The following is a 144,179-nucleotide window of genomic DNA, read 5'->3' on the forward strand; positions in this document are numbered from 1 at the left end:
GGAGGTTCTTTCAATTTTCTTGTGTCTGTTGAGACTTGCTTTGTGACAGAGTATACAGTTAATTTTGGAGAAGTTTCTGTGAGTTGCTGAGAAGATGGTATACTCATTTGTATTGGGTGAAATGTTATGTAGATATCTGTTAGGTCCACTGAGTCACAATGTCTATAAATTCTATTATTTCTATGTTTAGTTTCTGTCTGGTTGTGATGATCTGTTCATTAGTGAGATCGGGGTGTTGAAGTCTTCCACTATTAATGTATGGTGTTGCATCTGCGACTTCAGCTTTACTATTGTTTATTTTACAAATGTGGGTGTCCTTGCATTTGGGGTAAAGATAATTCAGAATTGAGACATATCTTGATGGATTTTTTTCCTTTGATGAGTGTGAACTGTCCTTCCTCCTCTGTTTTGATTAATTTTGGTTTAAAGTCCATTTTATTAGATAGTAGAATGACTATACCAGCTTGCTTTTTAGGTCCATTTGCTTGGAAACATCTTTCTCCACCCATTTGCTCTGAGATAATGTCTTTGATGTTGAGGTGTGTTCTTGTATGCAACAGAATGATGAATCCTGTTTTTGTACCTACTCTATCAGCCTGTGTCATTTTATTGGAAAATTGAAACCATCGATATTGAGAGATATTAATGATCAATGACTGTTAATTTTTTGGGCTAAACCTCTAAACTATAAGCCAACCCAAATTAAATGCTTTCTTTTAAGAGTTGTTGTGGTCATGATGTCTCCTCACAGCAACTGAACACTGACTAAGGTGGGGCACAGGTAATTTGAAAATAGTCACATGGATAATTAAAATGTAGTTTTTGAAGGGAAGAAATCAAATGCTAAAGGAAAAAAAATCTCTGTGAGTTTATAGTCAGCCTGGTCTACATAGTAAGTTCTACGACAATCAGAGCTACATTGTAAGACTGGCAATAGAACAACTAAGGAGAGCTGGGAGGTAGAACTCATTTCCTCTCCATCATGGCTTCACCCACCCCAAATTCTCCCAAAGAGAAACCTACATCAATCAAGAGGAAACTAAGTAACTTTGCTGTAAGTAGTGGGTTTGTTGTTGTTGTTTATTTTCTGTTTTATTTTAAAACACAACAACAATAACCATCTTGGGCATCTTTTAGGAATTTATAATGTAGACCCCATCTATACTGATTCAGGAGAAAGATGCATAATCCAATGGAGGATCTGTTTTCAGATGGCTTTTTGAATCTACCTAAGATGACTTAAACAGTCACAATGGGAAGATGCAGGCTTCAGCATTAGATAGTATCAGACAGCATCCCTCCTCTATAGTGTAATAGCTACTGATCTATGAGACCCGGTACCTCAGTTTCCACCTTCTCAAGACAATGATGCATTAAGTTAATATAGGAATTAAGTAAAAAGGTATATAGGAAATATTTATCACTTTATATATAGTGTTATAGAAGGACTCAATGGAGGATTTAGGGTTTTGTAAATCACGTTAGCCATGTCTTAACATGATCTGGATAGGCCCACTCCCCTACCTGTCCAAATCCCTTGTCTGAGGAAAAAAACAATTGTTCCAAACATGTAACTATAAATCAGTTTTATTTTGCCTTTGAACTAAGAAAACATTATCCTACACATCTGATCCATTCATAAACTTCTAATTTAAGCAAAAGAAAAAAATGGCACATTGAAACGTTAGATGTTGTCTTGTTTTCCTACTTTTAATCAGTTACAAAGGAGAACTTACAGTTGGGTAAACAAATATTTAAGGCATAGAATCATTCCTCTACAGGTTTATTCTCGATTCCACAAAATACCCCAATCCCATGACTTCCTTAGCTTTGGAACCAACTGTTTAAATACACAGAGATGTTGTTTTAGTAACATGTTGTGCAGATGCCCAAACTGTAAACTCTAAAATCTACAGTTTTTCCTACTGGTTCATCAAAAATGTTGTCTCGAGAAAGTTAGAATGCAAATGTATTGCATGTCAAATGTATTGCATAAAGTCAAAAGATCCAAAATGTTTTTATATAAAATTTAAAACTTTTGATCACTATAATTTTTCATAAACACAATAGAGAATTTATATTACAGAATCACACAAACAAAATTTACTATAATCAATGCTTTTAAAACATACAAATAAAAAAACATTTATGATTTTAAAAAATGACATTTAAGGTAAAGTGCTATTCCAAAACAAGTATTTCATTTTAACTTTGAATTTTTACAGATAGACCCAAAGTATTTTTAAAATTGCAAATAACAAAGTGAATGGATTCAAAACTAAAGTCCCAGGCTGAGTAAAAACAGAACATTCAAATTTCTCTGTGAAAAGCTACAATGGACTAGTATCCATCAAAGCAAATCAGTATCTCATTATGAAAGCAATATAGCAATATAAACATACCCAGTTCAAGGGAGGACTCAGCCACCTCAGCCATTCCTCAATGCTTTGTTATTTCTCCCAGCACCATGTCTGGCAAAAGCCACTCTGAGGCCTCTTGGGGACAGTAGGTTACATGGCCTCTGAGATCAAAATGTTTCCTTGTGACTTGTATTTAAATTCTTCTTGAACAATTAAAATAATCCCCCATTTAATTATGTAACTTGTCCTTCTTTGCAGATGGGACATGATTGGGATTCAGGAATTGTCATTGTGTGGATTTGAAAACAGCTGGAGATAAGATGGGGACCCAACCTTCTTCTTTTTTATCCTTGTCCTCTCCTCTGATCTAAAAATTCAGAAAGGATTCCAAGTCCCAGGAAAGTCTGTTTTTCAAGAAGGAGCAGACGCTTCCAAGCCAATGAGTCAGATTTATGACTATGATCCAACAAGGGACACGGTGGGCTCCAAAGGCCATCTTGTATGATAAGAAAACCCCCAAGCCCTTTTTCGGATAATGATGAACTCAATGACTGCTTTGCAAAGAAGACTCCCACTAGATACCTGCTGATTCAAGAATTCAATTACTGCTCAATTGGAATACTGTCAACATTTTTTCTATTTCTAAAAGGAATGTGTCTGAAGTTCAAATTAGATCTTTTTTTTTTTCTTCAGATTCCTGGGGTGTTACACTCACTTCAGAAAAGATGGAGCAGTTATTCCACCATTGAACGGTTTATGTTACATTTAGAGTCAGTATGTGGTAGTGACAAACGTGTGTGTTGGGGGCACAGCCCGAAGAAAAAGAGCTTCCTGTTTCAACAAGACAATTTCAAATAAAATATTACCATCAGCCACTCTCTAAAGTCTCTCCCAGCCATGGTGTTTGATGGTAGTTGGGTCTCTCAAGGTCATGTCTACCCACTGGAAGAGGCAGGGAAACTGATAAGAGAGCATCTGTTGTACATTAATCATTGCCTTTCAAAGACACTCAAGAACTTCTTTGCGACTCTAAAAATTGAGGCACTCTACCCTCAAGCCACCACTGCATCTCCACTGCCAGTACACCCACTGCTTCTGTTCAGAATGAGGGGGAGGGGCCGATTTTGTGATGACAAAACTGTTCTCAATGGCCTCTGCCTCGTAGTTGCCCTGAAATACCCCATCAACTATGTCCTGACCTTCCCCTGGAGCTAAGTTTGTAGTGAGTACAAATCCTGAATGAGAAAACTCCAGGCTATTCCAGATCTCTTTGTTGCTCATTATTTTCCTCATATAAATATGTTAGCAGAACAGTATTAATAATTTACTTAGGAGGTGATACTCTGTCTAAATGAAATATTTCCAGACTGTGAACAACCTGGTGACTTGGGGTCCATCAGCCTTGAAGATTCCCAGGGAGGCCACACAGGTCATGTGAGGTTGCAACCAGACCTGGCTTTATCCAGGGATTCTCCATCTTTCTGATCTAACTCCCTTGCTACAGAGTAAGCCACTAATCCATTGGTCCACAGATGCAGCTTGGGGTCTGAGTCTTTGACCAGGAAAGGCACCTGTGTTCTCTTCATTCTCTTTACAATTCTAGCGAAGCCAAGCAGGATGGAACTAAATATCATGGCAAATCCACAGAGAAGGAAGGCAGCAGTGTAGCTGCCTGTCGTGTCCACCAGCCATCCTACAACAAAGCAAAACCACAGTGCTGAACTAACAATTCAATTAGTGGATTACCCACTCTCAAATTTAGTCATTTGTCAGGAAAATCTCCATAGACTATAGCACATCATCATTGCTTTGAACGAAAAGCAGATGGCCTAAAAATATCTTGCAGCAACTGAGAAATATATAAATTAATAATTGCTATTAAGTGAAGGACTTAGGAGAGTCCTCTGTGTTTGCTACTCACACAATAAATATTAGGGATTATTAACTCCATGAAATCTGGTTAAAAAGATTTGTGATTGTATTTCATAGTCGGTAGCTTTAAGCATCATTCGAATTATTGAAGTTGGGATCATTGATACAGGTATTAAGTGGACATGCAAAATGCTAATAGGAGTCCCAGAAGCCATACGCTATGTTAAGTAACCTAATAGACTTCAGTGCAGCATCCAGTTGTCAATGAAAGACTGATTTCATCCATACCTTATTTGAAAATTAGGACTCTGAGCCATTGCTTCTTGGCCTTTTGGCTAAGATCACGTGCACAGCATTGTGTCGTGTATTGTTTTAAATGCATACACCTGAGGTCCTACATCTATAGTCACAGATTTACTTTTATTTTTGTTTCTATTGCAGCATATCAATCCCAATATCTATGCCAGCCACAAAATGGAAGGACAACTGTGTTTTGTGTTAGAAAAATATGGCTCACGAGGATCAGAGAACCAGTGTGGTAAAGTTTTACTCTGGCAGGCAATGGGTTTGCAGTTGGTAAGGAGCATCTATAAATTTTCCTTAAAACATCATTTATAAAAAAAAAAATCATTTATATGCCAAAGAAATCCACCAGAAAAGTATGCAGCTTCCCTCCACCCACTTCAAATCCCAAAATAAAACTGGAATAGAAAAATTAACTTTCATCCCACAGTTCCCCATGATCCATGCTCTCTACAAAATAAAACTGGAATAGAAAAATTAACTTTCATCCCACAGTTCCCATGATCCATGCTCTCTACACATATTTTTGTTAAGGTTTGGTTTACATGTGGACTTCTGTAGGGATAAAGAAGTTACTTTGCATTAAAATAGAATCTTAATTTCCTCTGTCATAAACCGCTAGATCACATTCTCCAAAATATACCATAGTCGTTATTTGTTTGCATGAAAACTTGCCCATTACCGACATTTGGCACAAACAAATGATAAAGATGGCAGAGAAAGCCCTGCCCTCCGCCTGGATCTCTTTTAGCCTCACTACCCACTGCTCTGTTTTGGAAGCAGACTTCCTTCTGACCTTGCCCGACTTACAACTGGAGCAAATGTTCTATTCTTTTACTTCTATCTTTAGTATAAACTGGAACCAAGACCCTAACTTGGGACTTTCTCTTTCCAGGCAAGCTACCATCCTTACTTTGTTGGGGGAAACATGATAAAGGCAGAATGTGGGTAGGACCATGGTTCTTTGGTGTCTTTTGCATCCCTACAGCCTTTCACTCTTTCCCAGCTCACTTGAAAGCTTTTCCTCATTTTTGGCATGTGAGCTACACACAGAAATGTAGGTTCAACATCAATCTGATGACAGTGGCTAGTAGATTTTGAAAGCTTACCTGCAATGGGTGGGCTCACCAAGTATGGCACTGCATGAAGGAAGTAGACCACGCCAAGGGCTGACGACAAAGAAGTAGTCCCTACTATCTCTGCAGTCACTACTGGGATCAAGGTAACATAGGCTCCATCAAAGTAGCCGAAGGTACAAGAGAAAGGCACGAGAAGGGGGAAGCTTTGAAGCATTGGGAGACACAGATAGCACAGCCCATCTAGTGCCACAGCAATGAGGTAGCAAACATATCGGTAATTCTTCAGACACCTACGGATGTGAAGAACCATAATGAATATGGGACACACAGATTCCATAAAAGAGATTTTGAGCCAATCCATGCAGCTGTAAGTACTGCAGCTGTTTACACAAGTACTTTTCTATTTGTGTTATCTTAAACACACACACACACACACACACAAGCATGCATGTGTGTGAGTACGTGAGCATAAATGCATTGGCTCCCATGGAGGCCATATTGGATTCTCTGGAACTAGAGTTACAGGAAGTTGTGAGCTGGTCAGTGTGGGTGCTAGGAACTGAACTCCATTCCTCTGCAAAAGAAGCAAGTGTTCTTTACTGCTAGGACATCTTGCCAGCTCCTATTATCCTCTGGTTGTTCTACTAGCATATGTAAATGAATGTGTGTCTCTAGGAAGTAGAGTACGGTGCTGCTCTAAAATTAGATATGTACAAGATTGCAATGTCAAGAGTTACCTGCGTAACTCTAATCTAAAATTCTTTCATCAAACAATGACAGTATCCACCTCAATATATGTAAACCTGGTTGTGAAATAATACATAGCATGTCAAGAGGCTACAAGCAACTACCATCTTCAGTGCTGTGAGACATGGTAGTCACTGGTATCAAGCACATTACGCATGCTCACTGGTCCCGAGCACATCACACATGCTCAATAACCCAAGTGCTCATACCTCTCTGAGACTGGAATACAAAGACTTTAAAAGGAAATGTAGGTGCGATGAAGGTCTGGTCTAGTGATTAAGTCCTATATCCAGACTCCCCCAGTGCTGTTCCAGCCACTCCATTCCCTCTCTGTAATGCCACCCTAATACATAATACCAATAATTTGAAAGACCATAGAATGTCAGCTCTGTCGACTTGCGAATGCTTCCTCTTATCATCCTCTAACTATTGCACTGACCTGTTTGATACTTGGAGGCCCTCGAGACTCTCAGCAGTAGGTGATTTTAACAAGGGGCAGAACTGGCACAAGAATTTTGGTCTTGTGCATAGCCACATCTCCTTAGGCTTACAAGTTGATTCTCTGAGTCATCTGTGTACAGCGGACATCGCCCCACCCTTCCTCCTTCCTTTGTCTTTAATTTAAAATGTGGAAAGTTCTGGGGCGTGGCTCAGTGAACTTGTCCAGCATGGGAGTTGCTGCTTTTATCAGCAGCCAAGCACAAAAGAAAACAAGTGGAACCAGTCTAAACTATTACATTAATAAGGCTAGAGAGTCACAGTCGGATTCTGATTAACGACTAAAGTGGAACTTGTGAGAAGCCATTAGATGATAGCTCTCTTAGCTCATGACTCAAATATAAGTAATTCCTCACCTGAGGCACCATTAGAAGTCTCCAATCCAAACAGGTAATTAATTATTTGCTGTAGAGTTCCTATAAATTCAGACTCTAAACTTCCAAAATCATAAAAGTATTCTAACCCCACACTGACATCTAAGTGTGTGGCTAATGGCATTGTGTGTCATTGTACCTGACCCTCCTACCTGGGGACGGGGTGACATCCTCTTTCTGCTATTAGTTAATCCCTGGGACAATCCAGAATTTGTTAAGACCACAGCAGCCAGCCTTCTGGCTCAGTGGAGGACTAAGCTGCCTTGGGCTGCAATCAAATTTGTATTAGGACTTTTAGGTGTCCTTACTCTGTGCTGTTCAGAATGACACACAACCTAGACTATCTAGAACAAGTGTGGACAAATTAGGACCACATCTAGCTTGCTGTTTGTGTGACTTACCTGGTTGGTTGGTTTGTTTCATTTTAAGTGGTTGTAAACAGAAAAAAACAAACAAACACCCTAACATTTGGTGAAATATAGAAATAGACATTTCAGTGTGTATTGATACTTATCAGAACACAGCTGCTCTGGTGCTGACTGCACCTATAGAGTTAAGACTATATATATATATATATATATATATATATATATATATATATCTCAAAGCCAAACAATTTTTGCTCTGTATGTCCCCGAACGTAAAAAGTTTACTAACATCTGATCTATAAGAATCAGCAAGAAAGACGCTTTTAGATATCAAAATTACCCTCCAAAGGTAGGTGTGCAACAAGATTAGGTCAGTGAAAACTTGGCGCTTAAAGACCCCTAGGAGAAACCAGTTACGTTTTTCACATATTTTACCTTCTGTCAGTTAGCCAGCCAAATGTGATGTTGCCGACAATATCAATCACCCCGAGGATGGACATGAGGAAAGCAGCTTGATGGTGGCTCACTCCGACACTCAAAGCATAAGGCACCAGGTACACAAAGAGAGGGCTGCAGCCATAGGCCATGAACAGAACAGACACAGCCAACACAACGAAGTCTGACATCAGTAAGAAACCATATTCCTGCTGCAAAGAGCAGCAAAGACGGGTCTCTGTCCATTCTTTGGTCAAAGGTGAATAGGGAGACGCCTGCTTACAGTCTTCTCTCTGACATTCACGGTCGTGATTCTTCTCTGGGACTGACCGGTCCTCTTTAAGGGTAATGGGACGCATTAGAGCGCCGCAGACGCAGAGATTCAGAACGAACCCGCCAAGAATGAGCAGAGCTCCTCGCCACGAAAACTGTTCAATGAGGAGCTGAACAACCGGAGCCAGGATGAAGGTACCAATGCCACTGCCCGACATGGCAATGCCATAAGCGAGGGCTTTCCGTCTGCTGAAATACCTGCCCACCATGGCAATTGCCGGAGAGTAACAAAGAGCAAATCCAAGACCTGGGAAACAGAGACCGCCATGAATGCTGGCTCACAGTGAGCAGACAGTGGGAAAAAAGAATGACTGAGACTCAAGAAGATCTAATCTTCCAGGAAATCCCTTTCAAGCTGTTTGTGTACCCAGCTGAAAAAGTAATCCTCCTGCCATTCTTCCATAATTTACTAACTACAGAGAGGACTTCTGTGACTTTTTTTCCTTAGGAAGAATACACTAAAAGAAATTATTTCTCGAAGACATGAGGAACTTGAAAAAAAAAATCATTACTCAAGCTAAGCGGGAACTTCCTAGCAAAATCAGGGAAATGCTGAACAAAGAAACGGACCATCCCCCACCTCTTTCCATACATCCTCTCTCCCTCTCCATCCTGCCTATTTTTGGTATGTTAAACTAGCTGAATACGTGTCTCACCTCTTCCCTGCCTGAGAAGACACAGCTTTGATGGTTTATGTTTCCCAGGGTTTGTACAGAAATATACAAGTCCACGGAAGCAGGATAATTTCATTTAGGTGAGAAGCATCATAGACTAGGGAATATTACATGGAATCTGGAAATATTCCTCAAGTCCCTCAGAAAAATACCAATAGTCTGAAAGCTTTTAAAAGCTTTTTGGCTTCTACTAACTCAGTTTAATTTAGAAAGCCTAAAGGGCTTCAAGAGTACTTTTCAGAACACATAGGCTATTTACCTCAATACATCCAAAGATAGATATAAAATATGTGGCACCTCATTTGATAACTGATAATGCCAGAGGAGAGAAAGAAGAACCAATCTCAACACCATTCCCATCTGTAGTACAGACGGTCAACAGATCTATGGGTTTCCAGATGCTGGGACTTTCAGTGCTAAAACCAGACCAGTTCTTAGTAAACTTAGCAGCCAGGCCCTGTGAGTTACTAAGGATGTCTGTAACTTCCTTAGCAGTCAGATGCAGATGCACAGCCTCACTCTGAGGTACACACATCACTGGCCTAGTTCACCCTATACTCATAGCACATCCCCACACAGGAACGGGTACCACCTTCCATCCCTGTATCTGTGATGAACAAAATGCCCCTTGAGTCCCACCAGCCAACCTCATCCCAACCCTATGCAGTCCCCTTAAGTTTGTGGAATGGATATGTTCTTCTCTTTCCATAAAATCCATCATTATTTTCTAAAGTGGGGGTTTTATAACAGTGAGAAATAATGTGAAATATAAGACTACCCAAGGCAAGGTGCTATTTTTTCTAAATTGAAATTCCCATTTATTGGATAATAATACTCAAAATAAAGACCAGAAAATTCAGGCCAAACACAGTGTTTACTGTCTTACTCAGCAAAGGAAGACAGAGGATGACCAACCACTGTTGAAAATTTGTACTGTGTAATACAAATTTATTATTTCTTCTGCGTACAGAGTCTTAGGCATATGTAATGTCAGAGAGTAAAGTTATGTCTCACCACACCACACCAAAATTTATGTGGTAAGGCTCACTAGGGTAATGGAATTACATTTCCAAGTGTCTGTAACTGCTAAGTAGGTAGCCATAAGCTAAGTTAGCTGCATTATGCATCTAAAAAAAAGTATTTTGTAAATCTCTATTGTGTTTATGTGCTTGACAATACTTGAACAAAGGTGGGGCCAGACTTGTAGGAGAAAGTGCGCTTACCTGTAAGAACTCCCAGACTGAGGTAGAGGTGCTTCAAGCTGGTGGCAAATGAACCCAGGATGAAGCCAGTAGATGCCAGCAAGCCACCCAGCATGATCCCCGCTTGACAGGATAACTGGTTACTGACAACACTTCCGAGCGGAGCTTCACAAACAACAAACATATCAGTAGGAAGAAAGGCTTTGGGGATACCTTGAAAACACTGTGGTGCTGCGCTGATGGAGAAGAGAGCCAGCAACCTTCTAAAGGTCAGGTCCAGCCCTCTAGTTTTATAGCTTTGGACACTGAGACCCAAGGAAGAGGGACCCTTGGTAGATACACGAATAAGGAGCAGGGCAGCGACAGAGCTTCAGTGTCCTGACTTAGACTCCTGCATTCTTATCTCATTCTCTTACAGTTGCATATCCAGTGCTAACATGTGGGATTTTTGTTTTATTTTTGTGTGCATGAGTATTTGCCTCCATCCATGCCTGTACATCACGTGCATGCCTGATGCCAGTAGGAAATAAGGGAGTTTGTTGGATCCCCTAGTACTGAATTTACAGAGGGTTGTGAGCTGCCATGGGGGTGCTAGGAACCAAACCTAAGTGCTCTTAACTGTTCTTAAATACTTTCAACTGATGAGTCATCTCTACAGACCCAGGGTGTTTTTCACACATCAATTATTTATGTAAACTACATGTCACTTGCTCAAGGATGTTAAATACAGTATTGTTTTTACAACATAACAATAATGATGACAGTTACTTAATGAACGAATTTTGACCTTGAAGGAGAAAATCATGCTATTACCCGTACCTCGGGGAGGGAGGGGAGGAGAATCAGAAGAGCTGTGTCTCTGAATATCTGTTTAACATGATCAGTTTTGTAGTGACAAAGTTAAAATTGGAGACTCCCACATGATAGACTGTTAGCCAACCACCATCCCTGTTAAAGCCATGGCTGTTAGAATATTTAACTCTGGGAGAATTGGAATGTGCAAGTCACTAGAGACTGTTGAATTCTCAAGGGTGCTGCTACTGTGGTTACCAGAAAGTGAAAACATTTGAGTCACCTAAACTAAACTTGGTGAGAAACTGACAGCAACTGCAACAAGTCACATTCGCTTCTCTGTCCATCCCATGGCAGATTTTCTTGAGGGGGGGTCCCAGTACAATTCGAAGTCTCTTATTCAAGCTCTAAATTCTCATAGTCTATAACCTGGTGAGCTGGTGAATGCACGTAAACAAGGATGGCAGGGATCACAGTCCCAGCGTTTGAGCTTGCCCAGAGCCTACACCATCATTGTTATCATTGTACTGCTCTGTGGAGAGCCTCAAATAACTTCCAGAAGCTAACAGCTAGGGAAATGAGTTATGCATATTCTCTGAGTCCTGCTGATACTAACACTGTGACTAACACCGACCCGAAAATCCAGTTCTCGATGAAAGGGAAAGAAAGACACGTGTAGAACTTAAATGTGTGATTTTTTTTTTTTGAATCCTTATCAGTTGAAAGAGTAAACAAGTATTTTCAAAAAATTCACAATCTACCCTAGAGTCAAAGGAAACAACTTCAACACCATCCCACTGTTTCCTAAATTTAGACATTTAAAAGTAAATATGTTATTTTGCTTGATTAAAATTATTAAAAATAAAGAAAATATAACAAAATTCAACTTATTAAAGACAAGTATATGAGTCAGTATGCAGAACAGAGTAGGATGAATTTATCACAAGTAACTGATTAATACAGTACTTCTCTTTTGGCATTGAAACAGGTTTATTTATAATAAGCAGATTTATTTATTTTATATTATGTGTATGGTTGTTTTGTCTGTGTCTAGTATATATGTACACCACATGTGAGCCTGCTTCAACAAAGATCAGAAGAGGGCAATAGATTCCCTGGAACTGGTGTTACACATAGCTGCACTGTGTTAGCTGCACTGTGGGTGCTGGTAATTGAATCTCAGTTCTCTAGAAAAGCAGCAGGTCTCTTAACCCCTGAGCTATCTCTCCAGCCCCAGATAAAATTTTTTCAAGTCATAAAAGTTTCTAAAGCATCTTAGAATTTTTCTTAGTGAAAGGATTGAGTGGGTCCAGGCTAGAAATATTGTTCCAACTAAACATGATCAAAGAAATTCACTAGGTAACCAAGTTGGTAATTTTGTTTCAAAATTTATAAAAAGAAGAGTTTTATCATCCTCTATGGCAGATGCAATGTTAGGTCTCATGAATTTCTTGGAACACCATCCATGTTCTAGAAAGCACATTTGGGATTTTTCAAATGAAGTTATAACCACTGTGATCCTGCTTAGCTCTTGATTACATATTCCTGTCCTTCCCTGATACTTCTCCTATTCAAGAAAAGATGACATCTGTGAGTTGAATATGAAACACTCTGGTAAAGAAGCAAAAACAAAGCCATGACTTGAGCTATGATGTCACTCACTGAAGAAGACCCCGTAAAAATGGCTCATGCACTGTCTGTAGCCATGCCTCCCTGAGAGCTCCTGATCCCGCTGAATCTTGGAAGCTAAGCAACGATGGTCCTGGTTAGTAGTTGGGTTGGAGAAATGTATTACTGTCCTATCCAGTGTATGCTTGCATGGCTGGAGAATGAGAAGGCCATCAAATTGAAAGACATAGCCTTTTACATTCTGCCCAGAAATTTCTCCCCAGATCACCACAAGCTCTAAAACACTCAGCATACAGATGAACCCAATGAGTAGTGTCCTGCCAAGTGTATTGATGAACTTCTCCATCTGGCATTAGTCAAGGCCATCAATTCCAAAAGCAAGTCTTGTTAGGTTTAGCTAAAGATGAGATTGATCTTCTAGATTTTCAATCTTCCTAACTTGTAACGTCCTTACACTTAAAAAATGAATAATGAACCAGTGTCACCTGATCCTGATCCTGTCAAAAGTCATTGCCATGTTCAATTCCATAATTTCCACTAATTGTCCATCCTGGTAAATAATACTCACCACAAAGCATTGTCATACAGTCTACAATGGAATGGATCCATGCTGTTTGGGAATAATCCTGAGCAAAGTATGTCTGAAACTCCACAAAAAATATGGAGATACATCTGAAAAATACAATGGGGGAATTTTATACAAAATATGATTGGATATGGAATTGAATCAAAACCTCAAAGTTTTATTTCAACCAGCTATTGAAGTGTCAAGGGATGTCAGTTACTGAGCCACGGTCAGTAGGAAACCAGAAATTGACCATCAGGGCCATTTTGAGGAACCAGAAAACAAGTGTTTCTTTATCAGAGAAGCTGCTGAAACCATGGAACTAGGAAGAACACTTCTCTGAGAAGTTGTCATGGAAAAAAAAGAAAGCATGTTAAGAACATAATTTATTGTTAATTATTATAACAACTATTTTCTCTATGGTTCTAACATCTCCAAAGTGATAGACAACCTTAAACTTGAAAAATGAAGAATACTATAAAAAGCAAGCCTTAGAAAATTTACTTCTAGTATTTGTACAAAGGAAGTATGATGATGTACTGAAATGAATATATTATAGAGAACAATTTATAATAGCCAAACATTGTAACTGACCTGTTTAGCATTAAAAGACTTGTCTTAGTTACTTTTATATTGCTGTTATAAGACACCGTCACCAAGGTAACTTATAGAAGAAATCGTTTTTTCACATGAGTATATGTTCAGAGAAAAAAGACAAATGGTAATGTTAAGTTGAAAATAATTGCCTACAGAGTATGTGAGGCAGTAGTTTAGAACTGCAGAATTTGAATGGTGACCTATACAGAGTCATTTAATGATCTTGTTTAGGGCCTGGCATCTTTGGAGAGGTATGACAGAGGATAAAGAATACTGCTTTTAGAGGATGACCTTGTCGGACATCAATGGGAGAAAAGACTCTTGGTCCTTTGAAGGCTCGATACCCCAGTATAGGGGAATGCCAGGGTAGAGAGGCAGGAGTGGGTAGGTGGGTGGGGGAACACCCTCATAGAAGCAGGGGAGGAGGGATGGGATGGGGGTTTCTGGAGGGGAAAACTGGAAATCGTGTAACATTTGAAATGTAAATAAATAAAATATCCAACAACAAAAAGAATATTGCTTTTGTTGCTTGTCATAAGAGATTATGTCTTTTTGGATATGTCCAAATCCCAACTCTTTCAGATGCAGCAACCCATAGCCATCTGGGGTTTAGTCCTCCACTCCTCTGCAGTTGCTTTCAGATAGGAAGATGGATGATGGAGAGATTGGGGAAGGAAGAGAAGTTGGTGGGATCAGGGCAGCTGTGTTACACAGGGCCGACTTTAAGAGAGTGCATTTTAAATACTCTCACAGAGTTTGCCATTCCAAAGCATGAACCTTGATTAATGCCTGGCTATCAATGAATAAATTCTTGATAATCCTGTCTTTGCAATTCAATTCACAACTGAAGTTCAGTGGTGCAACAGAGGTGTCATGCCAACAAAGGATACACATGTCCTGTGTAAGCCTGTTACTCTTTGCTGTTTCATTTACATGGAGTGTTGGAGATACCTCATGTGCACAGAATTCTGGTTGACCTGTAGTCCAAGGGAGCTTAGGAGGACTCAAAACTAGCACATGAATGCATTACACCCATGATAGTGAATACATGGGAGTCACAGGAAAGGCCCAACTGCCCAAGAGAGGCCATGCTTTCTTTCTACACCAAAACTTGTTCCAAAACAGAAGGAGGCAAAGGTACCCTAAAACTCACAATCCTAATCACCTATGGTGAGAATAATGGCACAGAGGTAGAGAGCAAGAAGGTTACTCCTAACTACTGTTCCTTTTCAGGAAGCTGAAGATGGCTCCATGGGTTGTGTGCTTAATGATCAAACATGAGGACCTTAGTTCAAACCCCCAGAACTCATGGAAAAACTAAATCTGGCAGTATTAAGTCTGCCTGTAACACCAGTGCTAAAAAGATGAAGCCAGGAAGATCCTAGGGTCCTTTGAAAGTGTGAGTAAAACACACACACAACAGAAACACACACATACACACCATGCACACACATGTGTACATTTGTATATAGTACACACATGCACATAAAGATATAGACAAATGGATAGATAGATAGACAGACAGACAGACAGACAGGCAGGCAGATAAGAGAAGAGAGGAGAAACGAGAATGAGAATAATATGCAAGAATTAGAAACTCAAATGAAAATATCAGTGTTAGCCATATCCAGGATTTCCACTGTTTTGATGAAATCAAATTCCCATGGGTGTACAAGCTATAAGACACAAATTATACAGTGTCAGTGATTCTACATACAAGTGAGCACTCTGATTTGCATTTAAAATTGGCACTGTATAGCATAGATTATCAGTAAGTTCATAATAGTAATTTTACACTCTTATTTTTCTTGATTAAATAGCACTAAATGCCAAAGGAACACCATAAAAACTTGAGATAGACTCACCAAGAAAGAAAAATAATTTCCCATTATGGTTTGACAATGCTTTTCCCCCTTTCCCTCCCCCTTTTTTAAACAAAAAACATTTTTATTTTGTGTTGGGCTCTTTAGTTATTTGATATATGATATCGGGAGCTAAAAAAATCAACCCTCAGGCAATGGCATTCGTGAAATCTTGCATTTGTGTTATAAAGCAGAGGTCAACACCTGGAGAAGGGAAGGAAAGAACACAGAATTGGCAAAGAGAGGGGTCAAACTGAGATATAAGATAAGGAATCCACATCTGAGTCCAAAAGAATAGCCCACACTCCCCACCAAGCATCAGATACAACACTCCCAGGAGGACAGGCAGCTTCCTACAGGTGCTACAGTTGCGTGCTTCAGTATGTGTGCTGTTCAGCTGAGGCCATGTTGAGGGCACATCTCTGTGTTCACACTACATGCCTGTGCTCCTCCACACTGTAGGCTGGCAGAACTGCTTCAGTTAAAAGGATGTGAAAAGTAGTCCTTCTCTCTCCATTGATTTGAGAATCCAGACATCTTGTAATAGATCTGATGCAAAGTCTGTAATCATTTCAGAGACTGGAGGGTTGAAGTGATACAGTCACCCTTAACAGCACAGACAGTGCATATAAAGTACCCAGACAACTGTATGGCTTTAATTTGAATGAAAATATGTTACAACTTCTTAAAAACATGAAGCCAGTTTTAATTTGGAGCAACAAAAAAAGCAAGAACCCTTCAATGAAAATGTAAGGACCCATCTGTCAATCTTGCTTCCTTCCCAAGATACTGATATCGAGAATAGTCACTGATAATATCTGCAAAAGAAGCTGTCAGCAGAGCAACCCATAACGTGGGAGAAAAATCCTTATCAGCTCTCCAGTAGACAGGGGGCTAATACACAGAGTTTATAAAGAACTGCAGAAATAAGTGAAAAGAAAATCTAGTGTTAACTAGCAAATGGACCCAGGAGATGAAAAATTTTCAAATGAAGAAACACAAATGGCCAATAAGTATTTTTTAAAATGGTTGATATCCCTAGTTATCAGGGAAAAGCAAATTAAAACTGCTTTGCAACATCATGTCATTTTAGCCAACAATCTGACAATTGTCAGCAAGGGTGCGGAGAAAGAGGAACCCTTGTTCACTGCTAGTGGGAGTACAAACTAGTATAAGCACTGTGAAAATTAGTAGGGTGTTTCTTCAAAAGATTTAAAATAGAACTAAATCATAAATCATCTGACCCAGCTATACTATACCAGAGCGTATATCCCCAAACTCCATCCCATACCACAGAGACACTTCCGCAACCATGTTTATAGCTGCTCTACTCATAATAGCGAGGAAATGGAACAGAGAAATGAACGATGGAAATGTAGTATGTACACACAGAGTGGAATTTCTGAGTTCGAAGTGACTCAAACTCAGAAAGACAAAAGCCTAGTGCTTCCTCACATGCAGATCCTAGTCTGCACATATGTATCTATATACACATGTAAGTGTGTGTAGAGTCTAAAAAACTCAAAAGGAGACCAAGAGAGGGAACGAGTAGGTACCATTAAAGGATGAAAGGTAAGCAGAAGGACATAGGAACACAAAAAGAGGAAGAGACTGGGGCCATCTCACAAGGGCAGCTAGGGATAGCAGAGGGGTGGGGAGAAATAGATTGGGGTAAGAATCACTAAAACACATTTTTCAAAAATGCCATAATGATATTTAGTATCTTGTATGCTAATTTAAACTTTTTTGTATCACTAACAATAACTTTCTTTTTTAACAGGTCATTTTTCTACTGCTTCCGTATTTTCTTCTCAAACAATACAAGTTTTAGAGCTGGATCACTTGGCCCTTTCTCCTCTTGTCACCTCTCAGTTCAAAATGCTTGCACCTCTTAATGGCCAGCATCCTCTTGGATCTGCAGGTGGGCTCAGCGCACTCAAACCTGAGCACATCTTTGTGGTTTAGGTCTTTTTTTTTTTTTTTTTTTTTTTTTTTTAATTTGCTTTGTTCACCCATTGTAGCCACTCTGCTTGTGATAATAGCACCGCTATCCTTGGGTACACAGGGAATCCTTGCCCTTCTTATACTGGGTCACTTTGTGAGGCGGATGCTTGCCACACTTCTTACAGAACATTCTTCAGGTTTTAGGTACGTTGATCATCTTTGCAGTAGAAGTGTCCGCGATGCAAACCAGAGACCTGGCGTCTGTGATGCCACCTCAATCACCGAACAGGAAAGGGCTAATTTAAACTTTTTAATTAAAATAATAAACACCAATATACTAAAAGCAATAACAAAAATCTTATGAAGTTCCTTATCATCTGAAAGACTTCTTGTCTGGTGCTAAAATGTCTTATCATTTTCTCCTAACGACTTTGCTTTCAATCAAAGTGAGTTGTGAGTTAACATATCCCAGAGTTGAGTTATCCATCACCCAGGATTCTCAGAACAATACTATTGACTGTGGGGCTGGGTAAGTCCTTGTGAGATTTGTCCTGTGTGGCAGGAAGCTTAGAAACACCTCCACTGCTCCAGATAGTGCCAACAAGCCTTGGAAACCAAAACAAGCCCAACTGCCGATAAGTGATCTAATCATCGAGTTTTCCAACCCCTTTTCAGAGCATTCAAACCCTTCCATGGATCACCATTGCCCTCATTGTTTATAACTGACTGAGGGCAGCACCTTTCCCCTGAACTGTAGCCCAAAACTCCTGACTGATGCTTCTCAATTCACACTTGGCTGGCTTCAGTGCAGTCAGCAAACAGTGCCTTCCTAGAACAGATCCTGGCATTTCAAACATTTTAGCCTAACTTCTGAGGCTTTGCTGTCCGTGTTCCTTTCTGCTCACACTGTTGGATGTTTCTCTTCAGCCATACTGAACATCTTTCTACCTCTTTCAACATGGTCCCTGCGTTTTATGCACGTCTGGACATTACGGCTTTCTCTGTGACTCTCCTCTAAGTCTCCTCTTTTAGTCTCAGGCAGTCAGCCATTCTACACCTCCAGGAAAATCTTCCTTGACTGCTTGTTAATTACTCAAGACAGGAACCGACATTTCTCATATGTGTTCTCTACATCTTGCACATTCATCTATGGTCTGGCAACTCCCTTTCAACTTGTTTGCATTGTCTGCTAGACGTTGCTTTGTAACGGCAGAAGACATATCTGTCTTAATTCACACTAAATACCAAGCATCTAGTATAGTATCTGTTATGAATTGGATGCTTATAAATATTGCTCAACGGAGGAAGACAATGAAGGAAGGGAAATTAGGAAGGAAGGAGAAAGGAATGGGAGATAGAGAATTGTTTGGAATGTAAGGAAGTGAAAGGCACCACTGGAGAGAGAGGAGGAAGAGAGGGTGGTAGTGGCATCAGAGGGCACGTGCAGAGGCTAGCTGAAGCAGGGATGTGAAGCATTCAAACAGACAGAAAGAATCAGCACCATCAGTGCAAAAGATGGAGAAGCGTCATCAAAGATATTTTGAAATTATAAACCAGCTTCTTCACTAAATCGTTCTGGGGAATGTAATTTTAGTGTACTGTCTCTTGTGATTTCTTGAAAAATTTGCTTTGCCTTTTTAAAATTAATTAAATTATTTATTTATTTATTTTACATCCTGATTGTAGCTTCCCCTCCCTCCTCTCTTCTCAGTCCCTCTCTCTTATCTCCCATCCAACTCCCCCTCTTATCTCCCCTCCCCTTCTCCTCAGAAAAGAGGCCTCCCGTGGGTATCAGCCAGCCTTGCCATATCAAATTGTAATAAAATTAGGCACATTTTCTTCTATTGAGGTTACACAGGCAGCCCAGTTAGGGGAAAGGGATCCAAAAGCAGGCAATGTGGTCAGACAGCCCCTGCTCCCACTGTAGGAGTCCCATATGAAGGCTCAGCTGCAGAACTGTTTCATATGTGTAGAGGGCCTAGGTCAGTCCTGCACATGCTCTCTGGTTGGCAATTCAGTCTCTGTGAGCCCCTATGGGTACAGGCAAGTTGACTGTGTCTGAACTGAGTTAACTAGTCATATCAGTAATGGGTCTGAAAATCAAAGATATGAGCTTTCATGTCTGGAAAGGTGAGACCCTTAGCCAGAGGTCAAAAGTTCAATGACCACATCCACTATCCACCTTTCTGAGCATTTCAACAGTCATGAAGTTCAGAAAGATGGTTATGTTACTCAACAGGATGAGGACCAAGTAACAAATGAAAAATAATATATTGAAAAGAAATAATATGGTCATATTTCACCTCTTTAGAAAAGGGGAGAGTTGACCATAGAGCTTTCCAGATGACGAAGGTTTGTGTTGTAAGATTTAAAATCCACGGATATCTGAAGTAAATTGAATTGTAATAGGCACACTTATGGATCTGGATGCTTGCAATAACAAGAGTCAGGAAAGCAAAGCTCTCATTCCAGATTCATACGTATGGAAACAGTTACTGAGGAAGCTTCTTGATCTCTCAGGGTTTCACTTTCTTCATCAATAAATCAAGCATTTTTGTAAGCAAGACTCACAAAAGTTAGAATGATGAATGTCAAGGTATGCTTCAACTTTGGGGGTCTGATAGGACTCATTCACAAAAAATGTACAGACAGAACACAGCCAGCGTCATCACTTATAACCAAACCTGCTCTCTTAAAGATGATCTGATTCAACAGGTCAATGAGCTTTCTGTCTCAACCTCACCACTGACTGCTCTGACACGGTCCTGGCTATGCTAAGTCAGACTTGCTAAAATCACTGTCATAATCCTTTAATGTGGCGGAAGTGATGTCACAAAAACTATCTGAAAGCATACCAACAAGCACAAAGAAAATGCTCAGTAAAGTTAGCAATCACTTTATTTTTACCCCGACTGTTCTCAAAGGAGTTCAAAAAAGCTACAAAACTCCAAAGAACCCCAGAAATTTATTTCAACTAAGTTGATTTGAACTCAGAAAATCTAGGCAACACCAAGTCTCAAACTTAGGATATTGTTTTGTTTGAGTATTTAAATCAAATTTTCTAAACTAACCACTCAAGTTGTTAATGTATGTCGGGAATTCATGTAATTACACTTTACACATGATCCTTCAATTAATAATATATTTTGATAAAGATATCTTAAAAGAAATAATCAATGCATAGTAATAAATAGAAGACACAAATGAATAATAATGAATGCTTTCATTGCCTGTTGAACTTTAAAATGTACATGTTTTCAAAGTGCAAGGCTAGAGCTGACATAGAATGTTTAAATGACTTGAGTTGTAATTATAGCATTTTTTATAAAAGCAGAAACCAGAAAACCATATAAAATCCCATCAATAAAAATGTATTAAATAATTGTAGACACAAGCACATAATAGAATTCTAAGCAACTATTTTCCAATGAGGTAGAACCTTGTTGGTTGACATAGAACAGTTTCAGGAGAAATTATCACTAAAGGCTGAAAGCTGCTAACGGAAATAACAAGAATGTACATTTAGGTTAACTCAAGGTTGAGGAGGCTTTTTTTATTTTTTTTAATCTTGGGACTGAACTTTAAAAAACATTTCTGAGGTTAATTTTAGGCAGTGAAATTGAGTCAAAAAGTACGGAAGAAAAATATTTTATATGTTTTCAACCTGTTTGAGTTTTACCATCAGAATGCAAGATGTTTTGTGTTAAGGTATGGCTGTCCGGTAGATGCTGTTTATCTGTTAGGCAGGTTGCCTTGGCTCGCTTCTCTTGTTCTCACATCCAGTTCTCTTGGCTGCCTCTTGGTGTGTACATTTCAGTTTCTGGGCTGGCTACATTGTGACACATTCTCATCTGCCCTTATTCTGTTCAAGTATTCTTGTCTTGACCTCTTCTGTTGACCTCTGTCTAGTGCTCTGTCTTGACTTCCAGCCACGGTCTTCTTTTTTGGTTTCTGACTGAATGCTTGGCAGTATCGAGTGGCGAAGAAGGCTGGCACTGATGCTGAGACATCTTCCTCCTTCATTTCTGCCAAGCCAAATTATTTCCATCCTTTAAGACTTCACTCTAAGGATTTCTGTAGAAATTCAGCCCTGAACCTCCAGGCCTGAATTTGTCTTGCTGCCGATCTTATTTTAATTCCATATTGACCAAAGTTAATATAACATTTTGATGACCTACATCATGAGCTTGGAAGACCACTCATAAATGTGTGACTTGGCAGTGCTGAATCCCTTGACTGTCACCAAAGGTCACCAAACTTAATATAACTCCAGTCAATACAGGCATTTTTATTTGTATCTCAGTTAATTGTGCATGAGTCTACCATAAGATAGCCAATCAATCTAAAGTTTTGGAAGCCTCTAGCACAGAGTCATGTCTTCGATGAATACATGATAATCATCAATGGTACAGATTTTAAATGAATTAAAATAGAAACTTAAAAATACAACCTACAGAAGATAAAATCTTTCAGCCTTTGGTGGTAGTCAATAGACTCAACATACTAGCAAATAAGACAAGACATCCATTTACTGATGGTCTTCCAAACTCCTGATGTAGGTCCTCTCTCTCTCTCTCTCTCTCTCTCTCTCTCTCTCTCTCTCTCTCTCTTGCACACACACACACACACACACACACACACACACACTCCTACTCCAAACTCTTCTTGTTGTTCCAGAAAGTTCATTGAATGCATACAAACAGTCACTCATGTGCTCATGTGGACCTGTTGGTACAGGAATTGGTGTGGTATCTTCTATGGCTGAATAACAATACAACAGAGAAGGTAGAGGCCCTCTGTAAAAACAAGCTTAGAGAGATGCATCCCCTTGGCACCATGACGTGTTGTCATTGTCATGACAGCTCTTTGGACAGGAGGTAGCCCGCCTTCAGACAATGCTTCCCTTAACCAAAGCATTTAAAAAGTCTGTGCCCAATACTACAGCTTCACTTGATGATACTGAAGATAAGCCACAAGTGTGAATGGGGATCAACAGGGTAAGAACTTGTTTAGTTACATTCTAGAAAAGGCAACAGTGAATTCTGTGTGTGTGTATGTGTCTCTCTGTGTGTACGTGTGTACTTTAAGTGTCTGTAGATTATGAGTGTGTGCATTGCAGTAAATTATTAAAAAAATCAAGTCACTGTTCATCTCTGTCCTGGTAGTCATAGGTATAAGTCACTTAGCCCCTCTACTGGGCAGGGATAAGCATGCCCACTTCACCAAAATCACAAGGCTCACGTGAGTGATTGACAGAAGTGTCTTAGTATTGCAACCAGGAGCACAATGGACAACCTTGTGAGAATACAAGCTCTTCATGAAGACTAAACTACTCAGAACACTACAGCATAATCCCTCCTTAGAATGCAATGAGACCACTTCTGGAGCATTCCACTTATGGAATGAATAGAAAGAAGTTTCTTTTTATAAGAAGCCACATGCACACAAAAAATGGTCCTTTAAATTCTACAGTCTCTTGAGACTCAGGATATAGAACGAAGAAAATTCAGAATCAACATCAAATTATTTTTTTTTAAAAAGCCCATAATATATCAGGACACATAATCAACAAACCTTTATTGTGGCAAATATAAAACACCTTGCGCTGTATATGTTGGATATGATACCTTCTTCGTTTATGATATCATAAAATAAATTATTAGTGCAAATACTTTCTTGTACTGTACAGAATGCATTGCCAGAAAAGAGAAAGTCAGTTCCATTTGTACAAAAGTGAGGGCAGAACAATCACACGCACATCACAGGCATTAACTCATATATACACGAGTGGACTAGTTGGACATTAAGTATATTGAGTACTGTGCCTCTGGAGGAAAACCAAATGAGCAAGTAAGAACAGAAGAGTCACTGTTCGTGTACAGTTGCTTTTCTTCAACCTAAAACCCAGCTACTGTCACCACCACAGCCAAAGTACAAAGCAAAGCACAAGATTCTAGTTTTGATGTTTTCCAGACTCAACACTTAATCAAGGGCTTTCTCGAAGTTCCACTGCTTCCTTATGAGAGAAAACAGATTTTTAAAGCTGTACAAGGTTGACTTCAATTATGTGTCTTCACAAACATATTATAAACTTCATATCCATATTTCAGTCTTGGGAATATTTTTCTTATTCTCATACTGTAAACTTGAGAACATATTGCACACTATAATCTCTTGCCATAGTGTTTTTTCATTTATGGATTATGAATCATAAATTCAATTATTTCTACTATAAAATATTAATGATTAATACTTACACTAATTAAGACTTATCATTAATATATCATATATAATAAAAATAGACTTATAAAGATCATCTTATATATCCCTAGAGCTAATTCGGCTTATCCAACTTAATCTTTTTGGGCTTGCGTTTAACAATTCTTTAAAATCTCTAGAAAACTGATTTCTTTATAGAAACTATTACAGGAACAAAATTTCTCCTCTAATAAAAATATCAGGACAATTCTCATGTTATTTCATTTAGGATGATTTTATGTGTTTCATATTAAAAATATGTGCACTGTGGAGAGTAGAAGGAAATATCACACACTTCCACATTTTGTAGAGCTATTCATGAATACATGTCTAGATTAAATTTGCTCCTAGCTGTCCTAACATATATCTCTAATATACTAGGGAAGAGAGTAAGATCTCGGACTCTGTAACATTGTCGTATCATAACTTGCAAAGGAAAAGATACACGAGCAGCCAAACACACACAAGGAATGACATGAGCTCATCCTTAGCATGTTAAGAAGAAAGACCCACTCACCTGGTGACTGCCCGGGTGCAGATGGTGACAAGAAAGCAGCCGGCCACAATCATCCAGCCCCAGCCTCCATCTGGAGGGGATGTCGAGCTGGCTCTAGTTATCTTCGTCATGGTTTCAATTCTGGTTTTCTTCTCTTTCCAAGTTACTGAAGCAATAAGTTATGATCTTGAATGTTTGCTACCCAGTAACTTCCTGTTGATACTCAAAGGTGGTACAGGATGCTACCTGGTGCAGGGGTTACTGCCCATCTAAAGCAAAACCAAAAATAGGTTCTTATTCAATTGTCATGCTACTCTCTTGATAAGAAATTATTACTCTCCTATTAATATGATTGTTATAACTATGGATACCGGATCATAGTAAAGACCATTAGTAATATCAGGGATTGAGAAGTCACCACTTACTCCTTCAGAAATTTCTTAATGAATAAAAAGCCAAGAAAACTGTAATAGTAGCTTATATGAAACCAAAAATAAACATCAGCTATAATATAAACTTTAAAAACCAGTAGCTCAGGCAATGCTTGTGAGTCCCTTTAAATTGTTTTCACAACACACCTGCAATTCAAATTTTAAGACAGATACAAAAAAATAGCATAACCTAATATATATTTATAAGTCAACTTATTATATTTATTTCTATTAGATTAAAAATGACAGAAGTACAGATGCCATTGTATAGCTGTTCAAATATTGAAAGGGCCACATAATTTTTCATGTAGAGCAGGAACTTTGCTCTTTCTACCTGGACCTTCCTGTGCTGCAGAAAGCACGCACCATCTCTGCTGAAGAGAAGGGAAAGAAGAAAGGAAGAGAATACAGTGTGTGCTTGCCGAAGTGAGTCTTAGTCCTTTGCCAAACCAAAGAATGAAGCTAGGCATTGTTTCACAGTCTAGGACTTTTATATGGATTCAGACACAGGGCAAAGATCACAGTCATAAATATTCTGCCATATCAGTTCTGTCTCCACAAAACACCTGTACTACAAGGCAGAAAAAAAAAAAAAAGAGCAATACAACCAATGGGACCTTTCTTATCAGAAATAACTGTATTATCTTTTAACGTTTTCCTAAATCATTCACAGAATATGTTCTATATAAAAATTTTCAAAGATAATTTATTGGAAATTCAGAGTTTAAAAACTGAAAGTAATACCTTAAGGTCACGTTTAAAAAACAATATAGTGGTGCAAAAGGCATGAAAAATTATAATCTATATTTTTAAATATTAATTTTAATTATTGCCAACTTGAAGTTTTCAAACTCTGAATTCTTCTTCAATTCTTTATTCAGATTGGGTGAACACTGTATTCGGCTATATGTCTATGATACATGTGGATAGAAATCCACACATCCGTATGCTTTAGGGTCATTTCAAATTAATTGCTGGCTATTAGATGAAATTCAATAAATCAAAGTCAATGATGATGGAAAAGGGAACAGCAACCCAAATTAATCCAACCGTCCCTCCTCGTGCTGCCTTTACATCTGATGAGAATTAGAAAAACATTTTAGAATTTCATTTCTTTTTATTTAAGTGTGTGTGTGTGTGTGTGTGTGTGTGTGTGTGTGTTCAGTGTATGCAAGTGTGTATAGAGGTGCATGTGTGTGTGGAGGCCAAAGGGAACTTACCATTCTCAGCTAGAGTAGCTGATTGGTGAGCTCCCAGACCCTGCCTCTTGACTATGACTCCCCTCATCCTCCAGAGCTCTACAGACTCATCTTTATGTGGATACTGGAGATCCAGTCTCAAGACCTCACTCAATAAATCATCTCCCGAGCTCCTCGCTTTCATTTTTTAAGTAACAGAACCTCTCAGATTTTATTTATGCCCATGACTAGCTGCTTTGCCTGTCTCTCCTTGAAAATAGGGGTGGAAGGAGTTGAATATAGGTAGAAAGTGTATGAGCACAGCCAGTGTGTGCCACTTCAAAGGCTAAGAATCCTCTTCAGGACTGCCCTCATTCCCTGCTCAACACACTGGAACCAGACATGCGATGAGGCAGCTTCAGCTACCTGAGCTAACCTCACTCTCATTGACAGCAGAGACACATGGCAGAATTTTGGGTTCTGCAACAACTGTGGGTGCTCAGCTTTCCAGCTCTGGACACACATAATCCACACAAAGAATAACTATGTTTCACTATACTTGGGTTTCTGTACTTGGAATTGTATCTGTTCCAATAGTTTAGACCGAATCCTAATTAATATAGAGACAGAGTAGCTGGACTTTCTGTAGCATTTACAATGCTTTTGTTTTTTTCCTTTCCTTTTTTTCTTTCTTTATTTCTTTCTTTCTTTCTTTCTTTCTTTCTTTCTTTCTTTCTTGTTTCTTTTGTGTGTGTGTGTGTGTGTAATATGGGTATCAAACCCAGGGTATGCTATGCAAGTGCTACTGAAAGAGCTAAAAATTTTTAAACCTTCCACAGATGGAGTCAAGAGTGTAGATCAGCTTGTTCTGCGCTCTGTGTTCTAAGAAACTAGCTATCCACAAGACAAAATAAATAAAATAAGAGTTCAGAGCTGGGAGTTCAGGACAGCGTGACCAAGTGCTATGGGTACCAGGAACTAAAAACTGACCATAAGATAGATTGAATAGGGTTTGGGCTGAGAGTTCAAGTTAGCATGCCCATGCACCCTGGATACCAGGAACTTGGCTGATCACAAGATAGATGGCTGATTATGTATAGGCTCTTAGAGAATAGCCTGTTCCTTGTACCCTGTCACAAACTGAATAATGGGCTGGGACTTTCCACAGGTGCTCTCCAATAGCCCTCCCTTACTCCCCCTGGGTTGTGGTCCCCCCCCCAGTTGTGGTTTTGGGCTTTAAATTCTCTCTGTCTCCAAAGCTCCGAGGTCAGACCCCATTGCCCCTGCGTGGCTACAGGTCTTGACCTCAGTATACTGATTAAAATATGCCTCTTGCTGATTACGTCAAGTTTGGTGTCTTGCAATTAATGGGTGGCCTCGAATTCCCGAGGCTTGGGTGAGGTCCTCCATTCGTAGGGGCCTTACACTACATATATCTCCAGTCCCCACAGGCTTTAATTTTTTAAGTGTATAATTGTTGAGTATTACCACCTACTGCCCTACCTAGCCACACCCTCTCATTATAGGGAAGTGAAATGCTACAGAGCTACTGATCACATCAAAAGATAGCAGACACCAGCCCAAATGTCAGAGAAAGATAGCATAGAAACAGACTGGTATGTGCTCTCAGGTGAGTGGGCATGGATGCAGATGGTACCCGACTCAGTTCCTTATGGAGGCAGATGGTACCTGTCCCAACTGCATTCCTTTCCTTCACTTGGCATTTCCCTAATCCCTAGTGTGTTGTGAACCAGCTTTGCCAAACCTGTAGACCTCTCTTTCCCGGTTTCTTTTCTTTCATATATATATATATATATATATATATATATATATATATATATGCGCTTACTAGTTGAAGAATGAAGAAAGAATATTAATGCTGAAAGCTACAAGAAAGAAGAATATAGCCCATGTAAAAAACAAGCCCATTGTAAGTACAGCAGATTTGCCAGTAGAAAGTCTAGAAGCCATGAGAGTTTACAATGATGTATTTCAGAATTTTCTAGCCCACAGTCTATGGGATGGGCAGAAACTCATCACAAAACTTTATATTTAAAACATTGTGAGCTTTTTCCTTGTGAATTTTTTTCCTTTTCCCTTTTTCCTTTTGAAGAAAGGAAAGAAATATACAAAAGATATTTACAACAGACATCGACAAAATTTAGAGAAAAACTGGGACATAGTTTGAAAATCTATATTCAGTAAGTTGGAAAAAAGAACTAAGCGAAATGAGTATATTTCTAGGCACATATGACCTACCAATATTAAACCAAAAGAATATGAGCAACTTAGGCAGATAATTTATGAACAACAATAGGAGTACTTATAAAAGCACAGGTGTAGATGAATTCACAGGTGTGTTCTGTACTATAAAAGCACAGGTGTAGATGAATTCACAGGTGAAGATAAACTCAGAGGTGTGTTCGGTCTGATCTCTAGAGTATTAGCCATGCTCCTAAATCATTTCATAAAATAGAAAGGGAACAGATGCCACCAAATGCATTTTGGTAGTTTGATATTAAAACCATATAAGGTCAGAATGAAAAGGAAGTTATAAGCTTATATCTCTGATATATATGAATGAAAAAATTCTCAATAAAATACTTGCAAACTGAGTTCAACCAAATTTGAAAGTCACTCAACCAAATTTGAAAAGTCACTCAACCATATTTGAAAAGTCATTCAATCACATTTGAAAAGTCAACCCCCCTACATACCAAGCAAGATAGCTTCATTCTAGGGAATGAAGGTAAGACTCAACACAAAGAAATCAATAAGTGTCATACAGACTTAGAGACAGAAATCACAGGGTGAAATGGCCTTTGACAAAGTTTAATATCTCTTTATGACAAAATACCTGAAGAAAGGAATTTACTTCAACCTATAAAGGATACAAAATACAAACCTACAGCTAACCTTATATGTGTGAGGTGGTGCAGGGACTCAAAGAATTCCACTTACAGTCAAAAGACTGTCTACTTTTGCCACTTTTATTTAATAATTTTAATTGTTTGACATCTTACCTAGAGCAATGAGACAAAAGGAAGGAGATAAGAAGGATATAAAAGGAAATCAAAGGATATAAACAGGAAGTCAAAGCACCCAGATTTGCAGGAAATAGGATTCTATATGTGAGACCCTAAAGACCTCTTTAGAAAATTTAGAGCACATAAACACTTTCAGAAAAATAATGGCAGGCTACAAAATTATATGAAAATCAATATCTAAAAGAAAAAAAAACAGTAGCCTTTCTAATACACTGATAACAAAAACACTGCTAAGGAAATTAGGGAGATAATCCTATTTACAATTGCCTGAAAGTTATCTTGGAATAAACCTAAAGCAAGGAAGGGAATAATCTCCACAATTAAAAAATTTAAAACACTAAAGAAGGAAATGGAAGGTACTGGGAGACTGAAGGACCTCTCATACTCATGAATGAAAGAAACAGTACAGTGAACATGGCCAAACTGCCAAAAGCAATTTATAAGTTCAATCCAATCCCTACCAAACTGTCAATGACATTCTTCACAAAACTAGGAGAGGACAAACCACAGAACTTATATGGGAGCGTAGAAAAGCCTTAACAGTAAAAGCAATCATAAGCAAAGACTAATGTTAGAGGTATCACAGCATCTGATTTCCTGCTACACCTCAGGGCCACAGCAACATAAATAGCTACTAGGAAAACACACACACACACACACACACACCAAAAACCAGGCATGTGTATCAATGAAGTATTAGAAAGCACCCTGAATTAAATCCATGCAGTTATAGCCACCTAATTTTTGATACAAGTATAAAGTATACATGGAAAAACTAACTCCTGGATGAGAGTAGCTAAGGAAGCTAGACACTCACATTCAGAAACGTGAATGGAGGTCCCCTCATCGTGCACAACTAAAAGAAAATAATTCAAAATAGATCAAAGATCTTAACACAAGATCTGAAATGCTGAAATGATTAGCGGGATACAGGAAGGTCAGTTCTAGACAAAAACATAGCAAAGACTTTCTGCAAAGGACTCCAAGAATGCAGGGAGTAAAACCAGGAGTTGATGCATGGGGTTCCATATGGTTCAAATGGTTCTTAGAGTACAGGAAATAATCAAGTAAAGAGACAGCTCACAAAATGGCAGAATGGTTTTGCTAGTTATACATTACATAGGGGGCTGACAATAACATTATATAAGAACTTTTAAAACATGACCTTCAACAGAGGAATGGATACAGAAAATGTGGTACATTTACACAATGGAGTACTACTCAGCTATTAAAAATAATTAGTTTATGAAGTTCTTCGGCAAATGGATGGAGCTCGAGAATATCATCCTGAGTGAGGTAACCCAATCACAAAAGAACATACATGATATGTACTCACTGATAAGTGGATATTAGCCCAAAAGCTCACAATACCTAAGACCCAATGCATAGACCACATGAAACTCAAGAGGAGGAAGGAAGACCAAAGTGTAGGTGCTTTGGTCCTTCTTAGAAGGAGTATCAAAATACTCAACCAGAGCTCCCAGGGTCTAAACCTCCAGCCTGAGAACACAAAGGGAGGGACTCATGGCTCCACCTGTATAGGTAATTGAGGGTGGCCTTATTAGGGATCAGTGGAAGTAGAGACCCATGGTCCATGAAAGTTTGGGTCCCTAGTGTTGGAGAATGTGAAAGCAGGGAGGCGGGATTGGGAGGATGATGGGAGCACACCCTCATAAAAATAGGAAGAAGGGGTATGGGATAAGAGGTTTGGGGGGAAAATGGAAGAGGAGATAACAGTGAAAGGTAAATATGTAAAATATCCAATAATAAAAAAAAAAAACAGATAATGGGTCTGGAAAAAAAAAAGATAGTTTACTTATTTCAAATTATTTTCAAAAGTTTCCAGGAGATGCTAATTGGCTAAGATCTTATTTTAAGCTCTTCACAAAAGAATTTAAGTCTCTGTTTAATATTCTCAAGAGAGATGCCAATCCTAATTTCCCTCAACAATTAATTGACAAAAGAGGAGTAATTTTACAAAAAAAGTAAAAGAAGCTATCACTAATCGATATATTATATAGATTGATTAATTGTTGGCTGTTTTATAATAGTCCTTTGATAAAAGAGATTATTAATAAAGATTTATATTTCTTTAAATAGTGTCTTCATGACTCTCGGAGGGTGGAAGGAGCCCTGATTTTACAAGAACTCTGAAAAATTGGCTTTAAAACAAAAGAGGGGAAACTGTACCCCCAGAATGAGTCTTCCAAAAATACTCTCCATCATGTCTTGTTCACTTTTAACTTTCTAAAACTGAAAGCTCATGGTGAATCTGCTGCTGACTGCCTCTGGCATTGCTGAGACCAATAAAAACTATGGCATAGCTATGTGGAAGGACCCTCTTACCCTTAAATGGAATGGCCAGGACCCAGTTCTCATATGGGGCCGAGGATTGATATGCCTGTTTGATACCACAGAAGGCACAGATAAATGGCCACCAAAAACATTAATGAAATAGATACCCCCACAAAACCAGGCCCAATTATAAATAATATGAATAACAATTGGCATCCAGGGAAGAGAAATCTCCCTGAGAATTCCCTTCTTTTTCCTTTCCAGGTAAAAATGAATCACCCATGATGTCTGCTGTTAGGAGTTCTAATCCTGATGCTGGCCTCTGGACTTATACTAACTACTCAGACCTTCAATGAGCCTTTGACAAGGACATCAAACAGCTAGAGATTGACATCACTAATCTGAAGAAATCCCTTGTTTTGCTGTCTAAAGTGATCAAAACTTGCAAAGGACTTTATTGGACTTGATTTACTCTTTTACAGTAGAAAAGACTGTGTACAGCTCTAGACTGTGTACAGCCCTTAAAGAAGAATCTTGCTTTTACATAGACAAAACAGGGATGGTTAAAGAAAGTGTGAAAAGATCAGAGAAGGTCTTGAGAAAAGACAAAGAGAGAAAGAGAAAGATGAGAACTGGTACAAGAATTGTTTTTCAACTTTCCATGGTTGTCAACCCTACTTCCTTCCATCTTGGGACCATTCATTGGGTTATTTTTGCTTATTTCTTTTGGTCCCTGGGCTTTAAACTGGCTGATTAACTTTGGGAAACAACAGATAGATAATCTGATAGCAAAATTTATTCAGATACATTATCATAAGTTAGCTATGGAGGACCACGAGACTCAAGATGAGGTTGTTACTCTATCCAGGGTGTTCCCAAATCCCATCTCCACCCAACCTAAAAGAGGGGGCTCCCACCCCTAGACCAAACAGAGAGGGGCCACCCAGAACCCCCTCTGACTGGTGATCTGAATTCTTGCTTAGGCTTCGAGGCTAAGCACTGCAAAGGAATATAAATAAAAGTTAAAAATATGTTTCTGGGTTTCCTGAGGGACAAGCCTGACTGCATAAGGGTTGATGTCAAAAGTATCCCCTCTCCAGGAAAAAGACATTTGGATGGGTATGTCCCTCATGCCTCACTAAACAATGACAGGAAGACTGAAGCCATTACAAGGTCCTCTTTAATTACTGGAGGTCAGGCCTCTATCCCCGCCTTGGCAAGATTAGACTTGCCACTGCCCTTCTATACTTGGAGAAGGGAGGAGATGTCAGGGGCAGCCCTGCTTATACACTGAAGGCCTAAAATCAGCCATAAGCCTAAAATTAGCAATAGGCCTGACATACATGCCTGCTAACACAAAGTCTTGGGTCTCTATGGAAGAACACTGAAATATATGGCTATAAGCTATTGTAAACAGGCAGCTTTTGTGGAAATTTACCAGCCTGAGTAGTCATAGACCTTGGCAGATAGTACCAACTTAGATAAGGACAAGTGAATCAAAGGCAGAGTCATAGTGACCTGTCCCTTGAACCTTTACCCAGCTGATACCCTGTTCTGAAAGATATCTGTACTCCCCCTGAACACCTATGCTCCTGTGTCATCCCCTTCCCCACATCCCGCATTTTTGTGTTTATAACCTCTGTGTTAAAAAGTAAAAATTACGATTTGATAATTTAAAAAAAACAATTAAAAATTACCACAATAAAACAAAAAAACATAATCAAGCAATAAAATGTAAGTTAATTAACATAAATTAGAGACAAGAAATGAATATAAGGTGTGAATGTAAATTACAAAAAAAATGGCCTCCAATCCAAACAATCCAATCAATATATAGGCTAATGGAGTGAACAAGTAATCTTTAAAAGATGAGATATTCAACTTTCTTAATTGCATCAGAAAAATGCAACTTTAAACTATATCAAGATTCTTGTCTTGCCCCAGGCAGAATGGGCACATTAAGAAAACATCAATAAATCTTGCTGAAGATGTAGAGGAAATTAAGCTATATATACTGTTGGTGGGAATGTAAATTAGTCCAGCCACTCTGAGAATCAGCATGGAGGGTCCTCAAAAACTAAAGTCAAAACTACTATACCAACCAGCTGTACCACTCTTGGGAGTATGCCAACACAGTCTAAGTCAACAAACTGTGGAGAAACTTGCTCGTAAATGTTTATTGTACACTGTTTGAAATTGCCAAGTAATGGAGCCAGCCCAGGTACCCCTCGGAAGATGAATGGATACAATAAAGATACTACAAAAGACAAATACTGCTTACTTTCTCTTGTATGCGAATCAAAGACTTTACAGACACATAAAAATCGCATATGCATATATGTCATGAAAGCAGAAGTTAGACTGTCTGGGGGGCCAAAAGTGGCCTAGAAGTTGAGAAGAGGGAAAAAAAATGGGTGAGTACATGATATACTTGAATTAAACTCTCTTATAAAACCTATATAGCATTATGAAAAATTAATATGTAGTAATATAGTTCACTTTTTTAAAAGTCTGCCCATAAAGAACCCTAACCAAACACAAAATTGTAGAAATCCATGGCTGGAGAGATATTTCAACCATTAAAGGCATAGGCACACAAGCAAACTTCAAGGGTTTGGTTCCCAGCACCAACATCAAAGCCTGTCTCTTCCTCCTCCCTTCCCTTTCTTACACTGACACAATGAGGCACAACCTTAACTAAAAGAAAACTACATCTTTAGAAACAGGAGCACAGTTGTATAAATCTGACTACATTTAGCAACACTCCTCATCTTGCTGTAGTGACAACAGGATAAATGGAGGTCTACTGTCAGTCAAAGTTAACCTGGACGGCCACAGTGCAAGCACTGTCCTCACCAAGACTCCAGGGAAAGCTGAGAGCATTCAGGGGCAACATAGTTCCTCACTGTTTCTCCCATGAGGCACCATCCTTGGGCATGAGCATCATTGTCCTCTTTACACAGTGGAGAAGCTTCCCCTCAGAGATACTCTGTTGCTGACATTGCATCTGAACATGAATGGTAATGAATTATCTATGGCAGGCTTTGGATAATACAGCTGGACACCTGCCCTGGGGGATTTCAAATTTACAACAGGCATTTCTGTCAACAAGATGTCCACACAATGCTAAAGCGTGACAAGGGAAGAGAAGAGGGGACATTAATTCCCCAGTGTTAGAATTATGTTTATGCTTGCTCACAAATCAATACATCTGAGTTTCTCTCAAAGTGTTTTTTAATAGACGTATCTTTGCAAAGAAATGTGCAGGTTCAGCATGGCGAAGCAAGCTTCCTGGAGACTTTCCCATTAACTTGTAAATGATTAACCTACCTGATATTTGCCAAAAAAAAAAAAAAACCCAAACCTTGGGGAAATCTTTTACCGAGTCACCAGTATGTCTAAAACTGTAAGCAAAGAAAACACTACCATCATGCAACTCTTAAGTTACTAATAACTCTCTAATTAATTGTACTTTTACATCAAGCGCTAAAACATAATTGTATTCTTATTCTGGCATCAGAACAGTTTTTCTCAATCAGAAATGCTGCCTTAGAATGTCTCTCTAAAACTACCCTTTGTGCTTTAAAGAATTTAATCACTTGCTAACGGTTGCTAACACTCAGTATCTTTGCTGTAAAGCACTACACTGTGGGGAAGGGTGCATCGCTTTCCTGTTACCCTCAGTGTTTTCTAAAGTGACCTCTTTTATCTATTGGAAATGTGCAAATTCATGCATCAGCTGAAAGGAAACATGGTCCTGGAGTCTCCTGTTTGGACGCTCTGAACAGTCGCTTCCCATTGCTGTCCTTCTGCAGTATCTCCCATTCCCAGTGTCTTACCTGTTATCAGTTTGCTTCCTCTATAAGACAATTTGCAGCCATAATAGAGGCAAAAGGTTATCATGGAAAACTGATGAGAGAGGAAATCAAGATGAATGTAATGACTGTGTCCAAGTGGCCCTACTTGGTGGTATGACCCTGTTGGAATCACTTCCTTTTCTAACTTTATAGAAAAGGATATTAAATTACTAAGACCTAGTCTCTACTTCAAGTGGCCAGTTGTGGTAAGTCAGCTTTTTGTCTCTGTGGAAAATGAGAAAAACAAGTTAAATGAGGAAAAGTTGATGATGGTCAGTGGTTTTAGTTCATGGTTGGCTAGTTTCATTGCTTTTAAGTCTGTGAGGCAGAACAATATGGCTCAAAGGGTATGTGAGCGCAAAATCGCTCATCTTGTGCTGTTCAGGAAAGGAGGGAGAAGGGAGAGGCAGAAAGAGAGAGGGAGAGAGAGAGAGAGAGAGAGAGAGAGAGAGAGAGAGAGAGAGAGAGAGGAAATACAGAGAAAGAGACAGAGTAGACACTGCCCTGTGGCATGCTTCCTCCTAGTAGATTCTACTTGCTAAGAACTTATTCTGCTATGAGCACATCAATAAATTAAGCTATTGGTAAAGTTAAAATGCCCACGAACCAATCACTCTCAAAAGCACTACTGGCTGGGGACCAAGCCCTAAACCTATAAGCCTCTTTGGATGATACTTCAGATCCAAATGAGAACACTGCATTAATTACCTCCTAATTATGTAAGTCTCCCGGTAGGGAGAGCACTGTCTGTAAACTCTAATTGGCTTCGTTCTTTCTCTGACTCTGTTTTCAGGATTTATAAAGTAGTCCAGTTGGACAGGCAATATTTTTGGAATAACTCATGATAAATTGCCCTTTCTTTTTTAAAAAATGTTGCACTCAATGGTCCTTTTCCATCATTGGGGCTAAGCCAAGAAGCACATAGATATAGATAAGTGAGAAGAGAAGTCCTGTCTAGAATAGTTGTATCTGCAGACAAAGAAGTATGGACCATGTTATGGGGAAATTGCCACCCCAGGGAGTTAAAGGACTGAGGTTTATGAAGTGAAGAGTGGCAAATCGCCCACATTTCTGAGTAGCACAGATTTCCCTTTCTCTTCCTGTGTCTTGAGAAGAGGCAGGTGTGTGGTGAGGTGAAGAGAGAATTGCAGATTCACTTAGACATTCTTAACTAAGAGTGTGTAATTGTGGGAGCACACAGCTTTAGTGTATTGGGTGGGTTCAAACAGGAAGAAACAAAAACAGCATCTACATGTTGTCCCTCAATCTATGACCTGGATGTTCTCCAATATTCTCAATGGAGACATAGACGGTAAATAGGTGAGACATGCTAAGGCCATGGCAAAAGGAAAAAGGTGACTCTGTGGAAAATTCACTGAGACAAACCTAATTATGAAGCACTCTCATAAGGAAGACAGGGAATGTATTCATGTTCTAGCCATACAGAGTACAAACCATAGATTATCCAAGCAGCAGACACCAATACCTAGACATTAGCAAGATGAATCATTTTATGATGAGGTTCAAGAGACCCAAAGGATGCTATGTGACCGATGAAGAAAACTCTGGACAGGCTTATGAGAACTCAGGAAACAACTGGAACCTAACACACTGTCATCATTGTGGCAATAATATATGTGTTCCTCCTAAACCAGATACCACTAAGAGAATAAACTCAAGAGAGGAGAAAAACGGCCATTACAAGGAGCCTCTCTTTAGGCATGGCTGGATAATGCACAAAAAGACGGCTCCTGTGCACACAGACAAAACAAACTCTTAAAGGTGCTTAAAAACTTGTAAAACTGAGATAGGACTGACACTTCTAAAAGGTTTATTTTATTATCGATTCGTGTGTGTGTGTGTGTGTGTGTGTGTGTGTGTGTGAGAGAGAGAGAGAGAGAGAGAGAGGGGGGGGGAGAGGGGAGGGGGGGGGGGGGGGGGGGGGGGGGGGGGGGGGGGAGGGGGGGGGGGGGGGGGGGGAGGGGGGGGGGGGGGGGGGGGGGGGGGGGGGGGGGGGGGGGGGGGGGGGGGGGGGGAGGGGGGGGGGGGGGGGGGGGGAGGGGGGGGGGAGGGGGGGGGGGGGGGGGGGGGGGGGGGGGGGGGGGGGAGGGGGGGGGGGGGGGGGGGGGGGGGGGGGGGGGGGGGGGGGGGGGGGGGAGGGGGGGGGGGGGGGGGGGGGGGGGGGAGGGGGGGGAGGGGGAGGGGGGGGGGGGGGGGGGGGAGGGGGGGGGGGGGGGGGGGGGGGGGGGGGGGGGGGGGGGGAGGGGGGGGGGGGGGGGGGGGGGGGGGGGGGGGGGGGGGGGGGGGGGGGGGGGGGGGGAGGGGGGGGGGGGGGGGGGGGGAGGGGGGGGGGGGGGGGGGGGGGGGGGGGGGGGGGGGGGGGGGGGGGGGGGGGGGGAGGGGGGGGGAGGGGGGGGGGGGGGGAGGGGGGGGAGGGAGGGGGGGAGAGTGGGGGGGAGGGGGATAGGGGGGGGGTGGGGGGGGGGGGGGGAGAGGGGAAGGGGGGGGGGGAGGGGGGGGGGGGGGGGGGGGGGGGGGGGGGGGGGAGGGGGGGGGGGGGGAGGGGGGGGGGGCGGGGGAGGGGGAGGGGGAGGGGTGGGCGGGGGGGGGGGGGGGCGGGGGGGAGGGGGGGGGGGGGGGGGCGGGGGGGGGCGGGCGGGGGGTGGGAGGGGGGGGGGGGGGAGGGGGGGGGGGGGGGGGGGGGGGAGGGGGGGGGGGGGGGGGGGGGGGGGAGGGGGGGGGGGGGGGGGGGGGGGGGGGGGGGGGGGGGGGGGGGGGGGGGGGGGGGGGGGGGGGGGGGGGGGGGGGAGGGGGGGGGGGGGAGGGGGGAGGGGGGGGGGGGAGGGGGGGGGGGGGGGGGGGGGGGGGGGGGGGGGGGGGGAGGGGGGGGGGGGGGGGGGGGAGGGGGGGGGGGGGGGGGGGGGGGGGGGGGGGGGGGGGGGGGGGGGGGGGGGGGGGGGGGGGGGGGAGGGGGGGGGGGGGGGGGGGGGGGGGGGGGGGGGGGGGGGGAGGGGGGGGGGAGGGGGGGGGGGGGGGGGGAGGGGGGGGGGGGGGGGGGGGGGGGGGGGGGGGGGGGGGGGAGGGGGGGGGGGGGGGGGGGGGGGGGGGGGGGGGGGGGGGGGGGGGGGGGGGGGGGGGGGGGGGGGGGGGGGAGGGGGGGGGGGGGGGGGGGGAGGGGGGGGGGGAGGGGGGGGGGGGGGGGGGGGGGAGGGGGGGGGGGGGGGGGGGGGGGGGAAGGGGGGGGGGGGGGGGGGGGGGGGGGGGGGGAGGGGGGGGGGGGGGGGAGGGGGGGGGGGGGGGGGGGGGGGGTGGGGGGGGGGGGGGGGGGGGGGGAGGGGGGGGGGGGGGGGGGGGGGGGGGGGGGGGAGAGGGGAGAGGGGAGAGGGGAGAGGGGAGAGGGGAGAGGGGAGAGGGGAGAGGGGGAGAGGGAGAGGGGAGAGGGGAGGAGAGGGGAGGAGAGGGGAGGAGAGGGGAGGAGAGGGGAGGAGAGGGGAGGAGAGGGGAGGAGAGGGGAGGAGAGGGGAGGAGAGGGGAGGAGAGGGGAGGAGAGGGGAGGAGAGGGGAGGAGAGGGGAGGAGAGGGGAGGAGAGGGGAGGAGAGGGGAGGAGAGGGGAGGAGAGGGGAGAGGGGAGAGGGGAGAGGGGAGAGGGGAGAGGGGAGAGGGGAGAGGGGAGAGGGGAGAGGGGAGAGGGGAGAGGGGAGAGGGGAGAGGGGAGGAGAGGGGAGGAGAGGGGAGGAGAGGGGAGAGGGGAGGAGGCAGTGTTTATGAAGGCCAGAAGAGGATGTCAGATGGCCTGGAACTGGAGTTAGCTGGTAGATGTGAGCTGCTGTCTGGCTGTTAGGAACTGAACTCTGGTCCTCTGGAAGAGCAGCCAGTGCTCTTAACTGCTGAGCCATCTCTCCAGTTGCCAGAACACACTCATTTAAAGGCTATATTTCAATGTGTTTGACCATAATCAGGACACAGAACATTTCCATCACTAGCTAATGTTCCCACTGTTTCCCTGCAGTCACATGCCTGTCTCATCGTGCCCCCAGGCACTAACCTGAGAATACCACTGATCTGCGACTGCAAGGATAAGCTAATTTGTCTCCTAATTTTATACAATTTGGGACTTTTTCAGTTCAGGGGCTTAAACTTGGATCTCATCCACACTAAGCACAGGTTCTGCGGCTGAGCTACATCTAGAACCTTCTGACAGTAATTTAAGCTTCGTTCCATTTTTTTTGTTGTTGTTCGTAGCTGACTCCATTTTGTTGCTCATTGGTAGGAGGTAGTGTGGACCCATTACACTTTGTTATTCATTCGCCTATGATGAACATTAGTATTTACTCCAGTTTTAGACCATTATAAATAAAACCGAGTTCAACTGTGAACAAGTGTTTTGTAGACATGTGTTTTATTTTCTGGAGTATATGTAGGGGAATGAAATTACTGAGTTTTACATAACTGATACCTTAACTTCAGAAGAAACGGCCAAACTACTTGAGATGGCTGTCTGATATTTTCAACAACACACTGAATTTTTAGCACCTCTCAGTCTTAGCAATACTTGGTGCTGAGATATGTTTATTTCAGCTATTCTAGTATGTAGTTAATGATCTCATTTTAGTACTGATTTAATCACTTCTCTGGTGACTAACATTGTAACTACTTTTCACATTATAACTAACTATTCAGATATCTTCTTATATGAGGTGCCTATGAAGGCACTAATATTTTATTTTAATGAGACATAATTTTTGTCCTAGATATAAATTACTGTATTGCAAAGTTTTCTCATACTTTATGGCTTGTTCATCTCATAGAGCTACACTTTAATATTAATTCCAATTAATTGGGTTTTATATTATTACGTTTAGATTTAATTCTATTTTTATATCAATGATACCTGATATAAATTAAAAACTGACATTTCTGGATTTCAGAAATGGCTTTCAGAGATGGCTGAGGGGTTAAGAATACTGGCTGCTCTTCCAGAGGATCTGGGTGACAGCTCACAAACATCTGTAACCCCAGTTCTAGAGAAGTCTACCCTCATCTGGCCACAGAGGCACTAGGCACACACATGATGTACAGACATACATAAAGACAAAATGCTTATAAACATATAATAATTAATAATAATAATAATTTTTAAAATTGGAGTTAAAATACTACTTTATAAGTGTTAGAGAATTAAAAATGCTTATAAATTTATTACCATAATATGTATATACATATTACTTAAAGGCTAAAAACTATAATCAACACCAAGAGAAATTTAAGAAGGCCTGTGAGACAGAGAGCTAGAAAATCCAGATTTATTGATTACAAGACTTGGAGCATATCATCATTAGTATAATTCCAGTGAAGTTCCAACTGAAATGTCAATAGTCTCTTTTTAAAATAGAGAAAAACAAGTGGATTCTAAATTTGTAAGAAAATATAAAAACATCTATAATAGTCAAATTAATTTTTAAGAGAAAGAATATGATGTGTTCCCTGTATGCAGCAAAATGCTGGGTCCTGTTTACATATCTAGTCCGTTAGTCTATGTCTTTTTATTGGGGGAATTGAGTCCACTGATGTTAAGAGATATTAAGGACCAATGATTGTTGCTTCCTGTTATTTTTGTTCTTAGAGGTGGAATTATGTGAGGCAGGAGTGGGTGGGTAGGGGAGCTTTCTCATAGAAGCACGGGAGAGGGGAAATGGGATAAGAGAGTTGCAAGAGGAGTGAGAACCGGGAAGTGAGATAACATTTGAAATGTAAATAAATAACATAGCCAATAAAAAAAGAAAAAAGAATGCACACACACACACACACACACACACACACACACACACGAGCAGAGGGGAAGTACACATTTTATTTTTACCTCCATTTAAGACTCAGGCTTTGGGCCGGGCGGTGGTGGCGCACGCCTTTAATCCCAGCACTTGGGAGGCAGAGGCAGGCGGATTTCTGAGTTCGAGGCCAGCCTGGTCTACTGAGTGAGTTCCAGGACAGCCAAGGTTATACAGAGAAACCCTGTCTTTAAAAAACAAAAAAAAAAAAAAAAAAAAAAAAACCTAAAAAACAAAACAAAAAAAAGACTCAGGCTTGTGGAGGAGTTTAGATTTATGATAGAAACTGTAAGGTTTTGCGGAGGACTCTGTGGCTGCTGTTTTGGCAGTAGGAAAGCATTCTTTGGGTGTATATCATTTGTCGTACTTAGGGTGTCCATCTGAAACTCTTCTTTCTACACAGGCCCATTTCAGCAGAAGCAAGAGAAAATATACACCATGCATCCTTTTGGCTCTGTGTCCTGGCATCTGGAACAGTGCCCGCTTTTTTTTTACTAACCACTGCATATTGCAGGCCCCTTGTGGATAGTCACCGAGAGACACCTGGCCTCTTGGTCACATTTTGCACTCATTTTTAAACAACAAGTAAACATTTGCTTCTGTCTTAACCGAGATCCAAGGCTCATTCAACACTCTGGCCTTTGACTAGGAACCCCTAAGGGACTGTGCACTTTGGGGACTATGAAAGGGCAAACTTTCAAGTATGTTAGAAGAGAGTTTCAAAAGCTTGTCGCGGAGTCTTTACATCAGTGTATCCAAGTGTTCCAGCTGGTGGTTTTGCAGATGTTTATCCAGGGACAAACTCAAATCCAAGGATGGAAATGGGAGAAATTGAAAAAGAAAAAGCAAAAGAAAGAAAGAAAGAAAGAGGGAGAGGGAGGGAGGGAGAGAGAGAGAGAGAGAGAGAGAGAGAGAGAGAGAGAGAGAGAGAGAAGAGAAGAGAAGAGAAGAGAAGAGAAGAGAAGAGAAGAGAAGAGAAGAGAAGAGAAGAGAAGAGAAGAGAAGAGAAGAGACCCACCAAAAATCTCTGCTCAATTTGCATAGGCTCTTGCCAGGTTCAGGTTGGTTTTGCCCATTTTAGAGTCCTTGGGGGTGGTGTGCCTTCAGCTGAACATGGAGTCATTGTTTTTGTTGTTAATGACCTTCTTCATGTGTCACGTCAGAAAACAAAACAAAAACATTATTCTTGGGTAAAGAAAGACTAATGGTCTCCTCTTTCTTTTTTCCTTACTGCTCCTCTCTCATTAGGCCCCAGACAGATCCTAGTAACAAGCAAAGGACTACTGGCTTCCCCAGAAGGCCTTGGATGTCTGTCAGGAACCTTTGCGCACTAAATTGCAACACTGACCTTTGCTGAAGAAGCCGCCACAGTTTCTCCATTGCGTTTGGTATTTTGAAGCTAGGGATACTTTTTATAAAGCCCAGGATCAAGGCCAGAGTGGTTCGGATGGTACTAGACCCTAGGAAGGAATAGCCACAATGGCCCCACTGGTGTTTCAGCCTGTACAGAAACCCAAACATTTCCCCTACCCTTAGACCTCCTAATGCACATGGCCATGAGCAGTCTTGGGTTGCTACAGACTGATGTGGACACTGAGATGGAATTGGCTGAGATGGAGACAGTTATTCCACACAACCAAGCACAGGCAAAGTGCCCAGCATAAAGCTGGTGCTCATATCTATACAGTCCAGCGAACACTATTTTGTTTAATTATGTTATCTTGCACATTCTCTAACCACAGTTTATACTTTTACAGACTACAGCATTGTTAAGTCAAATCAACCACACCAAAGGCATCCTGGCTCCAGAGGAGAGTCTGGGGTTTGAGATATATTGCACAGTCTTTTTTGGTCACTGGGAAGGCTGTTATTGAAAAACAGGACAGCCTGTCTATACCACATTGCTTTACTCTGTAATCATGGCTCACGGTAGTACGGTTGACACATGAGGAACAGGGAGTCAAATAGTTCAGCTAGCTAGATGTTAACCCTTTGCATTGTGGAAGATTGTGAGGACTACTGCTTGAACGTGAGCCTAAGTTGGAAGCTAGAAGCAACTAGTAGTTAATAAGCATTGGATTTCCCCAACTCTCTTGCCTGACCATTTTCTCAAAATGCATGGGCAGGTGGTACAAGGAGCTTGAGAAACCCGGTAGGAACCCTCCCATCCTTTCTCTGTGCTTTGTAGCCACTGTAGCCAACCTTTCTGGATCCTAAGTCATGAAGCTCTCAGTGACTACAGCTCACTGGAACACAAGGGCAAGTCCAGACTCCGAGAGAACAGTGGGGCAAGCCTAGAAATGGGATTTCAAGCCGGGCATCTCCTTCTTTCCTTTCCGAGAGGTTGAAAAGGAGTGTGGGCCCTGGAAGGGTTCACCTGCAGAGCCTGGCATGCAGCCCGCTGTCTGCCCCACATTCCACAGGCCATCAAATTCCACAGGCCCTCGGAGATGTTTATTTTTGTGTTCTGTAGACTCTGTTCACTGCTTGAACCACAGCGGGTCACACAGAGGACAAGGTGTAGCCGGAGACCGACAGCGAAGTTCTGTAACTCCTATCCTTTTGCAACTCCTGCACCCTGAGACCCAGAACCTGCATTTCTTATTTCTTTCTTGAAATGAGAAAGTTACAAATAATTTTAAAATACCTTTTTTTTTGAGATTTTTTTTTTTACTTTCTTCCCTGTTCTTGTAAGATCAGTGAGACATGAACCAGTTGACTCCACCCTCTGGTTTTGAACCCCAAAAGCTGTGACAACGAACATCTCAAAACTAGGTCCCAACTTTTTTGCATGTGAGTAGGAGCCATATATTCAAAACTGTGCTCTTTGTCAAGCTAGAAATAGTCATTGTTATTAACATTAATTATCTGATGGAATATCTAAAAACATCGGATAAAGTGAACTTCCTGTTTTCAAATAAATTCCATTTCATAGCTCACTGAGACATTTCTACACATTTGAAAATCAAGGTGATGTGTAGTACGTTCCACCAACTGGTAAACCTGCCCATATGTGCAGATGTGCAGTCCCTGGAATTGTCTGGTTGTCTCCCAGGCCTGAGGCTCCCAGGCAGAAGCCCCTCTCTTTACAGAGGACAGTACTGGCCCCTGGGAGCTCCTGGTTTCCTACCAGTTAGCAACATGTAAGATCCAACAGGAACTAGGAAGTAGGGGGAACTCTTTCAACGATAGCACACAAAGTGTGGGCAGTGTTATCCAATAAGGAGGATAGTAAAAACCAACATAATCTATCATCACGTGATGCCCGAGAAGGCTCTGGGAGAGAGCAGCTACCTTGGTGTGTCGCTTGCTGTAAAAGCTCGTGGGGAAAGGGAAGCAGCTACTCTACACAACACAACAGTGAACCAGTGAAGGAAATATATGTGTGCACCGTCTCGGGCCCCTCCCGCCTTCAGAGTGGTCGGCTGATGCTGTCCATGCTGACAGCTTCCAGAACAGAGAGCAGGCAAGGCCTAGAATGGGGAGGGAACGGGAAGAAACCAATGGAAATGGCTACACAGTAGCATCGCCCAGAGGCTGGCTTGCCTTGCATGTACTCCAGCTCTGGTCAAGCCTGGAGCTGGTGTTCAGGCTCACACTTACTGAGTGGAATGTTTCAGTGTTTCAAATACAAAACGCATGTGTGAAACTGGCCCCCTTTTTCTCCATGAGATGAAAGCACTCCCTGGGATTCAGCCAGCTGTCACCTTCAAATGCATGATGCGAAATTATAATCTCTGCTTCTCATCTTTCTGCCAAGTTGCAGATTTTTATTAACCAGTAAGGTGCCTTAAACACACATGTCCAGAAAAGCACTAGCTAATCATTTCTGGAAATACTTTAAAGCTTTAAAATTAACTTGGTTCTTCTACAGTTTTATAGATGTGTATAATATATTCTAATTCATCTCTCCCTACATCCTCTCCCATCTCTCCCATCCCCATCATCCCCCTTGGCTTCCTCCTTGCTGGTTCCTTTCCCAGATTTATGATTTCTAAAACAAAAAGAAGATTGCATTCCTCTAAACAAAATTCTCCTTGCTAAAAACTTCTAAAGATCCCTAACCTCAGTCTCAGTTAGAAAACTGTTCAGTGAGGCTTCTAAACCCATATCATGTGTGTGTGTGTGTGTGTGTGTATGTGTGTGTGTGTGTGACACATACATGTATATATGTGTTATATTATATATCTACACACAAATATGTGTATAAGTAACTTCTGTATATACATACACATGATGACACACTTACTTAATCTTTATGGAAGTGCATGTGTGTAGACGCACACACTCCACAGTGCGAGTGTTCAGATCAAAGGATGCTTTGCAGAAGAGAATTCTCCATTCACCACCCAGAGCCCAGGGATTGAACTCGGGTCTGCAGCCTTGCTGGCAAGCTCCTTTAACCCCTGTAACCCCTGAGCCAACTCCTTTTTCACGGAGCATTGCCCTGGCATGAGGTTAGCCATGCATACCTCTGCAGCACAACTCAGGGACTAGTTAGAAAGCCATCACATGACTTTCCTAGTTAGAAAGCCATCACATGACTTTCCAAAACTCTCCTGCCACACTCCTTAAGATGAAAAGTTCCTCTTTAAAGGGCTTGAACTCCAGGTATAACTTATAATTCATGGAAAAGCACATGATTAAAAGTATTCATATATTAAAAATGACTGATTTCTGTCCCTATGGTGTCAGTGGATACAGTCTCATCTTTATTTAATCAGTCATTTTTCAATTTAGAAGTAATAGATGCTGACACACAGAGTCATTCATTGTGTAGGTGCTCAACTAGAATTGGAGGGTGTAGCTCAGTGGTAGAGTCCTTGACCAGCATGCACAGTACCTTGGGCTTAATAGCCATGCACTGTCACACACATACACACACACACACACCTTAAATAAGTTACTGTATCAAATACTAGCATGTTAAGAAAATTACTAGTAAATAGGTATCTTAATTTGGAAATATTTATTAGAACTATAACTGAAAATATACATGATGTATATTTTCAAAAGGAAAAATTGTCAGTAGGCCCCAACATCTTTGCCCACTGTTGATTTTTACTTATTGAGATAATACAAAAGGGTCAAATACTAAGGGAGGAAACAAGAAGACTACAAATCCAGTAGTAATATATCCCTCCAACATTTAAAGTGATTTTCACTTCAGTACTGCAATATAGCTGCTTCTCATGTGAACCACACACAAAAATCCTTTACAGAAAAATTCTATTGAATTCATGCACTCATACTTCTTTCATTGTGATGACTTTTCCTATGTGTTGTAAAGACAACATGTGTACCCATCAACTAGAATAAAGCCTTACAAATTACAGTTCTGAGGACCATAACAGCACCACAAAAAGCACATAGTGGGTTCAACTCAAAAAGAGATCACAGAATGTATGTACTATGAACATACATGTATAAATACATGGGCAAATGAAAGAAAGAGGGGGCAGTCGTCTGAGTGAGAAGTTTAAGACTATGAATGGGCTGTTCCTACATTTTCTGACTCTCAGAACATATTGCTCTCTTTTTAATTATGTACCTCGTATTTTTTCATGCAACATCAATCCACACATGCTTTTTTTTCTGTTTGTCACTGTTGATGTTTGCAATCTTACATGTTTACCACATTCATGTTAGCCTTCTTTGGTCAAACATACCAAGACTTGAATGGTAGAAGTGTTTGCAGTGCTTTAGTAAAGGAACTGTCACATGCAGATTAAAGGTGTCCTCTGTACTTTTTATCTTCCCAACAAGCCAAAAACCAAGATGGTCCTTGTGGAGCCAAATACTACGGAACTTACCTTGAACCTATCACTCTGAAGCTGAGGAATTGTGAGTTCATTCTAATCTTTTAGTTTCTTAGTGAGACTGTCTCAAAAACCAAAACAAACTAATTTGTTCCTAGCCACCCAGTGAGCACAGGACCCTCACTGGCCCTGTGCCTCCAGTTCACACCTGCCACCCAGCTTGCCCTGGATGGTGGTATTGGGCAATTTGTCAGCAGCTACTTCAATGTGTGCTAAGCTAGAATTTTAAGCCAGCTTTCCCTCTGTCATGAGTCACTTGTGGCACCAGGGCATGATGGTGGGCGTGGGCCAAGAGGACTCATACATGGGAAACAAGGCCTAGAACAAGAGAGGCACCCTGACCCTGAAGTGCCCGATGGAGCCCAGCTTGTCACCAACTGGAAGGACGAGGAGAAGATCTGGCACCAGAGCTACAATGCCTGTGAAGAGCAAGAAACCTTGCCCTCCAACCCAAAAGCCTATAATGAAAAGATGGCTCAGAGCATCTTTGAGACCTTCAGCATCCCAGGCATATACATAAATCATGGCAGCAGTGTCTCTGTTTTTTACCACTGGCATCACTATATACTCCAGCAATAGAGTCATCCACACTGCTCATCTAAAAAGGAGTCCCTCTGCATCCTTGCATCCGAACCTGGTTGGCAATGACCTGACAGACTACCTCATAAAGATACTGATCACACGTGGCTACAACTTCACTACCACGGCTAAGTGAAAATTGTACATGAGATCAAGAGGCTTGCTAAGTCACCTTGGACTTTGAGCAGGAGACCACCTGGCTCTGCAACCTCTCCCAGAGAAGAGCTACAAGTCGAAGGACCGCCAGGTCATCACCATGGCAACGAGCAATCTACCATTGCAGGCATTTCTTTCAGCCTTTCTTTCCGGGTTTGTAATCCTGCATCACTCACAAACTACCTTCAATTCCATAATGAAATGTGACATCACATTCCCAAATATCTCGATCCCAGTGTAATGTTGCTGGATGGTACTGCTGTCTCCCCAGGCTTTTCCACCAGGGCGCAAAGAAATCCACTGCCTTGGCTCCCAGCACAGTGAAAATCATGACCATGACTCTGCTTGGGCGCAGGTTCTCTATATGGATGGGGACTCCAACCTGATCCTGTTGGCCATCTTACAGCAAACATGGATCGGCACCCAGAAGGTGTCACAAGCCCCACCCCTCTGTCATGCTCCGCATATGCTTCCAGCTGTTCTGTGGGGGAGCTGCTTTACAAATTTTCTTGACAGTACCTAATACACACACAAAAAAAACAAGATGTTGCCATGCTATTTACTAGTATTTTAATCTTTGTGGGGTTTTATTGTTGTAGTTGATTTGGTGTCTTTGACTCAGGGTTGAAAAATTGTAACTGGAAAGGGTATAGCATTTGGTTGGCTCAAGCATCCTCAAAGAAAGAAAGACTGTCTGAAATAACAGCCATATAAAATAAAAAGGGCCAGTGGTAGTTGGTTCTGTGGGTGAAGGCATTTGCCACATACACCTGACCTCTTGAATTTAATTCATGATAATGCAAATGACCAAGTCCCACAAGTTGTCTTCTGACTCCATATGCATGCTTTGGCACACATGAGCTTCACACACACACACACACACACACACACACACACACACACACACTAAAAAATACAAGTTCAAAATTCAAAAAATCAGCTTGTGATTTGTTACAATGCATGTGGCAGGGATACATATGTGCATAGGTAGATATATGTGTGTGCGTGCGTGTATGAATAAAACAGAAGGCTTAGCCCAGCCTGGCTTTTCACTGGAATCTTTCAAAGTGCTTTCCTCTTGCAAAGTGATGCAATATTTGATAAGTAAATAACACAGAGGACAAGTCCACTTGAGGACAGCTGCCCCTCGCAGATCGAGAAGGCTGTTCCCTTAGCACTCTACGTTCCCATGAGGAAATCACTTTGGTTTCTTTGATGAACTTCCTCAGAAAATGCCGAGAGTGGACAACTGGACTCACTGGGGGGCTAGGAGATAAGACCAAGTTAACATTCATGAGATATAAATCAATAAAGCTTGAATTATGCCCAATAGCTCTCAGATTTGTTTTTAGCTTTGTGCGAACAGCAGTCCTCCTGTCTCTTCCAAGTGCCTCAGCAGGCTTAGAATCTTTAGACAAGATAATCTGAGGAGAGTGACCATTTTGATTTCTGGCAAATAACCATCTGCAAGACTGAAAAATTCAGTTCAGGCTCTAGCCACTCCTGTCCTCAGTCTCATTCCGCATCCAGAAACCACCCTCAAGTTATGCAAATTTAGTTGACTAAGTCTCTTGCCTCAAGATTGACACCAACTAAAACAGCTCAACAAAGGAGAGAGAATGGCTGCTTCCAATTCGGCCCATCCCATCCTCTTTTCTCTCAGGAACTATGGGCACTATGACTAGTGCCCAGTGACTTTTCCTCTGGATTCCATGCTAACAAATTTGGTTTTATGGGTTCGAACCCGAACTAACATGTGATCAACTTGTCACAATAGAGAACATCACAGGCAAACCTATAACCAAGTATGAGAAGCCCTAGTAAAGACTCTAAGAGTAGAAAATACAAGTCAAAAAGAAAAAAGGAAAAATAAAGACCCAGAAAATTTAACAGCCTGAACCCACTCTTTCTAAAAGGAAACACATCAGTGTACTTTCTTGGCCTGAATGCCAAGCTGGGGGCTGCAGGTGTGACTGGGTCTACTATTAATCCACTAAATCTGCCTATATATATATATATATATATATATATATATATATATATATATGTATATATACGTATATATATATATATACGTATATATATATATATGTATATAAAATATATATACGTATATATATACGTATATATATACGTATATATAAATATATATGTATATAAATATATACGTATATATTTATATATATATAAATGTATATAATATATATATATATATATATATATATATATATATATATATATATCACACACTGGAAGGCTGAGACAAATGAAACTTATTTTCTTACAATTCTGGAGTTCAGAGGTCCATGACTAAAGTTCCAGAAAACTCGGCTTCTCTTTCTGGTTTAGAGACGGTGCCTTCTTGTTTACCTGGTTTTCCTTGAAGCAAATGCCTGGGCAAAAGGAGAAATTTGAGTTCCCCCGGTATCACTTCTTACAAAGTGCAAAGTTTGAACATAGATTTTCTTTTGACACTCAGGCTGAAATGTAACCCCCATTAGGAGCTATTAAAAACTAGAGCCAGTTGAGATCTTTGAGAAACAATTAGGACACTGCCTTCAGCAATGGATCCACCCAGTAATGCCATTAATGGCTTAATGTGGACGTGGATTACTTCTGGAGTATGTTTACTATAGAGCCGGTTTAGTTAGGTCTTTCTTACACTCTCTATTTCTCATTATGTAGCACCTTATACTGCATCAACAAACAAGGAGGACATCATTAAAATGTAGGTCCTCCATCTTGGACCAGAACCATAAGCCAAAATAAACCTCATTTTTAGATAATATATTATGCAGATTAGTTTTAATTGCCAACTTGACACAACAAAAGATCACCTGGGAAGATAGTCTTGCTTAGGAATTATCTAGATTAAATTGGTCCATGCATGTGCTAATGCAGGGTTGTTTTGAGATTTAATTGATGTTCATAGTGGGCAGCACCATCCCCTAGGCAGATGTCAAGACCCAGCTCATAGTGGGCAGCACCATTCCCTAGGTAGGGGTCCTGAATGATGTAAAAGAGGAGAAAGTTAGCAAGAGCAAGCTTATTCTCTCTTTGTTCTTAACTGTGAATATAATGTGACCAATTGTTTGAATTTCTGCCGTGAGACTCTCACAAAATGATGAACTTAGAACTGTAAATCCAATAACCCCCTTTCCACCCCTATGTTGCTTTTGGTCAGAGTGTTTTTCACACCAATATAAATGAAGCTAGGACACTTCTTAGACACTGTGTTTTTAGCAAGAGGAAACAAACTAAGACAGACATAAAAAACTAATTCAATTAGACCCAGAGCCACCCTTAAGACCTCATTTAGATGTAATGACTTCTTCTCAGGCACCATCTGTAGATACAGTCATGTTGAGGGTCAGGGCTTTAGCGTGTGGGTTTTAGGAGACTCAGCCATGCAGCCTGTGAAAAATTCCTTCAGCTCATTCATGGAGAAGTTTGCAGAGTCCCTGCTGGCTGTAGCTTAGAGGCATAGGGCATTTATGGCCACATGCTTACTACTGCAGAATGGCTTAGGATCATGATGGATATTGAGGTCAGCCTGCCCTAAAGACAGGAAGCCCCAGCTTAATGAAGTGAGTGAATCACCGTACTGCTGATAGGAACGCAATAAATCATAGCAATTCTCAAAAGCAGAAGGGCATACTAATTATTAGTGTTTAAATGGCACTCCCCACCTGCCCTGCTCTGGTTTATACACATTGTGTTTCTGTACACATCAGCTAATCGAGTTCTCACTATAACTGGTTTGACATTGTGACTGAGAGTACAGTTCTCAGACATCCAAATTTCTGCATTTAATCTCAACCATATGTGTGTGTGTGTCTGATAATGTGTGAGACCTAAATTATTGAGAAATGGTATCCACTTCCCAGTAGAACATTCTTATATTTTACCGTAGAACGATTTGTTACCTTGTTACAGGGTATTGCTATGTGTCAAAAATCCTGCTTCACAAGTGATAACAACATCCTTAGCCCTAACAATCCCAGATGTTTAGACTCATCTGAGATAAGATATAAGATAAACAATACATATAAAATCATGCTGTGGCACAGGCAAAAAATACACACATCTCAACTCCTGGTATTATTGCTTTTATTATTACTGTATTTTTGAAGATGAGAAAACTTGTGACAAAGAGACTCCTATTTAAAAAAATACAACTAGTATTTTTAAAAAAAAAAAAAAACCACCATCTGGAATGTGGCACAGGAATCATGAACTCCAAAGCTCGTGTCCTCAACACCTGCTTTGCTATCTCTACACGTAATAAAGAATCCATTTAAATAAAACATAGTCTGTCTAAGAAGGCTTTTAAAAGTGATTTAGGGCCTGGCATGATGGTGTACATCTTTAATCCCAGCATCCAGAAGACAGAGAGCTCCATAAATTGGAGGATATCCTGCTCTACATAACAATTTCTAGGCCAGCCAGAGCTACAGTGAAACCCTGTTTCAAAGAAATTAAAACAAAAATTATAATAAAATATTTTTAGATTTTTTTCCACATCAATTGGAAACATTATGTGCCTTAATAGAAAACAAGCTGAACTTTGAGAGAAATTTAAAGTGAACCCTGCCTCCAAAAAACATCTCTGTGTGTTTTGCTTCATGCTGGCCTCTTCCAAACTCTGTTCATCAGACCAGAAGTACATCTCATTCCAAAGAATTGAATTGAATTAGGCTGGCTGAAAGATGCTGACAGCCACATTTTGCTGGAAAAAGAATTAATCTCTCTCTCTCTCTCTCTCTCTCTCTCTCTCTCTCTCTCTCTCTCTCTCACACACACACACACACACACACACACACACACACACACACACACACAGAGTTCTCAAGTAGGGGTAATTTGATTCTCAGAGAATATTTGGCAAAATGTAGAGGCAAATTTGGTTGTCATAATTGAGTCAGAGTAAAACATGAGTCAGAGACCCCAATAAGCACAATATGTCTTTATACATACTCTATGTATGCATATTGTACCAATTGTATGGTGTACAGAGGCCTCAGTAGACATTTCAAATACCAGTTAGGAGATATCTTGGTATCAAGTAGACAGAAGGCAAGAATGCTGACAAATATCCTACAATACACAGGACATTCCTGGAAAAACAAGTCAAAAGAACTCCATGACCCCAAGTGTCAATAGGAACATGGTTATGAAACTGAACTAGACCCAAAACATGAACTCATGCAACATCAAAGAGAGGGAGAGATGGGGAAATCCCTTATGTTGGCTTCAGTGCCTCCCTGGGCCCAGATTCTATCTGCTCACTACGTCTACTGGCTCTTGCTGCCCCAGGTTCTCCAAAATACTTTAAGCTCTTTGTTCTTCATGTATGTGAGCCATTCTACAAAACTTCCCTTCTTCCCAATGCCAGTTAAAGAGTTAATGTTGCCCACATCTAAATATGCTTGAGACAGGCCTTAGGGAGATGAGCTCAGAAGGCAGAAAGAACATTTCACGCAGATTCAGTGAGAAGTGAGGGCAGATGTAAATATACTGATTGAGAAGGAAAATGGAGGGATGCAGAGAGAAAGATGGAGAACAATGAACTGAGGGGAAGAAAATTTGTCAGGGTAAAGAAGTCCCAGTATATTTGTGGGCAGGAAAAAAAGAAAAAGAGAAGCCTAAAGAGACCATAGATATAAATAGCAGAAAGGTCAAAATAAACTTGAAAGATGTACCATGACTTGGAGTGGTAAAACAGACTTGCATGTGTGTGACTATACTAAGCCTAATTCGTCTTTTAACTAATTAAAAGGGAAATCAAGAAAATGTATAACAGACTTTCCTCCTGGACCAACTGATAGATAAAGAAGGAGCCACTTCTTTTCTGAGTTAATTGCTACTTCTGGCTTGGCTTGGTGGCACATGCCTTTAATCGCAGCCCTCAGGGAAGCAGGAGCATTTTCCTGATTAGTCATTCACATGAAAAGAAAGGCCCAGACCACTGGGTGGTACTACCCTTAGACAGGTAGCCCTAGGTTGTTTTAAAAAGCAGTCTAGGCAAGCCATGTAGGACCAGCCAGTGAGCAACCTCCCTGGATAGGTTCTGCTTCTTCAGTTCCTACTTTCAGATTCCTGCCTCAAGTTCCTGCCTTAACTTCCTGCCGTGATGAACTATAAGCTGTAAGATGAAAAACAAAATAAAACACACGAAAACCTTTCCTCGCTACGTTGCTTTTGGTCCTAGTGTGTTTAACACAACCATAAAAAGCTAAGACGTTATCTTTTCACTGTTTTATAGGCCTAAAGAAATGTATTTTTAATCCCCTTTTGCTCCAATAATTAAGTAATCAGCTGAATCAGAAGTCATGGCAGAAGCAGGATGAAGATGAAAATGAGTTTATAGCATAAAACAGACAAATGTAGGGTACTTCCTAAAGTCATTGAGTCGAGGCAGACTATAACAACACCATGGGTTCCTGCAATGCTAAAGCGTCTGGTACAACCTAAGATTAGCATCCAACTGTGAAAATGTACGGTTCCAAGCCACAGAGTTCAGCAAAGTAAACCCAGACTCAACTCACTGTCCTGGCTCCATTTCTGTCGAGCAAACTAATTAAATGCACAACACACAATTTTCTCAAAGAACTACAAAACAGTAATGTTTAACATTGAGTTTGGGGTTAGCCATGTGAACGTCTACTGGGAATAGTAAATAGAAGTGTTTTAAGTTCAGCAATTAAACCCATCAGTCCAGCAACACAAAGGACCTGAAACCAACTATTAATAAATAGGTGTATTATCTCATCTATACTGTTGATAGGAATATTAATTGGTTCATTATTTTTGAAGATCGTGGTAGTATTTAAAAGCAAATAACTTCAAACCCAGTTCTTTCACATTTGGAAATTTGTCATACAGTAACCCTGTCACAAATAGTGTGATGTTTGTGCAGAAGAGTCCATCAGCATAACCTGGAACTAAATTGCCATTAGCAGAGAATCAGTGTGGTCAGCTGTGATGGGTCCAGCAGAGTGAACACACCCAAGTCTGCTTCCTCCTAATGTGCCATTGACAATAATACAACAGAAAGAACTAAGCCACGGGATAAAGAGAACAGGAGGTAAGGTGATGGCAAATAAGAGATGCCCGACTCTTATTTGCTGGAAGCTGGGAAGAGAGTGAACAGATGGGATCTGACTTAGCAAAACAGGGACCAGAGGTCTAAACAGATGTATTTTAACCCCCACCCCAAGTGCTTTTTAAGCTTTGAATTTGCTAGTACCTGAGGCTGGCTTTGAACTCCTGATCCTCCTGCTTCTAATCCTGAAGGTTGGCATTTCCAGGTATTTTCTATCACAGATAGACCCATTTTTAAAAATTCATCTTTGGACAAACAAACAGTAGCAGATAGGCCACAATGCGTGATAGAAGTGACCGATTTGTAGGACCCACCAAAAAAAGATCAATAATGGAAGAACAGAGACTCTCTAAAGTATACTGAGAATAAGCTGGGCTAAAAATAAAATTAGTGGGAAATGCTTAAAAAATGCCAGCCCTGTCCCTTGATAATTAGCCTTGTCTTTTGGGAGAAAACTGGTTCTGAGTGCATTTATTCTGTAGATTGCCACGGACTTCCTTTTGAAGGACCAGACAGCTGGGTCATGTGGGAAAAGTGAAATACTATACCAAAGCAAATGGGTTACTGTGCTAGTCAAGTCCCCTATCCCTAAAGCCTACCATATGTGACTCCAGCCTGGACAGTAGCTTCCAAGCAAAGATCCAAATATGCTTGCTGTCTCTGACCAAGCTAAGGGAGCAGCTCCTGACATTTGAAAGCTGTGAGCAGTCACTGTGTGCAAGGCTGCTTACTCAACAGCAAAATTTGCCAACCACCTTGCCTTCTAAATCAGCTTGTCAGTGACTCATTCTGAGATGAACAGACAGCCACAGATCAAATAATTAAGAGTTTACTTATTAACATTATTAAGAATTATATTAATCATTAATATAGAATTAGAGAGAAGAATCGTGAAAGAAAGATGTGAACTTAGGGAAGCAACCATACTTCCAAGCATGAAAGGACAGGCGAACACATGAAAGAAAAACATTTAAAGCATCCTATGTTAACAAGTCCAGCAGGTGGGTGTTATGCTGGCTTCGGGGTCGAAGGCCTGTGTTACTCTTGCAGATGGTCAGTTCCCAGCACTTACACTGTTGCTCTGAACTATTCATAACTCCAGGTCTAAGGGTTCCAACATGCTCCTCTGACCTCCATGGGCACTGGGCACACATGTGGGTGCACATATGCTGGCAAAATGCATATCCACCTAAAGTAAAATAAATAAATCTAAACAAAAATTAACAATAAATAAATCCGAAGAGACAAGTGGACGACACATAAATGAGACAAGAATAGAAACCAATAAAGAAATAGACATGGAGCCATTCAGGTAGCTTAGCAGGGAAGATCATATCCCACACAAGCCTGACTACCTGAGTTTAACTCTGTCAACCCACAGTAGCAAGAGAGAATCAATTACTTTATGTTGTCCTCTGACCTCCACATACATGTCCTGGGTATGTATGTGCCTACACACAGGTACACACGTGCACACATACAGACATATGTATGAAAACACACATGAATGCACAAATCACATATGTGATGACAATAAAATAAAGAAGGAAAAACATTCGAAAGCTATAAAAAGAACCTTTTGAGCTTAAAAAAAATAATAAAAATGTAAAATTTAATAGAACTAAAAACAAAATTGATAAAAAAAACACTGCACAAAATACGCAGGGGCACAAAGATATGTGCAATATTTTAAAGAGTAAAAAATTCATAAATTAATTCAGGAAACTCAACATCCAAGTAACAGTATTCACAGAAACAAGAAGAAAATAAACAATGAAATAAATACAATCAAAATCCTATCCTACTCCTCAGGTCTATTAAAATTAATATAAAGGCCCACAGCCCCCCCCCCATCTCACACCACCAGCCAAAGTCAAATGAATATGTAAGTCAAAAGCAGCACAAGCATAATGCAACAGTGCTCCTTACCCATGATCTTGCCTTTAACAATCTGTTACCTTGATCAACCATGCCCCCTAAACGTTAATTTAAAATCCCAGAAATAAACCTTTTATAAGTCTTCAGTTGCCATCTCTAGGGAGCACAGTAAAGGGCCACACTGCTCTTTCCTGTCCCACTCAGAGCAATTCATCCCCCTACATGTCACCTACCTGTGACAGTGTAGAAAGACCACATCCATACTGCTTTTAATTATTGTATATTGTTAGAATTCTTCTGTTTTATTAAATTAGCCTGTATTCTTGACCTCTTATTTGTCTCTTTTATAAATTCAACTTCATCAGGTGTATATGTATGAAAGAAAAGCATAAAATTCAGAGTTTAGCACTATTCGTAGTTTTAGGTCTCCACTAGGAGCTTTGAAGATTATCCCATGGGGCTGTGGGGGCAGGGGGATTGCTGGATCTCTGGTAGTTAAATGGAATGAGAAGAATTCTAAAACAGAAATAAAAAGCTCCAACTGTAAAAGAGACAGCTGTTATAGTTGACTACATTGAAGTCAATTACTATGTTCACCAGAGAACATGTTTCAAGGTCTTATATACCCCAGGCTGCCCTTAAATTTGCTGTGTAGCTAAGGATAACCTGAATTTTATAATCCTCCTGCCTCTACCTTTCCATTGTCTTTGTTAGATGTGAGCACCACCACACTCAGTACTGGGGATCAATCCCAAGGTTTTGTACAAACTAGACAAGGACTTTATCAACTGAGCTACATCCCCAGCTCTTGAGAGATGTGAGGAACATGGGAAAGTGAAGACAGAGAGTGGGAGGATGCATCGGCAAGGTATGTAACCAGCAACAGGCTTCTGCAAAGAATATAGCAGGAATACCACTGAGCAGCACAAGGTCTGGTACAGAAATACAAACCAAAGGCAGCCAAGGGATCCTACAGAAGGATTAACTACAAGAAGACAGCTTCATGAGAAGACCACATTTGTAACCACAGGAAACAAGTTGGAAATATGAGAGAGACAGGCACTATGGTGTATGCAAGCATTAGGAAGCTAAGGAAAGATGATTAAGAAGTTCAACTCAGCCTGGGTGCTTTAGCCAGGCTCTGCCTCTGAAATAAACAGTACAATCTAACGCAAGGAAATGCAGCACAATGCAACACAACAACACAACAACACAACAACACAACATAATGAAGTTTATTCCGTAAGGTAAATAAAGTGTGTTTGGACTATCTGCTGTAGTTAGGAGTGTATCATTATTGGTTCATCAAATCGTAACAATTTGTCACACTAATGTAGAGTGTTTATAACAGAGGTAAGTGTGAGCAAGCACAGGGAGTCTGTGGGAACTCTGTATCTTCCAACTGGTCAATGGTAGAATAATGCTGTGCTCAGATTAAGTGACTGTGAATGCTTATCAACATCCCCACTCCAAGGCTCAGAGAACATGGAGGAGGAGAAGATAGAAAGAATGAGGCAGAGGACGTGGAGGAGTGCTTTGAAGTGCTGTCTTCTTACACATCCTGGGTATTGCACTTAATGACGGTGCTATTTTCCTTGAGGAAGAGAGATGCACTCTTCTTTGGGGCTGTGGTTACTGGTAAGTTGCCCATGTCGCAGTGGATGTGTGTCCATACACAAAGCCAACATTAAATGGACTTAATGGGTTGTTCAAAAGAAGGAGAAGGAAGAGAAAGAGGTGCCCATGGTGGGAGGCAGAATGAAGCTGAAAGAGATGTGTTGGGAAGGATCCAGGGGCAGTTAGAAGGGGGAAATAAGGGTGGATATGAAGATATTTCATTGTATACATGTGCTAAAGTCTCAAAGAATAAAAAATATTAAATATAAATAATTAGCAACAGCATCCTTGAAGTGATAAAGTCTATTAATTAAATGCACATGCTCAGAAAAGGACATTCCTTTTCCCAGTCACATCGGATTGACAAACAGTAATTCTGAAGAGTAGCAACAGTAAACATTGGGAATGGTGTGAAGGCGGGACATTCATATGCCATTTTGAAAGTGAAACTTTGTGAAATAAAGACAGGCATTCCACACAATCTCTGCTATGCCAGGAGAGATGAAGACAAATATTAAGTGACCGTGAGTGGTCATCAACATCCCCACTCCAAGTCTCAGAGAACATGGAGGAAGAGAAACATAGAAGCACAGATGTGAGAAACATAGAAGAAACGTTTGAAATTTCTAGTGCCGTTAAACATCTGGCACTCAAACAAGGGCCACTGTACACATGGGGAAACAGACACACAGGCCAGCAGCTCACCCAAGGCCACATGGATGTTAGACTTTGTGGGTGACTAGGCACAGTGTCTCTACGAATACCACTGATGTTGGAATTTGCACAGAGCACCTTGTTCCTCCATTCTGCATGGAGAAACTGTGACTTACAATTCATGTCCTGACAACATTCCTAGAATAGGTTTTGTGACAAAGACATAAAGACAGGGAGAAGGCAGCACTGAATTTGGACAGTACATCACTGCTTAAAACTTTAATCACTTCCTCCTTGTCCTGAGAAGAGCACCTAGTCTCTTTACAGTGTGAGTACCTTGAATGACCTGACCTCCTTCAGAGCATCAGCCATCACCTGTCACTATCCCCCACCTACAATACACAGCTTTCCAGACATTCATTCCATTCTTAGAATATGCCAACCTCATTTCTGCCTCAGGCTCTCATAGTCTCTCTTCCTCTGTAGTACTTTCTCCCTGTCTTCACAGAGCCAGCCACCTCTTGCCAGGTATCTCTCTGTTCACGTGTCTCTATCTGGGCCACTGAGATGACTCAGTGGGTATTGCTGCACAAACTTGATGACCTGAGTTTGATCCTCAGATCCGAAGAAAAGCTGGAAACAGAAAAGAGCCGCCACAAAATTGTTCTCTGACAACATTCAAGCTAGGACATCCAGGTCATGCACTCACACACATCATGCAAGCAAACACACAGAACAAGAGCCGTAATAGTAACAATACATAAAAACAAAGCAAAATAATTTTAAGTCCCTTTCTGAGACTCCACACAATAACGATTATGTAGCACCTCTGTCTCTAGCACCTTGTCACTCTGAATTAAATGAAGCTTCTCACTCGCCTGGCCACACACCTGGCATTATTTGTGTCATTCACCAATTTGTTTACTGTTACTCTTCAGACTGGTAAGCAAACCCCAGAAGGAAGAAATTTCCTCCAAGGGAATAATGTAACGCTTCCTTCATATAAGATGAATTCTAATGAATTATATAATAAATGTATCAAAACACTTATTTTGTGTGTGTGTGTGTAACTGGCTTCTATATTTTTGAATTATTTTCATTTATTTTAAAAATGCCCCATTAAACTAAAGAGCTTTCAACAAGCATCATTATGTAAATACAGGCTTGTTTGATTTTGGGAAAGTAAAAAAGGAAGGAGGAGGAGGAGGAGGAGGAGGAGGAGGAGGAGGAGGAGGAGGAGGAGGAGGAGGAGGAGGAGGAGGAGAAGGAGGAGGAGGAGGAGGAGGAGGGGCTGGAGAGATGGTTCAGCAGTTAATGACACTAACTGCTCTTCCAGAGGTCCTGAGTTCAATTCCCAGCAACCACATGGTGGCTCACAACCATCTGTAATGGGATCTGATGTCCTCTTCTGGTGTGTCTGAAGACAGTGACAGTGTACTCACATGCATGAAATAAATAAATCAATCATGAAGAAGAGGAAGAGGAGGAAGAGGAAGAGGAAGAGGAAGAGGAAGAAGAAGAAGAAGAAGAAGAAGAAGAAGAAGAAGAAGAAGAAGAAGAAGAAGAAGAAGAAGAAGAAGAAGAAGAAACAATTTACACGTTAATGCCATCTAATCCACAGTAACTATTACAATCTCACTCCAAACTATAAAAGGCCCTTGTAACCCTTCCCGCTGCCTGCACTGGCCTGTAAGACTGCTTTCTTCAAGGCTTTTTACTTCCTATATGCACATTTAGCTTGAAGGAGACAATGCATGAAATGATTGTTCATCATAGGGTAAAGGAAACAGGAAAGGTCTAGTAGGAACATGTCTATGTACATTCCTAACTTTACATAGAGACCAGACCAGTTGTCATAGGTAATAACTTAAAGACAACCTAGAGGCCAGGTAGGTCAAAAAAACATGTGTTCCTCCACATATGAGGCTATAAACCCACACATTTTGAAAATATCCTTAAGTCAAAGGGCTGGAGGTGTAGTTCAGTGGCAAAATTCTTCCTAGTACACAAAAGGAGATACAAAGACAAGAAGGAGGACAGAGAAAAGGGAGATAGGGGTGGAGAGGATGGACAGAAAGCAGATAACAACACAAAACCTCTAATATACCTAACCTATGAAATAGCATGGCTTAGCCTAGACTACCTCATACTCAGAATGTTTAGCCTACAGCTGGGCAAAATAATCTAGCAATAGAGTCTACTTCATTCATGTCCAATGTCTCTTATGTACACACATAGGTATTGTGTGTGGCAGCAACACAGGAACCCAGCACACTGTGGAGTATGCATTACCCTTCCTCATGATCATGTGGCTGACTGAGAGGCTGTGTCTCACTGTTACAGTCCAGCATAAGAGTGTCTAACTGAATACTGCTAACCTAAAACAAGATTAAAATTCAAAATTTGAACTATGGTTTCTACCAAATGTATATCACCTTAAAGGTATTTTAGAGTTTAAAAATAGTCATAAGTTGTCTTAAGTTTATTTTCTGTTGTCATGTTAAAATACTCTGACAAAAACAACTTAAGGGAGAAAGGGTTTGGTTCAGCTCACAGTTCTAAGTGACAGTCCATTCCAGTGGAGAAATCAAAGCACCAGGATCGTAAAGTAGATGATCACGGTGTGTCCACAGTCAGAAGAGGGTGACGAACGCAGGACAGTGTTCAGCTCACTTTCTCCAGGCTTATATAGTTTGGGATCTCCTGCTTACAGAATGGTGCCACCTACAGTGGTGCGTCTTCCCATTCTAATTAGCATAATCAAGACAGTCTCCCACTGATGATCTCAGAGGCTCACCTCCCAGGTGATTTTAGATTTTGCAAGTTGACAATCATCACTAGCCATCACATAAGTCAAACATTTTCATAAATGGAGGTTCCCTCTGTAGTTGATGAGCAAAACTCCACAGTAAGATTGGCAAGTCATGATGTTTGCACTGTCCCCATCACATCTGGATCACTAAGACCTGCATTAGCCAGGACTATAGTAAAGGGAAAAAACAGGATGCCTGGAAAGAGCCGTGGAGCTGGTTAAGCCACTGTGTCAGAAAGCTGGAAGCAAGGAAGGAAGGAGACAGAGAGCCAAGCACTGCAGGCATCAGCCGTTTCTGCATGGAAAGTCTGAAAAATCTGGACCCAAGGAAGAAATGCTGAGGAGAAAGAAGCAGAGACATTGTTGCTTAGGTGTAAAATGATGAGGAAAAAGTAGAGATAAACTTGACTTTCCCATTCCAATACTGAGCTGACCTTCTATATCAGCTCCTTCCCTGAAATCAGTCATCAGCTCACACTTCCTCCCTTATCTGAACAAAGGCATCATCACAGGGTTCCTCACAGGACAGGTTCAGGGAGCTTCATACTTGTGGTCCTCTGAGCCAGCCAGAACTATATCTCAGCTACAGTAACAAAAGCAAACACACATTCTAGAAAATGACATTGAAGATCGATTACAATGGTAAATCTCATACAGTCTCTTAACTGGTTATAACATAGCCCTGAGCCAGTTGTTTCTGATACCTAGTCCATCAAACTCACTAGCAGAAAAATACAAAACAAAACTTTCTGATCCACCTGCTCAGCCTGCACATGATCTAGCCCAATAGTCATTGGGAAAAAAAAAAAAAAAACTGAATTATATTATGAATGGGATAGTCTTTACTTCTTTAAAAAGGTAGTAATTAACTCCATAAAAATATTTCTTGTACCTTTTTTCCCTTCAAATTGCTATATCGTGGCTGCTGTTTAAGCTGAGACAAGCATTTGCTGTGGGCTTTAAAACTTACTGGAAAATTACACAACACGCAGTTTCACTGAACAGGAAGCACGCTTCCCTTCCTCTTGCGGTCAACTAAGGTGACCCGACAAACTGTGGTAAGAGAACAAACGGGAAAGGAGAGGTCTGTGGTCTCCATGCTAAAGGCAGAGAAGCAGTAGGGGTGTCAGGGCCACAGAGAGGCAAGAGTAGGGAGTTGGTCTGCATGTCAGTGGTCTAATCTACTGCCAGGGAGCTCTGGCTCTCTTTCACTGATCAGAGAAGCACATGGTGGCAGGACCTCAAGCACGAAAGCAGCCGAGGCTAGCCTTGACATGCACAATGTCATGAGCAGCATAAATAAAATGCAGGTTGGGCCATGTAAAAGTAGCCATGTTAGAGCAAAGGGGAATGATCATGAACTTTGAAAAGGAAGCAGCTAGACTCCCAATTCAGAACACTTTCCATGGTCATGTTACATGCATGTCATATGTCTAAGGCAGGGCTCGGAGAAAATGCAGTAAAAAGACAATAACAACAATAAACTGGTAAATTGTCACTATTTGTAGGAAATAGTTCAGAAATTTTATTTACTTATTTATTTATATACACATGCATGTTTGAATATAACTTTTAAAGGATAAAATTATAACTCCACGTGCATTACAATGGGTATTGTAAGAGCAAAAGAAAATGATGCTTTGGCAAGGGTGTAGAGGAATTGTAACTCTAGTGTCTTTCTGGTAAGGTTGTAAAATGGTCTGGTCTCTGTGGAAAACACTGTGGTGCATCCTCAAGATGTTATAAAGAGAATTGCCATAGAATCCAGCAATCCCTCTTCAACAATTAGAAGCATGCCCTCAAACCATCATGTGTACACCAGTGTTTCTCCGTACCACTATTCCTAATTGCCCCTGAGTGGAAGCCACCCAAACCAAATGTCTATTGACAGGTGACTGGGTGGACAGAATGTGTTCTTTATACACCATGTGCCCAGCTTTAAAGGGAAGGAAATGCTGACAGATGCTGCAGAACAAGTGACCCATAGCAGATGGTGCTAGGAGAAAGGGCTGCATGGTTCCAGGGGTGGTGTGTCTGGAACAGTCAAAGTCATACATACAGAAAAGAAAACAAAGGTTGCCAAAAGCTGGAGGGAGAGAGAGAAGGGAATGGGGCCAGTATGTGGAGTTTCAGCTTGGAAACAGGAAAAGGCTCTAGAGATGGGTGCTGATAAGGAATACATAGCAGTATGAATCTGTTCTTGACATAAGAAGACTATACTTGGTCCCTGCCCTGGTTTCCTGGCATACAGCTCTTCAAACACTTGACATTTTAAGAAAACAAAGATCTTGGAAACCATAAGTTCTTACATGCTAATGAGGTGACTGTTGGTTGGGGACTCCTGGGGGGCCTCCAGATGGAACTGGCTGCCAGAAGAATTGTCCATGTGATTGGAAGGCTGCTATATGCTTTGACACTCCACCCTTAACCTTGGAAAGAGAGAGGATCTGAAGAATGACTTAATGATCAAACAGTAATGATTTAATCGACCATGCCTAAGTAGTCATGCCTCTATAAAACTGTAGAAAGACAGCATCCGGGGAGGAGGAGACACAAAAGCGCATCCACACATGAGTAGAGTGTGCAGCCCCACATCTCTCAGGAGCGGTCCTGCTCATGCTGAGCTCCTGACTCTACCCTACCCTATCTTTTCAACTGGATGCTGTTCTGTATCCTCGAATGTATCCTTTGGAGTAAACACTTCACATAGTCAAGTAAAACATATCCCTACATCCTGTGAATTGTTTAGCATACAAGCAAAGGCAAGAATCTTTGGACCCTCTGACTTGCCGCCAGACTGCTCAAAGTAAGGACACAAAGCTGAACGCAAAGGGATGCCACACATAGCTCTTGTAGCAGTTTCCTCTGAGTTTAAAATTTCCATCTTCGAGGGAAACTGAAGATACCAGATGTTACAAAGGAAGTGAAACAAAAGAATGTTCTCCTGGGAGGTAAAGTTTTCCATTCTGCTGGGAAGTTTGTTAAGCTCAGGAAGTAAACAACTCAAAGGCTTTAGGAAGTCCATGAAACTGGCCAGATTCACTAGACTCTTTCTTCTGGTACATAAACTGTATATGAACTGTAAAAACTACTGTTAGACTCAAATAAACTAGATGCCTAGAAGAGACAGGTGGATTTACCTGAAAGAAATAGATCAGCCAAACTACCTCGAGGGTAGGGGTGGGGTGGGGGGGTGGGTGGGTAATAGAGACCAGCCGAGGTGCCTGAAGATACTCAGACAAGCTGGACTACCTAGAAAGGATGCTTCAACCTGTTGAACCTCCTGAAGCCTGTGCAGTTTGATGCAGGTTTCCAGCTTTTATGAGTTGTCACTCATACTGGGGTGGGCTTTTGGTGAAGCGACTGTCTGAGTCATTTCTGCTCCTAATACTAACCCTTTACTCATTTTCCTGTAAGTAACACTCTACCCCACAACCCCCCAAAAAGGACTCATTGGTTCACCAAGGTGGACTTTGGTGGGGTCTGTACTTTGGTTTATGTTGTTTTCTTCTCCGGGGTGAGTAGACTCTTGATCACATCTCCCTAGAAATAGTGCCACACAACAGCATTGGACATGTGTAAATCTGTGGGGCTGAGAACTTGTTCTGTGTGAACCTTACTATGTCTGTGTAGAATTAAAAATTATTGTAGGATCCTAGTAGGCAGGTACAGTAAGTCCTTAGAGTTCGGAAATCTGCCAATAAGGCCTTTCACCAAAATCAGGCCCCTGGCTGTGGACCAGAAGCATGATCCCCAATCATCATCTTTCCCTTGAAAGTTACTCAGTCTGTGATACTGTGTTATATGCAATAGGGGAATACACTAGCATAAACAGATCATATGAATAAGTTATGCTAATTCTGTCTTTAAAAGTAGACAATCAAAACACTTTGTTAGATAAACTGGACTCTATCCCAAGAGCGAGATGGAATCCAGATGCTATGACTTGCCTCTAAAAGGTTCATGTGCAAAGAACTTGGAAACTGGTGCTATAGTATTGGCAGTTGATACCATTATAATATGGAGCCTGGTGGAAGATAATTAGGTCATGGGACAACCTTCATAAGGGGTTAATTCTCATGTCATGGGAGTTGGTTAAGTCCCCTAAAACTACACTAGTGTAGGAGGAGCTAAGGTGGGAGGAGTAAGGAGAGGAAGAGGAGGAGTAAGGAGAGGAAGAGGAAAAGGAAGAGGAGGAGCTAGGGAGAGAGAGATGTAGGAGTTATGGAGAGCCATGCAGGTATGGAGAGCAGTCATGGGTAACAACTTTTATTTAGGTTACCTAATTGGGAAACAACTCTCTTTGTATGAGCATACTGTCATTGAGCATTACTAAATATATAAAGACTTTGATTAATACTTAAGCATTAGAGTCTCATTTTCTTACCGCCCGATTGGCAGAGCCATCTCCCACACTGGCGTCTCTCAGGTGGCAGGGCTGGTGTTTCTGGCTGGCTGTTTCTAGCTGCAGCATGCATGTGGCCTCTGGACACGGAACATGGTGGCTGAGCTAGGCAGAGCTGCCGCAGATTAGATAGTCGGCTCTACTAATAGCCGTTTTTAAATACTACAACACACTAATTATCGTAAGAAAGGTTTGTATAAAATGAGGCCACCCATACATTTGGCCTCTTCAGTGCTCCTTCTCTTTGTCCTTCTGCCCTGTGTTGTACTGCAGCCTGAGATAGCCTATCAGACCCCAATGTTATACCACTTCCTTTATAAATCTTCCAGTCCTGGGTATTTTGTTAGAGTAACAACAAAACACTTGGAGGTTGGAGCATGGCTAGTCATAGAAATTCTAAAGAACAGGGCTTGTTTGACATCTACTAAAGGACACCTCAGATTTGGTGGCTCTGAGTTAGAGTTAGGGTCATATGGAATCACTGGTCCTCAAGTTTCACATCAATAAGAAAAACTCAGTTGTTCATGTGACTTTTTTAAAAACTCACACAAGATGAGTTTAGATATGTTAAAAAGAAGTAACTCTGAGCCAGGCACAGAGGCATGCATGCTTGTGGTCCCAGCTTTTGGGCATAGAAGAAGGAGGATCTTGAGTTTGGACCCAGCCTGGATGACAAAGCAAGATTTTTGTCTGCAAACAAAAGTCAGGGACTGAACCATACCTTGGTGCTTGAAAAGCCAGTGAGAGGCCCTGAGTTTGATCCTGCACTCAATAAGAAATCATGTGAAGGTGTAATGTTCAAACAACCAAATTGCTCTTGGCTCTGGTTCTGCTTTGTATAGAAAACCATCTTTAGTGGCTGGTTCATCTGAACGTACATTCTGTTTTATGGAATGAGATTCTGTCTGACTGGAGAGTCACAGACGAAGCCAATTAAGAAGCGTCACCCAAATTTATTTTCAATTTGACTTTTGACAGTAGGTAGGACTTAAACACAAGTTTCCGGAGAAAGTTTATAATAGTGTCCCCATGAGCTTTGTGGAGATGTAAAGACATACACTAGGCATCCAATAGAAGCTTGGAAGCAATTTCAAGGGATGGGGCACATGGATACCCTAAGGCCATTCCTGTAGCATATCTCGTGTCCATGCCTCTCATCCCTCAACAGTGGAAAGTCCTAACACTAAAAAGTGGGTCTTTGGTCTGGAAAAACGCATGCATTCCAGGTACGCATCTTAAAAAGCTCTTGGCATAGGAGCCCAAGTGACAAATATCCACACCCTTACTACAGATTTGCTAGATACATGAAAATCTTCCAGAATATGGAGAACTGAAGCCGGAATATCAGGGACAAACAGTCCATACGAGCCACCTCTGTCAACACTGCTCAATATGACATCCCTCTACAACCAAGCAGAATTCCCACTCATAAAAGAAGACGACAAATAAAGCCACCTATGTTCTGCGTCCCCATTTTCCTACAAGGAGCTCACAGAACTATACTACTCCTAGGCTCACACCCCAAAGATTATTGTTATGATCCCACCAGTACCCTGTTGTAGAAAGTCCTGCCTGGGAACTTTAGACTTTAAGCCTCCTTGGTTTTTATTCTCTACTTACATAGAAGAGAGTCACAAAGCACAGTATTCTCTTGCCACCTTCCCCATGGCCTGGACATGCTTTGTAGTCCATACCACTGTGCCTCTTCTTGACAGGTGTGGCCCTGTACTTTTCTCTTTCTTTTGCCATATCTAGCATATTGGGTGTTTAAAAGATAAGTTGGTGTCACATTATATGCAGTGTGGTTCCGTGTACAACTTTTATAAAAAAAGAAATCTATTTAGGGAGCTGTAGTGATAACTCAGGAATTAAAGTGTTTCCCAAGCTTGGTCCCTGGAACTCACATTTTAAGCAACAAAAAGCTAGCAGTGGAGAGGTGGAGATAGTTCATTCCTAGAGCTCACTGGCTAACCTGCTTCATCATTCCCAGGCCACGAGAGGCCCTGTCTCAATAGACAAGGCAGAGAACACTGAGGAAAGACAGTTGAGGCTGCCTTCTGGCCTTACATACATGTGCACACACACATGCATGCACATGTGCACCTGCATACTCACAAACATGTGCCCTCACAATTACCTAGGAATAGTGACAGGACCTATGGCTGGTTTTACATTATTACAAAGCTTTCTCAACAACATTTCTTGAGGTGGGGATATAGGAAGAATTAGTGAGGGACACCAGAAACTGCTGAAGAGATTTTATGGTACATCGAGTCATGCAAATGGAAGTCTTTAGCCTCTACCCCAGCTCCAAAACAAATATCCCATATACATACTTGGTCAGCAAAATCTTGGAATCTCCCACTTCACATTTCCCATCAAATTACTCACTAATGGTTTCAGAATATAGCAAGGGACCCAGCGTGAGAGCCAGGGCAATGAATGAAAAGCAGATGTGTCTGTAAGACAAGCCTCCAGGGAGTCTGCGAGCATAGGCCCAGAGCCCCAGAAGGAACTCACACTAAGGGAAGGGTGAGTCAAGACACAATTTTAGCTTTTTCCTAGAATTTGAAAGATTAATGGGAAGGAGTTGATATGGGCCTCGTTTCCTTAAAGTCTAAAGCAGATTGAGCCCTTAAACCAACCAACTAAACAAACAAAAACCCACAAAAAAATTTATTATAAATGCTGGAGATAAAAGGTAGGTTATATGGTATCAGAACAACTCAAATTTTCTGGAAAGATTTTTAAAAACAGTAATATAAAAACTTCATGAACACGAAAAAGGCATAGTCCAACTATAGCATTATTGATGTATGGTGTTCTTCAGTTAAAGTCACTCATGCACCACATGGTCATCTACACATAAGGAAAACAAGTAAGCCCCTTGACCTAACTATTCTTATGGAAAGGCAATCTTAAGAATATAACCCAAATATAGAACAGATTTACATCGCAATGGCACTAAAGCAATTTGCAACAACAAAACAGCTGTTGTTCATTTCCTAACTTCATACCTCATTGATGGCTCCTCTGTTACTAAGTCAACTAAGTGTCTTCTTTATGAAGTTCAAAAAGAAAGAGACACACACAAAGGAGGGTAAGGCTACAAGTCCTCAACCCTGGACATACAGGCGGCAAAGGAGTGCTGGGAGGGGAGAAATGGTCTTATCCAGAGAAGAGCCACCACTTGGGTATCTAATATCAAACGGTCAGCCCAGAAAAATGTACAAATACCATTATGCGGGCTGAGAAGTTCGTGTTTATATATTTAGGTATATACGAAGAAAGAGAGAAAAGGGGAAGGAGGAAATAACAAATTGTGTGACTATAATCTCAAAAATTGAAAAATTATTTTAAAATGAACAGGCAAATATTTAACTGATTGTAAATCTCTCTTCTACTCCAAAAGCATAAATATGGGAAAAGCTCATATTTGAGGTGATTAAAGGGACAATGTAAAAGCATTCACACTAATACACAGACATACACACATGTAGACACACATAACAAACATACACCCATACAGATCCACTATATACATACACACATATATCACTCACATATGACATGCACACAAATATAGACACACATAGATATATACAGATACATACACAAACATATACATAAATACACATGCACACACACAAATATATACACACTCAAAGAGAGAGATACATACACACATACACATGGCTGATGGACCCAGACCTTCTGGATTTCCCAACACAAGAGGGAATGGAAGGTAGGCCAAGCCCAGGTTTCTATAACTTGCATCCCCAAACATCCCACCTGACAATATTTCCTGTTCATGTCACTCAGGTTGATGTCAGACCTGGCCCATAGTGTGTACCTATATGTCTGCTCCACAGCCTCTCATGTGGGATTGCTCACAGTTAGCTCAAACCAAACTCCAGTATTTCAGAGTCCCACTTGGGCAGAGCAGAGAGGGGCATAGTATGTCCAGCTGTACGAATGCAACACATACTTCTGATTTCCCACCACACGGCTAACTATAGAAGCAGAGGACACCACACTGCGTGACACTGAAGCTTCTGGCCCTTCTCCCATGACCCCTGCCTCCACATGTCATAACAGCCCCACAGCTGGAAACTAGACAGTCTTCAGCTGCTTCTCTCGACCCAGAGAGCAACATGCTGCACATTTTCAGGAGGAGAAAAAAAAAAGTATGGCAAAGAGAAAAGACGGGAGATTTCTTCAGAGTACAGTCTTCCCTTAGAACAACAAAGATGTTTGACTAAAGCACCCCAAGTTGCTTGTGCAATGTGTTCTTTTGCCAAGTCAATACTTCCAGATTTTTGTCAAAAATTTGATGCCAAGATGCAAGCTACTGAACTGTTGTTCAACAAGAGGCTAGATAATCTGTGCATCCTTCCTGAGAGCTATACATGACTGAATTGCAGCATTCTCAAGTTCAGACCATCCTTGAGGGCTACTTAGAATCATCCTTCAATGACATCCTACTTATCACCCATCCTATATCTCTGAGGTCACAATTTAGCTGTGATCCACAAGCTTTCTCTGCAGCCTACCTCAGCCATGCATTAGTAAGTCATACTGTCAACCAATTGTCACAGACACCAATCCTTCTTAAATCTTGGGTTGTTATGAGCATTGAGCATCCCTCTCAGACCTTTTATTCTCAACTCCCAAGCTAGGTAATTCCCACTACATTTGAGTTTCAACTTGCTTAAGTTCATAAGTACCTTCCCTACCATTCTTCCTCCCATCCTCCTAGCTGGCCCTGTTCTCTCTTTCGTCTCCTTAAGCAGTGGCTCTCAACCTTTCTAATGCTGCAACCCTTTAATACAGTTTGAAAGGAGCAGGCCCTTAACAGGACCGACTCCATCTTGTAATAGGAAAGAAAACAAGTTTTGAAGTGAAGTTGTTTTGAAGTGCTGTGATAACCAGAGGTTTTTTTGAAACCTTATGAATCAAAATATTTGTGCACAAAACAAGTTGTTTTGAATAAGTGTGATAACCAGCTGTGATGAAGGCAGAGTCCAGCGATAACCAGACTCGAATGGTTATCAGCTGTACAAGTCAGCAGTGACGTCAGATGGAGCATAAAAAGAGGAGCCTGACCGGAGAACATCATCACACATTGGTAGCCACGACTGCCTAACGTGATCCTCTGACCAAGCCTCCTCAACACCCAATCATTGAGATTCGACGACAACCAAGAGACTGACAGCATCGGTGAAGCCTCCATCTTCATGGTCAAGCACAGACTTCTCGGTCAAGCACCCTATGAGGTCAAATTAGCTGTAAGCCGCAGTCCGCGACCACCTTCCAGAACTCCGGACCTGAACCCAAAACTATCATAAGGACTCAGGTCATATAACCCATGAATGAATGATGTACTTATTGCTATGCTTATTTCTTTAGTAATTAGCAATTTGTTATTTGTGTTTGATAGAGACAATGCATGGAATAAACAAGAAATGTGGCAATACCTTGTTGTGGCAATAGCCTTAGCGTTGGTGATAGTATATTGTTTGCTGTGCATCATTAAAGGGTGATTGAATGTTAAACCCTCTGTTTCTGGCATACTATCTTCCCTCTCACGGAGCTAACAATCTCACGGTCAATCCAGTGATCCAATATGATCCCTGAGTGGAGAAGGATCTGTCGCTCCTCTCCTCGCGAGGATACTAAAACCTCACTGAGACCTGCTCGCGACACAGTTCCTCTCCCACTACTATATGCTGTTTTCCTCCCTCTGGAGCCTAGCCTCTTTTGTAGCTGTCCACAGCCTCTCCCTACCCCTTCTCCCTCCCACCTCTGTGGAACAGCCTTTGCCTCCTTCCTCCGCTAAATGCCACTCAAGCTGGTTTTGGCTTTACCACCAATGACCCTTCATGTCCTCTGGTTAATCTGTGTTCTTCACCAGTTGACATTTCTGTAGTGTTGTACCTGTCTCTCTCTCTATTGAAACTGCTCTCTTGGGTTTCATGACAGGAGTCTCTCATATTTACCCTTCCTCCCTACAGAGTCAAGTTTCTTCCTTTCTTGTGCTAAAGTCTCTTCTTCTGACTACTTACTATATGTTATTTTAGTTATTCAACAGACACATAACACTTAACCATAACACAAGGAACTAAGCCTGTTTTCTATTGCTATAAGACAGTGCACAGACTAAGAGAGTTATAAAGAAAGTAATATTTGGCTCACAGCTTTGGTCCAAGGTCAGAGAACTGCATTTGGTGATGGCTTCTTTTATGGCAGAGCTGTAAAGCAGTTAAGAATATCACATGATAAGACAAAATATGGTAAGAGACCTAGCCCAAATAAGTTATATTGCAGACCCATCCTAGAGACAACCTATACATCCATTAATTTATTAATTACATAATAGATTGACCACTTCATAAAGGCAGAGTGTTAACCACCTCCTAGAGATTTCATGTGGTTCACTTCTCTGTATCTCATAACAGGAGTGACTTTGACATTGGTTTTTGGGGACAAGCCATATTCAAGCCATTGCACCTACCATGACAGTTAATAAAGCTGGTTAGGTAGGAACCACTGAAATTCTCTTCAGGATGACACTATTCATTACATGTACATGGCACACATCTACAAAAATTTCCCTCTGAAGTTCTACAGGGACACTATAAATAAGATAGGGTCTCTGCCCCTCCCCCCGACTTAGCTCAGTGGTCAACATATGGCTAGACTATTTTCTTTAAAGTGTAGTGACCGAGACATGGCCTAGGTACAGTAGGGGTTATTCTCTTCCATTCTCTCTTGTAATTTTCCCAGCTAATTACAACCAGGATGTGATTTGAACTGACTGTATTAGTACATGGTGCTCAAAATTTGGCTTTCTTGCCCAGAATCCCAAGCTGCCTATTGATATCTCTACTAAATGTCCTGCAGAACACTGAGCATCAAGAAACATTACTGTGAATCATTAACCTTCGTTCCTCTCTTCTCAGGTTCAACAGACACCTACTTCATTACCCTAATGGGCTTCTCTAAAAACCTCATTCAGTTATCTGTCTGAAACATGAGCTAATTTTTTCACTCCACATCTGTTAAGAAACAACCAAAAAAGCTGGACATGATGTATCCTTTAATCCCAGGATTCAAGAGGCAGATACAGGTAGATCTCTGAAGGCTGAAGGGCAGCCTGGTCTACATAGTAAGTTCCAGGACAGTAGAAAGATCTTGTCAGAGAAGAGGAGGAGACTGAGGAGGAGTAAGAGGAAGAGGAGAAGGATGAGAGGGGGAGGAAAAGGAAGAGGAAGGGAAGAAGAGGAGAAGGAGGAAGAGGAGGAAGAAGAGCAGGAGGAGGGGAAGGAAGGAGAGGAGAAGAAGGAAGATGGCAGCCAGGAGGAGGAAGAGAAACAAACAAAGAAACTACCAAAGCAAAATTGAAAGATTGTATGATATGCAAGACCCTAACGAGGGTCCTGCCTGTTCACTAGGACCCTAGCTGTGTGCCCTGCATGTGACCCTTCCAGCATCACTTTGAAGAACTAGATGCACTGTCACTCAGCCTGTGCTTTTCCAGCTCAGTGCTTTTGTACCCGCTACCCTGCATGCCTAGAATATTTCCCTCTGACATCTACATGTCCTTAATGGCTTGACTCAAAAGCCTATCTGAAGTGCCTTGGGCCCTGAACACCCACACAAGGCTGGTGAGTCATGCAGGTTGCCAAACCTGGTTGTTCCTAAGGTAGAGGCCTGCGGACCATCGACATGAGCAAAGAGCCCGAGCTTGCTGGGTAGGCAACCGGCATCTACCTAGTGAAGAGATAGCTCGTTCAGCTATTTGAACAGTTGGATCATAATATTTTACTAGAAGATTGAGTTTTCACCTGAAATATTAGTGGGACCTTCATCTAAAAAAAAAAAAAAAAGAATATAGAGTTGTCTGAATCAGGACTTTCATCTCTAAAAACTTAGAATATAGAGTTGTCTGAATTGTATCTTTTTCTGAATGGAGAAGAAAGAGATGCCAGCCTGAAGAAGCACAAAGGAATGCATGGCACTTAATTTTGGTACAGTGGTCAGTCCTTTATTAGTGGGACACTAAAACTACTAAGTAAGCTGCTGTGTGGTGGTTAGGCTTTTTCTAAAATATGCATAAATTTTTGTTTTATTTCTGTTTTTGAGGTTGGACTTCACTGTGGAGCCCTAGCTAGCCTAGAACTCACTATGTAGACCAGAATGTCCTCTAAACTCAGGGAGATCTGTCTGCCTCTGCATCCTGAGTGCTGGGATTAAAGGCACATACCATTATATCCAGATCATTGTCCACAAGTTTTTAAGTTAACATAGTGATGGCTGGTGATTCTTGCAACTAAATTTCAAGCAGGCTGTAAACCCCAATGTGTCTGGGTCAATGAAACACAACAAATCACAGACACACAGAGAATGGGGTATCCCAGACCCTGTGGGACCACACCCCAGATCCAGCAGACACCATTCCATTAGGGTGATTTTAAACACGGGGTAATGGATAAACCATACTACTACTTAACATTATCTTATATGAAAGCTAAAATATGACAATGTTCATGCCTGTGTCTTAATCTACCATTCTGCATGCCGATGAACCTTAAGAAGGGGTACTAGAGATTTTCCCAGAATTCGAGGTTTCATGTCCTTGCCTTTGACCCCAACATGTTACTGTCCATGCATACACACATTAGCATACATGGTAGCATTCAACTTTTGGCAGTTATATATACATATATGTGGGAGAAATAAAAGAATAATCTATGAGCTGAGTGTGGTGACTTATGCTAGTGTAATCCCTGTACTGAGGAGGCTGAAACATGAAGATTGGCAGTGTAAGGCTGACCAGGGCTACACAGGGTTCTAGGGCATCCTGAGCTATACTGTAAGACCCTGTGGCTAACCTTTAATTAAAATTAAAGTGAGCTTTGTTGACCAAACTTTTGCATTAAGTTAACATGATGTCTGAGAAGGGTACCCAGTTTAGCCTAGCTATTACCTAGAATTTTATGTTTGAACCATCTCATTTCTGTCTGTAAACACTCTCTTATGAGATATTTATCTTGGACAGAACCTCTATACTTATCAGTCAGAATTTATACTTATTGTCCTGAATATCCAACTGACTACTGGTGCCTCTCCCCACGGATTCCAATTTACAGTCACTAATACTAAAGTCTCCCTGACATGTTTCAACACAGGTGCACATTAGTACCTAGAAGTAGAGTCTGTCAGAATCCAAACCAAACTGGACAGATATACACACAAAAACCCTGAAACGTCGAAACATGGCCCAGTTAATAAAAACTCGTTTTAGCTGAGAAACTGCTTGTTCAAGAAACATCTTACTCGGAAGCTGAGTCTGTGAAAATCTGAATAAAACGTTCTTTAATGGGGGGGGGGGGTCTGTAAGGTGACCCCAGAAGGAGGCCTAAAGCCCCAGGAATCCTTCAAGATCCCAGAAATCTGCAAACGGCTGTTCAAAACCACCAGTCAAGATCCATGAAGATACTACTTTTCTTACATTTTGTTTATTTACTGTGGATGTGTGGGGACACGTGGAAGTCAGAAGACTTCCTTTAAGGAGTTAATTCTCTGAATCCACCATGTGGATCAAGGCAGAACTTCAGGCCTGGGACAGCAAGGGCTTTCACTGGCTGAGTCACCATAACAGTCCCAAGATGTACATTTCCTTTCAATTCAAAGAAACAAAAAACAGGTATTCTTAGTTGCACCCTTCTTTTGTTTTGTTTTTGCTGCTGTTCTTTATTTCCTTTTGGTAATTGAGGATCAAAGTTTGGGCCTCGATACCCACTGAGCAAGCACTCTGCCACTGGTGGTTAGTTCTAAGTAGTTCAATTAGCAAGTTTTTGATTGTTGTTTGTTGTTCATTTTCCAGGTTCTGTGTTAATCACCTTACCAACACTTTCTCAAAGATGTAAAGCCTAAGGACAAGTACAACCTAAAATTAATTGATGGTGTTAGTCACATAGGACACCATTATACTTTGATATACAAGCCCAATATACCTTTCTTACATATAAGTCCTGTATCTTGAAAATCTATTTTGATACAATTAAATAAAAGAGAAGGTATGCAGAATAAGTTTGACCAGTCAGGTTTACAGCGCAGTCCATTTAAAGAAATATATGACAAAAGCCAGGCACGGTGGCAGACACTGGTTATCCTGGCACTAAGAAAATTGAGACTGGAGTCACAAGTTAGAGCCTAGCATGGGTTATCCAGTGACTTGGCAGGCAGCCTTAGTCACTCATGTAAAACCCTGTAAAAGAGAAAAAAATGAAGGGAGGGAAGGAAAAGAGGAGGAAGAAATAGCTCAATCGTATTTTAGAAGAAGTAATTGTTACAGCTACAAAGGTCGGGGTATTGGTCTCAAAATTATGCCTGTGTGAAAAACAATTACCAAAGCCATGCAAAGGAAGGCTGGCCAATTAATTGGTTGGTAAACTATTATTATGCAGTTTGGCTAGTGCAACGGTTAAATGGGAATTGCCCCCCAAAGCCCATGCATCCTCAGTGTGACAATATTAAGAGGGGGCAGAACCACTAAGAGGTAGACATAATGGATGGAGACAGGTCACTGCCAGCTCTTGGAAATGATTGATGCTGGTCTTATCAAACAAGTTAGTCCTGAAAGAGTGGTCTAGCTTCCCCCCATAGCCATTCTCCAGCCTCCTGCCAGTATCCCTATGTGACTTCTCCTTCCCCACACAGTCCAACCATGATACCTTCCACCATGATGTGATACAGCCCAGCATAGCCTACCAGAGGCAGAACAAAGAGTGTTTACTGATCTTGGACTTTCAGGCTCCAAAACTTTCTCCTGAATAAGCCCTTTTTTCTTTACAAAGTATCCAGCCTCAGTCATTTTATAGCAATAGAAAGCAGATTTGGAGAGTTAACTTGTTGTTTGGATCTTATATAAAAATTAGCTTAGTGAATGCCACAGAAGAGGAAAATCCATTCCACCACTGAGCAAGGCTTCTCACATACTGAAAAGACACTGTACAATAAAAAGAATTTTTTTAAGTAAAAGAAAATTTTTACTTAATTTTTTATCAGACATGTTTTAAAATACCCCAAAAGGGACATGTTTAGAAAATATCATAGCAACTATTTGTTTCAATATTTTTTCTGAAGTAGTATAAAATTATTAAATATATAGATCAGTGATCTATATATTTAATATATAGCCCTGGTTACATAGGAGTTTTATAAACTCCTGATGCTCTGACCTTACCTCAGAGCTACTTAGTGGGAAAGTTTTAGGTAGGGAGATTTATATTTTTGCCCCTTCTGGTGATTTTAATGTATAGACAGCACTGAGGACCAGTGTCACGGAGATTTGAATGGATACACAGATACAAAGGTGTCACGAGTCAACCAGAACAAACGACCGTAATACCAATTAATTATGCCTGTGGCTTTGAATTTCCCATTTGTAAAAGCTGAATCCTGACCATTAAGACTAGATGTGATAGTTGTCTACCTGAAGTTCTCTTTCTTAAAGCCATTTGGATTGTTGTGAGGGAAAGTTTATTTATCTTGGTGGGTTCCTCCGTGTGCCACTATATGACTGTTTTGAGATTCCAGATTTCGAGAGCTGAAATTGCTATTTCGAGAAATACAGCTGTTTTCAATAGATAAATATGATCTCATTTCCATGGAAAGTATTTCATCGAGTGAAGCAGAGTTGCTCAAACAATACTCGGTTTTCCCAAAATAAGTAGTTGCGCTCTCAGTTTGTACTATGGCAGATAATCCAGGAAATGCTAAAGAGTATATTGAAGAATCACAATGTATGAAGGTTTGGGGTGGTGAGTTTTAAGGGTTGGAGTAGTTAATATATTATGCTGATGTTCTATGTCCACACTCAGATAAGGGGGTCACCACCCAGGGTTTGGAGAGAAACACATTGCTGACTTTTATAGTGATTTAGAAGTCTGAAGACTGGGTTCAGGGCTCCCATATAATCTTGAGTGCATAATTCTGTATCCTTGAGAGGCCGATAAACAGGAAAGCTCATGCAGATGCCAGTGAGCTATTCTCGGAATATACAAAGAAAGCTCAGAATCTGACAGTACAGATTCTCTCAATGGAAACAGCCAAACTAGAACGAAGCAGAAAAGCTGATGTGACATATTTTCAGCTTCTTATTTGGTTTTTAGATGAGTGAATTTAAATTACTTTGCCAGCCTTTGTATATGGAGTTGACTTGTGTTCTATGTGCAGTTGGTTAAACCAAATCCACATTCCTTGGTTGTGTTTCTTTAAAAAGTGAAGTGGGACCTTAAAGAAATTGTTTTTTAAAATTAGCTGGGCGCAAAATCCTACATATTTTTACTCTAGTTCTACTTGTCTTATGGCTGGCCATTCTGTGTCTAAATTGTAGTTTTTCATGTTGACTTGCTTAAACTTTATGATGTTTCATTGTATGTGCATGTTCATGTATGTGCAGGTGCACATGTGTGGGGGCCAGACAACAACTTAGGGTGCCATTTCTCAGGTTCATTGGATATATTTTTAGACAAGTCTCTCACTGATCTAGCACTCTCTGATCTAGTATAAAGATTGGATGGTCAGTGAGCCCCGGTGGTACAGCTATTTTTAACTCTCCAGTATTTGGACTGTAGGTACATACTACCACAGGCAGAGCAATTGACATCAGTTATGGGGATTTGTGTTGTAACACATGTTTCCAAACTAAGTGCTTTACCAATCAAAATATCTCCCCTCCTCTATTTTTAAATTGGGATAGAATCAACTTAGCAGAAACTCCAACTTGATCATCTTCGATCTTCGTTTTCTCATGTCACCAAAGCTTGAGTCCAGACCCTTAGTCATGCCAAGTTATGCCAAGAAATATTCTAACACTAAGCTGCATGCCTGATTCCAGCTTAGCCATGTTAAAGTGTTCAATCCATTCCCTTTAGTATAATCATAACCTGTCCAAGCAGCTTCACCATCAAATTAAGACCCAAGGCATCATCCTAAAAAACCCTACACCACCTCCAGTCTCTGCCCATTCTCCCTACCTCCATTACCTGGATACTACCAATCCATTTTTAATTCACAAATTTGTTTCTCTGAACATCTGGAGTCATGCACTGGGTGTCACACATCTTGTAACTTGATCTAGTGTTCTCAAGGGTTGAGCACTGAAGCTTTGTTAGTTTGTCTGACTTTCAGGGGTGTTAAATCTTATTGTTGATCAACCCCACAAAGGTCTATGCACTAAAGGTTTGATATCTAAAGTAATACTAATAGAAGGTTCCAGAACAATCGACAAGTGGGTCTTATAGGTTATCTTGAGGTTATTAGAGATGTGTTTTGAGGAGCATTGTGAAACTCTACCCTTTTTAATTTTGCTTCTATAAAGTGAACAGGTTTCTTTGCCAGGTATTCCCTGTCAGCTACCATGCACTCCAACATTAAGACACTAATCAATGGGTCTATTCCATTTTGGACTATAATCTCCAAAATTTGTAAACCAAAATAAACCTTACTCTTTATAAGTTAATTTTCTCAGGTAGTACATTATAATAACTTGAAGGTGGTCATCCACCCCCTTTGTCTCCTACAATCTTTCTGCCCCTGCGTTTGCCTTTTCTGAGACATCCCATGGGTCTTTGGAGAAAGAGTATAGTATAGATGTCCCATTTGGGGCTGAATACTGCACAAGATCAAACTAACAAAATTTCGAAATGATGTGGAGATGTGGACATGAAATCCCATCTCCATTTGGGGATCTATTGTTAATTGATAGCTGTCAAAAGAAAGAGAATTGGCTTTCTTTAATAGTGTGTCCCCAGGTAGGTTGACTACCTACCATTCCAATGAATGGTTGCATACTCAAGACTATATAGGCAGTACAAATTGAACTTCATAGGTTGTGTGTGTGTGTGTGTGTGTGTGTGTGTGTGTGTGTGTACATAATCAAAATATAATATATGAAATTATCAAATTAACTTTTTTTAAGTAGAAAAAAGAAAGGAGTAGTTCAGTCATTGGATGTTTGCACAGTAAGCAAGGCTTGGGGTTCAATCTCAGTACTACAAAAGAAAAAGGAAACAAGGCTTTACCATGCTATTGACATTTCATGGAGCCACCCAGATGTGTTCACATTTCTGTTAAAGTCTTCCTCAGCCTTTAACTCCTCACAGCCTACACACAGGCTCCTCCCTTTCCATTCCCAAGCTGCCTATCTCTCAGGGTAGCACCAATAGGCTTTTGCTGTCATTTCTTCAAAGCCAGGCTGTAATCTACTTCAGCCTTCAGCTGTGTATTCAGTCTTTACAGCCCTTCCCACCACCAGCAAAATACAGTCTTTATCAATGTTATTACTAAGTAGTCCAATAAATATCTATTAAGTCAACAGATTACTGTATAAGTACAGATTACTGTACTTATGGAATAATTGATGACATGCAGTATTCTATCTGACTACAGTAGCTCACTCCCCTGGACCATCTATGGTGGAGCAAATATAAGTGAATAGAGAAAACAGCAAGCATAGTGTGACACACACCTTTAATCTCTGCACTTGAGAGGCAATAGGCAGATCTCTGTAAGTTTGAGGCTATCCTGGCCTACAGGCTAGCCAGGGCTACATAGTGAGACCATGTCTAAAAAGAAAAGAAAAAGAAAGGTAGAAACAGTGAAGCAAACACCAGAAATTGTGACCTTACCTAAGTATTTCATAAAGGACACTTGAAATAGTGCCATGTTAGATAATGATTTCCTGATATCCTTTGATGTAGAGGAAATTAAAAATAAAAACAAGGGGGAGGGGAGAGGGCTGAGTGGGTAAAGTCCTTGCCACTAAAACATGAGGCTCTTGAGTTGGGGACCTCAACACCAAGTAAAAGCAGACTGTGACAGTACATGTTGCTATTCTCATTGATAGGCAGTGGAGACAGGAAGATATCTAGGGCTTGCTGGCCAGTCCGCTAGCCCTGAGGGCGAGCTCCAAGTCATGTGAGAAGATCTGCTTCAAGCAAACCAATCAATCACTCAAGCAATCAGGTAAAGAAGAGAGTGAGGAAGGCATTCCAATACTATCAGTCTCTGGTCTCCACTCACAGTTGCATGGGCAAGCTCACCTGTGCAAACCTAAACCCTCTAAACATAACACAGAGAGAGAGAGAGAGAGAGAGAGAGAGAGAGAGAGAGAGAGAGAGAGAGAGAGAGAGAGAAACCTTTGTTCTGCTCAAATCCTCCAAAATCTTCAACTGTGATTTGATTTTTCTCACTTAAATCTTAGCATAGCAGTGAATGAGTTTTTAGGTATGAAAGGTACTCACAAGAAAATACCTTCCAGTTTGTTAACTTAAAAAAAAAAAAAAATCTAAGGATTAAATTAGAATCCAATAGAAATTAATAGAATCCAATAGAATTTAATCCAATTAAATTCTTCCAATAGAAGAATGCAAAAACAGCCCAAACACTGCACTGACCACTTTTTTTTTGGGGGGGGGGGGTTGGGGTGGATTTATATGACCAAAAAACCCGCCAAGTTCCTTTAGTTCATTTTGATAAGTCACTATGAACAACAGCAGACATGCCTGAGCCTGCAAACTGTGTTGTTTGAAGAAAATGCAGCTGAAAGAATGAGAGAATGTTAAATCTGGAATGTGTGTAATTTAGAGAGAAAAATCACCATGGTGACAGGTTTACCAATAAGTCACATGACTGTGTAGCCCAAGTCAGTTCATGAACACCAAAGCAACTTTGAGAGTTGCTCCTTGCCCATGGTCATAAGATTAGCAAGGTGACTGAAGACAGAACATTTGCATTTGTTTCCCTTCTGCACATAAAACTGAAATTCTCTTCTACCCGGCTAACAGAATCCCAGGGGGATTTTTGATTAATGAACTCCAAGTTGAGCTTTTCAGATCCAAAATCCTTCGTTTTGTTCACTGACGCCTACTAAATGATCAGAACAGCACTGAGCATACAGTTGGCACTCAATAAATAGTTGTTACATTGAATTAAATTGAAAAAAAGAAGAAGAAGACATGAAATATGCTGCAGCGGTATTAGCTAAGTGAGTCCATGGTTTTAAAATTTAAGCCACGACTTCTGTTCCAGATCACTGAGTTACTCATGACAAACCTCCCGGCCACGTTTCTTTTGCAACAGCTCAGCACTGCAAATCAATCAGATCACGTCTTCATCACTAGCCCACTCATCACCAGAGGGAGCACAGACTCAAGACTCCAGAGCCACTAGAGGAACCCCACTCCAACTCATCCTTGCCTTTTCTGGGAGTTCATTTGGGAAGTATCAACATATTCATCTTGATATGGGAAGAATTTTAAACATTACTGAAACGTGAGGATCCTTCCATCCTGCTTTCTATCCATTTGTTCCTTCTTTTCTTCCTGTCATCCTCTCTTCCCTCTGGATTTTTTTTTTCTGAGTTAGGGTCTTCCTATGTAGCCTTCACTAGCCTGACAGTCACTATGTAGCTCAGGCTGACCTTGAACTCCCAAGAATCCTCTGCCTCCATCTCTGATGTGCTGGAATTACAGTCATGTACCATCATACCAGGCTTAAGGGTTCCCACTTTTAACAATTACACAACAAAGGCGGTTTGACTGAACCTACCTCTCATCTAGTTCCGAACTCTCTCAGGTTAAAAGCAGATGAGTAAAAAACCAAGGACAGGAAAATTATATACGTGGGTTCATTTGGTGCCGGGGTTGTTGTTAAAATGCACAGAGGCAAAATGCCCTGAACACTGACCAGGAGACAGAGAGAAAGCCTGGATTTCAATATTGGTCCCATCTACAGTTAAAAGTACGAGTTTTGACAATCCTTACAGACATGGCTCTGAACTCCCCCAGCTATTCAACAGAAGGGTTTGAATCTAATAAATTCTCTAAAACTCCTTTCAATTCTAAGATCCTGTAAGTAATAAGTGATTGGGTCCAGTCACTCAGTAACTGATCCAACGCTCATGCTTTCTACAGTCATAGGCCAGGCATCATGGGTAGCTAACACGCCATAAGTAGTAGCCGTCGTAGCTTAGTGTGACTTTGCGAGAGGAAGACAAATTACACAGCCAGCAGCTGCAGATTTCAGAAGCTAGTAAGCTCAGATACCTGAAGCCACAGGGTCTTCCTGAACTTGGCAAGCCTGAAGACTTTTCCTTCTGGGCTAGGTCAGAAGAGCTGCCTGAATGCCCACACAGCTCCCAGCAAGGCTGGGAAGGACTAACCAGCGGCCAGACAAAATACAAGCGAGTGGCTCAGAAAGCTGAATCACCAGTTTGCACTAAACATACAGGGCTGCTTTGGGGTAGGAGCAACTGGAGAAATTAAGTTTAAGTCATTTCAAACGGGAAGGCTGGGGTGCTCTGAAGAGATCACATAAGGATCATAAAGGTTGGGTGAGTAGGAGAGGGTTAAAAAAACAAGAACACTGGCAACCCAGGGGGAAAGGCGGCTGTCTTGCTTGGGAAATGTGCATCTGGAAACCACAGGACACAGATCAAAGCCACTCTCTCCAGCCACCTGCCCAGAAACCCAGCCAGACACTTCAGGATACAGGACCAAGTGGGCACGTGCTTCCCTTCTAAAACCAACAGGTGGCCAGACTTAGGGTCTAGATACAGCCGAGCTCCGACATAAATGTAGAATGGAGTGCCTGTGTTGTTCCCGAGGTCTAGGTCCAGCTCTGCCGCCCTTACCTGGATTTCTTGCCACCTGTCCTACAGAGTTGAGAAACCTTAAGGACAGAAGGAGAGCTTTCCGCACCGGGACAGCGCCGGAGTCGGCGCGCGCTCCGCAGTCCTCTGCCCGGTCCCCGCCCGCCCGCATCCCGGGGCCCACGGGTCCTCACCTCGCGGGGACAGCTGCAGTGCTGGCGACGGCGAGCCCACATGCCCCCTGCGCGGCGGCCCCTTCCCACGGCCCCTGGAGTCCTGTTCCGGCCCAGGGGCGGGGAGCGCACGGGGCGGAGGCTCCGTAGGGGCCGGGGCCGCAGGCAGCGCCCGCCGGACACTGTCACTGGGGAGATCCCACCGCCCCGCCCCGCCCCGGAGAAGCAAAGCTCTCTGTCACGCCAGCCCCGAGGGTGGCTCTGCTCTGCTGGCCGACGGGCCGTGTCCCCGGATCCGCTCTGCGCTGGGGGTTCGGCCACGGGTGAGGGGCGTGGGAGGAGGGGCGCCTCCAGGTTAGCCAGCTCGCTGGGGACTGCAGGACTCTCTCTGGAACAGTCTTGTGTGCCTGGGACCTACACTAAAGGAGTGCCTGAGTGTTCTCAAAAAGAATATGTCCCTGCATGGTCAAAGAATAGCAGCTGTACAAAGTCTCCTGCACGTGCATCTGGCTAGCACCGGGACCCTGGACAGACCATTGCACAGATCAGTCAGTCCTACGGACTTGAGTTCAACGTCCGCAAAGCCCATGAGTTTGGGCAGTCAACTTCTGTATTGGAATTACAGTAGCATACCATCATGCCAGGCTTAAAGGGTCCCTACTTTTAACAATTACACAACAAAGGGGAGAGTTGAGTCTCAGTTTCTCTATAAAATAAAAATCAACGTTTGCTTCACTCTTGCTGAGAGGAGAAAATGGGGTGGGTGTCAGACCCCATTAACATTCATTAACAGTAGAGAGTACATGGTGTTTGGCCCGGCCTCCCGGCGGAGGCAGTGTGTGCTGCAGGTCCCCCCCCCCCCCCCCCCCGCCCCATCCATCTCCTTAGGCATTCTTCTAGGCCATAGTAAAGTCTCTGAATGGACACGGTCAGACTCCAGCTCATAGAGTTTATATATTCCTGCAACTCAGAATGGTCCTCCTTTGGACGGACACAAGCTAGAAACTGGTTAGAAATGGCTTCCTTTCAAAAAAAAAAAAAAAAAAAAAAAAAAAAAAAAGTCCCTGTGCTTCTGACGAACGGCAAAGTTTGAAAAGAAAATTGAAAGTTTTCAGGAAAAATAGAGAGGAACACGAACTCGGTGGTCAGTAATAGGCAATATTCTGCTTCGGGTTTGTTGTTGTTGGGCATGAAGGTTCTGTGTTTGAAGAACAGGTGGTACCATGTTGTCCAGGCTGGCCTCCAACTCCCAGTCCTCCGAAGGTCAGTGCTCTGGTGCTGGCATTTTAAAAACAATTGAGTAGGGTGGGGGAGTGCTCCATCCTAGAGTTTTAAGCTGATAGTTCTGAAGCTCTGAGTTCCATCCCCAGCACTGCACAAACAAAACCCCAGCCTAGTAAGGACCTTTCTCATCTTGCCCATTTTGTTTATGTTTGACATTCCTACACATTAACTAAAAATCTGAATTTAAGGACTATTTCCCCTTGTACGAAACTAGTTTAGATCTAAGGGATTAGTAAATGTGTGTTTAAAACACATACAAAAAGGAGAATTCATTAGCATTAATCATAAGCTCATAAATGCAGGGTCAGCACTGAGCCCTGAGCCCTGAGCTATGAAGGTCTTTAGGTCAAAGGCTTGGGAGCTCTGAGAAAAATAATTCTGCCAGTTAAATACTGTTCTTAGCGGCAAATCAGTCTTGTCTTCTATTTCCATAACATAGGACAACCAGTTCTTTTTAGAAGTTCTGGAGAATAAGATGACTCTTCAGACTTCCTTCAAAGTCACCACTATGAAAGCCCAGAGCTATTTTATTTATAAGAACTATGTCTCTGTTGTTTTATTCTTGGTGGTATTCAGATTTTGTTTGCCTCTCTTATTGCTTCCAGGCAGAAGGCATTTTTAACCTTTGGGACTTTAGCAATTGGTGGTATGTACATGGCAAGAATTCCCACACTCTGGAGGCTGAGGCATGGGGATGGTGAATTTGAGCTCACTCTGGGCTATATAACAAGACCTTTGACTTTAAAAAGACAAAACAAGAGCCAGCAAGATAGCAACAGGTAAAGTTGAATTAATTCCTGGGACATGTATGATGAAAGAAAGGAATAGTTTACTGTTTCAAGTTGTTCTCTGACCTCCACAAAATACACATGAAATAAATAAATGTATAAAAAGAGTAATCTTCTTAAAGCCAGGCTGGGATGTAGCTCACTTGATTGAGTGCTATTTAGCATACACAAAGCCCTGGGTTCAATCCAAGCGCCAAATAAGTCAGGTGAGATTGTGCCACATGCTCAAATTCTTTGCATGAGACAGACTCGGGAAGATCAGACATTAAGGGACATCTTTGGCCTACTGGTGGATGCTAGCCTGGGCTGCACAAAAGCTTAGCTTAAATAAATAAATAAACTGCAGTCTTAGGAATGCGATCCATTTAATAGGCTGTTCTCAAATCAAATCATTTAGCAGAAAACCTACAACATTCCTACTTAGAACCCAGCCTGGTACTGTGCACAAAGAATAAGGCATGGACCAAGGACAGCACCTCTGCTCTCATTTAGCCTATTTCTAGACTAGAAGGCAAGGCCTGTTGAAATACACAATGCCATATAGAAGGTGATAAGCGCTCTGGGATAAATAAAGCAAGGTGTGAGATTGGAAGACTGACAGGTGATTACTTAGATGATGAGTGCAAAGAGGTCTCGCATAAGTGGTGACCTTTGACCCCACATTTGAATAATTATGTGAGACATGGATATCTGGAATGCAAATGTTGGCAAAAACAAGTAGTGCAAAGCCCCTGTCCTGTCACTATAGTGCTGCCTTTGACATCATAGCCCTCTACTGTGACACCAGAATGTTGCATTTTACATAAAAAGGCTGTATTGTGACATCACTATGCAACACTTTACTATCACAGTACCCCTCACTGTGCCATCACAGGGCTCCATTATGAGATCATACTGCTCTGCTGTAATATAACAATGCTGTAGTGTGAAAGTTACAATGTTGTGTGTGCATTATAATACTCCATTGGGACATCATAACACTCAATTATGAGATCACAATGCTCCACTGTGGCAGAACAGTGTTATATCATGACATCCAGATGATCCGTTGTGACATCACAGTTCTCTACTTGAGAACACTGTGCTCTATTATGAGAACACAGTGATTGTCATGTCATACATACTATGACACATGACAGTGTACCATTGTGACATCATAGTACATGATTATCAGATCACAATGTTCCGTTATGACATCACAATGTTCCTTCAGGACATCACAATGTTCCATTAGGATAGCACAGTGTTCTGTAGAGATTGCAGTTCTCTACTATGAGATCACAATAACCGTCATGTCATACTGTGACATATGACAGTGTCCCCTGTAACATGACAGTGCTCCATTGTGACATCATAGTCCTCCATTATCACAGGGATCACAGGGGCCCACTGTCATATGACAACTCTCCATTAAGCTAACACAGTGCTATCTTGTAACATAACCATTCAATTGTGTCATTATAGTGTTCCACGGTAAGATCACAGTATGTCACTGTGACATCATGTGCTCTTTTGCACTAACACGGAGCTTTCCTTTACTACGATGATGCTGCGGGTGACATCTCAGTGTTCCATTGTAACATCTCCACGCTCCATGGCAATAAAATAAAGTAAAAAGTGTTGAGTAATTGTGGGTTGCTCATAAGTGTAACGGGAATAGGCAGAGCCCATATAGCAAGCCTACATCAGCCTACGGGCTCCCCTTTCAGGCTGCTGAAGCTGCTGCTTCTATGGGTGTAAGCCGCATGGCAGGGAATGTGGACAGAGGGAAGAAATCTCTTTTCTGTTAAGCTGAAGAGTCGGAGTTGCTGGAAGCGGGAGGGAAGCCCATCTGCTCATGCTCCTTGGAAGGAAAAGCATAGGTGAGCACCTAGAATCCAAGCAAGGAAAGAAGCAGTACTGTAGGGTGGAGCTTTCTGCAGTGGTGGAAATGTTCTAAATTCACACTGGTCTACAGCCCTCCAAACTGTGGTCTGTTTATACATATATTTTAAGTGAGAGACTAATTAAATTTGGGTTACACATAACCCAAATTGGGTTACTATTTGGTTTAGCACTAGTCTGTTTTGCGGGCTACCATTTCAAGGGCTCCAGACCAACCTGTGTCTAGTGTTTCCCATGACGGTCAGCAACAAAACACATTGCTCATCACAGCAGGCAGTGGCGTTTACAGGCTAGGGTTTAAGCGAAGAGGTTAGACGAGATATGGTGCTTTCCTGAGACCAGCCTCCTGTTCAATGGCAGTGCAGAGTCGTAACAGGCCTTGTGGGGTTTTTAAATGGCATAATACAGAGAATTCACTTAGTGAAATATCTTGGCAACAGTAAGCATGTAAAAATTCTTGACCCATATTGCACTTGTGTTTGACAAAGATTTTTTGCTGAGCTAATTCTGAACCTCCTCATCGGTTAGGCAAGAAGCCCTGTTCCCTCACATCTGATCTCCCTCCAAATCTAACACCTTCCACTACTGCTCCAGGTAATATCTGGTCACTCTGCCAGTCTTCAACAGGAATCAGGGTGGTTTAGCTAAAATCTCCTTTATCCCTGATGTTTCCTTTCAGCAGTTTTCTATTATCTGACCTCTGTTGTGCATGAGCCTGGTGTTGTTTGTATTTTAATGCTAATTCCGCTCTCCTTGGAGGGGCTATGGACAAAGAGTGAGTTCTTGTGAACCAATCCCCTAATGAATAAAGAAGCCAATCACTGGGCCAGGAGGAGGCGGGACTTCCGGGATGGATGAGAAAGAGCAGGAGAGAGGTGAGAGGTAGTTTGGACAGGATAACTATACGGCAAGATGTAGCCACTAGTGCCTCTTGATTTATGACAAATCCACCAGATTTGCCACCAGAGGATTTAGATTTAATATGGCTTACAAGATTAACATTCTAGTTGTTGCGCCCAGAGATTGAGTTACCATTGTTTCTGAACTGAGTTTGTGTGGTGTTTTTCTCACAGTGACTCGACTGAGTTCAAGAGAGAAAGGTATAAAGGCAAAGCGTGGGTTTGCCTGATGTGCACCACAAAGGCCATGGGGTATTTGAAACACGGGGCTGGCATGGTAGTGACCTGGAGAAGTCCTAGGGGTCCTGGGTCAGAAAGTCTGCTGAGATGAGAACACCCTGCCAGGGCCATGTGGCCCGCTGGTGCCGGCAGTAAGACAGGAAGTCTGTCGGTCCTTCTCAATTTTATACTTCCCACAACAGACCTCCACCCTACGCCCTTGTCTATCAAATCTGACTTGCCCATAGTGTATTGAAATGTATGCTGTATCTATTTTTTCCTTTGTGATACCCTGTCACAGTAGTCCCTCAACCAGTTAATATGCCTGAGAAAATTCTTCCTTATGATGATATCATTAGATAATGTTTTCTGTTAACAGGAGGCATGGTACTATAGTCACATCAGTACCAGTTAAGCAATCTTGCACTATTATGATCAGCTGACCAGAACATGCAACTGTTCTTCCTCTTCCTCTTCCTCTTCCTCTTCCTCTTCCTCTTCCTCTTCCTCTTCCTCTTCCTCTCCAGCACTGAACACTGCCTGTGCCCTTCCAATCTGGAAGCTCAACGTATCTGCTAAAGCCCTACCATTGACGACCAATAAGTAACAAGTGTTTGTTAATGAAAATTAAACTATACATAGCTCAGAGCAATGGTTCTCAACCTGTGGGTCGTGACCCTTAGCATCAAAAGACTCTTCACAGTTGTTGTCTAAGACCATGGGAAAACGCAGATATAATTCATAGTTCATTCACATTATGATTCATAACAGTAGCAAAATTACTGCTATGAAGGAGCAACAAGAATAATGTTATGGTTGGGGGTCACTGTAACATGAAGGACTCTATTAAAGGGCCACAGCATTAGGAAGGTTGAGAGCCCCTGGCTTAGGGCACTTAGTCTGCAGAGGAGATTCTGAGAAACATGACACCTCCAGTACATCCATTATGAAAAGAGTATTTGTTCCTGTTACTTAGTCAAACAGAACATGTGGATTCAGCAGAGTCCAATGAGAACATGGGCCCCAAACAAAGAACATGCATGGTGTCGGCATCAGAAAGCTACCAGAAGGCTAAACATGGGAGTATAACATTGTGAGGCTTTTGCCTGATTAAAATTTGAAATGTTATTTTTAAGGCTAATAAACATGTTAAGGATAACTATAAACATCCCACATACAATGAAAAAAAATATGCCATCAATTACATAGAATTGAAATTGGTAAGAGAAAATTGTGAAATTATTCTGTGGACTCTAAGAAATGTATTTTTGAATATTATCTTGCCAAGAGCCTATTCGTCTGGCTTTAAAAATGATATTGTGACTCTTGGTCCTTTTCCAGATCCCATTTATTGTATTCATTAATTCCATTTCTACTCTTCGCTTCTATTCTTATAAGCCGTTTCCTAGAAATCAACTTCTATTTTCCTGTGCTTCTGTCCTGTCACATCCCAGACCCCTTCTCATTACTGTGGCTAAAATCTGCTGTCAGCAGCATGACACTTACAGTCCTGACCTCCCCCTGAACTCCAGTTCTTGTCACCGGACACCCACTAGACATTTCCACTTGCAGTCTCCCCACTCCACCACGTCAAGTTTTAAAATACTTATCACTGCAATTGCCTCTTAGCTTCCCAACAGCTCTCAGGTTTTTCCCTTCCATCACTTCTGTCTTAGTCTCTGTCACCACTTTTTTTTTTAAACCAGGACTAGAAACTATGGAATAACTTCAATCTTTTTATCTTCTTCCTGGAGTCATGGTATAACAGAAAAACATTAACTTTGGAATAAATCTGTTTCTGTCATATTTTAGCAGTACAAACAGGAAATATCATAACCTACATCCTTCAGATTTCTCATCTATAAAATGGTATAATCAGTACCACATAAAAGAAAAGGAGGAGAAGAAGGAAGAGGAGAAGAAAGAGGGAAGAAGAGGAGGAGGAGGAGAAGGGGAGGAGGAAGAGAAGGTGAAGAAGATAGAGGAAGAGGAAGAGGAAGAGGAAGAGGAAGAGGAAGAAGAAGAAGAAGAAGAAGAAGAAGAAGAAGAAGAAGAAGAAGAAGAACAACAACAACAACAACAACAACAACAACAACAAGAATAAGAAGAAGAACAAGAAGGGAGAAACGAGAAGAAAGAAGAAAAGAGAAAATATTTACCGTCCTGTATTAACTGAGTGAGATTCTAACTCTCCACACTGTGGATGTTCCATCCTAATCTATAAAGACACACTGTGCCTTATAGAATGTTCAACAACATATCTGGCCTTTGACCATAAGATGCCAATAGGAATTCTCCTATTCATAATGTCCAAAACTGTAATCGAAACTGCCAGACACCCTCATGAGGTCAGAGGAAGGCTGGAAGGAGCCATGGTATCTTACTGTCTAGATGCTTCCCACATCACTTGAGGTGATGACTGGAGAGTGACTGGTGCAGTTCTTGACCAGGGCCACTATCTGCAAAAATGGATGTCTACTCATCTATGAAGTTCCATCAAGGTAAGGTGTTCTCTAAAAATTATAAGAAGACACCTTGTGAACCTCTTTAAGAGAGAAAGTTAAATCGTGTTGACCCAAATTACACATTAGTAAATATTTTGTTGGAATTCAAACAACAATAAAAGAAATTTCTTATATTCTCTTGCTATGACCTGAATGTGAAATGTCCCTCAGTAAGGCTCACTGAAACACTTGGTCTCCTCTGGTAGTGCTATTGGAGAAAGTTCTGGAATAGTTAGGAGGTGGGGCTTTGCTGGAAGAAATGGATCAGTGTGGAGGGGCCTTAAGGTTTTATAGACCAGCCCCACTTCCTGTTTACTCTTAGCTGCCAGAGTGTTAACCCAACACTACCACTAGCTTCCTGCTCCTGCCTCCATTCCTTCCCCTGCCTGCTGCCTTCTCTTCTCAGACATGATGGACTGTGACACCTCAGGAACTGTGAGCTAAAATAAACCCTGTCTTCTTTAAGTTACTTTTGTCAGAGAATTTTCCTCACCACAACAGGAAATGAAATGAGGCTCCATCTTGGTGGTTTTATATCTTTGTCTGTTGTCACTGCACTTTAGGGGTCACTAGAGCTGCTTTCCTGCCTTTACTTCAGTCTCTCACTGCCCAACTCATACAACCAGCCTTCTGCACAGTGCTGGTGTCCAACATCCTTTCTACCACAAGCCATTTGACCATGTGCCCCATCTCATCCCCTTCCCTCCCTCTCTCTGCCTCTCTAAAAGTGCCTCTGTCTCTGTGTATGTCTGTGACTTTTGCTTTTGCCTTTTGATACAGGATCTCACAATATAATGAGCTTTGAACTCACAATCCTCCTGCCCCAGCCTCCTGAGTGCTAGGAGTATAGGCATATGTTATCTCACTAACCCTATTTTCTGTATCCAGATGACCCCCGTTTGCCAGTTAGCAAAGTGTCTTCCACTCACCCTTCAAGACTGTGCTCCTGAAATGTCACCCTTTGTCAAAACTCGGGCCTCCCCCTCTCTGAACCTAGGGACTTTCATACTCCACCAGGGAGCTTCCTCCTCAATCTTGTCATCACCTTCTTGTCCTATGAGATCGCCATGATCTATTTCTCTCGCTCCCCCACCCCCAATGTTCTTGAAAATGTCTCGGGGCTGGCCCTTCCTCCCCCTTTCTTTGGCCTACAGAGATCTGACAGCACTCTTCACAGTGAAGTTTAAATATCAGCTTCTGTTGATGCTTGCAACCTCTTTTGAAAGCCATCAGAATGGGAAAAAAAAAAAAGGATGGCTAATGGTCAGAGAGGGGTACCGTCAAACAGATGTAAAATAAATCACATTCAGTAAAATAGTAATTTAGAATCTACATACTAACCTATAGACAGTGTAATATTTTCATTTTTTGTTTCAAACTGTCAAACAGTCAAATAATAAGTAAATAATAAGAATAAACTGAAATTAAAAGTAAGCATCCCAATTTTTCTGCAAAGCCTCCACTACCCAAAATCTAGTATAGTCATTAAGAAACCAAGTATAAATATCAGACAGATCTGAGTTCAAAGCCCAGGTCCATTGTTTGTCTGTTGGGTGACCTTGGGAAAGTGACATGCCAACTTCAAACTTTTGTTTCTTCATTAATTTATCTTCCCCATAAGACTGCTGTGAAGGTTAAATGGCAAATAGAACTGTGAAATTCTTGGCACAGTAACTGAAGCTAGTACTAAATACATTTTAAATAAAATTAAACACAAACCTTCCTCCTGTGAATACCTACAGCATACGGTGGTTGAGGGGAAACAGTTGCTCTGGCCCACTGGCCATTCCTCAGTTGCCTACAGATATTTTTTTATTCTTCACTCATACAATAAATCCCACTGCAGTTTCCCCTCCCTCCCCTTCTCCCAGTCCCTCCCCACTTACCTCCCCTCTCCCCTAGACCCACCCCTCCTCTATTTCTCTTCAGAAAAAAGCAGGCCTCCCAGGGATATGACCTAACAAATTACAATAAGACCTGCCACAAATCCTCATATCAGGACTTGGAGAAGCCACCCAGTAGGAGAAAAGGGGTCCCCAAAAGAGGCAAAAGAGTCAGAGACACTCCCACTCCTACTGTTAGGAGTCTCATAAAACACCAAACTGACAACTATAGCTTATTTAAGAGGACCTAGCATCTTTGCAGGCTCTATGAGCCCCTGGGAGCCTTGATTTCATGGGCCAACTTCTCATGGTGTCCTCAATCTCTCTTGGCTTCTACAGTTCTTCCTCACCCTCTTCCTAGATTTCCCAAAGCTACAAGGGGAGGGACCTGATGGAGATCTCCAACTGAGGTTTCCTCTCTGCTTAATGTTTGGCTGTGGCTAACAGAGTATGAATTTAATTAATCTCTACAGAGTGAGTTGTACAACAAGTGAATGCTAGTTACAAATAATTTCTCCTGATGACCTCTGATGCTGCTCAGCAGATCCATTCCACTAGGATTTCTGAAGCCACTACCACACACATCTACAACCCTGTGCAGAGCCCTGAAAGGCCTACTCCTAGCCTAATCTTTTTAGAAATTAGAAGTTTCCAAGCTAGGGATCTCTGTGTAGTTTCAGTATCCTCTGACAAGGATAAACCCCTTCTGATGATAATTCTAAACTGAAAATATGTTTGTCTGTAGCGTTGTCCCCAAAAATATGGAAATAATGAAACCAATTCCCCAAGGCCTGAACCATGGACTTTCAGATCTATTTTTCTTGACCTCACTAGAGTCACACCCAGACTTTGTATTAATACAAGTGTCAATGACATTGGGTTTAGCTTTCCCAATTCTATGCTCACAATCATTCAATATGTCATTCCTTCTTCTCTCCAAATGTGTCTTATTTTAGTATTTTGTTCCTCACATTTTATTTAAATACGGTTATTTAATTTCCTTAGTGTCCAGAACACCCCTTTAAAGGTAGACTTGTGAAATATTGATTAATATTAATATTAATATTGAGTGCCTGTGATGTCCCGTGCTCTGTGTATATGTTATTTTATTCAATTATCACCGTAACTGTTTGCTATTGATAAAAAGTAACCTCAAGTAGTTAGAGAAATCATACAAGATTGTGTGGCTGGTAAACAGTGATATGCTGTGAAATGAGTCTAACTCTGGGGTAATCAATTGGAAAGACAGCTGAGTTCTCTCCACCGTCTTTACTTCCATACTCTTTGTAGCTCCTCCAAACAAGAGACGGTACCTACTTCCATGACACTTACATACTGGCTAATCTTGTGATTGTGTTAGCAAATAAGGACAAGACATGACAGTGGAGCTGACCTATTGGACTATTAGAGGTCACGTGGGGCTAGCTTGAGTCAGCCCAGTTGTTCATTCCAAGGACCAGACACTGAGCCCAGCCAAGAACAGCTATGTTGTTCTGTAGCAGACAACAGATACATGAGTGAGCCCACCAAGACCAGATCAGAGCTACAGAATTGCCTAGCTGACCACCTATTCATGTAAAGAATCAGTAACCACTGAGATACGGCTGTTTGCCGTACGACACTATTGATTCATGAAATGGAAAACACACATTACACAGCTTCAGGCAGTAAATATACATTATATCAGTACAAAAAAAGCCCTTTGCAAACACATCTATCAGATTTTCTTTCATGTTTCTTTTTTCAAATTTTTTTCATTATTCTCATTTATTTATTCAGAGGCATGTTGGGACAGATATGGAGGTCAGAGGACATCTTGCATAGGTCAGTCCCTCCTTTCACTATGTGGTTCCTAAGGGTTGAACTCAGGTTCTCAAGAATGGCCATCTTGCCAACCCTCTTTCATCTTTCAATCATGCTCTTATATTCTTCTCAGTTACTCTAGAGAAAAATAAAACAGCCTATGAGTGATATATTAGAAGAAAATGGATTTGTCTCTAATAAGCCAATTCAATGTGTGACAAACTTACAAACTCAACTACAGCATGTGGTGATCCGTTTCTACCACTGTGAACCCAGAGCAAACAAACCAGCCAGTATTCTTTCTGGAGCATCTAGTCTCTTCAGCACCCGCACACAGTACAATGGTGTTTTAAGGCATGGTTCGTTCCTCAAGAAATTTATCATCTGTTTGGAAATATCAACAGTTGTGCAAATAAGAGAAGGCAAATGATAATAAAACATTTTAAAAAGAAAATGCCTCAAATAAAAAGGAGACTGTGATCATTTTGTTTCAAAAGAAGAGATATTTGATTATTTTGGTACAGCAAGTCAACTCTTGATGGGAGAATTCAGAGAAATACCATGAATTGAGAACAAAGTCCATAAGATGGAGGCTGGTTTGTTGAAATACTTCAATAAAGTGGGCAAGAAAGCAATCTTCGTTAGTGAAACTGGGGATGATGATACTTACAGTGGCAAAGTGCAAGGTATGTTCGGGAGTGAGCAAACAGGTCATTTGATGAGAACAGAAAAAGTCGATAGAACCAAGTTACGGAAATAGATACAGAGTGGAAGCAGCAGGTGACGCAAGCAGTAGTGTGTTGATCATTAACCACCTGTGAACTGTTTAATCTTGAACAAGTGGAGTTTGGGGTAGGCATTAGCAGTTGGAGATTCAGGCCAGCGTGGCGGGGGGGGGGGGGGGGGGGTCCAGGTTTCAGGTATGGTTGGAAAATCTTCAGTGTCGTGAGAGGTGAGATGAAGCTAAGGCAGAGGGGAGAGGCTGGCCTTGGGGAATGCCAACAATGTCTAGTGGAGAAGATAAGGAAAGTGTGCAGCTGACAGCTAAGCAGGACAGAGCCGGCGCCATGTGAGTTCCATAGTGTGGTAACCACGCAGAGAAGGGAGGGGCGTGCGCCAGCAGAGAGGAAACATGCTCTTTCAAGAGAAGCCTGCATGATAATGAGCAAGACCTGTTCCAGCAATGCCAGATGCCTTTTTAAGTCTTTGGATGGTTCCCACGGGGCTACTCACGAAAGAAACAGTGGAGACTGATTGGACCTGTTTGGAAAACGGACACAGCCATCTTTGTCTGGGACTAATTTAGCCTTCCAGATTCTCTGTGGTCATTTTAATGAATTAATTCCCCTTTCTTCATTTCATACATTTAGAAAGTACACACTGAGGGAAACAAAATCTCTGATGCTGGGGGTAAAGCTCAGAAACATTGAACACAACCCCCTGGGATCAAGGCCCAGCATCACGAGAGTATCCAGTTAAATGAACAATGGCCAAATCCCGTTAGCTTCTGTGCCATTAGTACATCTTTCTATAAAGATTTGTTTATTTTTAGTGTGTTTTACTATATGTGGGGTTGATTGTGTTAGTGTATGTGGGTGCCCACAGAGACCAAGAGAGAATATTGGATTCTCTGGAACTAGAGTTTTTTGTGGTTTGTTTGTTTGGGGTTTTTGTTTGTTTTTGTTGTTGTTATTTTGTTTTTCGAGACATGGTTTCTCTGTGTAGCCCTGGCTGTCCTGGAACTCACTCTGTAGACCAGGCTGGCCTCGAATTAGAGTTAACGGGCAGTTGTGAGGGGCAGCCAGATGTGGGTATGGGGAACTGAATTCTAGAAAGACAAAGAATGCTCTTAATCACTCAGCCATCTCTCCAAGCCCCTATAAGTATATCTTAAGTCACCCAAATGGCACAGTCAGGGCACTGGTTTATTATTATTATTATTGATTTTCATTATTTTAAAACAGCAAATTACTGTTCCCTGTTGTGCTGGCTTCCTGACACAGAATATATTATTATACATAATAATACACAGAATTAATTCTTAAGACTTTCAATAATATTGTGTAAAATAAATAGAATAGCCACTCAGAGTATTTCTTAATATATTTTTCAGACATTTTTTTTCGAGACAGGGTTTCTCTGTGTAGTCCTGGCTATCCTGGAACTCACTCTGTAGACCAGGCTGGTCTCGAACTCAGAAATCCACCTGCCTCTGCCTCCCAAGTGCTAGGATTAAAGGCGTGCGCCACCACCGCCTGGCTAAATATATTTTTCAACACACACACACAAGTAAGTAAATAAATACACATAAATAAAAATAACACAAAATTTTAGAATGTTGAAATCACCAAAAATACCCAACAGGACATTTTAAGTAGACTTATAATTTTGTGCTTGGCATCATTCATACCTATCCTGATGTCCATGTGAGCTTCAGGTTACAGGTTGAGCCTGCAAGCAAAACCTCAAGAATAACGGGAATAGTGCCAATTATTGTTTCCGTTGTGTTTCCAGAACCTAGAATGATGCCCAGTATCCTTACGAACTGAATGATTAAGTGAATGAATGAAAGGATCCGACATTCTCACAGTGCTCAAGTCCCTGAAATGAACAAGGTAGAAACTTCATTTCAATATGATAAGTTTATGCATTCTAGAACATCATTCCAGTGACTGGGGAACTAACCTGGAATCCACTACTCTACTGATCCAGTAGAGATGGATCACAGTGCTATTGGGAAGTTATGGTGATCAGAGTTTGCTTTGCTGCCTTTGGAAAGGATATATCAATGCACTTCTCTATGTGGGAAAATATCTCAGCAAGGAAGAAGGGTTTTAATCATATGGAAGACTGCCAGCTGACTATATAAAGCAAACGTTATTAATTATTGTGGTTTTATGAAAACATTGTTCAGTGAATCCATGTAACCTCATTTTCAAAATATAGACTTAAGGCCTTCAATATTCTGGCAATCTATTCTGAAGTTAGGGAAGAAACCAAAGTATTTCTCCCCCAAGTATAAAGAGGGAGATGAGGACGAGCAAAGCACAAGGAAACTCCCTGCTCATCCAGAAGCCAGACAGAGTTGGATAGAGGGCTCTGCTCACGCCCAAACGTCACGTGTAAGTGCTTCCCAAGCCTCACTCACCAGCCAAGAGACAGCAGCACCAACTGCATGTATGAGCAAACATCTTCCTGTGACAGTCCTGCCTCTAGAGACTAAAATGGTTTTTAATTTTTCCTGTTGCTTTTTAAAAAACATACTGTGCTCTATTGAACTGCAACTTCATCCAGGACCCCAACTACCCCACTGCCTTGAGTTGCTCCACCCCTGTCATGTGTTTATTGTGAATGTTCATAAGTCTGACCTTCTCACCCCTGCCAGGCCAGGATGGTCTTGAACTCCTCAATAATAGGATTATAGAGAGCTACCACTCCACCTGGCTTGTGGTTTTTCTTTCTTGTGAATCTATCTTTCATTACAGGAATCTGTGTCAGTTACAAACTAATGATATTGAGGGAAAATACACCTTCTTCCTCTTCAGAATTATCTGCAAACAGTCTAGAGTAGTGGGGCTGAGTTAGAGCTGACTACTCTCCAATGTGGCAGAGAGCATTTGAAAGCGGAGAAGGGAGGGGTATCAAATTAGGAAGAACAGGGGTGGGTGGATGATGAAAACTTGCTTTCAGGTCCCTTTCAATTGTTTCTGGTTCTTCCATTCCATCTAAGTCAAGCTAACCCAACTACACAGTTATCCGGAGCTTTCCGAGAGCCAGGAAGTAAGTTGAAAGCACGCCAGTGAGCAAGCCGGACATTAACTCCACACTAACAAAATCAAAAGCCAGCAAAATGAAGAGGAACCAAGAGTAAGCTACATTAGATGGGAAAGTCTGCATGTGGCTTTCCCGCCTCACCATCAGCTTGACATTTATGTTTCTTAGCCGTGTAATAAACATAAGTAAAGAAGATTCAAAGAGATATGGCTTTTAAAATGTTACCAACTCATGTACTCCCTGGTTCCGTGAAATAACTGTCAAACGCACGAATAAGCTCTCACGTTCGCTGCCCTTCATCTGCTCATCCACATCTACATGTTTATTGAATTTCCTATGTGATATTGCACTGCTTTTTTTCTTAATTAAATAGTAGGGTTCATATGCACTCCTTTTATTAGATTTACGAAATAGAATTTTTGGCTTGCCCAGTACGTCTCGCGACATCATCTGATAGCTGTTTTCCAGTTGACTGTCATCTTTGGAGTTATGCGTGTCTGACAGAACCATCACAATGTCTGCATAAGATCCAGCTACTGCAGCACATCTTTTGCTTTCTAATTAGCTCCTCTAAGATAATCATCATTTTCCACATTAAATCCCACTGTACTTATCGTTTGTGTAAGTCTCATACTTTCAAATTATTGCCCAGTTGCATGGAAATCCTTGTCCATCTTCGGCTAGTTGCAGTTAACAGTAGTTGGCGCCATGTTTGTTGAATACGTTCCTGCATTTTGCAGCTATTGTGTTACTAAGTGAGAAAAAATAGATTTTTATAATAATGTAGAGTAAGGTCATCAAATTTCCTGAGTCTGGGACCTCATCTGTACTAGGCCTACATGTTAACAGTGATAATTTTGTAGAGAGAGGCAGAGGTAGATCTCTGTGTGTTCTGGAGACTAGCCAGCTAGGGCTATTCAGTAGAAACTTGTCTCAAAAATGAATTTAAAATTATTAAAAAATAATCCCATCCACTGATAACTCTGCTACCTTTTTTAAAAAAATGGGAAAGTATCCACAAAACTCCAGATTTCCTTTGAAAAGTAAAACAATCTAAGTACTCTGGGTAAACTCGACATTTGCTCTTTCTCTTTGCCCCTCCTCTCTTCTCCCCTCTATTCTTTCCTTCTCAATTTTCTTTCTGAAATGCTTTTCCAAAGAACACAGGCTGGCCTGGTTTAGCAGATCTCTGTCTCAGCCTTGGGAGAGATGGAACTCTTTTAGGTTATCTGATGGCATTTCTTTTTCTTTTTTTTTTTTATTAGATCTTTCATTTACACTTCAGATGTCATCCCCTTTCCCCATTCCCCCCCTTAGAAAACCCCTATCCCATGCCCCCTTTTCCTTTTTGCATTTATACAATTTTTTAAAAAATGTTAATCATAGGCTTTATAAGTTTGGTATTGTTCAATTAGAGGTGTAACCCACTACCCAACCTAGATATATCTACTATCTTTGACTGGTGGAGATACATGAACATCTGCTTCCCTGTCTCCCCCCTCTATCTCTCTTTCATCACCTAGCTTCTCCTCTCCTTCTTCTTCTCCTCTTCTTACTCCTTTTCTTCCTCTCAGTACTCCTCCCACCTTAGCTCCTCCTACACATCACCCTTCCTGTTAAAAGGAAACTTTTCTGTCAAAATACAATTAGAGCATAATTATGCCAATTTGTACCAGTGAGGTACAAGATAGTCCTAATACCCAGTCCATCCTTTTGTTGACCTACCAGCACCTCTGTCATCTCTCCTAACTAAAACATTTAGTTCTGAACCTGGCTTTAGGATGAATGTCAGCTAACGACCATACACTCAGATCTTTTCTCTCAAGGTAAATAGCTATAAGTTTTCAACCCCGTCAGAAATCCAGAATGACTGAGTTGACTATAATTGTGGGAAGCACAAAGCATAGCTTCTAAAACTTAGCCAATTTATAGAGACCTCTGAACACCTGGACACTCGCTCTACTTCAAAACGTTGGAGCATCTGTTCTTCTGCCTTCTGGCCCAGGATCATCTGACAGACCTTAGTGCTGCAGAATTATTAAGGGCTGATTACTCTGTCTAGGCAGATATAATCAGTCGACTATTCTGCAAGTGTGTCCTTTTCTGGACAGTAATTTGTCTGTAGAAGGAAAGTGGCAATTCTTGCCTAGTGGCTGTCTCACCACAACTGGAGTAACTCCAAGGATGCTCAATTTCTTCTTAGAATTTAACATAGGAAGCTGTCCGGAGCAGACAGGTCTCTAATGAAAATGAACATTAATACTGAAATGTTTGTCATGTCAATTCTAAGGATTATATGTAGGGGAGGATGGCCCTGTTGGGCATAGGTGGGAGACAAGATAATTAGTACCCTGAAGGCTGAGCACTGAGGGGGGGGATCTGAGGGTGGGGAGGGAGGCTGGGGGTAGGTGGGTAAACACCTTCATAGAGGCAGGAGGAGGGAGGATGGGATAAGGGGTTCCTGGGTGGTGGGGGAAATATGGTAAGGGGATAAAATTTGAAATGTAAATATTATATCCAATAAAAGAGGGGAAAAATAGAAAAGCGGTTAGAACCAACATTCTTAATAAAATGTCAGCCCTCTTCTAAAAAAAAAAAAAAAGCTATCTTGATACTAAAATTTGTTTTGAGAATTGTATATTGCAGAATGATCAGCCTTGGTGTATCTACTCAACAAGCAAGCTGGGCAGACCTGCTCAAACCTCTGAGGTCCGTGAATTCCTTCTGGAGGCAGCGAAGACACAGCATCAGAGGATTGTCAATTTGCTCTCCCCCCCCTCCTCTTCTAATATCTCAACGCCCATAATCAGCTTGAAGAAGCTAATGATGAGTCAGCGCCCCTATTCCCTGGGCATGGGGACTAAGGTGGTAAATGTTGGGCTGTCTCTCTAGGGAAAAGTAGTGGTTTTGTCGGAATAGAGAGGATTAGCTAGGGTTTATTGCATAGCCATAACTTATTAGTAGAAATCTGTATAATTAATATCAAGATGAAGATATAAATTCTTAAATGGCACCAATTTACTTTGTTTACAAATTTTAAGGTTTTCATTGGCATGAGCTTCTTAGTGATATAAGAGTGAGATGAATATTGTTACTCTCATAGGCATTGTACCAGTATAACACACTTAGGAATACAAAGCTTAGACCCAGTCCTTCTTTAACTTTTTTAACTGATTTGAGATGGTCAGCCTGTGAGTTAAGGGACTATAGCAAATTCATGACTTGGAGTTTATTATAAGGGTGTTCTCTATGTTTTATTTAGAAATAGCTGAGTGGAGTTAACAGGCATTTCTTTTTCAAAAGAAATTTTTATTATTTAATCTTTGAGAATTTCATACATGGATGCAATGTATGAAATTGAGCTTACACACACACACACACATTTTCCCTCCAATCCACTAATTCCCACCAACTCTCCAGAGTTCTATGCTTTCTTTTAATTGTTTAAATTTTTTGTTAGGTTAATTTTTTTGTTTTGCTTTGTTTTTTTAAATTTATTTATTTTTGTTGTTTTTTTTTCAAGATGGGGTTTCTCTGTATAGCCCTGGCTGTCCTGGAACTCTGTAGACCAGGCTGGCCTTGAACTCAGAAACCCACTTGCCTCTGCCTCCCAAGTGCTGGGATTAAAGGCATGCACCACCACTGCCCGGCTATGCTTTCCTTTTTATTATTTATTTTTATTATTTCTTATTAATTCTTATTAATTTCTTATTATAATTTCTTACCGTCAGCCCAATTGGTACCCATGCAGTGTGGCCATCCATTGTGGCATGGGCATCCTATCAGAGGCTAGGTCAGCAACGAAGAGTGACTCTTCCTCAACAGCCGTCCATCATCTGCAGCTTGTCAGCTGGGCTGGGACCTTAGGTGCCTTTCTTCTTCCTATGCTGGGATTTTGACCATCTTTGTCTTATACAAGTCTTTACTTCTCTCTTTTCATTTAGTTAAAACTGCTTCCTCTCCCCTCCCTTCCACTTGCCTCCCCTTGCTCCTTCTGCTTCCTTTGTCCCTGTTGTATTTTTTCCTCTATCAAGCGAGTACTAACCGATAGTCATAGTATGATTTTTAAAACTTTCTACACATACTCATAATAACTAATACATTATTGGACAGAGTACTCTCAGTCTTCCTTTACTTCTGAAAATGATTGGCACTTAAGAGGTGAGTGTTTTTATTTAACTGTTACTATATGTCATACTAGGCCTACGTCTTGACAGTGATAATTTTATAGATGATATTCTACTCTTGAAGGAGCACCAGGGGTTGAGACTAGAGCTGAAACAGTAATCTAGTAGAGGAAAATTATGTGTCAACTGTATTATAGACGATTCTCTTCTGAATGTTGACCTTTCCTAAAGTCATGAGTGTGAGTTTTTAAAAACTAACTAACTACTAATCCTAGATATTCAAAAATCAATGCAAAAACACAAGAAATATTTTTTAAAAACAAAGCAATGTGATTCCTCTAATTATCAAAACTTTTGTAGTAAGAACCTTCAATGAGAGTGAATTAAATGTAAACCTAGGCAATGAATTCAAAAGAATAATTTTTTGGCTTTTCAAAGAAATCTAAGAAGATACATATAAACTCGTGAATGAATTCCAAGAGAACACAAATAGCAGAATGAAATAAAAGAAGTAAATATAGTATATGAGTGTGAAATTCAATAAAGAAAAAGAAATACTAAAAGTACTTTGGAAATTAAAAATTCAATAAGTCAAATGAGAACTCCACAAAAATCCTCACTAACAGAATGGATGAAGAGGAAGACAGACTACCAGGCCTTACTGATATAGTAAAGGAATTGGATCATTCAGAAAATGGTAAAGATAAATTAACAAGAAGAGATCAAAGACTCACTGTCCATGGGACACTATGAAAAGAAGAATGACAGAAAGATAAGAATTTCATAATAAAAGCATAAAAACTAGTATATGTCTACTATACCGAGCAAAGCTACCTGTCAAAGTTAATAAAGAACTGATTTCTAGGATTAAAATATCACAACCGCCAAGCCAGCTTTGTAGAAGATGCATAAAAGAACCTTTCATTCACAAGAGCAAGAGAAATATATCTGGGAAGCTGCAGGAAGGAATAAATCACAACAGAGCATGAGTTAAGCAAATGAGGAGTAGAAAAAATAACAAAATGCTGAAAATTAATATATACCTAATAGAATAATCATAAATGATAGTAGCTTTGATTTCCCTCATCAGAAGACACAGATTATTATATTGCATTTAAAAATGACCCATTTGTTGACTTATTTGCACATGACCACCAAAGACACAGAAAACCTTGAGATTAAAGGAAAAGGTATTCTAGGCAAACAAACTAGCAAACAAGCAGGTGTCACTGTTCTAATATTATATGAAATAGACTTTAAGCTAAAATTAGGAGAAATAAAGAAAATCAACTTATAATTAATTAAAAGGAGAATCATGACAAAGATGATAAAACTTTAAACATATGCACCAAATGCAGACGAATCAGACTTCATAAATCAACATAGTAAAGTTTGTGTACGGTATGCCTGTGACCAATACTACATACTAAAAGAAAAACTCAAAGGATTTTCACTAAAATTGGGAACAGGACAAGGTGTTCAATTTCTGTAATTTATTTAATATAGTGCTTGAAATGTTAGCTAGAGAAATAAGACAAGGGGAAAGAATTAAAAGGAATAAAAACAGAAAGAAAAGTCAAAGAGTCTTATTTGCAGATGATAAGATTCAAATGCACGAGACTCTTAAGACTAATGTAAAACTACTAGAGCTGATTAATATTTTCAGCAAAATTGCAGGATACAAAATTAGTACAGAATTAGTAGTTTTCTTATATACTAATGACAAAATTACATTAATTTATATCTTGTACCATACATTGTACAAAACTACATTAATTTATGTCTTTCTACACCAATAACAAAAATTACATCAAATAACTACATTAACAGTTGCCTCAAAAAATATTTTGGAATAAATCTCACCAAGAAAGTAAAAGACTTCTATAATAAAGATTTGTAAACACTGAAGAAAGAAATTGAAGAAGACACTAGGAGGAAGAAAACCTCCCATGGTCATGGATTGCTGATCTAATATTATAAGCGTGGCATTACTACCAAAAGCAATCTACAGACTCAATGCAGTACCATCAAAATTCTAATTTCAGTCTTCATTGATATAAAGAAAACTATCTTAAAATTTATATGGATGTAGAAAAGACCCAGATATAGACATCAACATGGGCAAAGACTGCCGAATAGGACTCCAGTCATCCAGGCAATAATATCAATGACTGCTAAATGAGCCCCCATGAAAGTAAAAGGCTTCTTCTCTCATAGATAAAGGCACTTGCCACTGAAAGCTTCCCTAGAAGTTCCCTTCCTGGAACTCACATGGTAGAAGGAGATAGTTGACGCCTGCAAATCATCCTCTGACAAACACATGTGTAACCACAACGTGTTGTTTTGACACACAACAAAGAAATACATGTAGTTTTTGGGCAAACTGTGAAAGCTTCTATACAGCAAAAGAAACAGCTGAGTAAAGATACAACTTGCTGAACTCAGTTATTTCAGAGATGCTCACACATGAATGCTTATTGTATTTCTTGAAACAGGGTTTTATGTATGCCACAAACACTCTCACTATGTAGGCAAAGAAGGCCCTGAACTCCTGATCCTCCTGTCTCCATCTCCCAAGTCTCCTGTCTCTACCTGTCGAATCCTGGTATTACAGGCATGTGCCAGTAAGCCTTGTTTTGGCGGTGCTAAGCTCATGGTCGGTCCAGGTTTTCTGAATGTGAGACTATGGTTATGGGACTAACCTAAGGTGCCCCAAAAAAGAATAATGAGAAAAGAAAATGTGATATACGTACACACTGGAAATTTTATCAGCCATAAAAAACAAAGCTATGGCGTTTTCAGGAAAACAGATGCAGCTGGAGATGATTACATTCAGTGAGTTAAAGCACTTTCAGAAAGACAAACATTACCATTTTTTTTATTTCTCTCATTTGTGGTTCTTATATTTTGTATTTATACACCGAACTGTGTATATGAGATTCGAGAGTAGAAGTAGAGCTATCTAGAGGAATTAATGGGCCTGGTCCATTCACAAAAATCACACTGCTTTCTTAAAAAGTGTGTTACTTGCATTGGGGGCAAATTTCGGCCATTTGAGCTATTTGTAAGCAGCTGTGTACAATACTTGTCAGATGCTGACTACTTCTGACTACTTCTTGGGTGACTTTAACTGAGCAGCTGCATCAACTAGAGGAGAATACAGAGCTTTGAAATAGGCTGATAATAATTTCAAAATATAGCTTAGACTTTTGAAAACTCAATATTATGTATTTAATAGTAACATACTTGTCAATTTACCTGTGGATCCAGTAAACACTTCCTATATTACTTTTTTGAGGTTCAAGAAGAAAAAGTAGATAAACAATGACAATTTGTACAGTGTAACTTGAAGAAAATGATATTTCCGTATGAGTTTACATATGTACTTTTTAAAAGTTCTTCCAGTGTCAAATTCTGTATTGACACCAAGTGTATAAAGAGGCCATGAACTGTGAACATCAAACAGCAGAAGTATGGGTTGTTTACCTAAAAACAGGAACTTCCAGTAGCTGCTCCACTGAAGGAAACAACTCTCTCTCCTCCAACAATCGGTATCCACCAGAGTCCCTCAAGGAGGAGCAGGACTGTAAAGCTCCTCCCCTTTCTATGACGAAATGTTAGCATGCCGAATCTGCGAATCTGCGCAAGTCTTATGCAGGAAACCACAGCTGCAGCGAGTTCATGAGACCATCCTCCGTGTCATGTCCAGAAGAATGTTTTTGCCGCATCCCCTTCTTCCTGCCTCTCTTCCATGATATCCCCCAAGCCTTCTATGGGTGATAGAGATGTCCCATTTAGGGGCATGCACGCCACTATTCCCTATTTCTGGCACTTCAGTTATGAATATTTGCATTGATTGTTGGCTGATAGAACAAGGAACTGCTCTGGAGAAGATTGACAGTAGCACTAACCTATGGATAGGCGCATGAGTATTTAGAAGGTAGTTCGGCCACATGACCGTCAGCAAAATGACATTAGTAGCCTCCCACTCCTCTCCTACCAGGACCTGTGACTTTTGACCAAGTTTATAGTACCAGGCATAAATCCTTTCCAGTGAACTGGGCATCTGATCCAAAATGAAAAATGTTGGTCGTCTCTATAAGATTCATGCCACTATTGCAACAGTGGTCACATCTTTGCCTGGCATGTTGGTGGTATAGGAAGCCGTGTTAACAGCTTGAATAAGACTGTTGATGTCTCTTCTCCTCCAGCAAGCTGCCTAGCACCTTCCAGCACTGTGAGAACTACCCAGTTGGAGAAACTTGTAGCTTTATTCCAGATGGATTTCTCCGTGTCCTGTAACTTAAGTGTCTAGTGTCTTCAACAATAGGGCCTTGCCACCAAGTTCTTGTTGGCAACCAAGAGCAATGCCAGTGGCCTCTATTGTTTGGGGGCCTCTAAAGCCACCCTGACTCACAAGGAGCTACCCTACATTTGACACTGTGATTTCTATTTATAACTTGTGGCTCCTGGGTGAAGCATTACTCACTCAACCGGGATGTCTCCATTCAGACTGTTTTTAAATTATGCTTTTAATAAACTTATAAAATAATGGAGATCCATTTTTAAGGTTAGTTATCCATCCTCCACACCCTCCTCCAGCCTCTTTTCCCATGCCCCTCAACAAAATGTTTGCACCCCCAGCAAGCTCCCTTTCCACATTCATGTCTTCTACCTCACAAGAATTTGAACTCTCTTCTCCAGTGATGGTCTGAGGAAGATGTTCAAACTGTCATTTTGTTTCAGGTCATAAAATTTATGATATGCCTACATATCATATAATTTGGGATATGACTTAATCATGCCAAGTACACTACACTAATGTGCAAATACCAACATGGGTGTGAGTTTTTTAAAATGCCCAGGGGGCAGGGATTCCTACATCACAGCGCCTTCTTCCATACACTATTTCATTTGATGCTCATAAAACCCCAGAAAGAAGGTGTTGCCTGTTTTCAGCCCTTTGTAGGAAATTTAAAAATTCTAGTGAGGGGCTGGAGAGATGGCTCAGTGGTTAAGAGCACTTGCTGCTCTTGTATGAGCCCTGAGTTCAGTTCCCAGTATACCTATAGTTCATAACTGCCTACAACCCCTGTTATAATGCCCTCTTCTGTCCCCTGTGAGCACCAGGCATGCACAAGGTGCATATGCATACAGGCAAACATAAATATACATAAAATAAAAATAAATACATATTTTTTAAGAAAAATAAAAGAAAGAGAGTCTAGTGAGATTATGTTGCCTAAAGTCCTTTAGTTGGTGGCAGATCCAGGTTCTCTAGGCCAAGTCTTATACAGATTTCACCATGGCATGGGGAAGCATTACAAAATACCCACTAGATTGTTTATTCCAGTCTCAATAGAAATTATTCATTGACAGGTTTCTAAAAAAAAAAAATCATAGTACAATGATTCTTTCAATGTCAGTGAGAGAAATATTTTAAGTATATCCCTCAAAAGTACTTACTTTTATATAAGACACTATTGCCTTTAGCCCACATATATAATAACTATATCCACAACTTGTGCTGTGTGCTACAGTGTCAATGTACCCACAGTGACTAATCTTTAAGGTAGGCCTCAATCAGCTTTGCAGTGAAAGCAGTTCTTGAGTCAACAAAACTTCACTTTTGTTGTTGATGGTTTCAATGACTAGCCTCAGGGAAAACAGAAAATTCCTAGGAAAGGGATGCCATCTAGTGGTGAAATTAGCCAGAGGCAACGTCCTTGCAACATAAAATGCAATTATTCAGCCTTTTAAGGGAGTGGTACTAGATTCTAGCGAGATAGAAGCTGTTGCCTGCTAGCCTCGCCATAAAGCCATACCTTCATATTTTCCCTGTCATGATGAACTGTATCCCTTAAATCATCAATTAACATAGATGTCTCCTCTCTTGAAAAGTGAGAAAAAATGATAAGAGGAGGGACAAAATACTGAGCAGTGCTATAAATGTGCAAGGACCTTGAAAACACTGTATTAATGGGAAAAGCTTGAGACAAAAGTTATACGGGACATGGCTTCACTTACAAGTGATGTCTGGAACAGGTAAATGCATGGGGACAGATGCGGGCTTAGCAGGGGCTAAGAGCAGAGACTGTCGTGAGCATGACTCTTTCATCTGATAAAAATGTCCTAGAACTAGATTCTCTACAACTTTCTAGCTACTGTTCAGTGTTGCATTCTAGGTCTTAGAAAAGCATGAAAGTGTAAAAGCCAGTTTCTGTGCTTAAAAGTTAAGCTTCAGTGGCAAAGAGTCTTACATCTAGATAGCAATAGTAGAAGGATGTGATCCGGGCACAGGGACACAAAAGATCATATCTCTGGTCAACTGGAACAAGGAATTGGCACTTCTTAGTGGGGGCCCTGGTGAGCTGCTGTGTCAAGAGATTTTCAAAAGCCAGGTGTTGCCCCACGTCTGATAAGATCTTAGTCAGTCAGAGAAAACTCTGAAGAACATCGCCTCCAGCATGATTTTGAACAGTATGGAGAAACTGAAGTGATTGAAATCATGACTGACAAAGAACGACTTTTCTTTTGTCCCCTTTGATGATCATAACTCTGTGGGTAAGATTGCCATTCAGAAACACCATACTGTGAATGGCCACAACTTATGAAGCAAAATACACCTCATGGAAGCAAGAGATGTCTAGTGCTTCATCCAGCCAAAGAGATCCAGGTGTTTCCTGAATCATCGGTGGTGGTCCTGGAGTAGTTTGGGTGCTAATAGCCACCAGTGGTTGAGGAAACCTAGGTAGTCACGGTGGCTTTGGTGGCAGCCATGTGGTTGTGCATGTGGCAGCAGTGAGGATGGCTAGAATGGATTTGGTAGTGATGGTGGTCATAGAGAAGGTGACCTTGGTTACTTGAGAGGAAGCAGAGGCTCTGGAAGTGGTGAGCCGGGTTATGGAAACCAGGATAGTGGCTATGACAAGAATGGCAGCCATGACAGCAATGGAGGAGGTGGAAGATTTTGGAGGTGGTAGTGGAGACAACTTTGGAAGTGGTGGAAGCTCCAATGATTTTGGCAACAACAATCAGTCTTCAAATTTTGGACCAATGAACAGGATGGGGTGGGGGTTAGGGGCAGAAACTCCAGTCCTAATGGTATTTCTGTTAAACCGCAAAGCCAAGGTGGATGTCATAGTTCCAGCAGCATCAGTAGCCACGGCAGTGGCATGAGTTCTAATCACTACCAGGAAACCAAGCTCAGCAAGAGACAGGGAAGCCACAGGTTACAGATGATTTGTGACCTCAGCCAAGCACAGGTGGCAGGGCCTAGCCACTACAAAGAAGACATGTTTTAGTCAGCATTCATGTATATGGACCAAAAAAAAAAAAACACTGCAGGACTGTATTTGTGACTGATTATAGAGTAAGTTATTATTGCTCCTGTTCTGTGCAAAGATATAAAGCTTTCTGACAAAAGGTTTTCATGTAGACCGTTTTTCAACCCATAATGTTAATTGCTAAAGATATAATCTTATCCTGATGCTGAATACATGTGTCTTTTAAAAAAAAAGTTCCAAAGCTCCACTGGAGTAGTGATGAGCACTGTGTTGGTCTTCCAGCAGAGAAATTTAGGTATCAGTAGTCTGCTCCTACCTTGAAGACACATGGCAAATATCTGGAAGAAAATTTACTGGTGTTTGCTCCAATTGACAGTGGGAAATAATTTGTGGAGTTCTTGTATAGAATCATCCAAAGAGTATGGGCTGAAACAGCAAGGAAAGTTTCCAGTAGAGAAACCAGGCAGTAACCATGTCAACCATGGTATCAGAGTCAATACAACCACAGAGAATCAGGTTTGTAGTTTAAACTTGAGGCAGTATGGGAAGAATGAGGTTTTGTCTCTGGGATTTACCTCCCCCAAACCCATAACTCCAGCCTAATCAGGAAGCAACAGTCAATCCCAATTTAGGTCAAGCTATAAAATACTTACCAAATATTTCCCTAGACTTTCTCAGTCTTTGAAAACAGGAAAACTCTGTGAACCTGTCACAGCCCAATGTCATCTAAAGAACAATGACTAACCAATACATGCCAGGAATCCTGAAATATAAAAAAGAAGATTGTGTAAAAAGGTATAAATCTGAATAAAGTATGGACCTTATGTAGAATGTATTGATAACGGTTTGTTAATTGTGACAAGCATGCTAGCCTAACAGGGGATAGTAATGGGGGAAAATGATGTCAGGCATGTGGGGTCTTTACCAGCATTATTCTTTATCTAAATTGAAGACTGTTATAAAAATAAATATATTTAATGTATACTAACATGAAGCATAGTGATTTCATCTCATACATTCAGAGAAGTCTAAGAACATAAAAACATGCAGTCTTCTCTCATCAATCATCCTCAGTATCGTGACATCATCTTTAAACCCTGTGTGGCAGTCCATGGCACACTTCCATGATGCTCCTGGAAGACAGGGTAACCTGGAAGTTCAAGTACTTCCTAAAGGTCATAAAACTTCACAGTGACTTTGCAATTGCTATGGATATGGGATTGATTGCTGTGTAGTGTATGAACTTACTAGATGTGGCAGCATACTGGAAAAACTTGTTGTGCTATGAAATTAGATTGTATTGCCTCTGAGATTTCTTCTTTTTCTGTAGATTGCTGTATTAAACAGAAGCCATTAAAATATAAATAAATAAATAAATAAATAAATCTTCACAATGGTTACCCAAAATGTTTTTGTGGGGTAGATTATGTAATCTCCAAGCAGATGCCACACAGTAGGATGTCCTCGCCAGCAGGGCATTAAACAGGGGTCTAGGGAGATCACCTGCAAGAGAAGATGGGAGACAGGTGAGTGCAAAGAATCACGGCTTATCTATAGGCTGATCAAACTGTAATTTTACTTTTTTTCACACAGGGGTTATATACACAAAAAGGCAAAATGTGGGGGAAGGGGATGATGCAGGAACATAAGTGTTCAGGGGGAGTACAGATATCTTCCAGAACAGAGTGTCAGCTGAGTGAAGCTTTAAGGGACAGGTCACTATGACTCCACCTATGATTCACTTGTCCTTATCTAAGTTGGTACTATCCACCAAGGTTACCTATCTACAAGGTCTATGACGACTTAGGTTTGGCAACTTTCCACCAAAAATGCTTGTTTACAATATCTGTTTCAGTGTTTTTTCACGGAGACCCAAGACTTTGTATTAGCAGGCATTTATGTCAGGCCTATGGCTGATTCTAGGCCTTCAGTGTATACGCAGGGCTGCCCCTGACAGTAGGATAGTTATGGTGCTGCTAGGCAAGAATGCCAGGAAGCCCAGGGCCATCCATCTCAACTCAAATACAGTGTTTTGTCTGCATGTTGGTTGCCTGACTGCTGCCTGCCTTGGTGGCACATTCTATCATAGCAGATGCCAGTGTATATCAGCTTTGTCTGTAGAGACTCAGTATATCTTCTCACTTGCTGAAAAGGTCAAAGCCTTCTCTATTGATCCATACCTGTAGCTATCATCTCTGAGTCTTCTGCCAACACAGCTGCTCCTGTAGCCCCAGACAAAACCAGAGTCAAGGACTAGTCAGAGGATTCAGAAGATATGGGATTTGTTCTCTGATTAATCTCTCATAATCAACCACTCAGTTTGGGAAACATGGAAACAAAGGTCTACTTCTCTTTCAAAAAGTAGAGGCCAGATGCTGGAGAGATGGTTCAATGGCTAAGAACACAAGAATTCCCTGGGGACCCAATGCTCATTTTCAGACTCCTAAAGCACCAGTTCACATGCACAAACCCACACACAGGAACATGTGTAAACACATAATTTTAAAATAATAAAAATAAATCTTAAAAACAAATGAAATAAAAAAATATTTGTCTATGCAAAACGAATTTTTACTTCTTACCATTTTTTTTCAATATTAGAAATTGAACCCAAGACTTGAACATGCTAAGCCAAGCACTACCACTTAGCTTAGATTACCATGCCTCATTTTATTGCTTGTTTTGAGACAGGGTCTTGAAGTGGAAATTTCTGATGCAACCTTCTCTCATCAACCATCCTCAGTATAGTGACATCATCTTTAAACCCTGTGTGGCATTCCCTGACACACTTCTATGATACTCCTGGAAAAATTTGGAGACTCAGTTGTGTCATATGATGTTTTTCTGGAAACTGTTTTATGAGAGGATGTTTTGCTGAAACAGACACACAGGAGGATGTTTTGCCAAGAACAGACACATGGTTTTCTGGGAGCTGCCTGGCAAAAAAAGCATGTGATGTTTTTGCTGCAGTGGATACCTGAGAGGACATGTGATGTTTGAAAAGTGTTTAAGTATAACCCAAACAGACAGGGACAATGCTGTGGCATTGGTTCACCTTGCCTTCTTTGCTGATCATTGTTGTTGTAACTTTGTAGAGAGAAAGATTCCGGGGGCTTTGTGCTGCTTCTGCAGACTCAGGCTGATTGGCAGAACCTCGCTGTTTCTTCTGGATTGAATTGCTGTTGCTGATTCATAACAACAAAGATTGGAGTCACCCAAAAGAACTATTTCTAAGCACTTCCTTTTGCCCTATTAACCTTTCCTTTTCTCTACCTCTGGTAGTTTGAGGGATAAAAGAGAGGTTAAATTGTCTAACAACTCTTATTAAAGTAGATTTTGAAAAATTTAAGCCTACAGAGTCTTATCACAGTGCCCAAGCTGGCCTTGATATCACTGTGTAGCCTAAGCCTGTCTTGAACTTTCAATCTGCCTGCCTCAACTTCAAGAACAATTGGATTCCAGAACAGCAACCAGGGTCAGCTTAATTCTCAGCATTTGCAGCCCTCTTCCACTCATCTTCTAACACCTTTTCTTCATCTCATAGGCTTCTCTTTGATGTCTTGATTACAATGACACATTTAATTTATATTTCTAATGAATGTGAGTATTTGCAATTAATCTATGGTGTTAAAATTTTCTATTTCCATAAATACTTGTAAACTCAAGTACTCAGGGGGGAAAAAGAAAAAAAATACATTAAATTAACCCAAGGGCTTACCTCAGGAAGGAAAGAGAGATGGAGAAAGAGAAGCAAGAATAAGCAGAATCTTCATCTGGCATGTTACTGTTATTACAAGACGATTGCATTGCTTTCATAACTAAAATTGAGTGGAAATAAAGAAATGTTATTTTAATCACATCATCTTTCTGCTCAGAAAAAGAAAACATAATTGGTATTCTTCACTTCCTACAATACCCTGCAGCCAGTAGCTCTCATTATCCCTCTATCAATGCCAAAATTTTAAGCATGCTACTTCTTAGTGTTCCTTCCTGCCCATTAACCAAGTGGCTTCATTTGGCCTCATTCACAGTAAATTCATTGGACCCTCTTGGAGATGGGGGCAAAAAACAAAAACACAAAACATAAGAACAAAAAACTGCATTTTCTTTGCTCATTAACAACTATATCATACACCAAAAGTTTAAGTAGAATTTTCACATGATAGAAGGCATCTGAATAGCCTCGGCTTCCTTAGGAAAGTAAGTATCCAGGGCTTTGGGAAAGATACTGAGTGTCATACAGAAAATGATGATTGGACCAAGGCAAGGATTCCAGTGAAGGAACTGGGTTGCATTAAATTGAGATGTTGGCCAAGGGGGTCCCATGGGAATCCCCAAAGAACCCAAGCTGATTCTAAGACAAAGGTTATCTTTCAAAAACTGACAGGGGTTGGGGACCAAGAGCAACATCAACTCAACTCATTGAACTTGGAGAAGTAGATCTGATGCCTTCACCCCATGTTCTAGTGTCTTTGGTACAGGAAATACTCTGAAAGCTACCAAAAAAAAAAAAAAAATGTTGACACTGAGCCAGCCAGAAAGCCTTTAATATATGCCTACAAAATATGCTAGGGCAATAATGGCACAGAACTTGTGGGAGTAACCAACTCATGTCTTATTTGACTTAAGGCCCACTCCATGAGGGAACTTGACACTAGTTGGGTAACAAAGAACCAGAGATTAGATAGCCCAGTCACCTGGGATCAAAGGAAAAACCTCAGGAAATTTGTAGGAAGAGATGGCAGAAAGATTGGGAGAGCCAGAGAGGATAGAACATCAGGAGAACACAGCCCTCTGAACCAACTAAGCAAGGTACATTTGAGCTCACAGAGACTGAAGCAGCAAGCACAGGGCCTACATGGGTCTACACCAGTTCCTCTGCACATATACTATAGTCATTAGCTTAGTGTTTTTATGGGACTCCTGACTGTGAGAACAAGTGGGTCTCTGACTCCTGTTCCTGCTCTTGAGACTCTTCTCTTCCTGATAGATTGCTGTCAATATGGTAGTTTTTGTTTCATTTTATTATATTTTAATTTGTTCTGTTTGGTAGTTATCTCTTTAAAGCCTGTCCCTTTCTAATTATAGACAGAAAGGGAGTGGATCTGGAAGGGTGGGGAGATGGGAAGGAACTAGGAGGAGTAGAGGGGGGGGAAACTGCAATCAGAATATATTGTGTGAGAAAAGAATCTATTTTCAACTTTAAAAGTGAAAAGAAATTTTTGATTGGAAATTTTCATGTTTATATGTTTTTAACTTTATTAGTTTCTATGTCTGGTGAGGGTGCCCACCACCCACACACAGAGGTTAGAAGGGAAATTTGGGGAGTTAGTTTTGGCTTTCCCCTTTATGTGACATAAGATCTCTCTGTGTCTGCCTCTGTGCTGTGTGCAGAGCCAGGCTGTGAGCTTCAAATCATTCTCCTGTCCTCATGTCTCATCACTCTGTAGGAGTACTGGAATTGTGAGTGCACTGAAATCAGACTTTTCCCCCCTAATGTGAGTTCCATGGATCTGAACCCAGATTGTCAGGCATTCTTGTCACTTTTATTTACTGAGCCATATTCCTGGGCCAAAAAAATATGACTTTTTATGTACAGATCTGTGAGCAGAAATGGCACCACAACCATATAATCCCAGCACTCAGAAGGTGAAGGCAGGAGGGCCTATAGTTCCAGGCTAGCCTAGGCTATGTAGTAAGACACTGTCTCAAAAGCAAAGCAAAATAATAATAGCAGAGAGAGAGAGAGAGAGAGAGAGAGAGAGAGAGAGAGAGAGAGAGAGAGAAATCAAATGTCTAGATGAAATAATTGTTAAGTCCTTTGTATTGCAGGGGGTATTTAGTGGGTTCTCATTATCATTTATGGTATTTATAAGTACGTGAACAAATATATTAGCCTAGAAAACTTCACACAAGTGAAACATGAATTTCTGTTAAGGTTTACTGAAGCCTGTCAGGAAAGCTGTTGTATCTCTGTAGCCCCAGCACTCCAGAAGCTGAGGCAGGAGGATCATATGTTTGAGGCCAGCCTGGCACTTTATAGCAGTGAGATATAGTCCAGTATGGACTAAAGTGAAAACCTGTCTCAAAACAAAACAAAACCAAAAAAGATTTCCTGAGTACCTACCATGTAAGTAGATCTGCTAAATCCCAGAGTTATTAAGTTTTGGCCTAGAAACAGGGTTTGAGAGTTAAATATATACAGTAATGTGAATATAACTACAATTACCCAGCATGCATGGAGCTTGGGCTTCAATTCCCAGTACCACATAAACAAGGTTGTGGTTGGCACATGCCTGTAATCCCAGAACCTTGGAGGTGGAAGATCAGAAGGCCAAGGTCATACCTGGTACATAGCAAATTTGAGACCAGCCTGGGATGCATAAGCCTCTGTCTCAAATAAATAAATGAATAAATAAATAAACAATAATGTACACATTTACATGCATATATAAACATGTATATACATGTTTATTTATACATATATATTCATAAATTTATATATGTATATATTTATATGAATAAATATATTTAAATATGCATATTTATATTTATTTATATATTTATATTTATAAATAAATATAAAGCAGCCGAAGACACTTTACCGTGTGTGCCTTGCAACTGGGGGCACTAAACAAAGCAAGATGTTTATCAGAGTGTGCCCAGCCGTTGTAGGCTGTTGAAAACAAGTCTCTTGTCAGGGTATGTGGCTCGAAATGGCTGCAAAGATGATAGCTGCTTTCTGCTAGGAGTCAGCTCCCAACAACCATGATCAAATAGGCTTCATTCCAGAAATGCAGGGATATTTTCAATATATAAAAATCAATAAATGTGATCCATGATATAAAAAGGCAATAAATAAATAAAACCAAACCTCATAATTATCTCACACCTCATGATTATCTCATTAGATGCAGAAAATATCTTTGACAAAACCCAACACCCCTTCATGACAAAACTTCTGGAGAGATTAATGGTAACTGAGACATATCTAAATCTGGTAAAGGCAATATGCAGTAAGGATCAACTTAAATGGAGAGAAACTCAAAGTAATTCCACTAAAATCAGGAATAAGACAAGGCTGACAATTCCTTTTATATCTATTCAATATGGTACTTGTCTTAGCTAAAATAATAAGATAACTGAAGGTAATCAGCAGACTACAAAACTGATGTTATGATAGTATACATAAGGGACCCTAAAAATTCCCCCTGGACAACTCTCACAGTTAATAAATACTTTCAGCAAAGTAGCTGATTATAAGATTAACTGCATGAGAGACTGAGAAAGAAATCAGGGAAACAACATCTTTCACAATAGCCTTAAATGATATAAAATATCTTGGGGTAACTTTAACCAAGCAAGTGAAAGATCTGTATGATTAAAAACTTCAAGACTTTTTTCAAAAAGTAATTGAAAAAGGTAGCAGAAGATGGAAAGATCTTCCATGTTCATGGTTCTGTAGGATTAACATAGTAAGAATAACCACTACCTTACCAAAAACAATCTACAGGTTTAGTACAATTTCAATCAAAATTCCAACACAATTCTTTACAAACCTTAAAAAAAAATTCTCAACTTTAGTTGGAAAAACAAAAAAACCCAGAAGAGTTAAAACAATCCTGAACAATAGAACTACTGTAAGTCTCATTGTTCCTGCTTTCAAGTTCTTTTACAGAGCTACAGTCATAAAAACCTCATGGTGTTGGCATAAAACAGACTCATTTATCAATGGAATAGAATCAGAGACACAGGCATAAATCCACACATATATGGACACCTGAGTTTTGATAAAGAAGCCAGAAATCGCACTGGAAAAAAAAAAAAGACAGTATCTTCAACAAATGGTGTTTGTCAAACTAAATGTCTGCATGTAGAAGAATGCATATTGACCCATACTTATCTACCTGCACAAAACTCAAGTCCAAGTGGATCAAAGACCTCAATATAAAACCAGATACACTGAACCTGATAGAAGAGAAAATGGAGAATAGCCTTGAACTCAGTGGCAAAGAAGATTTTCTGAAAAGAACACCATGAACACAGTCAATTAGATCAACAATTAATAAATGGAACCTCATGAAACTAAAAAGCTTTTGTAAGGCAAGGAACTCCATCAATCAGAAGAGGCAACCTATAGAATAGGAAAAGATTTTTACCAACTTCACATAAAATAGAAGACTAATATTCATATAATAGGAACTCAAAAAATTATATATCGAAACCAAATAATCTAATTAAAAATGGGGTGCAGATATAAACAAAAATTTTCAATAAAGAATCTCAAATGGCTTAGAAATACTCAAAGAAATGTTCAACATTCTTGGCTATTAGAGAAATACAAATCAAAACTACTTTAAAAGTTCATCGCACACATGTCAGAATAGGTAAGACCATTAACACAAGTGACAGTTCGTGCTGGCAAAGATGTGGAAAGCGGGGAACACTCCTCCATTGCTGGTTGAAGTGCAAACTTGTAAAACCACTTTGGAAGTCAATATGGAAGTTCCTCAGAAGGTTGGGAATTGATCGACCTCAAGATCCAGCTATACCACTCTCGGGCATATGCCCAAAGGATGATTTATCCTACTACAAGGACATTTGTTCATTGTGGTTTTATTCATAATAGGCAGAAACTGGAAACAACCTAGATGTTCCTCACTATAAGAATGAATAAATATTTCCAGTGGCAGGACTACATCGCATTCAATTGAGTTGTTGGCCAAGAGGGTCCAATAGAAATTCCTAAACAGCCCAGTTGTTGTTAAGACAAAGCTTTGCATTCCACACACCAACAGTGTGGCCCCATTTGCTAACAATGCCCACACAACTCATTGAACGTGGAGAAGCTGAGCTGATACCTGCATGGAGTCCTCACCCTTATGTTCTAGTGTCTCTGGTGTGGGAAGGTACTCCATAGACTACTGAAAGAGAAACATGGACACCGACCCAGCCACAAAACCACTGACCTACAATCTGTCCTCCCTGCAAAATACACTAGCACAGTGGTGACACAGAACGTGTAGGATTTGTTAACCAATGTCTGATTTGACTTAAGCCACACCCAACACTGCTTAGGTAACCAAGAACCAGAGGGAAAAAAGACTTCTAGTGATTTTCTGCTATACTCATAGATTGGTTCCTTATCCAGTCACCATCAGAGATGCTATAGGTCGGAACAGATGCAGGGACCCACAGTTAGACACTGCATGAAGAGAGACTCTCAATGGGAAGACTCCATCAAGTCCGTCCCCTCAGAGCTCAAAGAATTCTGAATAAGAGGAGGCAGATAGGTTGTAAGAGCCAGAGAGGATAGAGGACACCAGGGAGAACATGGCTCTGCATGAACTAAGCAAAGCACATGTGAGTTCACAATGACTGAAGCAGCAAGCACAGGGCCTACATGGGTCTACACCAGGTCCTCTGCACATATACTATAGTCATTAGCTTAGTGTTTTTATGGGACTCCTGACTGTGAGAACAAGTGGGTCTCTGACTCCTGTCCCTGCTCTTAGGACTCTTCCTGTTAGATTGCTATCAATATGATACTTTTTGTTTCATCTCATTACATTTTATTTTGTTGTGTTTGGTAGTTATCTCTTTAAAGCCTGTTCCTTTAATGACAGACAGAAAAGGAGTTGGTCTGGAAGAAAGGGGAGGTGGGAAGGTGCAAGGAGTAGAGGGAGGGAAAATGATAAATATATTATTTGCTAGAAGAATCTATTTTCAATAAAATGAAAAATAATAATAAAGACCATCAAGCCTTCCTTTATGCCTTCCTGCCTTCCTTCCCTCCTTCCTTCCTTTCTTCATTTTCTTTTTCATTCTTTTTTTTTTTTTTTTTTTTTTTTTTTGGTATATTTGAAGCAATATCTCACTCTAGTCCTGTGGCCTAGAACTTTATGTAGATGAGGCTAGGTTTAAATTTTTAATTTTTTTTTCACTTCTTCATGGCCTTATTATATGTATGGGGGTCAGTAGAGGAGGGCTTTCATTCTGGATAAAGGAAATGACCCTAGGGGAAAATATTTAGCAATTACCTAGTTAAAGCTAAGAACAGTATGTTTGTTTGATTTTGTTTTGTTTGTTGTTTGGTTTGTTTATTATTTATTTATTTATTTACTTATGTTTGTGTGGGGGTGTGTATGGATGTTTTGCTTGCATATATGCTTGTGCACCATGTGTGTGCCTTGTGCCTGAGGAGGTCAGAAGAAGGTATCCATTTTTCAGAAACTGCAGTTACAAATGGTTGTAGACTGCCATGTGGGTACTGGGAATCAGACTGCTGAGGTCCTCTGGAATACAGCCAGTGCTCTTAACTGTTGAGCCATCTCTCTAAACCCCTGATGTGTTTATTTTTAAAGTCTTACCCTCTCTTTAAACCCCTGATGTATTTATTTTTAAAGTCTTACCTTAGTGTGGTTCAGGTCTTTTCAAAGTAACATGGCTTCAGGATGTACCTGCTGTGCTTTGATGGACTTTTGTAAAAAATTATCTAGATAATGTAAATGAATATGTGACATTTGGTCACCTATGGATTTTGACCAGAGCCTGGAAATCTAAAGCACATTCACCTTCTCTACTATGCATGGCAAATACTACTTAGTTTTTGAAATATATCATGATTTTTTTTAAGTTAATTCTATTATTCATTTTTGGGGAGAAAGTAAAGACATCTTGAGATAAGCAGGAGGATTCTGGGTTGTCAAATTTGGGAACAAAATACAGAGTCCAGCTCCTAACAGGCAATCATAAATATGTATTGAGTTTAGCAGCCCGTTAATGGAATGCAGATGAACAGACAAGGGGTCCATCTTAGTTCCTGTCAGAGACCTTTAGAAACATGTTCTGCAGCTGTTAGAAAGCTGACAGTTTGTCATAGATTTTTGTTTCTCTTGTTGGAGAGAATATTGGGGACCTCTAGGTGAAAAGGACTGCGTGTTTCAAGACGTGCACCCTGTTTGACCATAACCTCAGATAACCATAAGAAAACACTGCCTCTGTGGTTCAGCATAACAGCCTATTTGCAAGAAAAGAAATCTTAAAATTACTTTGCAAATTGTCCTTCAAGTTTTTAATGTGCCCAAAGGGCACTTCCATAATGAAAAGTGTTTATGTCTCCTGTCTCTGGAGATGGTACCTGCAGAAAGGCAGACTAATCTGGTGCGGCAGTCTTCTGTCACTTCTGTACTTGAAGGAAAATGGCTCACCCGAGATGAACTCTAGATAATCTTGAGCAGAGTAACTACCCACTAAGCAATCCTTCTCCCCTGCAAACTAAACTCAGAACATCACCTTCCTAGCACCACAGGAGACATCAGAAAAATGAAGAGAAACCCAAAACAAAAAGTTATATCCACAAAATCACTTTCAGTAAGATGTAGGGGGAACAATTCATCTCTGTTGCATCAAGAGGCACTAGTCTGCATCCAGTAGATGTGGTTCTTTGGCACAGACATGCTGGAATCAGCTAAGCACAGAAATGGAATTGTGTTAGGAAGTGTAACTAGTAGTTAGCCATCAGTAGAATCTGCTTTCCTAGGTATAACTTGCCACAGAAACCAGGAGTATTTTGATTAAACATTTGCGGGGTGGGTGCTAGGGTACTCAGAGACTATTGCAAGCTAAGAGTGTAAATTCAACCACTGAGCTATCTCCGTAGCATCCTAGATAAGACTTTCAATTTAAAAAAAGAGTTCCAAGACAGTGTTTAAGAATCATCTATGGAAGCTTTTAAAAATGCTGTCTGGAAATTCATAAGCTCCCTATGTATCGTTAAAACCTCCAGAGAGGTGTTAGAATTATGCCAAATACACTGCAAGTGTCATTAAACTTCTTCCTAATTATAATGACTACCACTGTAAATTTTAGAACTAACATGAATCCAATGGTATTTTGCTTGACACTTAAGATGGCTTCTTACCCTTAAATTCTGAACCTTCTTCCAGTAATTTGAATAGGATAAAGAGCATTAATCCATTCTTCCAAATGCCTATCTAAATCCTCTTGTATATTTAACACATTAGTAAAATTTTTTGCTAAATGATTAACAAAAGTAGCTGTCATAACTTCTTGTACCATAGCAATTGCAGAAGCAGTGGTGTTAGCAATTAATGTAATTAAAGCTGTTATTCCAGCAATAATCAAGCCCACTGCCCTCTTGCTTCTGCTTAAAGCCTGACTCATTTCTTCCAGTACTTGCAAGCTATTTTTAGAATACCGAGGTTCTGTGATACTCGGGGCACCAAAACAAAAGCTAGTTGATAGACCTCCATAACTGACATGCAGGATTTCAAAACACAAACACAATTAGAAGGTGTATTATCAATGAAATTTACGTTAAATACTGTAGAAAAAACAAAAGTATTTTTAATTTGACAATTAAAAAGGCCTTAACACATGTGCTAACACCTGTTTGAAATCCAGATCATGCCCTAACTTTATCTTTTGCTAACATAACATTATAGAGAACTGCAGCTAACTTCCATATATGTCTCTGAAAGTGTCCAGAACCAGACTTCCAAATGAAGACTGTTATTTCCAGTATTGGATTGATTTCTAGACCAGTCCATGATTGAGTCTGGATAACTGGTCATATTTAATAACAATACAAGAGGCATTATAACTTCTCTTTTCTCCGGCCTCCATGAGCACCCACACTCACAAGCACACACACACACACACACACACACACACACACACACACACACATTAATATATATATATATATATATATATATATATATATATATATATATATAATATAAAGTAAAATTTAATTAAAAGGATGAGATGCATATGATTAAAATACATTGTATAGATCTGGACCAGCAGGTCTTCAGTGACAGAATCCCCGATCAGAAGATCAGATGATGATCAGAGATAAGGAGATGAGAAAATAGATAAATTTGGGATCAGGAGGTACTGCATAAACTATGCTTTATGCCAAGCAAGCTTACTAAGAAGTATAGTATTTTATATACTATTTCTAGAGGCAAAATATGATGAAGTCAGCATAAACTACCATACAATGGAACTAAGTCAATATGATATATATTTATGTATAAATAAATAAATAAATAAATAGAGTTAAGCATTGTGATTTGCCTCTGTAATTCTAGTACTTGGGAAGGTGGAAGTAGAAAGATCAGACCTTCACCCCCTTTGTCAGCTACATAGCAAGTCTGTGGCCCACTTGGGCTGTGAGATACTGTCTCCTCCTCCTCCTCCTCCTCCTCCTCCTCCACCTCCTCCTCCTCCTCCTCCTCCTCCTCCTCTTCCTTCCTTCCTTCCTTCCTTCCTTCCTTCCTTCTTCCTCCTTCCTTCTTCCTCCTCCTTCTTCCTCCTCCTTCCTCCTCCTCCTCCTTCCTCCTCCTCCTCCTCCTCTTCCTCCTCCTCCTCCTCTTCTTCTTCTTCTTCTCCTTCTCCTTCTCCTTCTCCTTCTCCTTCTCCTTCTCCTCCTCCTCCTCCTCCTCCTCCTCCTCCTCCTCCTCCTCCTCCTCCTCCTCCTCCTCCTCTTCCTAAGATAATTAATCCTTTAAAGGATCTTATCCTGAATATTAGGATGCACTCTAAAGATCTGGACCTAGGTTCTCCTTTCATGGTAAGCCCTTTCCTAATTGAGCCATCTTCCCAGATCCACCTTCAACTCTTCAAAAAGAATTCTGGTGTAGGTCTTTAAGGTGATGCAAGTATTTCTTCCTGGACAAAACAGAAGATGCATTAACTTAATTCAACAGCAACTTAGTAACTTCACTTTGTTGTTGTTGCTTTCCTTATATACACCTTATTAGGTTCTCATCTCTCATCTATCACCACCATTTAGAGAGTGTCAGAAGTCTGATGAGGGAAAGAAGAGGGGTGATATTAATGTCAGCTACAGTGCAAAAGGAGGAAGGAACTTGAGTGAGTGGAGGTCACACCTTGATCATGAAGGTTGTCTCAGTGTGGCTAGCTTATCCATTGCACTCGGGAGGTGCTGCCCCTGTGATTTACCCAAATACGGTAAACTCAACTGCACAATCCCTCACTAAACTGCACAATCCCTCATCAGTCTTGTAGGATTTTGCTCTCACTAACTCTCTCCTGATAAACAATAAAAAGAAATTATGGAAGTGATATTTATATGTTGAGATACTGCCTCTGTGTGCATACCTCCTTTCTGGAGGATGGAAGAGGGTCTCTAGAAGTTTTTATTTTCTTTTTAAATTTAAAAAATATATGTTTGCCCCACCCTTTCCTCTTTCTCTCGAACCAGGTTGCCTCAGCCGTGAACAACGCAGCAATGGCCAAGATTAAGGCTTGAGCGGCAAAAAGAAGGAGGAGCTGTTGAAACAACTGGACGATCTGAAGGTGGAACTCTCCCAGCTTCGCGTCGCCAAAGTGACAGGCGGCAGCGCATCCAAGCACTGTCATTAACCAGACTCAAAAAGAAAACCTCAGGAAATTCTACAAGGGAAAGAAGTACAAGCCCCTGGACCTGAGACCCAAGAAGACTAGAGCCATGTGACACTGGCTCACCAAGCACAAAGAGAAGCTGAAGACCAAGAAGCAGCAGTGGAAGGAGCAGCTGTACCCACTGTGCAAGTATGCAGTCAAGGCCTGAGACGACAATGACAATAAAGTACGAGACTGACTGGCATATATATATATATATATATATATATATATATATATATATATATAATTTATTTATTTTGGATAGCAGAAGCCTGTGTGCCTCAACATACATGTGGAGGTCAAAGAAAAACCTATGGAATTCATTCCTCCTGTTTCATCATGTGGGTCCCAAGAATTGATCATCAGTGACTGCTTGGCAGCAAGCACTTTACCCATTGAGCCATGTCACCTTCCCAAAGCCTTAATTTACTTTAGATGCTGTTTGAGGACTCTTGATTATTTATTAGCATACATGAATTATGCATAACAATGGGTTTCATTATGACATCTTCATGGATTTATACATGTTTTAATTATATTTACACCTGACTACCCACTATTGTCCCCCTCCTATTCTTCTTGCTCCATTTCTTCTTCCAAAGCCCCCCCCCCTTTCTCCTTTCATGCCATTCAGGAGGAGGTGGACATGGAGGAGAAGTTATTTACAGACCCATAGATAATCTCAGTGGCTCCACCACTGAAGAAAGTCTCTCCCTCTTCATCAGTAATCACAAAGAGTCAATTGCTTAAGGTGGGAAGTGGAACAGCTAGAGAGTCCCTCCTCCCTGGCAACCATTAAGTGCACACCAATTCTCAGAGAGTAATGCAGCCTTGTGAGCCCCTCCCCATCCATGACGGACTACTGAAGCACTGGATTTTGTGAAGATCTCTGCAGGCGGTCACAGTTGCTATGAGTTCAAACCTAGATGACCATGTCCTGTCATATCTGAAAGACAGCCTTCTGCATGATACCTCTCTTTTCTAGGTCGTCTCAATTTTTTCTCCTTCTTCTTCTGCAATATTCCCAGTTCCCTTGGCCTTGGAAGAGGGTGACACTGTCTATCCTAAGCATTCAACAGTCACGTATGCACAGGAGTTGGAGCAATTGTGAATCTCTGCTGTAGCTAGCTCCCACGGGAAAGAGAAGTTCCTCTAACCAAAGCTGACAGCAGGACTTGTCTATGGGCATACATATAAATATCTATGTGACAGTTTGACAAGCGCATATTTTCCTATAGTGGAAAAGACATTGAAGGGCATATCTAATCCAAGCTTGACCACTCCATCCCATGCTAAGTCAGAACGTGTAAGAGTTTAATGCAGGGACCTTCTTCCCTTGCTGACATTCTCTGCAGAGCTGTTCAACTTTTATTTTTACTTTTTTAATCAGGATGGCTGAGTCATCCAGAGCTGAGTACTTACCAGGCTTCCAGCATGAAGACAGCTCTTGTTAGATTACTCAGATCATATCACGTAAGCTAATCTAGTGATTTTCTTGTTGATGTAACATTCATTTTTTTTTCTTTTATTAGATATTTTCTTGATTTACATTTCAAATGTTATCCCCTTTGCAGGTCTCCCCTCCAGAAAACCCTTATCCCATCCCCTATCTTTGTGCCTCTATGAGGGTGCTCCCCCACCCATCCACTCCTGCCTTCCTACCCTGGCATTCCTCTACCCTGGGGCATCCAACCCCAAAGGACCAAGGGCCACTCCAACTGATGTCCAACAAGGCCATCCTCTGCCACATACGTGTCTGGAGCCATGGGTCCCTCCATGTGTACTCTTTGGTTAGTGGTCCAGTCCCCAGGAGCTCCAGGGCAGGGGACTCTAGCAGATTGACACTGTTGCTCTCCCCATGGGGCTGTGAACTCCCTCAGATCCTTCAGTCCCTTCTCCAACAACTCCATCGGGGACCCTGTGCTCAGTCCAATCGTTGGCTGTGAGCATCGGCCTCAGTTTTTATTTACAAATTTGAACATTAGAAAACTCGTGATGAGCATAGTTTCCCTTCTCTTACTTGATACCTCTACTTTGGCAGAGGCTGTTAGCGTGGTTTTGCAACTTACCCCTTGGTGACAAAAAATCTGCTTCTCCTAAGTTGAAGTGTGAAACATTGATCATTTCCAAGATGTCTAGCAAGATTGGCCAATCAGCAAATGCTGACACATATATCCGTAGCAGTTATTTGATGATTAGCACTATAGAGGGATTGGTAAACTATGTCTTCGAGTTTGCATGGCAACAAATTTAGGATTTCTGTGGCATCCCCAAGCTGTACAAAGTTTGGAACTCTTAACAAAACAGATATTGGTTAAGGAGACATCTCAGTCCATAAAATGTTTGTCACATAAGCATGAAGACCTGAGTTCAGGTCCCCATCACACGCATGAAAAGCTGGATGGGGCACTGTACCACTATCATCCCAGAGCTGCGGGTTGGGGGGGGGGGGGGCGGGCAGAAATAGGAAGATCCTTGGGATGTTCTGGCTAGCCATTCTAAGCTAATTAGGTAAGTTCCAGCTCAGTAGGAGACCCTGTCTCAAAAAGTAAGGTGAAGAGCAATTGAGGAAGATACTTGATGTCTATTTCACTCCTTCCAGGCCACCCCTCTCCTGTGCATGCATATCTGTGTGCTCATGTGCACACATACAAGTCTGGGAGGCTGGCTGTGTAACTTGGTGGTACAGCTGCTCTTAATATATGCTAAACCTCATCCAGTTTCCAATCTTAATGCCATATTCCCTTTTTTAAAAAAAAATCCCTTTCTATATTTATGTAAAGTCATATTATTATGATGTCTCTACTGATGATCATGAAAATACCACAGAGGAAATAAACCTTAAAATCATCTGCACTCAAGCTCGACTATAGATGTGGACCCTCACAGCTGGTCTTGGCCAAGACAATCCTCGTGTTTACTTCATGAGCACAAAAGACTATTTGAGCTGATGAAGGCAAATGTGAAGTTCAGAACACAGGCTAAAGTACACAAAGGACCATGCAGTTACTTACACATTCAGGGCAGAGGAAACACGACTTAACTGTTGTAGACAGCCAGCTATTTGATCTGCTGTTTTCAAAAGCTGTGTGGTGTGTGGTGTGTGGTGTGTGGTGTGTGGTGTGTGGTGTGTGGTGTGTGGTGTGTGGTGTGTGTGTGGTGTGTGTGTGTGTGTGTGTGTGTGTGTGTGTGTGTGTGTGTGTGTGCTTGGTCAGGGAACTGCAAATAATTGCTTCACTTCTCCATTTCCTTCTGCCTACCTAAACATTGCAAACTTAGCTGCTTGCTGTCAGCACTCAAGCTGACAGTCAGGAGAATGACTGCTAATTTTAGAATTTAAAACTAATATAAACAGTAATTGAACCCCAAAGGAGGATGTCTAAGAATGCTGAACTTAAAATTCATGGGGGTGTTGACTTATCTAATTTCAGCCCATGCACTTATAGAATTTAACACAAAACCACTTTCAGCTTATACTCAAAATAATGTTTAAGTAACTATTCAGCTATTACATCTTAAAACATGCCCTTCATCAGGCATGGTGGTGTACACCTTTAATCCCAGCCCAAGGGAGGCAGAGACAGGCACAACTCTGTAAACTCAAGGCTGGAAGAACCAGCCTGCCTCCAACTTAGGCTTAAAAGCCATCTTACAGTAAAGACAAACTAGGTTTATTCCTATGTATGCATAAACCTCTGGTTTGCAAGAATTGGGTATGCCCCACCTGTAACTATAACTACAAATGGTTCTGTACTTCACATTCCAGGAATGGCAAGCATGTCTTTGTTTCAAAAAGTTGTAGTCATATAACCTTTTAAACAAAAGCAAGGTTGCAAGATGGTTATAAACAACTTTTGAAACAAATACATGATTGCAATTCCTGAAACAGGCAGTACAGAACCACCTATATAGATAGGTGTGTGAGTGTGTGTGTGAGTGTGTGTGTGTGTACACATGCTCTGAGTAAACTAGTTTTAGTATAAGTTATACATCCTTCACTTACAAGGTTATTATAAGATTAATTTGTAAGATTTAGTGTAAATATATATACACACCACAAAAATGCTAGAAAAACAAAGACTAAGAATGCATTATAAAGAAATTTTTAATATATCAAGGTAAATAAACTGAGTACTAATAGGAAATAATTCCTGTAGTCCAGTGTGGTGGCACATGCTGTGGTCTCAGCACTGGTGAGCCTGAGACAGGAATAGAGAGTTTGTGACCAGCCTGAACTCTGGAGCAAGGCCATATCAAAGAAAAAAACTGATTTTAAGTTCTCTTAAAAATTACAATTTATGTGTCTCCTAAAGACATATGAGAAGATATAGACCATCTGCCTTTCCTATTGAATGTGGTAAAGCATCCAGCCATGTCATAAGGACCAAATTGCATACATTCTTTAGATTTCTTACCTTGTGGACATAGAAACGCTATTCACTGAAGGGAAAGAGGAGAAGAAGAAAAAAAAGTCTAATACAAAAAGAAAAATAGTCACCACTATTTCTGGATGCCTTAAAGCCAAAGAAAATATTGAATCTTCTTAACCTTATACTTTCAAAAATTCAAGAGACAATTCATTCCAAGAGAGGATGGGGAAGAAAGAGGAAGAGAAGGAAGACATGTACTGGCTAGTCTTATGTCACGTTGACACAAGCTAGTGTCACCAATGGAGGGAGGCTCAACTGAGAAAATGGCTCAGGGCTGGAGAGATGGCTCAGCCGTTAAAGGCTAGGCTCACAACCAAAAACATAAGAGAAAGTGGCTCCGTAACGTGGGGCTAGTCTGTTATCTTCTTAAATAACAATTAATGTGGGAATGGCCATCCTACTGTGTGAGGGTCCATCCCTGGGCTGGTGGTGCAGAGTAGGCTGAGCAAGCCAGGAGGAGCAAAGCAGTAAGCAGCACCCTCCATGGCCTCTGCATCAACTCCTGCCTTTAGGATCCTGCCCTGTTTGAGTTCCTATCTTAGCTTCCTTCATCGATGGACCACAATGTGGAAGTGTAGCCAGAGAAACCATTTCCTCTGCAACTTGCTATTTTTGGTCATGGTGTTTTATCACAGCAATAGTAACCCTAAGAGAAAAAGGAAAGGGGGTGGGGTGGGGAGTTGGATGGAGAGTCAGAGGAAAGTAGAGAGGAAGGTAGCATACACAGTGGGGGCTATCTGAATTTACATCAAAGGAGTCCACATGTAAAGTACACTAGCTTTGGACCACAAAAGATTGGAAAGTGTGTACTCAGAGTTTGAAATTGTCATGATAGGCTGAATGTCGCAGCACACACTAGTCCCAAAACTTAGGAGGCTGAGACAGAAACTTGGCCACAAACTCAAAGCCCACCTGAGCCATATAGTAAGTACAACCATTAGGGACACATAGTAAGCCCTTATCCCCAAAACAAACAAACAGACAAATAACAACAAAACCAATAAGAGTGATAATTTCAAGAAATGTATGGAATCAGATATGGGGGTAGGGGACAGGAGAGAAACCCAAAGAGCCAAGAGAGTGAATGGAAATAAGCAGCCTTGGAGAGTGGGAGGTGGGGGGCCATCTAGAAAGTACTAGAGACCCGGGAAGTAAGACACTCTCAGGACTCACTTGGGTTAACTTAGCCAAAACGCCCAACATTGGGGAAAGGGAACTTGAAGAGCTCACCTCCAGTAGACAAACAGGGCCTCAAGTGGACGCACAGGGTTACTAACCCACAGTCAAAATTTCTGACCCAGAATTATTCCTGTCTAAAAGAACTGCAGGAACAAAACTGGAGAAGAAGAAACTGAAGGAAAGTCAGACCAATGACCAGCTCAACTTGAAACCCATTTCACAGAGGGACACTAAAGCCTGACACTATTACTGATGCTGTGATGTGCTTACAGATACGAGCCTGGCATGGCTGTGCTCTGAGAGGCACTGAGACAGAAGCAGGTATTTATATCCAACCATTGGACTGAAGTCACAGACCCCTATGTTTGAATTAGGAAGGATTGAAGAAGCTGACAGGGAAAGCAACCCCATAGGAAGACCAACAGTCTCAACTAACCTAGACCCCAGGAAGCTCCCAGAAACTGAGCCACCAACCAGGAGCATACATGGGCTGGTCCAAGGCCCCTGGCACAAATGTAGCAGAGGTCTGCCTGTTCTGGCCTTAATGGGAGAAGATATGCTTTATCCTAGAGAGACTTGAGACCCCAGAGAAGGGGGATGCCTTGTAGGGGTGGGGAGCACCCTCACAGAGGCAAGGGGGAAGAGGAATGGGATGAGGAAATGTGTGAGGGGGAACCAGGGTGGGGTGGGGGTGGGGGCAAATGGAATGTAAATAAATAATTTAAATTTTTAAAAAGGATATTTTTTAAAGGAATGTCTTTGATTTCTAAAACAAAAACAAAAAACAAGAATACTTCATAAATTGAAAGTGATTTCTGTCAGGATTAAAAAACATGTAAATTAATAATTTTAATTTTACACCACTTTTTTAAAAAGTTATTTTATGTATATGGTTGTTTTGCCTGCATATAAGCCCATGCACTACATGTATGCATTGCCCACGGAGGCCATATAAGCACTGTATCCCCGGGAACTGGAGTTACAGATGGTTGTGAGCCACCACATGAATACTAGGAATCAAACCCAGGTCCTCTGGAACTGCAGCCTGCATTCTTAATTACTGAGTCATCTCTCCAGGCCCTTGGCACCACTTTCAAATGACTTGTTTTCTGTGTTCTGTCTTAAGTTCCTTTTTAAAGCAACTTTGTCTAAATATAATTCATACCTGGTTCAATTCATTCATTTCAAGGGTATAAGAGAATAGCTTTCAACTGAGTGGTGTAACCATCAACCACAGTCTATTTTAGAATATCTCCCTCACCACACACACACACACACACAAACCACACACCCCTCAGATCAGTTAGAAGTTCCTCATTTCCCTCAAATGGAGCCTAGGAAACCACTAATCTACCCTCTGTCTCCATAGACCTGCCTTGTCTGCATACTTCATATAAACAGTCATACACTATGTGTTCTTTTATTTGCATCTGCATAGTGCATTAAAATTCAGAATGCCTTAGACTCCATTATACAGACAGAGACACCTTGGAGCACATAGCTCTAAATGGTATATTTCCATTAAATCTCTCCCCTCAGAGCTCAAGGAACTCATGGAAGGGAAGGCAGGAGGGGTGTGGAGCAGAGGGGATGGGGAACAGCAGGAGTTCAAGGCCTTCTAAATCAACTAAGCAAAGCTCAGATGAACTCACAAAGACTAAAGCACCAAGCACAGGGTCTACACCATGCTCTTTGCATAATAAATATTACAGCTTTCAGTTTAGTATTTTTGTGGGACTCTAGAGTGTGTGAATGAGTGGGTCTCTAATTCTTGTATATTCTCTTGGGACTCTTTCTTATCTTGGTCTGCCTTGTCCAACTTTGATGTGATGTTTGTTGTTTTATCTTATATTTTGTTGATGGTTTGTTGTTATCTCTTAGAAGCCAGTTCTTTTCTAATGAGACACAGAAAAGGAGTAGATCAGGATGGGAGAGGAAATCGGGAGGAACTGGGAAAGATAGAGGGAAATGAAACTGTAACAGGGTATAGTATATGAGAAAATAATTTATTTTAATAAAAGTGGGGAGGGATCACTGACGGATAATTCTAAGAATTGTTATAGCCAAGCCTGGTTGCAGTATTTGTATTCTCGGACTTATGCTTTCTTCTTCTTTTCTGGGAAGGTCTTGCAATCTTTTAAAAGCTACACAGGAAGAACTGAGTAATAGAAACAGATAAAGACCCTGTAGTGTGAAGCATTTTGTCAATTTGGCTAGGACTTGACCTGTGTTTACCTCTACCCTATGGCGTCTCCATGGCTTGTTCACTACAATTACAGAATGTTTCAAGTCTCCTAGAAACTAGTTAACCATGAAGAGTAAAGAGGAGATTGTTCTCCCTTTTAGTCCATTTGACCACGTTAGTATAGCCTCCAAGTACAGTTGTGTAACAAGCCCCAGACCTTAGCACAACAGACACCATGTTCGTGCTACCATTCTGACCTTAGAAACCAGAACATAGGCTCCAGCAACTGCCAACATGGGAACAAAGACCTAGTCCATGTTCCAGGGAATGTACTGACCTTGCTTTCTGACTTCTGCAGTCCTGCTCCTTGCTAACTCAAGTGTAACAACCAGAATGTGGGTTTTGTGCATGAAGAACAAAGGGCATAAGGCTCAGGGCTGCATGTTTTTGAAAAAGTTCCCCATGCAGCCACTGGCCAGCAAAACTTTCATTTTGGCTTTAAGAATGTGTGTGTGTCAGCGTCTGGTAGGCTTACGTCGCCTCGGTGGCTGATCATGGGGGTCAGCATTTTTAAGTTCTGCCTTCCAGGTCTTCTCTGTCTTCCAGAGTATCCTCTGGAGATGTAGTCCCTGTTTTTACTGATGTGGATGTGGCTACCAGCTTGGATTACTTGATCTTACTGACCTGACTTGTTAATACTCTGTGATCTTAATGAATTCCTAAGAATTCTGATAAGATCCACCATTAAAACAAAACAAAAATACCCCGAGTAATATTGTTTTATTCAAATCTACAAACTGTAAGCAAGCATGGTAAGCACTCACGGAGCAAGCCTTTCAAGGATGAGTTCCAGCCCCCTCTCTCACACATTGGCTGTGTGTTGGGGGCCAACTTTTAGCAGAAAGTGGCTATCAGCTTTGCAACCATCTTGAGCCATATACCCTGACATGAGACTTGGATTACAATAGCCTACAACAGCTGAGCACACTCCGATAATCTTGGTTTAGATACCTTGAGATTAAAGGTGCGTGAGATTAAAGGTGTGTGACTTAAGAGTGTAATTTAGAGATAAAATTTAGAGACAAGACCTAAGGGCATGATTAAAGGTGTGACCAAAAGGCATGGCTTAGAAGTAAGACATATAAAAGGCAGAGACAGAACAGAACAGAGAACCAGACACAGCAGAGAGAAGACAGGTAGCAGGCACTTGGAAGAGAACTTGGAAGAAGTAACTTGGAACTTGGAGGGACTAAGGAGCTAGGGACAAGGCACTAGGAACTCAAGACTTAGGACTTAGACTGAAGAATAAATGGGATTGAATTACACTCTGTCTGGTCTGCATTCTTCGAGTCCGACCTCACTCTCTCTCTCTTGCTGAACCCCGACCCGCGGACCGGAGCAGCAGCTTGGGCCGGGATACAGCGGCCGCCCCAAACTCGGGGCAGCCCGGGCCTCAACATTTTGCTTGGGCTGCGACATTTTTTGACCGCCCCAATGTGAGGCTAGTGTGGATCTCAACAGCTGTGGATTGCTCAGCATGGCCAGTTCTGGGCCCAACGCCCACCAGCCTCAGTTCTTTATCATGTTCCGTCTCTGTGCTTACCTGGATAAGAAGCACAGCACCTTTGGATGAGTTGTTAAGACTTTTGAGATGCTGGCAGGTATGTAGAAAGTGATCCCCAGACTAATTACCTGAAATAAATGTGCATCTGTACAACCGGTGTAGATCCCTATAGGGTGACTGATGCCCAGATAGCCCAGGAGCAGAAGACACAGCATCAGGTGCTCACAGAGGCCAAAGTCAAAATGGGTCAGCCCAGCCTGGATGGCAGGTCCCTCAGACTTACTGCCAGGGGGTGGGCAGATACTTCCACTCAGCAGAAGAGCCATCAACTAGCACAACTGTCCACTTGGCCAAGAGAAAGCCAAGCAAGGTTTGAGGGACTTTAGGCTCTTGGTCCTGATTCCTCCCATTCCTAGGGTGTTTTGTTTTCTGCAGGGGCAACTGTTGATAGACTTCTTTTCTGACATTGGCAGCAACATGGCAGGTAGGTAAAAGCTACAGAGAGGGTCCATTTTCTTTGACTACTAAGCTGTGTAAGGTCAGTCTAAAAAACTCTCAATTTTCTCCTTTCCATTTCCTATCCCTACTAAAGTCCTAACAAAGGTGGGTGTGCTTAGGGTTTTTAGTCAAGAACTTAGAAATGAAGCCTCCAGGCAGAGTACTATTGAGTACTTGTACTTCTAAAAGAGTAGTGAGGCCTAGTAGCACAGAAGCTGTGTGAGTCTCTGGGTGGTGACAGTGGCACAGGACAGCTACACCTCAGCTCTGTTGTCTGGCAAAATCAGCAGGGCCCACACAAACCATCAAATTGCTGGACATTAGTTGTAGACATAGAAGAATGTTAGCGGCCTGACCTGTGACTGAGCGCCAGACTTCAGCTTGATTTCTTTGCCCCAGGCTCTGATCTTGGCTTAGTGCTTTTCTTTCCTCTTTGAAAAATAAATCCATTTAAAAGTCCTTTCCTCCCAAGGCATTCTGTTTGGGAAGGCACTCTATGCAATTTGTTACCAATTGTGGGTAACAAATGCTTGGCTGTTTTTTTATCTAGTAAGGTGTGTGAGTCACATCTTTAAGAGATAAATCATTTTTTAAAAGATCATCATTATTTTTAAAAAGTTTTAGAAGTAGTAAACTAGAATCTAGAATATTGGAGACACTTTGGATGGTAAAGACAGTGTCACAAGTTAGTAGCATGGGTATGAAAACTGGGTTCAGAAAGTGAGTTTATTATTGAGTAAAATTAACGAGGGATTCCTCCCTTACACCACGGAAGACAAAGACATATCTTAAAGCAATTAAAGCTCTGAATTAAATGTAGGTAAGTCAAGCCAAAGATGGGCTCAGTGAGACTAGACCCAGTCATGTTCTTAGAGTCCTGTGTCCTGCCCCTCCCCAACCCAATAAAAACAAATCATGCTTTAGCAACAAGTCCTTGTGTCTCCCTCTTCTTTTCTCCGCCATCAAAATGACAAGAGAGTAAGGCCTGGAGATGCAAACATGAAGATTAACATTTAAAAGAAACCAGATTGTAGAGACACAACCTCTTCTGGGCATGAGGGATAATCTTGGTTGTCAACTGAACTACATCTAGAATCAACTAAAACCAAAGCAACTATGAAGTGAAAGACCCACTCTAAATCTGAGCCACACCTTCTGGTGGCAACACACCACACACACACACTCAAATGCACATACAAGAAGGAAGCTTTTGCTTTTTTGCCTGCTTGTCCTCACACTCAGCCACAGCGTCTATCCTGGTGCTTCAGGTTCTGACACAGGCTGAAGACCAGCCACTCTCTAGGAATGCCCTGGAACTCCATTATCAAATTGAGACTGCAGAGACATCCAGTCTCGTGGTCTGAACAACTACCTGATTCTTGGCCTTTCTGTCAAACAATAGCTATTGTAGGACTACTCGGAACACAGCCTGTAAGCCACTTTAGAAAATCAAACACGCGTGTGTGCGCACACACAATCACCACCACCCTTTGCCTTTTCCTGGTAAGGCGGTCTGTTGAAAACGATTAAATAAAACAAACAAAAAACAGCAAGTAAGAAATACTTGGCTCCTCTTGTGTCTCATACTTAGTGCATCTATTCACTGTGAAACCACATGCATACAAGACATTTTTTTTTTAAACTACTTAAAACTAAAAAGGAGATGAATTCTTGGCAACTGGCTGAACAGCTTGGTGAAAACACTGAGTCATGTCAGCCAATTCTGGATGGAAAGATTCTTTATTTATCTGAGAAGACCGAGTAAAGAAAGAGTCAAATACTTTTAATGCAAAGCTTATGTTTATTTCTTATATTGCAATTTGATGAACCCTTGAAAAGCAGCCATCCAAGGTTGCCTTTTAAAGGGCTCTACATAAATAATTACACCGGATCGCTGGCAGAGAGACCTTTCGGAAACTGTAGTAACTGAGTTCATTATGAGTGAAAGTGCTTGTGGGGTGGTTGAGGAAGAAAAGATCAACATATCATATATAAATTCACAAAGTACTTAAGTTATACACGGGAAACTCCGAGGTGATTCTGATGATAAAAGTATCATGAGTGTAGATTCAAGTGAACAATTCAAACCAAACCATCCCATGAAAGGATTAGTTTTTAAACGGAAAGCAAGGAGAGGATGTCATCCCCAAAAGACCAGACCGTGACTCCCTCGTATCTGCACACCAGGAACATCTGACTAAGTGGGTCCTCTCTCCTTGTCCATCATTTCAGCTCCTTCCCCCTTTCAGGGCATTGGATGCTCTGAAAGTTTCCAGTGTCTTAGCTTATACACATAATGTCTACCTCCCTCCCAGAAAGAAAGCCCAAGAAAGCAGGAATCTGCAGTCTTGTTCCTGGTTGAGAGCACCCCGAGTGTTGTGCAGTGCACCCCCAGTCATGACTTTCTGATAAAAAATTAAAACATGGAAGAATGAATGAAAAAGCACCTAGTCTGCCCAGTAAACAAAGGACAGCGTACAAATTTTTCTCAGAAATTGTAGTCATCAGCTGGTCACTGGGAGAAATTTTCTTTCCATATAACAACTCTTGCAAGTGATTTAGAGTTTAGGGTGAGCCCCTGGTGCCAGAACCTTCTTGTTCATTCACTGACTTGCTTCATGGTAGAGTTGTGGCCCTCTCAGTAGCTACAGAGAGAATGTGGTCCACCATGCAGGTATTGCTTGAGACAGGCATAATAGGAACAATGAGCCAGATAATGGAATGGCATGGTGGTGAGGTGTGGTGTGTGTGTGTGTGTGTGTGTGTGTGTGTGTGTGTGTGTGTACATGCACACGCGCGCACGTGCGCACGCTGCATGCAGTAACTGGCTTATAGATTTCCCTCCAGAGGACAATTTACTCCATTTCGTCAAAGGCAGGCTGCTTCTCCCTTCACTTGCCTTCAACAGCCTCAGCAGCTCCATGCTGACTACAGAGAAGCCTTAAAATCTTTAGAATGGGATAAAATCCCTTTCATAAGCAGATGGCTGTCTCTCTCCTAGCACTCCTGTCTCTCTTTTCTGTGAACCAGACAGACAATTTCTTCCCTCATTTAGCTTCCTTCAGCTGAGAATCTCTCCCCTCCTGAGCCACATCTGGTTAAAATTCCACAAAACCTCTCTCAGAACCATTACTGAAGAGAAATCTCCAGCCCCATTTCTCCTGCAGTGTAGCCCACTCTGCTTTCTTACGAGTCCTACTTCGAGTAGGACGTCGTTCAGGGATGCTCCTAAAACCGAGTTTCCCAACCCTCTCGCCATGTTTTACCCTTTATGATAAAGCCTCTTACAGATGCCCTAAACTCTTACTACTATTTGCCACGAGTGGGAAAAAATATCCCCCCAGCGATTCAGTATCCATCCATTTTCAATCAAGTCTCTGTTCAGATCATTTCCAATGAGAGGTTGTCTTTGATCAGCTTGATGGAAGAGACTCCTCCCCTTCTCTTTTTCCTTCATATAACTATCCTCCTCAATAAAAGGAACATCGCCTTAACCTACTTCTCATTTGTGGCAGTGATGTAACATGACATTATATATTTATTATGTATTATATAACGATCTATTTTTTCCCTTCTAGAATGTAACGTTTGTGAGCATGGAACCTCCCTTTGTTTATGACTGCATCTGGGAAGAATGATGAATGAATGTCTCTGTGTCTCATTATGCAGCCTTTTAATCTTGCTGTTTTCTCTGCTGGGCAGCAGGGTTGTATACGGTGGTTCATCTTAGTTTCTGATCCCTCCCCAGTTCTTTTAAGTAACCTGAAGCGGCTCTGTAACACTCCTCATATGATTGATCTTAACTGAAATTCTTGAGACTATACATACATACTTTAAAATTCAGAGCCATTTTACCACTTAACAGTTCTGCTACAGAGCATTTGAGAAGTCTCTTTATCGTGATAAACAACGCTTAAGCACCTCAGGCCGCCAAGCCAAGTTGATCGTGTGGGTGTACTGGCTGGTTCTGTGTATCAACTTGATACAAGATGGAGTTATCACAGAGAAAGGAGCCTCCCTTGAGGAAATGCCTCCATGAGACCCAGCTGTCAGGCATTGTCTCAATTAGTGATCAAGGGTGGAGGGCCCATTGTGGATGGTGCCATCCCTGGGCTGGTAGTCTTGGGTTCTATAAGAAAGCAAGCTGGGCAAGCCAGGAGAAGCAAGCAAGTAAGTAACATCCCTCCATGGCCTCTGCATCAGCTCCTGCTTCCTGACCTGCTTGAGTTCCAGTCCTGACTTCCTTTGGTGATGAACAGCAATGTGAAAGTGTAAGCTGAATAAACCCTTTCCTCCCCAACTTGCTTCTTGGTCATGATGTTTGTGCAGGAATAAAAACCCTGACTAAGACATTGGGTTTTAGAATTGTGGTCACGTTCTGTCATGGGGTTCTGTGCTCTGTCTCTTCTTCACAACTGAGAAAGCAAGGAATGACTTATTTAATTCATTGATTCAAAGCATCTTTAAAAAAAACACAACTAACACAGATGACACATTTTAATGTATATTAAAACATGAATGGAAAACTTTTTGCTGTATTTTACAGGTGAGCAAACGAGTTTAAAGAGAATTTTGGCAACTTGTTTTCAGTTAGTCATTGTCTAAGCTGTATCTGAACTGGAGCTCTCTCATGATAACAAGCCACATTCCACAGTGTCTACCTATCCTGATTCACATAGCACAGGATTTTTGTTTGTTTATTTGTTTTTAATTCTTGTCATATTCCTTTGTGATGCTGAATCTGAGGAAAGTAATTTTAAAAGTATGAAAAACCCTCAGGACACAAGTTCCTCATTATAAAAACAAGTTAACTCTAGATAGCCAACGCATCTGATTGATAATTTAATGGAAAATGTATTTTTATACCAGTGGTTTTCAACCTTCCTAATGCTGCAACCCTTTAATACAGCTCCTCATGTTATGGTGACCTGCCCCCCCCCACCATCATAATTTTTTTTTGTTGCTACTTCACAACTGTTATTTTGCTACTATTATAAATCATAATATAAATATCTGATATGTAGGTATCTGATATGCTATCCCTGGAACTCATCTGACTCTCAAGGGGTCATTTCCTCCCAAAAGGTTTACAACTCACAGATTGAGAACTGTAGATCTATATCAACTCTGTGTGTGTGTGTGTGTGTGTGTGTGTGTGTGTGTGTGTGTGTGTAAGAAGAGAATGAGGGAGAGAGAAAGAAAGGGAGGAAGAGACTGAGAAACAGAGGTGGGTGGAGGGAGAAAGAAATAAACGGGGTGGAATGGGGATGGCATTAGGTGTGTATGAAGACTAGCTTGGAACCTCATGTAGCCCAGGCTGGCCTTGAACTCACACTGATCCTCTTATCCTAGCCTCCTTTGAGCTGGGATTACAAATGTGCACCATCACACCCAGCTCCAGCATTTTGGATGTTGGTAGAGAGAGAACAAGTAATTTCAGATCATCAATAAATATATAGGCACAGTTACTTGCCCTGGTTTCCTCTGCAGGACCACGACCCTCAGGTCTCAGGTCTGCTGTCCCCTGAAGGACTAAAGAAGGGAGGCGATCGATCAATAAAAGGCACTAGGGTAGATAATACAGAGATAATGTCTTTCGAGAACACTGTAGTTGAATGAATCTTTTAAAGCTAAGCAGAGGTTTGCAAAGTGTATTTGTGACGAGAAAAGATTGAAACTGGTTCAGAATCACCAAAAATCACAGTATTTTGGCATTAAGCAGTCAATAATATAAGAGCAATAAAGGAAATTTTTAGAAATCCTTAAGCTGGCCTGCAGCTGCAGCTGAAGACTCAGTCTGGACCCTCCCACACTTGTGGGAAAGCCTCGTGTTACGAGCTAGACAGCAGAAAGAGAAACAGCAGCGGCGTCCACAACATCAACATACAGTTCCTTTACATATAAAGCAGATAAATACACAGACGAGGTATAAGAAATGAAAATAACATATACACTAAAAACATCCCAACACAAACGGGCTTTATTTAAACCAGACAAGTGATTTCTTCCATTAGTATCGGCTTCTTCAAGACTCAAGGACATGGAAATGAAGGGCGGGGCTCCACAAGGTAGAGAGGTGAAGACTGATGAGGAAAGCCCTTGGAAGGGAGCCCTCAATCCAAGAGATCACTCTGTCTCCTCTTACAGCATGTGCACAATATCCTCATTTGAAAGTGACCCATCTATCGAACGAAAACCTCTCAGAATGAAATGTCCATTTGTGTGAGAGTATCATAAATTATATTTAAGTTTTAGAAATGAAATAAAGTACCGATGTCAGTTTAAATACTAAAACAGAAATTTAGACAAAAAGAATCTTGACCGTTATTACTTAGGATGTCTCGTTACACATTTCCTAGGTACAAACGTATATAAAACAGACCATTATTTCTAACTGATATCTCAACCCAGGACTTTTGCCCTAAGTCCAGTGTGATCAGATCAGCTATGGGAACCCCTCCAAATTTACACAGGGGTGTGATGCCCTTCCTACGCGGCATACGCAGATGAGGGCATGTCATCGAATGCGATTTCAATGTAGTGTAAAGTAAATCCCATGGGATGTGACAGTGATGAGGGGGTGAGAAGACAAAGATAAAATTGCATATAATGTGCAATGTTTGCCACTTTCATTAACCCCTTCCTTTAAAGTCTTCTCACATGGTCACACTTTTAGAATGGTAGATTATGTGTTTAACTTTGTGTTGAGTTGGTCAAGCACCTTGATTGACATGAGCAATTACAATGAGAACAGAGAAGAAAGAAACAAGGAACAAAAACGGAAGGGAGGGGATTCTTTCTTTCTTTCTTTCTTTCTTTCTTTCTTTCTTTCTTTCTTTCTTTCTTTCTTTCTGTCCTAAGACATTGAAACAGAAAGGATTAAAAAAAGAGAGAGAACAAACAAACAAAGTGTTCACAGTGCAACATGCCAGATTCGTAGTTTCATTTGAAACCAACAGCAAATCATGAAACGTCATGAAAAATTATAAGTAAAGGCAAAATCTCCTAGAGTAATTACTAAATGAAGTTAAAATTACCACACTGATCAGTAAACCCCAGAAGAAAAATGGACAGCGCTTTCATTTCAGGCCACTCTTGAACATCATACAACTTTTCCAAAGTTAATGCATGAAATTGGTAGGTTTGGCCACGCTGCACAATTTCTTTTCTTTTTTGTTTTTTTTTTTTTTAAAAATACAGTATACAGAAAAAAATTCTTATATTCCCCATTTTGTATCATAAGCTTGAAACCTAAGAGCAAAAAGTCTAGGATTTTAAATTATTTACAAATACAGCAGGTTTATCCACCACAGTGGCTTGCTTTCTGCACGACGGAGATGTCACCTTCTCTGGCATTGCCCACCAGTCCTCTGTCCTCACGAGGGGCTGTTCCTCTACTGTGTATCAGTCATTTTGAACAGTTCCAGCAGGGCCCCAACAGCTCCAAAATAACCCTGCAAAACATGGAGAAGTCCTGTAGGGTTGTTTCTGCACCGTAACCAAAGAACTATTATGTTCCCTAGTTCTGGGAATGCTGCCGTGAACTTTACAGATCTATAACATTGGAAACATGTTCGTGGCTGGAGAGATGGGCTAGAAGCAAGGCCTGTGTTTATCACAAGCAAGTCTACACCGTTGATCTCCCTAAACACAAAACAAACAAACACTGATTTCTTGGCAGAAAAAGAAAAAGTCAAGATGGAGTAATCAAATAACTGTCATTAGTCTGAATGCATATTGATCTATATTAATACAGTAAAGTGCTTAGAGCTGTGTCTGGCATATGTCACTGCCTTCTTGTAAATTAAAAGTTCATATCGCTATGAAAACGAAGGTTTCTAAAACTCAGCTATTTTAGGAAATAGTGTCTCAGTCCTTGGCTTGCTATATGTAACAAAATACCACACTCTGAATGCCTTATAAAATAAATAAACACTCTGACTTCATCTCATAGCTTTCTGGATGAGGGGCAGTCCAAAGTCAAGGTGTTTGTCAAAGCCAGACTCCTGGCAGACTCTGTCACCACTGTGAACTGGCACAGCGGAGGGGACCTCTTTTATAAAGGTGACCATTCCTTTGCAGAGAGCTCAGCCCTGGTGACCTAGTCTTCTCCCGAGGGCCTCACCTACTGACACTATCATCTTGGGGATTAGGATTCTAGTGTATGAAGGAATGGGAAGGAAACCATGACATACAAATATTGAGCCGACTAGCTACCTGGTTTCCAAAGGGCTAGAGACACAGCTCCTGTTTTGCCTGGCTCAGCAGTTACCTTACAGATGGCATGGATAACTCAGGACCTTGAATGCAACTGCTGAGTTCTTATCACATGTTGGAAATTATTCTGAGCACTTTCCATTTCAGTGTAAATCACTGTCAGTCACAGGGACAGCTCCTACTGACTTCACGTGTGTTGGATGACTACATGGAAGTGCTGTTACTGCAACATTTAATTCTACCTTTGGTTTTCTAAAAAATTTCCCATACAGTTTCCCGGTGTCGTTTATCATCATCATCATCGTCATCGTCATCGTCATCATCGTCATCATCATTTCCAAATGCCTTTTTCTTTTCATTTCAGTAACTGTCTACAAATCTCCATTGTTGACTAAGAAAACTTCCATTTTACAAATGACATTTTGGTGGGTGGGGTGGATAGGGCAAATAAACACAAAGTTTAAAAGGCAATCTACTTGATCAATTTTAAAATACAGACATGACTCATATGGCAGACAACCCAAAATACATGTAGGACAGTTAAGTCCCCGTGAGCTTGACCTACCTCATGTTCCAAAAACAGTGCTTTCAGCTGTCCTTTAGACCAGAAGTCCATGGCATATGCTAGCAACTTCATTGAGACCATATTGATTCTGAGAAAGTTCCCAACAAATACAACTCTGTCAATATTCTGAAGGGGAAAAAAAGTTACAGGAAAACAATTAAGTCGTGGCTTTACAGTGTTTAGTAAAGTCCCAGTGTGGTTCTATGTGTGGATGTGTATGACCACACTCAGCCAATATTTGTAACTGGAACTATTTCAGCATCTCCACAACCAACAGAACATTCTATAGAACAGAAGGGTAAAATTTTGGTTGGGCTAAGATGGTTACGCTTTGCTTAGCTTGACACAAACTTGAATCAGTTGGGAAGAGGGGAACTCGATGGAGAAGATGCCACCATCAGACTGTCCATGGGGCATTTTCATGATTGATATGAGATGGTCTGGCCCACTGCAGGCAGTGTCATGACTTGTATAAGGCTGAACACATCCGAAAGCAGCATCCCTCTGCGGTCTCTGCTTCAGGTCCTGCCTCCGGATTCTTACTCTATTTGAGTTCCTCTCCTCTCCCTCAATGATGGAGTTTAGAAATGTAGGCCAAGTAAATCCTTTCCACCCGAAATTATCATCCTATGATCTTTATCACAGCAACAAAAAGCAAAGTAGGGCATGGGTAAAGCAGAAATGATTATGAACAGGTTGTTTACAATGATCATCTAGATTACATTAAGTCTGATACATACTCAGTTTAACACACACACACACACAC

At 41.2% G+C, this 144,179-nt stretch overlaps 2 protein-coding genes, 1 long non-coding RNA gene and 2 pseudogenes across 7 annotated transcripts in view; 1 reads left to right on the top strand and 4 right to left on the bottom strand.

Moving 5' to 3' along the window:
* Positions 1-1,571: 1,571 nt before the first annotated feature.
* Positions 1,572-84,257, bottom strand: Slc16a12 (solute carrier family 16 member 12). Of its 4 annotated transcripts, none has more exons than XM_076919421.1 (8): positions 83,907-84,257; positions 49,865-49,972; positions 24,410-24,657; positions 13,235-13,338; positions 10,267-10,410; positions 8,037-8,616; positions 5,645-5,904; positions 1,572-4,053 (listed from the first exon to the last, which is right to left on the bottom strand). In XM_076919421.1, exons 3-8 carry the CDS (start codon positions 24,517-24,519, stop codon positions 3,791-3,793), a joined length of 1,461 nt encoding a protein of 486 aa, XP_076775536.1. In that variant the 5' UTR covers positions 24,520-24,657; positions 49,865-49,972; positions 83,907-84,257; the 3' UTR covers positions 1,572-3,790. The 4 variants fall into 4 exon arrangements, with proteins under 4 accessions (XP_076775536.1, XP_034343743.1, XP_076775520.1 ...); XM_034487852.2 differs by lacking the exon at positions 49,865-49,972 and adding an exon at positions 72,246-72,301; XM_076919405.1 differs by lacking the exon at positions 49,865-49,972.
* Positions 16,891-17,851, bottom strand: LOC117712925 (large ribosomal subunit protein eL42-like; annotated as a pseudogene).
* Positions 84,258-95,069: 10,812 nt separating the features above from the next.
* On the bottom strand, positions 95,070-95,923 carry LOC143441136 (uncharacterized). Its single transcript, XR_013108359.1, has 3 exons — positions 95,820-95,923; positions 95,377-95,533; positions 95,070-95,287 (listed from the first exon to the last, which is right to left on the bottom strand). It is a non-coding gene; the product is annotated as an uncharacterized LOC143441136 (long non-coding RNA).
* A 23,231-nt stretch (positions 95,924-119,154) lies between these two features.
* Positions 119,155-124,949, top strand: LOC117695290 (large ribosomal subunit protein uL29 pseudogene; annotated as a pseudogene).
* A 15,644-nt stretch (positions 124,950-140,593) lies between these two features.
* The window catches only part of Pank1 (pantothenate kinase 1), a 67,255-nt gene continuing 63,669 nt past the window's right edge, over positions 140,594-144,179 (bottom strand). For both annotated transcript variants that reach the window (XM_034484382.2, XM_076919454.1), the window contains exons 6-7: positions 143,414-143,539; positions 140,594-142,085 (exon numbers count right to left, since the gene is read on the bottom strand). In XM_034484382.2, the coding sequence (XP_034340273.1) occupies positions 142,026-142,085; positions 143,414-143,539 (186 nt within the window). In that variant the 3' untranslated portion in view covers positions 140,594-142,025. The remainder of the gene's footprint in view (positions 142,086-143,413; positions 143,540-144,179) is intronic.

The sequence above is a fragment of the Arvicanthis niloticus genome, chromosome 1, assembly GCF_011762505.2.
Source record: "Arvicanthis niloticus isolate mArvNil1 chromosome 1, mArvNil1.pat.X, whole genome shotgun sequence".
NCBI lineage: Eukaryota > Metazoa > Chordata > Mammalia > Rodentia > Muridae > Arvicanthis > Arvicanthis niloticus.

Bases quoted from the DNA above. Each gene is read 5' to 3' on its own strand.
- Slc16a12 (XM_076919405.1), bottom strand. From the start codon at position 24,519: ATGACGAAGATAACTAGAGCCAGCTCGACATCCCCTCCAGATGGAGGC. The intron at 10,411-13,234 runs GTGAGTATTATT...TTGTTTGTGAAG, and splicing joins CTGTATGACAATGCTTTGTG to CTCCGCTCGGAAGTGTTGTC. The intron at 5,905-8,036 runs GTAAAATATGTG...TCACATCCGTAG, and splicing joins GGCTGGCTAACTGACAGAAG to GTGTCTGAAGAATTACCGAT.